Here is a 144,179-nt window from a genome sequence, read left to right as displayed (position 1 = left end):
TGACAGCAGTATATTAGGGGGGGTCAGCAGTGTATTGGGGGAGGGGGGGACGGGAAAGATCCGACTTGGGAATTTGAGATGAGGCAATGATTATTTTTTTTTACATTTATATTTGTGGCCCAATTAATATATTTTTTTATATATATATGTATATGTATGTATATATATATATATATATATATATATATATATATATGTATATATGTGTGTGTGTGTAGAAGGAAATGTAAATAGAGGGGGCTACAGGGGTGAATTATATTTGTAATATATTTATTAGGAACTGTGGAGGGAAGGGGGTTGGATGAGAGCATTAAATATTATAGCATTAAATATTATATTTATGGGGTAGGAACTGTATTATATATTTTTGGTTTAGTGCAGGGGTAGGTAACCTTCGACACTCCCTTTGTTTTTTGACTACATCTCCATTAAGGCTTGCAAAGCATCATGGGAGGTGTAGTCCACAACATCTGGAGTGGCAAAGGATGTCTACTCCTGGTTTAGAGCATAGGTGTATAACCATTCGGCTTCCCCAGGCCAAAATAACCCCTTAAACTCTTAAAGGATCACTATAGTGTCAGAAAAACAAAGCGATTTTCCTGACACTTTAGTGCCCTGAGGGTGCCCACACCCTCAGGGTCCCCCTCCCGTGGTGCTGAAGGGGTTAAAATCCCTTCAGTTACTTACCTTAATCCAGCACCAGGCTCCCTCTGCGCTGGTGACCTCTCCTCCCTGTCTGACGTCAGCTCCCCCGTCCGACGTCACTGGAGCTGAATGCGCATGGCCGCGCGCGCATTCAAAGTGTCCATAGGAAAGCATTTCTCAATGCTTTCCTATGGACACTCTGCGCGATGGAGGCGAAATGTGCCTCCAACGTCGCAGATGCGCCTCTAGTGTCTGTCCGGAAGACAGCCACTAGAGGCTGGATTAACCGCAAATGTAAACATAGCAGTTTCTCTGAAACTGCTATGTTTACATGTGAAGGGTTAAAACTGAGGGACATTGCACCCAGGCCACTTCATTGAGCTTAAGTGGTCTGGGTGACTATAGTGTCCCTTTAACGCTGTTACGGCGTTATATGCCGTCCGCATTTTAATGGGCTGTTAAGCTGAATTCTGATGACTCCGCAATGCTATGGGGCTGGTATGTAATTTTTTCCAGGGCTGGTTTTCATACCCAGTCCGGCCCTGGCCCCCCCTAAAAATGAATCCTAGAGACGCCACTGGCTAGAACATCAGTCTGCTTTTTTTTTTTTCTGTGTACTGTGTGTATGAGCATGCTGTGTGTGTGAGGGTGCTGTATGTGTACTGTATGTGTGTGGGTGCTGTTTGTGTGAGGGTGCTCTATGTGTGTGGGTGCTGTATGTGTGTGTGTGTGCTGTATGTTTGGAGTGATTGTGGAGGTTAGTACAGATTAGTAAATCTCCTCCCTCCCTTCTTACCTTATGTAGGGAGGGTGGATCCTTGCTGCCATGTGCCATCCCTGGTGGTCCAGTGTAGAGTGAACTCTAGCCTGCGGGGCTAGAGTTAACTCTCGCAAGATCTGAACGTTGCCATGGCAATGCTCAGATCTCGTGAGAGGAACCTGGCGGAGGCTTAGAGCAGAGCCGGAACTCAGATAGCGCCGACTCTGCGTGAGCCGACAGGGGAGATCTGGAGATCTCCAGAGAAGTCCTGGGGAATAAAGTGTGGGAACTCTCCCAAGATTCCCACCCCCCAAAATAAATAATATACACGTGTGTGTGTGTGTGTATATATATATCTATACGCGTGCGCACACACACTGACACACATACACAGACACACACATATATATACGCGTGCACACACATACTCAGACACACACACATACACTCAAAGACACACAAATACATTCAAAGACACACATACACTCACAGACACACACTCACAGACACACACATACACTTACAGACACACACCCATACACTCACAGACACACACACACTTACAGACACACACACACATACACTCACAGACACACACACATACACTCACAGACACACACACACACACACTCACAGACACACACCCATACACTCACAGACACACACACACTTACAGACACACACACATACACTCACAGACACACACACATACACTCACAGACACACACACATACACTCACAGACACACACATATACACTCACAGACACACAAACACACACACACACACATACACTCACAGACACACACTTACAGACACACACACATACACTCACAGACACACACATACACTCACAGACACACACACATACACTCACAGACACACACACTTACAGACACACACACATACACTCACAGACACACACATACACTTACAGACACACACACACACTCACAGACACACACACACTCAGACACACACACATACATTCACAGACACACACATATACAAATTATTATTTTTTAATTAAAAAATGTCCACCCAGCCTGGGGTCCAGTGGGTCAGGCGCCTGTCTCCATATCAGACGCGGCGAGGGAGAGGTGACCTCTCTGCTCCCTATAGCCGCACGGGCTGTCATCATATTCCGGCTCCCAGCATCAGCAAACAACGCACGGTGAGAGGCGAGGCAGAGAGGACACCGCTCCCTCGCCGCGTCTGATATGGAGACAGGCACCCGACGGGGGGGCTCCATCACCTCTTGGCCCCCCCATGACAGGGGAAACACTGGGGGAGGAAGGGGGCATTTGGGGGCACTGAGTGCCTGCAAAAAAAGTGCAGGAACTCTGTTCCTGCAGGACTCAATACATAGGCGTGCCGCAGGGATTGGGGTGTGCCCAGGCACACCCGGCACACCCCGTGCGCACGCCTGTGCATACCCACCTACGTTTTCTTGTGAAATTTGCAGTCTGAGCTGTACACAGTGGAAATGGATGCACCTAACTTGAGATTTGGATGCTTACATTTATTCAATGTTTAACTGCAAAAACGAATAACTCTGCTGAAAAGTAATATCCTGTATCCTTTCATGAACGTGTATAATGAATGAACAAATCACGCTGCAGAGTATTATTAATATGTAACACTGTATCAATATATTGATCTACTATCATGCTTTCTCTGCACTTTAAATTCAAATTCTGCAGAGAAAAAAAAAACATTTCTATTTGAATATTAATAGAGTACAAAAAAATGTAGCTGTTTCCTGCACACCCACAGGAAAAGCTTATAAATACCCAATGCGTTGTTCTGTCAGGTATAAAACGTAGGAGCCATTAGTTTGTGGGTAGAAACTGCAAACAGAATCAATCTACGTGTACCTTCCTCTTTCCAGGAATTAATAAATTTTTTCAGAAGGGAAATAAATAAATACGTTATGATCACTTTGATTTTTCATTTATTTTCAAAATGGCCATTATTGACCATGAGAAATTCATCTCCCTTAAATCTTCTTCTAGGGCGGAATACACGTTTACTAAATTTTTTTATGAAATCATACACACTCGTGACCAGCAGTACATGGAATCTGTATCAGTGTGTATGTAACAGTGTTTACACTTTATTTCAGTCTTATCTAGTTTTGAGTACCATTTAGATGGAGGTTTAACTACACTTGTATCCCGTGTGGGTCTGAATACCTCACTACAGGAAGGGAAAATTGTTTTCTTGATGTTTTGAGATCCTAACTATAACCTACCTCAATAAATGTAGGTTATTGTGGATGTAGTGTGATGCATTATAACAGTTCAGGAACTTCAAAAGAGTGAATTTATTCAACATAATTATATCTAAGGAAACAATTAAGATGGGAAGGTTAACTAGCAGCATGTAATAACATATGTGTTAGAAAAGATCTCAAATTCCTGTTAGTAAGAGCTGGTTGCCTTATGCACCTATTTAAGGTAATTTGTTTTTATGGTACGGCACTATTATAATTGTTTGTGTTCTTTTCATTTGTTCATTGAGGTTTTTTTCTCAAGTTCAAATTGTAAGACTGCCTGTCACTAAAATGCATACATAGTAATATAGGTTGGCAGTGCCAGAACTAATGTAGACGCGCTAATACTTTGGGTCCTCCTCTACCACATTGGTTGCAGAAAGGTTATGTGTGTTATAAAACTCCCACAATCCTTTGTCAGCTGGGGATTTACTATTTGCCCATGCTTGCAAGATTCTATTTGTGAGCACTGTGTATTTAAATGCAAGCATATTCTTGTAAGGAGTATGTGTGTGTGAATGTAGGTATGTACTGATGTGTAGTAAAAACCAAAGAAAAGAAAAACGTTACCTGCGCTTTCTCCTTAATCCCTATGTATATTTAGACAAATGGAGGTCATTTAGTTGCTCCAATGGCCATTGGAGGGAATGCCCGCCTGCCAACGTCATGGCAGACCCCCCTGCTTCCTTGAGCTTCTGGCAAAGATATCTCTAATGAGACAGAAAGGGGTATTTTTTATATACACCCCTATACTTATTAACCCTTAATAGGGAACACATGGGATGGGTAGCAGCATTGTAACCAGGCTGTGTGATGCAAAGTAAATACAAATACAAAAAGAGAAGTCCTGCGCTTAAGCAGCAAGGACTACAACACACATCAGCCCCAATATATAGTAAAAACCAAAGAAAAGAAAAACGTTACCTGCGCTTTCTCCTTAATGTACTGATGTGTAGTGTTGGTGTTTGAATACAGTTGTATGTTTGTATGTACTGTTGCAATTTAAATGCAGTGTTGTATTTATGTATAGTATTAGCATTTGAATGTAGGGGTGTGTGTAATGTTTGAATGCAAGGGTGTATTTGTGTATCGAATTAATGTTTTAATGTAATTGTGTGTTTGTATTTGAATGCAGGGGTATGCTAGTATGTAGTGTTGACAATTGAATGCAGAGGTATTAAGTTTGTAAAATTGGATTTTTAAAGCTGTCATGTATGCGCATATACACTTACGCACAAATACTGTACACTGAACAGCCACAACATTGAATCCACCTCAGGTATGGTCAGAAAGATTTTTTTATCTGGTTGACAGCCCATTCTTCTGCAAGGTGCCCCCTCAGAGCAGGTGCTGCGGATGAATGCCAGTTTACTAAATGGTAGAGCTATTCCTTTCAAAACAGATATTTTCTATTCTTCTGTTGCGTTCATGAAGTTCTAACCAGGTTCTGACCAGGTGTAATTGTAAAACACTCAACATTTTAAATGATGCCTCTTTTGTTTTAGGGGGGAATGGATATATCCCAACATTTCAAATAGACAAAGAGGAACACTTTAATTTTAGGATTTAAGTGGCTGTGTGACCAGGGATGGGGATGATCGTAGACATTTTAAGTGAAATAATATGTTTTGCAACTAAAATATAATTTAGAGCCAGAAGAACGTATCTTATTTACTCAGACTGATGTCTAAACACATTTGTTGTAGTTTAAAGACACATTACTGTGAGTATTATTGATGTGGAGCTCTGTTTTACACTCAGGCTCACCAACAATATAGAACTCCTAGAAAAGAGGGACATTAGGATAGAAAAGAAGGACAGAGAACATTGCAGGCAGTGTAACTGCTCTTTCTCCTTAAAGTGGTTATTGTGTTTGTAGTCCTATGATGCTAGCCTTAAATTCAGCATTAACATTTTTTTATTTTTTTAATACTAAACCACTAGCCCACTCTGTGTACTTTGGACTAGTAAGGAATAATTAGCCTGATAAGCAATGGGCAGCTGTGATTGGATGTGCGTGTTAGCTAACCACTTTCAGCCTATCACAGTGCCCAATTTTGGTATGAATTGGTATGGCTACAAGGAAGTGTGTAATCTCTCCCTTATCCATACCTTCAAGTGGGGCCCGAGCTCTTGGTGGCCAGGGATTGCCATTCACTGTTAATTTGCTTGTAAATGGTTTAACACAGAATAGACTGTGCATTGGACAATCCAGACACTATAACTAATTCAATGAGATGAGATTGTTATACTGTGTCTCTTTTAAACTAACACACTAAGGACAACAGTGAACAAAAGAGAGATTTGGATTCCAGACAGGTACGGTCTCTTTTTCGGGACTGACTCCAAAAAATAGACACCTGGAAAGTACTGTATTTCCTTATAACATGCAGTGGGGCCAACCATTGCACATCCATGAAAGTGCGGGAATCTTGGCTCATATCAGTGTTTTTTTTTTTTTTTGCTCTAGTGCTGCACCTAGATGTGTCTTCAGTTATTGGAGCATGCTCTGATATGATGTCCCATCCCTTGTTCTCCTACTGGTTCACTCTGAATGGAGCCACTGACTACTAGGAATCTCTGAAGAGATCTGTGCCATTATAAACACAAAGTCTTTCTGATTAGTTCATAATGACTGATGCTCCAATTATAGCAAACATGTATGCAACTGGGTGGCAGCCTTAATAATATATATGGGGTTTTCTCTGCAATGTTAACAAGCTGGTTCAAATCATCCACTCACTGAATTGTGATTGGCAAGTGAAAAATTCCAGCCAAATGTGTAATGTACCCTTATATAATTTTCTGTGCTATCCGAGGCAATGAATAGTATATTGTAATGGGGTGGGGGAAGCTGATATCTATGGCCAACATTAAACAATAGAGTGGGGTACCAATAGTTTAAAGCTTTGTAGAGATAGTAAAAACCTGGTCCTTAGCCATCACCCCTAACCATACTCCTGAGTGAACTTACTACAATGAGGATTGAAAATGTGTTCATTTTTTTTCCATGTCAGCTACTTCTAAATTCTTGTCCTGCTATGAAAAGTATTTGAAGCTCGGAAGGGAAGTACAATTGTTGAAATTAATTTGATCAGCCACCGTAAATAATTTGCTAAAACCTGGAAGAATGAAAATGGTAATGTGTTTGAGAGCTGCCAGCATGAAAGTGGAGCTGACGATTAGTTTTCATCTCAAGGATAATTGAGTTTTATATTACATCCTTTAACTAGAATTACTACTCCTGTCTCTTAACAGTGAACGATTTTTCGTCCGTTCACTTCTTTTACCTGTATCAGTGTTTTGTTTGATTCAGACACCCTGGAGCCATAAACATAATGCATATTGCCTCTGACGACTGTCCCCATTATGCTCAACCGGGATTTATGCTCCCAGGCATCATGGCAGTCGTATTTCAGAAACAGTTGGAGGGTCTCACACTATAATAATATATAATTATGGGCTAGACTTGTGTAATACTATGACTTGGTTGATATGATTTGATTGTATAAATGTAAAGAGGACCAGTAAAAATACTAATATAAATTTAAAAAGTCCGAATCTATATGCCAACAGGGCCATTTGGTTTTGTATTATGATGTGAAAATGGGTTGTAGCTTTGAATTTAGGACAACTGTCAGCAAGCAGTGTTTTGTCTGCATTGTGTCTATATTGTCATCTATGATGTGTCTCTAATGTATATTATTAGCCAACCTGTCACAAGTACTGGAGAGGGTTAAACAGGTTGGACAATGTCACAAAGAAGGATGCCACATACAAGTGGAGAAAGCATAGCATATCTAGGCATGCATGCTATTTACATTCTTTGCGATATTTTAACTCATTGATGAGGCAGCGCTTTAGGTAAAAATGTTGAGATCAAAAATCACAGTTTTAACTTCTAAGGACCCTGTAGACAAGGATCACATTTAGGGATCAAACAGACCTCGAGCAGCCTGGTAAATGTGGAGAAAGTTGAGAGTCTATGTATTACACACAGCATTCAATTTTCAGATAAAGCGGTCTCAGTACATTTGTATCCGATGTACCCTTATAATGACTGCCAGAGAAAGAAAATGGAAAAAAGAAGAAACTTTAAGCCTGCTTTATAATCAGTCTGTTGTAAAAAGCACAGAGTCTTCATCGCCTGTGTTTGTAAAGTGGACTTTACATGTGATTTCGTTTTTTGTAATAAAGTGCTAACGGACTTTACATGTAATTTATGGTAATTTTTTATTCTGCAGTCTGTGTCATTGCATGATAAGTGCACAGAAATTATTTTTATCTCTTTGCCGATATTACATGACTTACTTCAGATGCCATTTGTCGCAAGTGTGTGCCGCAGGTTTCACTGCTAACTCTAACTCGGGCTGTCAATTTCCATTGAGAGTAACAAATTGGACAGTTTGTGATCAGCGGAATATATTACACATATTGCAACACATGTTACGTTGTTGCTGGAAAATATTTTCTTATTTAGCACTATCACTATTTAATTTGTCTCCCATCCTGGAATTAGTATAGGACTCACCAATATTGGACTACTGTGAAGTAGTGGTGGGCTTAACACAATATGGCCATATGGTGGAACTGAATCCCCATATTTGTTAAAACTGTACTTTTATTTGTGTGCTGTTCTTATTCTGTATTAATTGGAATATATTTTCTGCCATTTTATAGTTGTTGTTACAGGTAGTTACTGTAGCTTGGTGCAATTATTTAGTACAGAAAAGGCTAGAAGCATGTCTACCAGAATTGCAGCTGATGTTGTGATCTGTCTTCCTACATCCTGTGGAGCATGACAGGCGCATGACAGGCGCATGACAGGCGCATGACAGGCGCATGACAGGCACATGGTGGCCATATGGACAGGTGGAATTCCCCCCCAAAAAAACTTACCCCCAAAATACAATGACAATAATGTATGGGTAAATATGTCCGCAGCTTTATTAATATTGATAACAATAAATTAAAGTCATTGCCCAGCCCCCATCCCACCATATAACATCATATGTCCCCAAAACAAAAGGCAATGACCCATCCTTTCCGTAAATATAAATAACATAACAACAATAACAAACATCATAAACATAATATAAGTGCCAAACCTTGTTAAATAACCCGGATGCCCCTACCACCCACCAGGTTCTGAGCCACCACCGAGCTCGAAACCTACCAAAGTTCATAACAAACCGTTTAACCAAATTCTTCACCAGCAGCCTAACTGCCCTATTTTATTTACACTACCCCAGAGCCTGTTTGTCCCCTATCTTTTCTCTCTCTAGCCCGGGCGCTGTGAACAAACGGAAGCTAACACCGCTTACCCTTAAAAATGGGAGGGTGGGAGGGACAACTTAGGCCAGATAAGCAGATTAAAACTGCCTACTTCTAAAATTGCTGCCTATTTATACTGGGCGAACCCCTAACACTCTACTCCACCCCTAAAAGGGGCCTTCCCCCTATTCCCACCTCCGAGCTCTGTCAAGCCCCTTTCCACTAAGCTGCTCTTGTTCCATAGGGTTACATTCGCAAAAGTGTATTTTTTAGGCAAGTGTGTTTTGTTTGTATTTGGAATTCTGGGTCTGGTTACAGTTTCACCTGCAATGCATCAACAGTGCCTAAAAATGTCAAGGAATAAGACCCACATTAATTTAGCTTTAGGAGTGCATAGACACAACAGTGCTGGAATACAGGATTTTATCATGTAGATTGTTTTTTCTCTTGTTCAAATTGACCCTTAATTTACTATCAATACTAAATTACGGTCCATAATGTTCCTTATGGGGCAGCAGAACCAGTAAGCTGTATCACCCAAGTACCTGCAAGGTATGCTGATCATTTTAATTGATCTCCTTTCTCAATACAGTCAATGTATGTGTCAGACACCAATATCTTCTACTTTATCTTTCTATCCTTGTATTTTAGACATTCAAACATTACTGTAGACTGTAAAATGAAGATTTATGCCCAACCCAAGTGTCTCTAGAAATACTTAAACGGTTCTTTGTTCCAGGGAGCAGCATAACAAGCTAATCATTGATTTGTAAAGAGAGATTTTGTTCAATATTGCACACATTCAACTTACTGTTTATGTGACCTGTGGCGTCCAGCTCTTAACCTCCTGCTGAGTAATAACTTAAAGTTAATTGACACTAGTTTAATACAGAAGGGTAAGCCAGAAGATAAATAAAAAATGCAGACAGGAGAACAAAAGACGATTATTTACTGGTTTGTGAATGTAAGGTACCTTGCATTTTAGGCTTCTTGGGGAATAAAACATAGGGGATCTTGTGTTCCAGTAAAAACATACTATATTTTCCAGCTTTTCTTTTTTTTTTTTTTGTCATTCCTTGCCTACAGCTGTTTTATCAAGTCAAAATATGAAATGAAAACACTACAGGCAAAGTGTGACATTAAGGCATTGTATATAATGCTAGAGAAGACAATTCATTTTTAATGGCAACTTCTTATAGTCACGATTTTTTTTGCACTTTTGCATTACCTGGATACTTGAGAAAGTGGCAACAAAAAACAATATATAATAATAATCATCCAAATAATGGGATATAAGATAAGACCAATGTGTTGGACACCACAAAGTTGTCATGTGAACTTAAAAGACTACATCACACCTATGGAGCTTTTGGCATGCTGAAGTGCTCTATGGGTGCAGAGTATCCCATTTAAATGGCACTGTATAAAAGTGCAGATTTCTAAGAACCCACCCCACATGTCTCCTTCTCAAATCAGAACGCAGTGCGGTGCATGCATACATGATCCATTGCACAAATATAGTAGGTGCATCTGCACACATGAAGTTAGAATTTCAGAGGCTTCTCAATGAGAAGCCTCTGATTGGTTATTTCAACATGAAGAAACTGTTAGTCTTTTCCGGGGGGGGGGGGGGGGGGGGGAAGCTTGCAAAGGCTGCAGTTTAACAACTGCAGCTTTATACATGTGTACTTGGAGAGGACTGCAGGTCTGCGTCCTTCCCACAGACTTTAGCCCTGGCCTGGAATGGGGTTCTGTTTTGGGGAGGCAGTTACACAAGGGTCATTCTAATTGCTTTCACCCCTAGTTTGGGTTTGCAAGGTGTAGATTATGATATCCTTACTTCCACAGATACTTTCAGGCTCTCCCTCCATTGCCCTCTGTTGGTGGAAACTGAAAAATGCATTTATTTGTATAATTACAATATGCAAATTAGGAAAGTGCAAAAAAAAACTGACCAGTCGCATCTGTACATCTGTGTATTTCTATAGTTTGGAAAGTTGTGGTTGTATTACATATTTGATGCATTATTATGATGCTTGTTTTTCAAGTTATGTATGCTTGTTGGTTTTCACCACAGGCTTAAGGACTAGTCAGCAAAGTCCCTGTTAAAAAATAAAGCTGTGTAGGTCAGTTCCTGTTGGAATGTGGATTTGTTCAGGGATCCCAGTTATATAGCCTATGGACATGTTGGCTGACTGGCCCCAACTTCAACCCTGGCCATAACCCTACCCCTTACCCCTAACCCTAACCACCACAACCACTTACATATCTAGGGTTGGGGTAAGGTTAGGGGTAATGTTGGGGTTGGGGTTAGGGTTAGGAGTAAGGTTAGGGTTAGATTCCTGTCATTATTCCCATAATTTTCCCTCCCTCTCTTGTTTTGCCACTTTTCAGAAATGCGAAGCACTTTGGCACTTCAGCAATTCGGTTCGGTTTGGCACTTCCGACATTCGGCAATTCGGACATTCGGAAGCATCCAAATGTCCAAATTGCTGAAATTCTGACGAATTTGCATTCGGAACGAAACGAATTGCACATGTCTAGTCAGCTTTGATATATTTGTTCCATTGAATTTGCAATGAGAAACCCATTATTTAATGAGGCTCAACAGAAATGAATACTACAGCTTCTTCTTCTTATTATTATTAAGATCAGGAGAGTGTCAGAACCTAATTTTCCCCCATTAAAACCCGGCCTAGCCCCTCCACCTCTTAGGATAAAACAATAATGTAATACAGAAATTGCTAGCTTTTATTTTCTATCTATCATATACAGACATTGTAAGGGTTAAATGAAACATATTAGAAACATTATTCCTTAAACCAGAATATAAAATATTAACATCGAAGCAGATGTACCATTTTTCTCACATAGCAGGTGTGACAAAAATAAATGAATAAAGTCTTGTAATACCTTGCTTATGGATATTTGGATATGGATATTTTTAAATAAGAAAAAAGTGAATTAGATTCCTTTTGGGTTAAGCACCCCACCCCACCACTATTGGTGCTCATTTCGAGGTGACTACTGCAAAGGATGAATTTGAGGAGAATCTCTAGAAGCCATTTGAACGGTAAGTGTTGCAGTTAGCATGTTCATCTCCCATGGTGAAGTTAGTGTAGGACCCATCGATATTGAGTACTGTGAAGTAGTGGTGGGCTTCAGGGCCGTCTATAATATGATTAGGACCCTGGGCAATGCATTTTCTTGGGCCCACTGGGCAATGCATTTTCTTGGGCCCCCTGGGCCCTGCCCTTCCCATCCCTCCCCCCCAATTACGCCCAATGCGCAATCACACTGACAGACATACTGGCACATACAGACACAGACAGACTTTAAAACATTCACAGATACATACTGACACACAAATATATACTGGCAGACATACTGACACACACACATACACACACAGACACATACACTGACAGATATACTGACACACACACACATACACTGACAGATATACTGACACACACAGACACATACACTGACAGACGTATTGACACACACACACACACAGGCATACTGACATACACACAGACACACTGACACACACACAGGCATACTGACATACACATAGACAGACGTACTGGCACATACACACAGACAGACATTAAAACATTCACAGATACATACTGACACACACATACACTGACACACAAATATATACTGGCAGACATACTGACACACACACAGACATACATACATACACACACAGGCACATACACTGACAGATATACTGACACACACACAAACACATACACTGACAGATATACTGACACACACAGACATACACTGACAGACGTATTGACACACACACACAGACATGCTGACACACACACAGGCATACTGACATACACATAGGCACACTGGCACACACACACAGGCATACTGACATACACATAGACAGACATACTGGCACATACAGACATTAAAACATTCACAGCCCAGGTCTGAAACACCACAACCACCTTTCAAAAAGTACGGGAGCAATTCGACATATGATGCCCACTTACCAGGAGGGACAAACACAACAAAACTGACCAGACGATTTAGCCTCCCAGGGGACGAGCAGGCGGCAGAGACCTGAAACCGGACAAGGAAACGCTAGCACACGACAACAAAGGGTAATATAAAACAGAGCTCAGCTCACACATACCAACAACCACTATGAAACAAATATCACTTGTACTTATGTTATGATGTTTTTTCCTTTCTTTCTATATATGTTATGATATACTTGTTTATAGAAACAAAAAACAGACAGTTATAACATAACCACGGGGCTTCTGCGTAAGCCAAGAAAAGAATCACTACTGCAATGTAACTGTTGACGCAAACAAAGAATTATAAAAAAAAAAAAACATTCAGAGATACATACTGACACACACATACACTGACACACAAATATATACTGGCAGACATATTGACACACACACAGACATACATACACACACAGACACATACACTGACAGATATACTGACACACACAGACACATACACTGACAGACGTATTGACACACACACACAGACATGCTGACACACACAGGCACACTGACACACACACACAGGCATACTGACATACACAGACACATACACTGAAAGACGTATTGACACACACACACATACATGCTGACACACACACACAGGCATACTGACATACATAGACAGACATACTGACACACACAGGCCTACTGACATACACAGACACATACACTGACAGACGTATTGACACACACACACACAGACATGCTGACACACACACAGGCATACTGACATACACAGACACATACACTGACAGACGTATTGACACACACACACATACATGCTGACACACACACACACACACACACACTGACATACATAGACAGACATACTGACACACACAGGCCTACTGACACACACATACTGACACACAAGCATACATTTAGCCACCCTCCAGGTTCTTACCTTTTTCTGGAGGGTGGTTTCCCTGGTCCAGTGGCAGGCTGAGGGAGATGGGAGTTCTCCTCTGGAACTCCCCTCTTCCTGCCATTTTCCTCCCGCGCGGCTGTGATCTCCGTCGGGACTTCCTCCCAGCCGGTACAGGAAGGGGCCCGGTCGCGCTGTTTAAGCGTCACAGCGCCAGACCGGGGCCCTGCTCACACATGCTCCCCGGGTGACCCTTAGTGCATGGGCCACCCGGCGGCCTCCTAAGTGTGCAGGGCCGGTGCGGCTCTGTGCAGCCACACCGCCCGGTCCATGGGGGCAGCGCAAATCGCGGGGCCCACGGGGTAGCTGCTCTGGGCGCCCCAGGAGCAACTGGGCCCGGGGCAGCTGCCCCGTTTGCCCCGTGTTAAGGACGGCCCTGGTGGGCTTAACACTATATGGGCATATGGTGTACCCGAAATCCATATTTGTTTGCTGAGATAGGTGATATTAACTAGCCATGTAAAATTGAAAACATTCTGGGTTTTTTGATGTGTGTTGTTCCTTAATCTATATATTGTATATTTTTTTTAATAAATGAAAGTAACCTCAATAGTGGCTAGCATATAAAAGTGTTGTCTGTAGGTATGCATAATGCCACTATGCATAAAGAATGACTATCCATAACTATACCAAGGATTTTCTCTGTTATTGCATGCTGAAAAGAACTACTGTAGTGTACTTAATGCTCGAAGTCCTCCCTTTCCCTCTTAAATGTATGCATTTATTTTATTTGTTTATAAAATATTTTACCAGGATAATTAGGATAGAATGATGTAATATAGTTAATAAAGGCTTCTGTACGGAGTGGGAGGAGGCAGAAGAGTGGAATGGATATTTAGAATGGAATCCTTTCAGTGAAATTCTTTTCAATGTCAAATGAAGATTAGCTGTAGCTGATGAGAAGATAAGGTGGTGGATTTTATGGACTGACTTTGTTTTAAGCAATAAATACTCAGAGTAAGCTGGGAAGAATTTAACACACTAACTGCAGGCAGTTGGTTAACCATAAGGCAGCACAGGTAACCGGTTTAAAGCGCCCCAGCATTACGGTACAAAATCAAGAATATCAAAGGGCTCGTTTTCAATCTTGTTGCTACTTTTTTTTACCAGCCAGAAGCTGCTCTTTAAACGGTGTGTCACTACTTTCAGTGAGTAACGATTGTTTACCGACTGCAAAATTTCACAAGTAGCGATGTGTAGTTCCAAATTGCTATTACTAAAACAGTTGCTAAGTAGTGGTTAATAGCTTTGCAGTTGAGTGCCTCGGCGGATAAGCGTAATTTTCTTCTAGCCAATTGACTCACTGTAAAGCTATGATTTGTCAGTCATATATGGCAAATTTCTACTTTAAAACAAAAAGGATAACAGCAGAGAAACAACAAAAATATTCATGTTCAGTGCTTAAAGGGATTCTATAGTGCCAGGAAAACAAACCCGTTTTCCTGGCACTATAGATTTCTAAGGTTCCCCCGTCTCTTGCACATCCCCTACATGTTTTACATTGCAGCACTATGAGCTAAAGGGACACAGCATCCAGACCACTTCAATGAGCTGACGTGGTCTGCGTGCCTACAGTGTCCCTTTAAGCCTGTGAACTACATAGCAAGTTTATATGCTCCCCTTTTTACAACTATATTAAACTCAGGGCATTATACCTGCCAAATGCCAGCTCTAAGGATTACAATTAAAGGGACACTATAGTGACCAAAACAACTTTATCTTCATGAAGCAGTTTTGATGTATGGATCGTGCCCGTGCTGTCTCAATTCACTCCCATTTATAAATAGAATGGTTTTATTTTTAATCAGATGTAACTTCTTTTAAAAGTTATCTCTCTCTTTGTTAATTAAACTTTAATTGCATACAGGAGATTCCTGCACTATATAGCAAGTCATTAACAGAGCAGGAGATAAAAAAAAAATCTAAATTAAACAGAATTTGCAATAAAGGAAGTGTAAACATTACATGACTCTTTACAGCAAGTTTTTAGGAAGAGGTGTAAATCACATACAGGGAGGTGTGCCTAGGGCTGTACAAACAAAGTAATTTAACTTCTAAATTGCAGAGAATTGAGCAGTGGGACTGCAGAGGCATGATCTGTACACCAAAATTGCTTCATTAAGGTAAAGTTGTTTTGGTGACTATAGTGTCCCTTTAAGGTGAGTATCATAGAAGTTGTACTCCAGAGCAGTTGGAATTGCAGGCATTTTGTATTGCTGAAAAGTATTTTTATTTTAACTTTGTGAACTGAACATGTTCCCATGTATTCATTTTAGATTAGCAAATGGTACCTAACAAAGCAATGTGTATTTATGTTGGAGTGAGATACATATGTTTAATGTTTAAACAGGGTCAGTATTAGGGAAGATGAAGCCTGGGGCATGAAACAGAAATATTACAATTCCTTAATTTCACTATAGATGCTGTTAAAAAAAAAAGAAAGAAAGAAAGAAAAGAAAATGAGAGAAGTATCTCACTTTGATATGCAGATGATTATTGCCGTGGATTACAGCCCTATGGCACTGAGTGGATCAATTAGTATTCATATCACTAGCACATAACTAAGAAAACATCAAACTTCGTAAAAACGCACACCGTTTCTAGGAACAAACATATGAAATGAGGAGGCCAAGGGCAATTGCAGTCTTTGTCTGTTCCTTTCTTTTTAAACAAGCTTTGCCTTTTAATGCTGTATTTTCTCTGCAATGTTAATATTTAATATGTAGCACGGACGTCTGATATATAGAGATGTAGAAAAACATTATTGCACCTGCTGACATGTGATATGTTTAATGTGCCGGAGGGTGCAGGTTGTGCTAAAAATGCATTAGGCTGGAGAGAAAGGGAGGTCGGTTAATGTATTACAGTATTTCTCAGAACGACATGTAGGGAAATCGGAGTAACGCAGTCTGACTACCAACGTAGCTGATTGTGTGCAGCTCCAGAAGCGAGAGAAATCTCAATAAACTATGACTCCCCAGTCCATTACTCTACACTTCCAGCTGCTTCTATGTGACTCAGGAAGTGTTCTAACAGAAATTATATTGAAAGGGACAAAGTAGGTCAATGATGGCTAACCTCTTGCTTGCTGATCCTCAAGAAAATTGTAGTTCAGGAAAAATGGAGCACCGGAGATTAAACAACAGCAGTCTACAGGCAGCATATATCTTTGTGTGTGTGTGTGAGTGTATATATACTTACATTTCAGATCTGTATATAAAATATACATATTACAAATGATGATATAGCATTCATATTAAGGCATTATTATTACATTTCACAGAGTACGTTCAATTTACAAGCACATAGTGAAAGAAATCGAGCTTATAATTTAATGGGAGCAGTGTATAACAAAAAGGATAACATGCATTTTATCGGGAAGGAGAGGAAATTTCTACATATCCGTACATTTACATAAGCTGAAAAAAGAAACGCCCATCAAGTTAAGCATTTTTCACAAGCGTTTCTGCTGTTGATCCAAAAGAAGGCAAAAAAAACCTGGTTGAAATCCTTTACGATTTTGCAATTTTTCTCGACCTCTTCAGGCAAAGAATTCCACGTTATTATTGATTTCCTTCCTTCCTTTCTTCCAGTCTAAATGTGTCTTGTGTCCTCTGTGTAGTCCTATTTAGGAACAGATTTCCAGACATTTTTTTATTGTCCCTGAATATATTTGTATAATGCTATTATGTCACCTCTGAGGTGCCGTTTTTCTAAAATAAGCAGATTTAAATTATTTAACCTTTCTAAATAACTACAATCTTCCATTCCATTTATTAATTTTGAAGTCAGCTTGTGCACTTTTTCTAGTGCCATAATATAATTCTTTAAAACAGGTGCCCAAAATTTCACAGCATATTCAAGATGTGGTCTTACCAATGATTTGTAAAGAGGCAAAATTATATCTTCATGCCAAGAAGTAATGCCTATTTTTATGCATAATACTATTTTACTGGCCTTAGTATATTGTTGCTTAGTCTGTTGTCTATAACTTTCCCACTTCCTTATCATATGTTGTTTTCTCTAACACACTACCATTTGGAGTAGTGGCTTGTTGATTTCTTACCCTGACGTGCACTAGATCATTTATCTTCTTTAAATTGTGTCCAGTCCCCAAGTAATTGTTATTATTTATTATTTTATTATTTATATAATGCCATCAGATTCTGTAGCGCTGTACAATGGGTAATCTAGTAATATTCTTCCCACATTGTATTACCTTACCTTGTTTTGTGCCATCTGTAAAGACTGAAACATGGTTTTTAATGCCTATTCCAAGATCATTTATGACAAACGTTATTAAAAAATTCCGGCTTGAAAATTTGTGACAACACTCTGTACTCTATCTTTAAGCCAATGTACAATACAAGAAAAGAATTTCAAACGCCTTGGCAAAATTCAAGTAGATCACACCCGCTGCAACATCCTGACCTATACTTCATAGAACTCTTCATAGAATGCAATTGTTGAATTGACATGAACTATGTGTCATAACAGTGGCAGAACTAATGTATAGAGGGACCTGGCACAAAAATGTGTTTGCCCCTCATCACAAAGATGGCCAAAAGGTAGATCCCCCTCTGACAATTCCCACAATGCTTGCCAGTTTGGGATTTATAATTTGCCCATGCTTGCACTGTTCTATATCTCACTGAGCAGTGTTTGTGTATTTGAATGTAAGCATGTTTTTGTATGGCGCATGTGTGAGTGAATGTATGGGTGTGTTTGTATGTAGTGTTGATGATTGAATGCTGGCATGTATTTGTATGTAGTGCTGTTTTTTGAATGCAGGGGTTTCTTTATTTTAATACAGAGGTGTGTTTGTATGCAGTGTTAATGTCTGAATGTAGAGGTGTGTTTGTATGTAGTTTGATGTTTGAATGCAGGGATGTATTTGTGTGCAGTGTTAGCGAGATGCTCAGATGTATGCTCATATACACATACACATACATATTGACACATTGACACACATACAGATACACAGACACACAGGTACACACACAGATACACATGCAGATATACAGACACACATCTACACACATTGATTAACATGGAGATACATATACACACAGATACACACACTGACACACATATTGACACAAACACTGACACAGATACACAGACAAAGAGGTATACACATACAGGTAGACAGTCGTACAGATGCACAGACACACAGATACAGTCCCTGACACACATACAAATACTCAGACATACAGATACACACACTGACATGCATACAGATACACAGACACACAGACACAAACACTGACACACATGCAGATACACAGACACACAGATACACACACTGACATGCATACAGAAACACAAATACAAATACTGACACATATAGATATATATTTTTTAAATTACATGTTTTCGTAAATCCCATGTGCATTTGCTTTTTTTTAAATCTATTTCAAAAGACATAATATTGTAACCACTATTTGCCAAGTGTTCCCTTACTGCTACTAGTCCTTCTATCCCAATTTATGTAATTAAATCTCCCATAATTAATATGTTGCCCAGATGTGCAGCTTTTTCAGTTTGCTCTAACTGCTGTTCTTTCTATGCCTTTTATGTAATAATGCTTAGTGTGTGTAATTGCCTCTAGTTCCCCTGTTTTGTTTTTTAGGCTCTATGCCAGGGATCCTCAAGCTCCGGCCCCCCAGATGTTGCTGAACTACAACTCCATGATTCTTTGAATTACATAGATAGCCAAAGAATCATGGGAGTTGTAGTTCAGCAACATCTGGGGGGGGGGGGGGGGGGCAAGCCTACATTTAATATCATCATGTGCTCTCTTCTCTCTTCTATCTTTAGTTTGTAAACTTCTGTTTCAGTCCCCCCTACCACAAGCCTAAAATCTCTTCTGACCTTTATGTCCCTCGGCTCATCAACAGAGCCAGTGCAAGTCCCCTCCCCTACCCCCTCTCCCGCTACCCCAAAAAAATGTCTTCAAAAATCTTCACCTGTGTGTTTCTTTTTTTTTTTTTATTCTTTATTTTTGTTGTGCACAAAAGTAACAAAAAGCCTTGGTGCGCCACAACAGCGACATCAAGAAAAATTGATAGACGTTTGCAGTACAAGTCGTGGCATTCGTTTGTCAAGGCACATTTTTAGATTAATGAGATCAATATTTCGACAGCTTAGGTTCTCGTTTAGTTTAAATGATTTAACAAGATTTCACAAGATGCACACGTCAGACCTGTGTGTTTCTTAACCCCCTTTTTTTCCACTTTTGTTTTTCTTACTCCCTTTGTATGTCTTACAACCCCCCTTGTGTATCTTTTACTTTCCCCCCAGCCCTTTGTGTGTCTCTTATTTCCTCCAAGCCCTTTTGTGCTTGTCTTACTTCTTGCCAGACCCTTTGTGTATCTCTTTCTCTTCAACTCCTTCATGCTCCCTTAAAGCCCCTGTGTATGTCTATTTCCCCAGCACTTTTGTGTGTGTGTGTCTCTCTCTCTCCCCTACAGAGCCTTTATATGTCTCTTCCTCCTAGTCCCCCTTTTTTAAATTATTTATTTAGAAATGAGACATGAAGGCATAAAGACATGTTACATCCCCCTAGCTCCTTTTGCATGTCCCTTCCCCCACAGCCCCTTTGTGTGTCTTTTTCTCCCCTTCCCCAGCCCCTGTGTGTGTTCCTTCCTCCAGCCCCTCTGTGTCTCTTTCTCTCACACAACCCCTTTTGTGTGTCTCTTTCTCCCCTCACATGCCCTTTTGTATATATCTTCCCCTACAGCCCCTTTTATATGTTTCTTCCTCCCGACACATTTTCGGTTTCTTTTTCTCTCCTTCTCCCCCCTGTGTGTGTCTTTCTCCCCTTCCCTAGCACAATTTGTGTGTCTACCCTTTGTGGTCTCTTCCCCCTTCCCTCCTGCATTCCTCTATTATGTAGTGTTGCCCACCGGATGGTAGTAGACGATCTTCTGTATCCTGTACACGGTCTGACAGGAGCTGTTCATTACTCCAAACGAGTTTCCTGTCAAACCAGACACAGTATACAGAAGATCCTCTACCATGGTCCACTCTGCCCCGCTACATGAAGTGACTCCGAGGAGGGGGCGGGGGGGGGGGGGGGGGGGGGCGCTGTGTGCTTCGCGCTTCCTACCTGCTGGTTACCCCAGCAGACCCTCTTCTATATAGGTGAAATCCATCACGACTATGTTTTATACTTAAGTGCAAAATGAGTCAATGCTCTAAAAAACCTCTAAAACCCTCCTCCCTGCACCATTACTTTAGCTACACATTAACTTCCTAATCTCTGTCTGCTTTTCCACTGTAGCATGTGGCACAGGTAATATCTATGAAAATACTATTTTGGGGGACCTTTTCTTTAATTTAATTCCTAATTCCCTGAACTTATTATTTAGAACCCTCCATCTTCTTCTGACTTTGCCTACATGTAAAACAACAGCTGAGTCATCTCCAGCCCCTCCTAATAATCCATGCACCTGTCAGCAATATGCCAGGCTCGAGCACCCAGGAGACATCAAGCTGTCTGGTTATACTATATAAATTATATAATACATTATATATATAGTATATATATATATATATATATATATATATATATATATATATATAATATTAAATAAATAATATACTCTATAATAATACAGTTCCCTACCACCCCAAAGTGTCAAGTCTTTCTTACATTCTTGTTACCACCCATTGTTACCCTGGCTGTTAGAAGGAACAGCTTCCCGCCGTATAGCTAATCCTTAAATGATGCTCCCAAAACCTTCAATCAAATGAACAACTCTGGTAGGCTACTCAAAATCAGGACTAACCAAACGTTTTCTCTTCCCTTCCCCCAATTTTATTACAATTCTTATATTATTATATACACTATTTATTGTATTGGGATGTATGTTACTCATAGTATGTGATTAACGCAGATGTAAGGAGGGAACGTTGTGTGGCGTGAGACACAAGTAGACAGCAGTAGGTAAAAGACTGTTAGGATTCCATAAAATTGAATAAATAGATTTTAGAGATAATAAATGGCAAAAGAAACAAGCACACCTATTGGCTGAGCTGAAGCCTTTCATATGACTTCTAGAATCCTAGAGAAGTTATACTAAGTTAGATCACAAACCGTTGACTCGGGAGACCAATGTGGGCTGTATGTGCTATTAAGAGACTGTATTTAATTTGGGGTATAGTTGTACTTTATGGGGAGAATGTGGGTTTTAAAAACAATAATTTTTCAATCATTTTTGACCATTAACCATTGATCTTAACAAGGTACAGTATCTGAGTCCATGAAAGCGAAAAACTGACTTCCCATAAGTAAATACCAAACCGGATGAAAAAATAAGTATATATTTTGTGTGAATTTAAAAATAAAGCAACGTGAAGATGTTAAAATAAAGGAGCACCAACGTACAATGTTTCATTGGTTGTGCAATGTTAATGATTCAATAAATTGGCAGGATAATGAACAGAGAAAGGGTTTTGCCCTTGTGTGATCATACTGTACTTCCCCTGTCAATCTGCCTGTAGGGAATCTGAAGGTTAGCTTTGCTTTGATTCATAAGGGATAGGACTATATGCTTTGCAGCTATGATGTTTTTAAATGTCAAACACATTTTGCTTCAAAATTCCCAGTGATACCAATTTTAGTGACCAAATTTATAAGAGAATGCACTGAGACACTGTATCAAACATGCTTTGCTATCACGGAAACAAACCATCAAAGGGTACATATAATGCAATATTGGAAAAATATCCCCATTTTTATTGTATTTGTATAAGCTTATTTTATTTCATACTTACGAGCAGTAGAATTTGCTCTTTTTGTCTTGGTCAACTTTATTTTAGTTTTATGACACTTTGTGTGAAGCTAAAACAGTGGTTCTCAATACATTAACATCTTTTTGGCAGACATTAAAGTAAATTCTGTGAATGGCATTTGTTCAGAAAATTAGTAAGAGTAATATAATTAACATTAATAAAACATATTTGACTCTTCCCAGTACCGAAGAGGTTTGCACTGCGCTAGAGTAAGCTATGCAACTACAGAAACTAGCTAATAGTGGGTACCTGATGACATTTTGTGCTTTTGTTCATGCGAATGGGGATCCACTCAAATGACACATAGACACATTTTGGGTACAAATCCAGGGATTAAGAACTACTCAGCTACTGAGTTTCATATACTGTTAGACATACCCCAACAGCCCAAAGCAGAACTCCTAAACCACTTCTATATGCATGAAGGCTAAATACTGTAAAATGTAGTGAACAAGTGTTGGTGGTATAAAGATATCACAAAAAATATATTTTTTAAATGATACGTTGTCATCCAAAACCTTTTCTTGTCTGATCGACAGAAAATAGAATAATAAAGCATGTTGGGGTTTTCAAGGGTCCCTATAAGACTAATAAGAATAATAAGGAGTATTCATTCTTTCCACACCAATTGTGAGTATGTGAAAGCTGAACAGAATGTGTCTGGATAAACATCCTTTGATAAAGTTATCCCTGAGAGGCAGCTCACCCTCTACCTACACCTTGTTTACAGAAGATGGATGTTGAAATACCTGAAAAGAGGTCCAAGTCTCCCTTTAGAACTTCATAAAAGCCTGACAAAAAGATTACCCATTTACTCCACAGATGTAGTATGGGGGCATTTAGGACCAGGAACTTTGGAGAAGTATTTTTGGCTGACTCTTAGGAAACCATTTGTCAATGTTATCTATATATGACTTTACTCACTGTAGCACAAGGGGATGAGATTGATAGATGAGGCATTGTTTTACCCCTTGGTGTATTAACTCCTTACTTGTTACATCCTATATTGCTTACTTTGGGCTTTAAGGTACCCATGTTAATTTTGTCAATTGCCACAATATCAAACATGACATTTTGGGAGAATTGTCATGGAATCATGGAATTTAACAGTTTAGACCAAACATATAAGCTTGTTTGAATAGGGACTTCTTCAATGCCTTGGTTCTACTAAAAAAAATGTAATTTTTTTTTTGTCAATTACCTGTTATTTTATTTCCCCTTTTGGAAATAGTTGGGGAAACATTGTTTGAAAGTTCTAAGAAGCATTCATTTGTTTGGGATATGTGATTATGGATTAATTGTGAATTATGAATGAATGTTCTATGGGACATTTATTTGTTTAAATGGATGTCATTTCTCAGTCAGTGCTGCGCTTTAACAGCATGACTGGGCCCCCTCTGATGATGTCAGATGCTGCCACGATGGGAGGAAGTGACTGCCCCGGTCACTCCTCTCAGCAACCACCGGGAGCCGCAAGGGAGGAAGGAGAGGAGGGAGTCAGAGTGGGAACTCTTGACTTCCATCAGCCTGAGCCACTGGACCCCAGAGAAAGTCACCCTCCTGCACCTAAAAGGTAGGAAACATGAGGGTGACTTAAACGTTTTGCATGTGTGTGTGTTAGTGTGTGTGTGTGTGTCTGTGCGTATGTGTCTCTGTTTGTGTCTGTATGTATGTATCTGTATCTGTGTGTGTGTCTGTGTGTGTGTGTGTGTGTGTGTGTCTGTATGTGTGCCTGTGTGTATGTGTCTGTGTGTGTGTCTGTATGTATGTGTATCAGTGTGTATGTATGTATGTGTGTGTTTGTATGTCTGCATGTATGTGTCTGTGTGTTTGTATGTATGTGTGTGTCTGTATGTATGTGTGTGTATCTACATGTCTGTGTGTATGTATGTGTGTCTGTATGTATGGGTCTCTGTGTGTATGTGTGTGTGTTTGTGTGTCTGTATGTATGTGCGTCTGTATGTGTGTGTATGTATGTATGTTTGTGTCTACATGTATGTGTGTCTGTATGTGTCTGTGTGTGTGTCTATGTGTGTGTCTGCATGTGTATCTGTTTGTCTGCATGTGGGGGGAGAGGCGTATTAGGTAGAAGGAGTGAGGATCTAAGTAGTAGTAAGGTGGGTGCTAATTTAGTCTAACACTCACAAACCCAGTGTGATAGTGGCAATTACAACCATTTGAATGAAACATTGAAAATCATGTATAACTCATTTAAACGGTCTTCATGTGATACTTATAGTAATGATAGACAGGGATAAACAGGGAGCTGAGATGGAGGTATCCAGTGTAAGCTATATTTCACACATATTTCAATATATTTGTTAAATGCAGGGAATAAGTAGGCATACTATTATAAATTCTGGGAAGTGACAGTTCCTCTTTAATAAACTGTGTTTCTAATAAACATGGTTTATAATTTTAAATCAGTTCCTAAAGCATTTTGCAATAAATATTTCAACAGATCATCATCCCAGTACGCACAGTATGTCAAATATTTTCGTCTTTTTAGAATAACTGGAATAAACTTTGCAGTTAGTTTACTAATACACTATCCTTTCTGTTTGTTATTTATTCAGTGACTTAGTCACCTGTTGTTAATTAATCAATTCTACACACTTAATTGGAAGAGTTTCATCTGCATTTTAGCTTCTTAATTAGAACATTATGTGCAACCAAGCAAGTTGTGTAGGCAGGCAATTCATTTTCCATTGGTTCCTTCCATCTATTCGCCTGGTGTCATCTGTGGCTTCAGTCTTGTTTTCTGTCCTATAAAATGTAATAGTAAAAAAAAAATTTAAAATGTGTCTACTAGTTTAGCTCTTGGGAAAAGATCAGATCATTGTAACTCACAGCAATTCTCTGAAAAAATTCCAGGAGCAAGTCATGTTGTCTGCACCAACTGGAGAAGCTGACTACAAACTCCCTAAGTCCCCCCAGCATTATAGAGGGCTGACTGCACAGCTGCCTATTTGGTCTGGCACTCAGATACCTTGATCTCAATTATTATTATTATTAATATTATTGTCATTTATATAGCGCCAACAGATTCCGTAGCGCTTTACAATATTATGAGAGGAGGGATGTAACTATAAATAGAACAATTACAAGAAAACTTACAGGAATGATAGGTTGAAGAGGACCCTGCTCAAACGAGCTTACAGTCTATAGGAGGTGGGGTAAAACATATTAGAACAGGAAATAGCAATCAGATAAGGTGGGAGTGAAGCAGAGCGGGAGGAAAGAATAGAGTGCTGCCCTTTAGGAGAGAGCAAGAGACAGGTAGGTGAGGTAGAGGATACTCTGGGAGGCCATAAGCTTTCCCAAAGAGATGGGTTTAAGGGAACTTCTTAAATGATTGATGTGAGGCTCAAAGGTGAGGCCAGAATCAAGTATGACACCAAGACAGTGCGCTTGCAAGGATGGACTTATTTGGGTACCACTAACTTGAAGGGAGAGCGAAAGAGGAAGATCAGTATTAGGAGGAGGAAAGACAAGGAGCTCAGTTTTAGAGAGATTTAGTTTCAGAAAGCAGGAGGACATCCAGTCAGAGATGGAAGAAAGGCAAGCAGTGACACGTTGCAGGACGGCAGAAGAGAGGTCCGGGGAGGAGAGATATATTTGGGTGTCATCAGCGTACAGGTGGTAGTGGAATCCAAAAGAGGTAATAAGTTTGCGAAGAGAGGCAGTATAAAGATAAAATAGAAGGGGACCAAGTACAGAGCCTTGGGGGACTCCAACCGAGACAGTTGAATGATCTCAATGGTTCACCTCTGTCAGGAATGGAGATACCCTAACACACAAACCTAAGGGAAATTGTAAGGGAACACGTACTGGTCCTTAGAGTGGTCAGGGTAGTGCCTGAGATAGATAAATGAAATGTCTGCAAGTAGACAGATAGTAAATGAGAGACAGGCCAAGGTCAGGATAACAGAGAATATTCAAACAAGTTGAGGAAGGAAAACAGTAAGTCCAATACACAGTATAAACACACTCTTAAGTAACATGTCAGGGCAAGGAAACAAGGACAACCAGGAAGTATACCCTATACTTGGTTGTGATTGGTTACATAGGACCATGATGTCACAAGTGTGCACACAGCATCAAAAAGCATCACAAAGGGGGCGTGGCCTAACGCTGGAGCTGAGCAGACGTATGTAGGAGCAGCTCCCTGCATAGAAACCAGAACGGGCGAAAAATAAACGGAATACCGACAGAAACAAACTAATTACCGTGAGACCGCATGCATAATGTCCCAAAGATCCAAAACCAAAACGGGGAAGTCGGAACGAGCCTCCTTCTTTGGAGCAAAACCGGCGGCCTCCAAGCAGCGTGAGGGAGCAGAGCCTTCGCAAGATGGCGGCGACCTGGGACCGCGGGAACACTCCCTCTCACCTCATATGTCTCCCACACAGAGCGCTGAGGACCAACCACCTACAATGAGAGGAATAAGAGAACTGATGGCGGAATTCTCTGATGACATTCAGAAAAACATGCAGCACCAAATACAAGCCATGAAGGCAGATATACAAAAAGATATACAAGACATTGGGAATCGAACTGCCCACATGGAGTCCAAGATGGACGAATATGCAGAGGCACATAACAGCCTGGCAGACAAAATACAGGAATTTGAAGACAGCCTGGAAGCACATAGGCTGAAACTGGCTGATATGGAGGATAGGGCGAGGAGGAATAATCTCCGGTTCAGGGGCATCCCAGAATCCATTACAAATGCCGAACTGCAGAATTATCTGGCTGATATGTTCCAGAGCCTGGTCCCGGAAATTCACCCGGATCAATTGATCGTAGACCGAGTGCACAGGTTACGCAGGCCGAAACATCTGCCACAAACGGCTGAGAGAGATGTGATTGCCAGAATCCATTTTTTCCACGCAAAAGACAAGATCATGCGGGTTAGCAGAAACCCGGGTATGCCAAAAGAGTATGACAACGTTAAGATCTTCGCGGACCTGTCGGCAGACACGCTGATGTTCAGGAAATCAATATCGCCGGTAACTTCCATCCTACGAGAGCAGAACCTGGGCTACCGATGGGGATTCCCTGCTAAGCTTTTGGTCTCCCACCAAGGAGTCATACACTCTATTACGAACCTGGGACAAGGTATACAAAAGCTGGGGGACTGGGGGCTCCCTACACCAGCTTCGGAACCAACTAAGTCATCGAAAATGCCGAGAAAATCGCCAGAGTGGACTGTCAAATGAGAGCTTGTTATCACTATGGAGTATACGTAACTATACTGCCCATTACCGCACAGTTAATTGTTTAGATTTTGATTCATGTTAGTTTATTGACGAGGCCTTAAAATGGAGGAAACTTACTAAGTGTTGATTTATGCATTAGAGTATACCTAAAGTAAGCAGCAAAAATAGCTGGTTAGATTGTGACACTGCCCATTATGCCTTGTAAAGGCCCCACGTGGGGTCATAAGCGTAAATTCCAACAAGATACAGATACAGAATAATATTGTGTAAGAGAGGCTATACTGAGTTCACTGTTAGGATAAGGTTGTGTGTTTTGTTTATCCTCATCGACTTACTAGATTGTTTATACATGTGTAACAAATGCCCTCTGGTTTCATGGTGAAAAAAAACACTATGAGTGAAAGTTTCACCACCACTACCCCCACCAGACGTACCTACCCACTGGGTCAGGTAGCGAGGCCCCAGACCTTGGAGCCGAGTTGGGTGTGTTACCCACTAGTTCTTACGACCCTTCCCTACCTAATTATCTATTCCTTCCCCTGTCCCACTCTTGCTTCCCCTTGTCACGTACTACATAAATCACTCAGGTTGCATCACAGCGGATGTACAATTTTGACGTGCACCATTACCGTTAGTACCAATGCGGAAATATTGCAAGGTTTCTGTGGGGCCTTGTGCCCACTTACACACCAATGGTTAAAATACTGACATACAATGTAAAGGGGCTGAATTCCCCTGGTAAACGCAGGCTCTTACTGCAAGACCTTAAAAAAGATGGAGTAGATATTGCGTGTGTTCAGGAAACGCACTTCGTAAAATCTCGCACCCCATCAATCTTTACCAAACTATACCCTACACAGTACCATGCCCTGTCAGACAATAAGACTAAAGGAGTTTCTATCCTCATACATAAAGACATAGCATTTCAGGAGCAAGCAATCTCTATAGATACTCAGGGAAGGTACATCGTTCTCGTGGGTCTGTTTAACAATATCCAATATACATTGACATCGGTATATTTCCCTAATACTGGAGCGGAGAGATTCCTAAGTCGCATACTAAACGAAATTGATAAATTGAGACAGGGAGGATTGGTGTTATGTGGAGACTTTAATTTTATAACGTCTCCGGACGTAGATTCAACTGCTACACCGAGCGGGGCTAGACGAGCAAGTATAGTATCCATAAGTAAGAAATTGTCCAAGATACTCTTACTACACAACTTATATGATAGCTGGCGGGTGCTCCACCCCAGAGAACGGGATTACTCCTTCCACTCTAAAGTACATAATACATATACCCGCATTGACACCTTCTATGTAGACCAATCCACGCTTGCACAAGTATCAAGGTGCGTCATGGGAGACATAACTTGGTCAGACCATAGTCCAGTGACCCTGGAACTACATGACAGATTTCAGTACAAAGGCAGAGGGAACTGGAGATTGAATGAATCCTTACTGAAGGATAACACTTTTGTAAACCAGATGACCAACGAACTCTCAAATTACTTCCAGTCTAACGAAGGAAGGGAGACCCCTGAGGCCATGGTATGGTTGGCACACAAGGCCGTGGTGCGAGGTCTGTTTATAAGACATTCCTCTTACCTTAAAAAACACAGACAACTAACTACACTGGACTGTCAAAAACAGCTGGCAATTGTCACTGCCCAAAACAAGCAGACACCCTCACCTGCCCTTGCTCTGCAAATAAAAACCCTAACGAACAAACTTACCGAAATACAAGCGGCCAAAACCTCATACTTCTTGTTTAAAATGAAAGCGAATTCTTACCACCACAGCGGGAAAGCTAATAAACAGTTAGCTAATAGGTTGAGAGCGAAACTAGTAGCAGCCAAAGTAGCCTACATACAGAGCCCAGATGGCACCAAAGTACAAAACCCGTTAGATATCACTCAGGAGTTTGCTAAATATTACTCAAAATTGTACAACCTAGGAGACGACCCCGATACGCACCCCATACGAGAGGAGAATGTCAGGGAGTTTCTGTCCCAACTCAACCTCCCAAAAATCCATCAAGCCCACTTAGACCTATTACTACGACCTATCACGCTAGGGGAAGTGCTCCATACGATAAAACACCTCCCTCCGGGAAAATCTCCGGGAGCAGACGGTCTCCCCAACCTATATTACAAGACATTCGCGGAGGTATTAGGCCCGAGACTAGTCAAAGTATTCCAGACAGCCACAGACACGGGGGAACTCCCTCCAGAAATGCTCCTAGCAACCATAGTTACGCTACCAAAACCTGGGAAGACCCCAGACCAATGTAAAAACTTCAGGCCAATATCATTATTAAACACAGATGCTAAGATATATGCAAAGATCTTGGCCTCCAGGCTGGGCAAAATATTACCCTCAGTTATTCATGACGACCAAACGGGGTTTGTGATGGGGAGACAGGGGCTCGACAATACCAGGAAACTGTCCCTGATCATGGAATCGATGCGAAGGTCTGGCCCAGGCGGTTTACTCCTCGCTTTAGATGCTGAAAAAGCGTTTGACCGCCTGAGCTGGTCCTTCCTGCGGCAGGTTTTGTCGGTGTTTGGATTCCCACAACAGTTCATCCAACAAATATTTGCCTTGTACTGTCAACCTAGGGCCCAAGTATTGCAGGCGGGGTTTAAATCGGACCCATTCAAAATTACGAATGGCACCCGACAGGGGTGTCCTTTGTCACCCTTGTTGTATGTGCTGGCCTTAGAGCCCCTACTGGTGGCCATTAGATCTCATCCTGAAATAACAGGAGTGAACTGGCATGACAGGCAGTTTAAGATTAGTGCATTTGCGGATGATATCCTGCTGTATATCAGCCAACCTGATAAATCCCTCCCCCACATCATGAAACTTATTAAAAATTATGGGGAACTCTCCTACTATTCCCTAAATACAACCAAAACACAGGCATTAGGGCTAAGACTCGATCCATTGGTTCTAACACAGCTACGAGAAGAGTACCACTTCGAGTGGAGAAAGCACGATATAAAATATCTAGGATTGACGTTCGCTAGGAAAACCTCTGATATGTTCCCCACTAATTATATCAGAGTCTGGAACGAGTGCTTGTCACTAGTACGGGGATGGAACAAGCTATTCCTTACCTGGACGGAGCGCATTGTTGCGCTTAAAATGTCTGTATTACCTAAACTACAGTATGTGTTCAGGAACCTCCCCCTGAGGGTACCACAAGCCTACTTTAAAACCATACAATCTGCGCTTGCTCAATTTATTTGGGGTACAGGACGAGCAAGAATCTCTCGTAAACTATTAACAGCCCCCGCAGGTCAGGGAGGAATGGCAGTACCGAACGTAAAATCCTACTACCAAGCTGCGGTGCTGGCGCCCCTCATGACTCATCTAGTGAAAGGCAACCGACCACAATGGGTGGCCCTAGAAAATTTAGCCATTAAACCCTTCATAGTTAACAACCTACTCTGGTTACCCAGCAAGAACAGGCCAAACATTCCATTGATACCCCCTCAACTTCAACTAGCGCTGCAGACTTGGGATCTGCACAGAACGAAATTTGAAACGGCCCACCCCCTTTCCATGGCGACTCCTATTGAAGCAATAACATACTGCATCCCAACCTTCCATGCCACCCCATGGAAAGAGAAAGGTATTTCTTACCTATTCCAGGCCTTTGACCCAGGAGGACGGATGATGAGTTTTGATCATCTAAGTAAAACCTACGATATCCCACGCACATCACACTACTCTTACATTCAACTCAAATCATTTTTACACAAACTTAACAAAAATACCAAGGTAGAAAATACACAAAAGGGAGAACTCTCAATTTGGGAACAAATAGGTACCACGGGTACACTACCTCCAACCTTTAAACCGCTGTCGGGTTGCTATAAACTTATCCTGCCATACCAGCCCCTTTCTGGCTCGACACAGGCGAGGCAATGGGAGCTGGATCTTCAAACCTCCATCACTGACAAGCAGTGGAACTATATTACATCTTCAGTTAGGAAGCTGGTTAAATCTGCGTCCCTTGTGGAGCAACATCAGAAAACAGTATATCGGTGGTACTTGGTGCCAGCACGCTTACAAAAATTGTATCCTCACACGTCTCCGACGTGCTGGAGATGCAAACGGGAAGAAGGCTCCGTCCTGCACATATGGTGGCGGTGCCCACGACTGGTCAGGTACTGGGAAGAGGTCCAAGGTCTCATTGCTGACGTCACTCATGTTAGGCTGCCCTTCGAGCCCATGACCTTTTTATTACTGGACATATCCAAAGAACTGCCCATAAAAGCGAGGAAACTAATGTACCATATTCTGTTGACAGCACAAAAATTAATAGCTAGAGCCTGGAAAACAACTGGGGTTCCTACAATTCCAACTCTTATGCAGGACATAGACAACCAAGCGATCTATGAAACCAGTTTTGCCGGGGCCCACCCGGGACCACTCCGCTCGAGCGGGGCGTGGGACCAGTGGCGCTCCTGGAGAATAGCTAACCCACAACTCCCAACTTAATACGTGGGGTATCAACCTAGATATAAGCAGTTGGCCCGAATGGGTAGGCCAGAACCGGGGTAGGCAGACGAGGTGTACCTCTGAGACGACCGACTAGTATACACAGCAACAGGGTTAACGGAGATAATGTGATAAATGTACATAATGTAATGTTTAACAAAGTAATTGTATATCCTATTGCTCGACATGTGATACATTGTATCGTGACTATACTCCCCCCCTCCCACCCCCCCTCCCCTCCCTTTTTCTTTCTGTACCCACTCCCCTCCCCCTTCCTATATATGTTTATGTTGTGAAAAAACAATAAATTACAAATTTAAAAAAAAAAGCATCACAAAGACTGACATTGGAAAAGGAGACCAGTGGAATGGTTCCATGTCATATATAATGTCATAATGAGGCACCAGGGAGCTTGGAATGATTGTGTGTTCTTCAGAACACAGAAGAGACATAATTTCAGTTATTGCACTGTGCTACAACGGACAGGTATTGTGACAGCCTCAGTCCATAGCCATGACAAGCCTCGGGCTGATAAACAGTTTTATTGTTACTCAACTTAACAGAAGACATTTCATCCATATTTATTGAGGAAGCTGAAAAGTTCCTGCTGGGAACCAACCTTTCAATTTATAATATTAAACAGGCACTGACTTGGAGAATTTAGCACCAGCCATTATATGCATGCACACACCTCTAAAACAAATGGAATATGATTATTACTGTAATATGATCTGTAATAAGGGGTAACTCATACAGAGAACCCACGGATTAGAACAGTTAGCATTATGGCAACAAATACATTGCTGTCTATTGCTGACAGTTAGAGATGTCGCGAACGGCGAACGCGAACTTCCGCAAATGTTCGCGAACCGGGCGAACCGCCATAGTCTTCAATAGGCAGGCGAATTTTAAAACCCACAGGGACTCTTTCTGGCCACAATAGTGATGGAAAAGTTGTTTCAAGGGGACTAACACCTGGACTGTGGCATGCCGGAGGGGGATCCATGGCAAAACTCCCATGGAAAATTACATAGTTGATGCAGAGTCTGGTTTTAATCCATAAAGGGTATACATCACCTAACATTCCTAAATTGTTTGGAATAACGTGCTTAAAAACATCAGGTATGATGTTGTATCGATCAGGTAGTGTAAGGGTTACGCCCGCTTCACAGTGACAGACCAAACTCCCCATTTAACGCACCGCAAACAACCGCAAACAGTCCATTTGCACAACCGCAAACTCCCCATTTGCACAAGGTTGGATACCAAGCTAGCCATGTCCCGTTCCTTGTCCTCACTGATGTCATTGAAGGTCTCTTCCTCCACCCAGCCACGTACAACACCAAGGGTCCCCGAAAGGTGACAACAAGCCCCCTGGGACGCCTGCTGTGTTTGGTCTTCCACCTCCTCAAAGCCACCTTCCTCCTCTGACTCCTCTTCTTCAGACTCCTCTCTCTGCATTACCTCCCTCTGCGTTATTATAAGGTGTGGTAAGTAGTACTATTCCTTTCAGTTTAATCCCTGTTACGTCCCCTATCAGGGGACGTGTATATGGCATCGATTTTAGGAACCGGGAGATGGAAAAAGATGCTTGGTCGGTCCTCCTACTTCAAATTTGGGGCACTGCGGGTGCAATCTAATGTGCCACCAGATAGGAGTGGCGTGTTAAGTAGTACTATTCTTATCAGTTTAATCCCTGTTACTTCCCCCTCATCAGGCCTTTTTTAGTCAAATGTATCGCCCACTGTCAGTCCCTTCGGGATCCATCCTATATTCATCTTAATAAAGGTGAGGTAATCTAGACTTTTTTGACCTAGGCAACTCAGCAAAGGAAGCAGCAGCGGGTACAACATCATCATCATCACACCGTACGTCCATGTGTGTAATGCTGCCTGACTGAGACATATCCCTGTTATCTACATCCTCTGGCAATAATGGTTGCGCATCGCTCATTTCTTTCAACTGATGTGTAAATAACTCCTCTGACAGATCAAGTGAAGCGGCTGTGGTGCTAGTACTGGTGGTGGCGGCAGGCGGGCGATTGGTAACTTGAGAGGTGCCCAAAGCTAAGCTGGAGGAGGATGGTGCGTCAAGGTTCCGAGCGGAAGCTGTAGAAGATTGGGTGTCCTGTGTTAGCCAGTCAACTATGTCCTCAGAACTTTTCGAGTTCAGGGTACGTGGCCTCTGAACACTGGGCATTCTAGGGCCAAAGGGAATCACAGCACCACGACCACGACGGCCCCTGCGGGGTGGCCTGTCTCTGCCTGTCATTTTTTTTCGATTAGTGGTACTATGCGTGCAAGCTACTGTGACAACATATATTAGTGGCACTGTGCACTGGCAGAAGTTGGCAGAGTAGACGCTGTAGGCCTGACACACATGCTTGCAGACAACTAACTGCTATTCAATCTATTACAGTCAAAATTGTATTTTTTTTTTAAATGTACACTACTGTTACACCAGATATGAGTTGCACTGGTGTGACACTGTGCCCTGGCAGGCCCTGAAACGCACACGTGTGAAGGAAACTGACTGCTATTATTTCACAGTCAAATTTCTAGTTTTTTTTTTTAATGTACACTACTGTTACACCAGATATGAGTTGCACTGGTGTGACACTGTGCCCTGGCAGGCCCTGAAACGCACACGTGTGAAGGAAACTGACTGCTATTATATTACAGTCAAAAAAGTTTTTGTTTTTTTTTAAATGCAAGCTATTGTGACACCAGATATGAGTGGTGGCACTGGGCAAGTGGGCACAGTATACGCTGTGAGCCTGACACACACGCTGTCAGACAGGCAACTGCAATTAGATAACACAGAAAAACAAAAACAAAAAAAAAAGCAGACTGATGTTCTAGCCCTAAAAAGGGCTTTTTGGGGTGCTGTCCTTACAGCAGAGATCAGATGAGTCCTTCAGGACTGTAGTGGACACTTAATACACTAGCCTAGCTATCGATTTCCCTATTAAATCAGCAGCAACTACACTGTCCCTCCTCTCACTAAGAATGCACCTTCTGGGGGGCGGGGCCTAGCTGTCATGGAGGAAAGACGCACTTCGTGTGAGCTCCCTCAATATCTCACTTTAAGCAGCTATCAACAAGCGAATTTCACCCCAGAAGGGGATGACCCAGCAATGTTGCTCTTACCTGACCGACCCAACATGCTTAGTAGCGGTCAGCAACTCGACAGAGTCTTACTTACCTCCGCATGGCAAGTGTGGCCTGGTGCTCACCGGGCTGGAGAGTCGGCCGATCTCCCGATCCTGGGATGCCCAGGAGCAGCTACTTCCCGGCAGGAGCTCCGTTACCCCCCCCTCGGACCGGTGGGGGTTATCCGGGTTCACCCCTGAGAGGCTGTCTGGAGCTAATGGATGCACAGAGCACAGCCACCCAGGCTGACATACTCATCTGCGACTCTCCCAATATGGCGGCAGCCGCGTGTCCTCCTGGTACCAGCAAAGCATGGCAGGATATTGAGTCTAAGCTTTAATCAATTTTGGAAGCAAATAACAAGCAGGAAGCCCCAACAAGCTCCACCACAGCCCCAACAAGCTCCACCACAGCTAAGCGAAGCAGTCCCCAATAAAATCCACCAACGCAAAAGGCGTCGAAGACGGGACCGGAGGCACAAACAGAAATGCAGAGCCTGCCCCACGTCAAGCACTCGCCTCCACCTTAAGCCACAGCAATCCCGAACCGGACGTGAAGCACCACCGGGACAGATCCGACCACCCGACAAAACAAGCTTCCACCACCTCAAGCCGCGAACCCGGCACTCAGCCAGAGACTTGCCTTTGTTGTTCCAGGTATCAGGGACTCCCAGGGTCTGCACCTGGCGCCCAGAAGGGATCGGATGAGCACAAGCAGTAAACAGCAGCCTGCCAAGCATGTCCCACTATAGCCGATCCTCCACACACATGAACTGCTCTCTGCACATTAACTAATCGTAAAGTAGCAAGCGTTTAAACATGTTATTATTTCACCTCCTAAAGAGTTTATTGTCGTAGTTCCTTACATGCCTTTACCTTAACCGTTCATGTATTATGTTATTCACTAGTCTCATCTCATGGGGCGACTCACACTTGATTTATAACTAGTGGTGGAGCTGCTGATATAAATACACAGTTGATAACGTGCATGCTACACCCTAAACATGACAGCCATCTTTCACAACAATGTACTGCTATATACTCATACCCTCAGTGCAACTAGCCATGGTATACGCACGTTCAGCCTAGCATGCTCAAATATAACACACTTCTGTCTAAAAAAAAAAGAAAGAAAGAATGCAGCTTCCGAATTAATCTAAAATGGATGCTGTCCAGGAGGTGGGAGGGTCTGGGAGGGAGGGTCTGCTGCTGATTGGCTGGAATGTGTCTGCTGACTGTGAGGTACAGGGTCAAAGTTTACTCAATGATGACGAATAGGGGGCGGACCAAACATCGCATATGTTTGCCATCCATGGCGAACGCGAACATGCTATGTTTGCCTGGAACTATTCGCCAGCGAACTGTTCGGAACATCTCTACTGACAGTGTATTTAAACAAATTACATTATATCAACAGCTAAAGAGACAATGATTGTGCCTGCCTTGCCTACTTTCTCCTGGCAGTCAATTCTTATTTTGTTTTTTTATTCTATTATCTTTTACATCTGCTGTTTTGTATCCTGTACATCCCTTGTTGGAAGATAGACCACAGAAAGGGGCCATGATTGGACCTAGCGTATCTCTTCTCTCACTGTCTGAAGGTATTGTACTTGGAAACCAGAATAATCTGAATGTAGCTTTCCTGGTTTAACCCCTTAAGGACGGAGGACGGTTCAGGACCGTCATCTGCATTTTTGCGTTGCCGACCGGTGACGGTCCTGAACCGTCCTAACCGTCCAATGTACTTACCCGATCGCCGTCGTTCCCCCGGCGGCGATCGGCGGTGCTCCCGGTGTGGGGAGACTGCCTGCAGCCCAGACAGTCTCCCCATGGCGGTTTATGACCCCTGTGGCAATGTGATCGCCCAACAGGGCGACCACATGGTCACAATAGGTGTCCTAGTGTCTGCCTGCAGGGGGACTGTCTGTGCTGACAGGCAGTCTCCCTGCAACTGTAAAATCAAAAAATAATTAAAGTTATAGTTAATAAAAAAATATATTATTATATATGTGTATATATATGATATATAGACATATATTATACCTATATAATATATGTCTATATATCATATATATAATGTCATGCTAAGTGTATTTTTATATTAATATGTACATATATTAATATAAAAATACACTTATAATTAATTTACACACGTATATATATAATATATATAATAACTATATATATTGTATATATATATTATTATAAAATACGAATAATAAATAATTTAAATTAAATTTAAAAAATTAAAAATAATAATAAAAATAAAAAAAATTATATATCTATACGAAATTTTATTCTAACTGTATTTTGATATTAATATATATATATTTATATCAAAATACACTTAGACTGAAATTGTATATATATCTATGTATATATAAATAAATAAAAAGAATGCAAACTATTCATATGTCCATATACAAAATTACATAAATAATTATATAAATATACACGTAGACTTCAAATATATAAATATGCATATATATTTAAATTCTACGTGCGTATTTATGTAATATTTTTACATAATTAAGTTATTTTATTGATTGCAATTTAAGGGACCTGCCTGCCAACCCAGGCCGAAAGTACAGAGAATTTAATTTGCTATCACTGTATTTTACCCTGTAACGTTCTACGACACCCTAAAACCTGTACATGGGGGTTACTGTTTTACTCGGGAGACTTCGCTGAACACAAATATTAGTGATTCAAAACAGTAAAACATATCACATCGATGATATTGTCAGTGAAAGTGACTTTTTTTGCATTTTTCACACACAAACAGCACTTTTACTGATGATATAATTGTTGTGATACATTTTCCAGTTTTGAAACACTAATATTTGTGTTTAGCAAAGTCTCCTGAGTAGAACAGGACCCCCCATGTACAGGTTTTATAGCGTTTTTGAAAGTTACAGGGTCAAATATATGGGTCAAATATTTTTACATTGAAAATGGCCAGGTTGGTTACGTTGCATTTGAGAGCGTATGGTAGCCCAGGAATGAGAATTACCCCCATGATGGCATACCATTTGCAAAAGAAGACAACCCAAGGTATTGCAAATGGGGTATGTCCAGTCTTTTTAGTAACCACTTAGTCACAAACACTGGCCAAAATTAGCGTTCAATTGAGTTTTTTACTTTTTTCACACACAAACAAATATGAACGCTAACTTTGGCCAGTGTTTGCGACTAAGTGGCTACTAAAAAAGTCTGGACATACCCCATATTGAATACCCTGGGTTGTCTACTTTTAAAAAAATATGTACATGTGGGGTGTTATTTAGCAATTTATGACAGATAATAGTGTTACAATGTCACTATTGATACATTTTAAAAATGTATGTTTTGAAACCGCAATATCCTACTTGTACTTATAGCCCTATAACATGCAAAAAAATAGCAAAAAGCATGTAAACACTGGGTATTTTTGAACTCAGGACAACATTTTGAATCTATTTAGCAGTTATTTTCATTCGCTTTTGTAGATGAGTAAAAGATTTTTCACATAAAATTCAAAAAACTTGTATTTTTTTCAATTTTTCATCATATTTTTTCATTTTTTTAAAAATTAAATTACATGAGATTATATAAATAATGGTATGTAAAGAAAGCCCCTTTTGTCCTAAAAAAACAATATATAATTTGTATGGGAATAGTAAATGAGAGAGCGGAAAATTACAGCTAAACACAAACACCACAAAAGTGTCAAAAAGATGCCTGGTCGCAAATGTGCAACATCGCAAAAAAAGTCCGGTCCTTAAGGGGTTAATACTTTGTTGTTGTTATTATTATTATTATTATTATCATTGCAGGATCTGGAGCATTATTTGTGAATATACAAACCAATACTCCACTAGAATGGGAGGATGCATTTTTTTTGTATTTTAGACAAAAAGGATTTTAGATTTAAAAAATGCATCTGGCACAGGCTCCTGTGACATTTTGGTGTTAATGGAAATTAATGTAATGATAAGCTTTTTCTTTGAATGTTTCTGTCTTTGGAAATCAGAAGTTAAACTCAATTTAGGGTGAACTGACCTCATGCGAGCACATTTTTCCAATAATATTTGTTCTCTTCAGAGGTCTTTTGAGGCTATTTCCCTTTGTCCTATAACATCATACAATGCAATGTTCTGCTTAGAAACACCAACTTAAGGCATTGTTTAATTAGATTTTGATTCTGTAAATAATGAGACCTGTCAAAAAACAGACTAACTAATCTACTTTTCCTTCCTTGTCTCTCAGTTGTGATATTCCTTATCTTCTATTTGATTAATAAGTTAGACATGATAAAAATGGATAGCTTGAGCACCTCTTAAAAAGAATATCAATGACCGGATACCAACATATGTCATTTTCTATGGGGAGTTGAGTAAATGTGATATGGTATTTGCAATCTCTTCTCATTGAACATGATAAATATGATACAGTTTGCCGTAAGCAAATAATAAAATATTCTCAAACGCTGCCTTTTGTTTAAAGATCACTTGATAGCTTTAATATTACACACTTTTATAACTGTGACGTTGCTTTTACTGTGCACATAGAAATAGCTAGTCAAGAAAAACTATTCTTTAATGTATCTGTCAATGCAGGACTTTCACTTTTGCGGTTATTCATAGAGATAAAATCTTTACGAAAGACTCATGTGTTGCATTGGATTTTCACTGACATTTGTTTTATGTTTGTTTATGGCGAAATACACAGCTTTGATGAACTTTCTCTTTTAGTGCCTTCTCATTTCCCACCAGCCATTATCCGCTAGTGCCATAACTTAATGGAAAAGTCATCTTATTGCCTGTTAGTTAAAAAAAAATTATATTGCCTCTATGCTTCAGCAAAATAGGTTTTGTCACCATTAGTGAGTTTAGAGAAAGTCTTCTTAATGTTTTGCAGTTATATGTACAGCTTTTATGGGTCTTCAATGGTATTTTTGGGGTGCTCATACCCAATGGATGTTTTTTCCCCCCCAGCACCATAGGGCAGGGGTGCTCCAAAGGTAGATCTCCAGATGTTATAGAACTACAACTCCCTTGATGCTTTGCATACCTTTAGAATGCCATTACAATGAAACATCATTATGGCAGTTATAGTTTGAAAACATCTGGGGATCTACCTTTTGGGCACCCCTTCCCTAGAGTGTATTAATAGGTGTGATAAAATCCAAACCGTGCCAGTTCTTTTGTACCATAGGATGAAGCTACAACAGGCCTCATTTTGAAATCGTTTATTCGATTTCAGGAAAGAGCTGAACAAATTGAAAAATGATCAGCACAAAGTATTTTTTTAAGGTGTTATACTTCATTGTTTTATTAATTAATTTATTTATTAAGTGTTTTACTAGGAAGAATATATACATTTTTCTTTTGTTACCAAGTGTGTCCTGAGGATATTATGCTGCTAAGAATATGTATGAAGACACAGGCACTTTGAAGAAAGACATATGACAGCTAAGGCTTCAGAATATGTTTACAGGTCTTAGATGGCAACTTGCAAAGAATATTATACTTTCATATCGTTATTCACTGAACCGTGCATTGCAGACTTTAGGAAATGTACGTTTTTTCGTTTTTTTCAGATTTGTTTCCAGCTGTGTTATTCTGGTCCTAGGCCTTAAATTCCTGGTGAATCCTGACTATTCCCAGTTTATCGAATAACCCTGAATGTCACTGAGCATGCTGCCCTCATCAGAACTTTCAATTGTATACTCACTTGCCAATTTAATAAGGTCTTAAATTCCATAATATTCGTAGAATCAATATTAAATTAATCAGATATATTTACAGATATAACCATTCAGTTAATACAATTACAATTCAGCATAATGCCCTTATAATGTTTAAATATTCAATATTATCCATTTACCCCGAGAGGTCACGAATTCTGAATATTCCCATATGAGATTTCACATTTCAATGTGTCTATTTTGGTCACATACCTGGAAGTACCTTGTAGCTAATGAGTTTCAGTCAGTCAGCATTTCTGCTTAATAAGCGTGTAATATTCCAGTATTCAGCACCCACCCGATTCTACCTATCACTCCATTTTATTCTCGAACCTGTCTAATACTGTGCTGATTCTTGTAACTTAGCTTTTTTTCACATGTATAAAACCTATTTAGACATTTTGATACAAACTATGAAGAACAGATGCAAATTGAGGCAGAGAGACTTGTATTTAGTGCTAGAAACAGGATATTTATAGATCAACTGACAAGTTCAGTTTAAAGGATTATGAGGGAAAGTATGCCAGCGGTCATTATCAAGGTCAGGAGAGTTAGGTCAGCAACTGGATGGTGAGTGCAAAATGCACAAGCTGTACGCATGCAGTCTGCAATGCTGCAGACATTTTCTCTTCTGATAGAATGTAAGACATTGCCATCATGGGTATATACTAATACTTTCATACAAGGTGATTTAATAAAGTCTGAATTTCCTGAATTTCTAAGAGAATTTCACATTTTAGGCAAAAATAAACTACCTGGGGAACTTCAGCTATACTTTCAGTTTAACTATTTTGGCCTATTTATTTTTACATTCTTTTTAAAGGAACACTATATAGTGTAAAATCTTGCCTTTATTGCAGTTTTCTGGTGTTGGCTCTGCCCCTGAACTGACATCATCATCATCAATAGGAAAACATTGGATTGGCTGAGACTGTCAAGGAGGCATAGCAAGCACAAGCCAAACACAGCCCTGGCCAATCAGCATCTCCTCATAGAAATGCACTGAATCAATGCAGCTCTATTAGGAAAGTTCAGTGTCTGCATGCAGAGGGTGGAGACACTGAATGACAGTGCTGCTCACTGTGTAGCACGGCCCCAGGAAGCTGCTCTAGCAGCCATCTGAGGAGTGGCTATTGGAGGTATCCCTAGACTGTAATGTAAACACTGCCTTTTATCTGAAAAGACTGTTTACTGCAAAAAGCCTGAAGGGACTGATTATACTCACCAGAACAAATACAATAAGGTGTAGTTGTTCTGGTGACTATATTATATTATATTAATTATTATATATTATATTATATTAATTTTAAATTCCCCACAAGTCATACTTTAGTACCTGCATGTAAAATATAATAATTAACTGTTGCATATAGAAATCAATAAATATATATTTTTGTATTCGTGTTTTTTTTTACATTGTGTGGCATGTCCGTTTAACCAGTAAATAGATCTCCGAGCAATTAGAACAATACACTGAACCTGTTATACATGGCTTATGTACAAGTCTCACATTATTTGCAAAGTATATATATTTTTTAAATAAATATTTATTATATTTCCATATAAAAAGACATAACAATCAAAAGTATCCATGTAACAGTAATGAATCATACTTTTGGTAGACATTTTCTTGGTAGGCATCACAACATGGGTATAATATACCTTACATACTATCGAGTGCGGGGGAGTGGGACCCCCGAGCACGTTGCGGGGTTGGAGAGAGTAGCATATCGTTTAGTAGTGTTAAATAATTAAGATTGATCGAAGACAAACCAGACGCGACCATAAGTTTACCTTTCGTGCCCGGTTGAACAACTCAAGTTCGATCAAACCTGTTATAATATTCAAACCATTTGGACCAAATTTTATTATATTTCGAGATATTACTGTTATTAAAAAAAAAACTATTTTTCCATAACTCCTTGGTGATTGATTTGAGCAAAAATTTCTGTTCCAGATGGAATATTTGTATTCTTCCAATATCTTGAAATCCAGATCTTTATTGCCATTAGTACGTTTATCATTAGATATTTTTTATATTTCCTTAGACCCTTAATATTTATATGAAAGAGAAACTTCTCAATGGTCAAATCTGATATCTTTAGGTCTAATTCTTTAGAAAGGTGTAATGCAAAGTCTTTTATCGAACTTAAGTTTGAGCAGTCCCACCATATATGTTTTAGAGTTCCCACTTCCCCTTTACATCTCCAGCAAAGATTTGTATATTGAGACTTAAATTTACATAGTCCGGAAGGGACTAAATACCATCTAATTAAGATTTTGTAGAAACTTTCTAAAAAATGTAAACAATGTACTGACTTTTTGAGATAGTTTATAGACTCCATCCATAAATGATAAGGGATGGTAAGATCTAGGTCTTCTTCCCACTTTGAGATAGTATTTATTTTGATTTCTGGGGTGGATTTATTAAAGGGACACTATAGTCACCTGGACAACTTCAGCTTAATGAGGTTGTTGAGGTGAGAACTATAGCTCCCTGCAGCCTTTCTCATGTAAACACTGTATTTTTTGAGAAAATACAGTGTTTACATTGAAAGCTAGGAACACCTCAAGTTGCAGTCACTCAGAGTGAACCAGAGGGACTTCTGAGTTGATGGAGGCATATCCATCCACTCAGATCTGCTGTGCACAAGCATCCTGTGATTCAGTATCTCCTCCCACTGCATGCAGACACTGAACTTTCCTCATAGAGATTCATTGATTCAATTCATCTCTTTGAGGGGATGCTGATTGGCCAGGGCTGTGTTTGAATCATGCTGGCTCTGCCCCTGATCTACCTCCTTGTCAGTCTCAGTCAATCCTATGGGGAAGCACTGTGATTGGATCAGGCTATCACATGTCAGAAAACTGCTTGTTTTTCCTGAGTCTAACAGCATGCAGATTTACAGCTTCTGGCTTGAATACAGTAAGATTTTTACTATATTTATGGAGGCATGAGGGGCCCAGGGGGGCAGATGGTCGTGCTAACCCTATAGGGTCAGGAATACATGTAGTTTCACTGGTGACTATAGTGTCCCTTTAATGATCTGTCTGATTTTGGATGATCTTAAAGGCTGCGATCCATACAAGATCGTATCCAAAGGAGACTGATCTATTATTTGGATTGTTCTAAGAAAGTTGACAATTCTTAAGTATGTAAATATTTCTTTATTGGACAAATCATATTTCTGTTGGAGTTCATAAAAGGTATTGGGAGAAATATTAGATCCTAATTGGTCATTTTTTGCAATATTTTTTCTTAACCACTCGGTTAAATCAAGGTCTCTTATAAATAGTTTAGTCATTCCTAAAGGAGCTTTAGAGAGAATTTGATTGTGAGCTGAGAATAGTTTCTTTATCGCAGCAATTGATTTAAACATTAGTAATATTATCCAATTATTGATTCTTAAATTTATAAACATTTTGCTGTCCAGCCAAAAAGAAAAAAGAAAAGGATTGATTCCTACACACTGTTCATTCTCTATCTTGTACCATGTTTTGTCTCTAGATTTTTCGTTACCCCATTCTAAGAAGGGGGAAAACATTATTAAAGGATCACTATAGTGTCAGGAAAACAAATCAGTTTTCCTGACACTATAGTACCCTAAGGGTGCCCCCACCCTCAGGGTCCCCCTCCCCTGATGCTGAAGGGGTTAAAACCCCTTCAGCTACTCACCTTGCTCCCTTACCTCTCCTTCCCCGCCGACGTCAGCTCCCCAGCCTGACGTCAGCAGAGCGGAATGCGCATGCGCATTCAAAGTGTCCATAGGAAAGCATTTTTCAATGCTTTCCTATGGACGCTCTGCGTGATGGAGGCATAATATGCCTCCAGCGTCGCAGATGCGCCTCTAGTGGCTGTCCGGAAGACAGCCACCACAGGCTGGCTTAACCCCAAATGTAAACATAGCAGTTTCTCTGAAACTGCTATGTTTACAGCAGGCAGGGTTAACCCTAGAGGGACCTGGCACCCAGACCACTTCATTGAGCTGAAGTTGTCTGGGTGACTATAGTGTCCCTTTAACTTATGAATGAACTGAAATGATAATCTTCCCTCTCTTAAATGTGTTATCATTATTTTTCTATTAATTCTTGTTTTTTTTTTTATCTGACCAGACAAAAGAATAAAATAATTTGTCAAACATTTTCAGAATGTTGTTTGATACTCTTATTGGAATTGTACGAAATAGATATTCAAGTTTCGGCATCAAATATGCCTTTATTGTGTTTAATCTACACATCCATGAAAGTATTAAGTTATCCCATTTTTTTATCTGATCTTTTAGATAGCTTCATATGGTTTAGATTTACCCAAGTTCCTATATCAAAGTATTTCTTAATGACAGTGTCTATTGCAATACTTTAAAGGGACACTATAGTCACCAAAGCATTAATTGAGCAGATTTGGTGTATAGATCATGTCCTTGTAGTCTCATTGCTCAATCCTCAGCCATTTACATTTTAAATCACTGTCTATGCAGCCCTAGCCACACCTCCCCTGGTTTTGACTGACGCAGCCTGCACAAAAAAATGGTTTCCTTTTCAATCAAATGTTAGCTTACTTTAGATGTTTATATATCCTGCTCTGTAAATCAAACGTTGATCACACACAGGAGATTCCTGCATAATTGAGCACTGAGACTGCAGGAGCCTGATGTATACATCAAATCTGCTTCACGCTCATCCAATTGTATTGGCAACAATCCAGTTCGCCATCAATGGCCAGTTTGGTCCAGGAGGGGAAAGATCTTTGACAATCTGAGAGCCCAGCTGCTATTACAGTCAGGAATAGGAAACGGAACTCACAGAACTGGCTTTATTGGCTGGGGTTCCTCTCCTCCCTAGAAGTTGCCAGATACCTCAATGAACAGTGCCATGGGCATGGTGGTTCTGGGGATCAGATATGATCTCCTCTTGGGGCCCATTTGTAATGATGGATGGGTAGGGTATTTCACCAATAGGAATACCTCTTGTCCTGTTTTCTCCATCTGATTTTCCCTTTCAAACCCCCACCCCCTCTTTTTTTCTTTTTCTTCTCCTTTCTCCTCTAGTCTATCTTCTTTTCCTCTTTCTGCTTTTGTCTTATTTCAATTTCACATTCCATCTTTTTCTAGTTTACACAATCACCTGACTTTTCAATGGGCTATTTCTTGGCTTGTGCCTGTGCTTGGTGGTTATGTGATGCTGACATTGATTATACATTCTTTCCTAAACCGTCTAGCTTAGAAGATGATACATATGAGCTTAGTATGGTTTAACAATGCATTCTTGGTAGTTGCCTAACGACTACCACTGTTTGCCACATTTATGCATGTTTATTTTTTGTAAATGTTCTTCCTTCATTTTATGTTTGAAACCTTTGCTGTGTTCAGACACGCTTTCTGTACTGTGATAAATGTACGATAAACTTGCAAGATTAAAACCTTACTTGTTTTACTTGTTATCCAGAAAACATAACCTGAATATTTTTACTGCCCACTCCAAGTTATCCACCACCACGTTTGTGATCTGATATACGAATCATCCCGCCCCAAAATAATATGTTCAGTACCATGCTGTGGTGGGCAGCATTGCAGCACAGAGGTCCAGCAATTAAAGTTAAATTAAAATATTCCTTCATCTACATGTTTGCTAGCCAGTTGGTTAGCAAATTTCAGAAATAGATTAAATGGCAGTTGCGGCAGTATCTAAAAGTTCATAAAAACAAGTGCTGCTCTCATCCAGTGGGGATACTGAATAATACATAGAAAAGAAATCAGTGTCACCCAATCTTAATAAGGGGCTTGACAAACCTCAAACTTCAGATCATGCCCTTTATCAATGCATAATATCCTAGTCAGCAAAATGTATAGGTTAAATTATTATAGCAAAAGGGGACTCTTGGCATATATTGCATTGCCTATTCAATTTAATTCCCAAATGCCAAGAAATGCGTAGGCAGCTGTGCTTCAGCTCATCAATCATAATGATGAATAATCAAGCTTAATGTAACTGAGCTGTACTCCAGAAACAAGTGTTCCTTTATACAAGCGTAGTGATTTTCAATCACTACTCCCATGCCTCTCAGTCAGCAATGGGCTGCCAGGGAAATATGTGAGTTGTAGTACAATAACAGCTGGAATACCATCATCTCCATTCCTTGATTACAGTGAGGGCAGCTATCTGCTCATCATGGATCAACAGTAATAATAAATGATAGCAAATTGTTTTATATCAACCAATGGTACTTTTTAATGCACATAACAATGCTGTGTTAGAAGAGCAATTTGTTGCTTTTGTATATGCAAAGCATGGGTTCTATTTGTGTTTGATTTACAGTCCCTTCTTCTTTCCTAGTATCCCCAGGACCTGCATTCAGACATTATTCATCATCATGTACATTGTGTTAAGGTTATTTTTAGCCCGGTGGATGATTCTGTGCTCCTTTCCCCCCTGCATCTAATTATATGGCTCCTGCTTTTATATCATGCATGATTTGCACTGCATCCATCTGCTATAGAGCTCTTGAAAATGAGATTGGCAAGGCATCATGAAGAGGACATAAATCCTAATGGACACATAAATCCAATTTAGCATTCACTATCAAATTCCCATCACTAACATTAAAAGTCTCCAAGAAACATTTGACTCATGTCAGACACAGAGCTGATTTCGGAGAGTGAACAAAACACCAGCTAATCAGTGTGTTTTATTTTAAAACTTTTTTTTTTCCTTGCTGTTTTTCAATGTCTGTTTTTCCCCCCCTCTGATGCTTTAGTGAGCTTTCAGAGTAGAAAAAGTCAATTAATAAAAGAAGACATTAAGCAATCAATTCCTATGATGTTTTCTCTGCAATGCTTGGTAGACTAACTGTAATGGTAAAATAAATGCACTGTAAATGTACTGATATATGCTAATATGCACAACATTCCCCAGCACTACCTCAATTCATCAGAGCGAGAGAGGGAGTGAGGGAGAGAGCATCAGTAGGGGGAGGCATTTGTTATTGGCTGTTTCCAGTTCTCAAGGATAACATTCCTGCTCTTTTGATTGGTCAGCTCACTGCTGCAAGATTCTAACCGTCTTATTTTGATGATAAATATGAAGCTTTGGAACGCCGTGCAGGAGTGTGGTGCTCACACACAGCTACACTCCCTCTAGGGCTCAAGGAAAGGACTGTTCAAGCTGTTACTTTTTTTCAGCAGCCCTGAAGAAGAGAGGGGTAAAACAAGAAAGTTGTGATGCTTTTCTTCACACAGTGTTTTGGGGCTGTATTAGATCTTATCCATCTCAGATTCCAGCATTATCAAGCTAAGAGGGTATTCTCAACTGCAGGACAGTTGGTCTGTGTGGTTAACCCAACTCTAAATTCAAAGGTGAGTTCAAAGATACATAGATTATTGTAATGTTTAAAATTATATTTAATATTTGTTTTATAAAAACACTGAATTTTTCATTTGATTTTTTTTCTTCATTATTGTGTTTTTTATTTATTTATTTTTTTATTTGGTGATTTGCTTATGATAATTTTTATTTTTATTATTATTGTATTTTCATCTCTTGAGCATCCCCGTTGACTAGAGTCGGTTCTTTACGATGACTGATGCTCTTATTTTATTATGTAAACGGTTTAAGGATGCAATTCTTCAAAGCAGCAGTAATCCGAATCATAATTCCATTTGCATGTTAATATAACTGCAGGGCAAATGTGTTTTAATCTGGAAAAGCAATAGCTTTAAATGTTCCTCATGCGGTAGTGAAGATTTGTTTACATGGCAGTAATATTATTGAATGTGTTCTACAATTGTTTGTTTTGATGGTCTGTCATTTCCCATTCCCTGGCTCATTGAATGGCAAGCACTGTAAGGCACACAGCACGTCTGACAATGGGCTGCTTTGGGAAATGTTAATTGAAGTCTGTTTGGGAGGAATTAAAACTTTTATGTTACTGGGGAAAAATAGTTAACACAGGCTACTTATTGGCGCAAGTGCAGTCTATCTAGAGATATTTGGAATTCAATTACCTGCTTGTTCTTCCTGTAACTTTTTTTTTTTTTTTTTAAAGATAATTGACACTGTAGCTAACCCTTGGGAGCAATGTCATGCCCTCAAGCACTGAGGGGTTAACCTGCCTTTCAGTATACAATAAATTATATTCATGAACTTAATGATGCTGCTGCATATAAAATGTATATAATTTCTTAGTTAAAAAAAAAAAAAAAAGACTTAATTTTAAATAATAATTGAGCTGTGTGGAATATATTAACCTTTGCTTTGCCGGCAAGGAGTACATGGTGAATTTGTAACCTCTGTTGGCACTTGAAGGATTTTTGACAGTGCCAGAAAATAGCTAATTGCACATTAATAAATACTTACGTTGCTTTATTTTATTTAATATATATATATATATTCCCATCTATTATACTCCTAAAGCCTATTTTGTATTATGTGGTGCTGATAGACATGGCTATTTGTTATATATTTTTTTTTGTATGTTAATCAGTGCTGTACATGGCTGTGGAGTATGTTGGCGCTTCCTATCTACAATCCTATTATTATGGACCTGGAACGTTAGTTAGCCGTTGTTTTGCCACAAGGCTATGTGTCACAATGGAGTGTGCAGAGAATTCAGAACACGTTGGTCATGTAGTGTTTTGAAGCCACCTGTCTTGTGTGGGAAGTAGCTTGGGAATCCTGTGTGTTTACACACAGCTGTGCAATGGGCAGCCTGCTAGCTACACTGAACAATAACAATGTATGGAACTCAATCTCTACATTTAGCTCCATTCCAGAGGGCTTGAAATATCCTGTCACATCTGATCTTCTTGTCCAGAAAGCTCCATTTGTCAGTGTTACATCCCCTTACAGCTAAACTGTAGTGCTCTGAATACTTATTATCATTTTATCGTTTCCTGAACATGATGATAGTCTAATGGAGTTCAGCTAGCTTGTTATATGAGGATGTTAGAGCAGACTATTACTGGATTCATAGTAAGGATGGATAGAATGTGTTGACAACTCTCACCATGCTCAGGCAGCCAGATGTTGGCTTATGGCTATGACAGTTGTAATTCACTGTGACAATGATGTGACGCCTATACACTCTTCTTAGTTCTGGTCCAAAAAAAGTACACTGACTTCAGGATTTTTAATTGGGTTTTTAAACAGATTAGGGAAATGGTGCTGTACAAATATCCTCTTTATTGCTCAAATCAAACACAGTTTGGTGTAAAACACACATAAATCTGTTTTATGGGGTTTATTTGCTAAACTCTCAATTGCTATTAATTAACACAATTTAGGCGGGAAAAAACAGCTTATCTATAAAAAATAAATAAAAAAAACAACAACAACAAAAAACAAAACAACTCCAACTCCTCTTTAGTCACAGTTTGGCCATTTTAGCCTCAGTTTAATTAGACAGAATTCATTGTAATTCCGAGTTTAGTGAATAAACCCCTGTATCTGTGCTTTATGAGTCATATACTGTGATTGCAGGGGGAATCTCAATTATATGCTATACCTGTTACATTTATATGTTATTCAATAGACAGTGAACTATCTTGACAAGACTAAAATAGTATCTAGATTGTAAAAAAAAACCTCTAACTTGACTGAATTGGAAATATTTCCCAGCCCAGGTAGTTACTTCATCAATCTGCTAGTTGGTTGTTGACTTTCCTTATCTCATCCTCTCACTATGCTGGAGGACAAGTTCTACACTAAGGAGAAAAAAATGTGCAAAATGGACAAAGCCAGCTCAAAGTGCACAGAGAGCCTGGTTCATTTAAGATGGGACTTGTTGGTTTCTACGTTAAAGTTGTGGATCCAAACAAATGTGTACTTCAATCTGAGGCTGAGACGCAGTGTGTAAATTTGTACATTGTCACACGGGATCCTGACAATGTGACAGATATCCAGTTCCCCTAATTGTGTCTTTTATTTATGTCGGTTTCAATGGAATGGGAAAAATTTACAAATCAAAGCCATCTTGAACAAACCTGAGATAATTTTACTTCATAGGGAAACCACCACTTCTGTGGATATTACACTAGTGAATAAAACATGAAAATCACCTATAATTTGTGTTGATCTTTTTCCACATGATGCTCTGTTCTCGGTTACATTTAAATGATGGATTTATCACATTACATCAAAATCCAGTTCGGACATGGCACAGCCAGGGCACATGTTGCAAATGAGAAGGATGAATCACAACATTGTTTTATTTGTCCTCTTCTCTGAATGCTTTCTCTATGATGGCTGCCAGGTGCAAAGGACAAAGCGTGTAATAGTGATTGACAGGGAGTTAAGATGGATGCACCCAGTTGCAGGATAAAACAGTGTGGATTTCTACATTTATATTTATGTTCAGCACCTCACACATAAATAAGTGCACTTTAGTGATTATGGTCTCAAGAGTGCCCTAGCAGCTTATATTGGCTTTCCTGAGCCACTCCTGTCATGCAGGGCTGCTGATTGGCTAAAAGTGTCAGCTGATCGTTCTAAGGCAATGAGGTAAGCTCTCCATTGCAGGGTTTAGCTCAGGCAGAGAGCTTCCCACTCTCTGGCTGAGGTAGTGGAGTCCAAAAGCAGCACCCAGCGGACCCCAGGTAAGAAGTGGTTATGGTGCCTAATGTGTGTTACTTTAACAGAAAAATAAAAAAAGATGGCAAAGATTCGAAATTTGTTTTTGAGGGATAGCTTCCCAGCATCCAGCCTGTAGTTATTATTATAGTGTTTTTTGTCCTTATACTGCAGCCTTCTATTAAAGAGATGGCCTCAGGTAAATGGTAAAGGGCATGATAAATCTGCACCGCATGCATGTAACTGATGCATTCTGGTGCAGACCTATACTTTCATTTACTTGCAACAATTACTCTCAAGCTGATAATGAATTGTAAAAGGTAGGAACAATTGTTTATAATAAGATTGTTCTGGCCATATATCTTATCTGAATCTAATAGAAACTCCACCGATAATAATAATTTACTTTGCATAATGGTTGTGACTGGCCATTTCCATATCATTAACTGGAATATCTGGAAGACAGAAGCTTATGATTGATCTATTTAGTGATACAAGAGAAAGTCTTAAAGGGACACTCTAGTGTTTAAGAATACAAACATATATTTCTAACATTAACTTGTTATAATAGACAGATACAGCAATTATAAAGTAAAGCTATTACTTACCTTATTTCCACGGATGCACCGATCTCACCACAGCTGCCAGTCTTGTTCTGGCTGAGGTCATCAATACTCATGATCTCAGTCAATCCAATTCTTCCCTATAGGGAAGCATTGGGGGCTATTGCGCATGCATGCCAATCGCTGCCCTGTACCAGTCAGCATCTCCTCATAGAGATACATTAACGCAGTACATCTGTATTGGGAGTGTTTACTGTCTCAATGTTACCAGGAAGCCAGAATGAGTGCACTAGAGATGGCATTAAGCAAGAATGTAAACACTGTATATTCTCAAAAAAGGCAGGGGCAGTCTGTTTGCCCCCAGTACCACTGCATTAAGCAGTATTGTTTCTGGTGTTTAGAGTGTCCTTTAAGTCATATATTGGACCTACATGTAAGGATGAGATTAACAATTATATGCAGAAGGTCAAGGCATTAGTGGAAAAATATACTAATTCTTACATTCGAAATAAAGTGTGTTCCTTTTAATAGGGTACATGGTATGATACTCGGCATCACCAAACTATTACTAATTGCTTTGCTGCTCTGTATGCCCCCTTTTTAAATTTTAGCCCTGAGTGCTACTAAAGGCATTCGTGCTGGGCAATCAAGCTATCAGTGTGTGAAGAAACATATGTTCTATGCATGACTTTTGATTTCAACTGTCCGTCTAACAGAAATAGACTATCTGAGAATGTCAGCATGTTGTGTGCATTTAATTCTCAGAACGTAGGGAGTTTATTCAGTGAACAACAAATGATGGTGAATTGTCAGCAGAACTGGCAACATTAAGTTCAAGACCACTGTGACTGACAAACAGCTGATTTAGAAAATGTGGTAATTTGTTCCAGATTGGCTATTTTGTTGATTCACTATTTTATTTGTTTATTTCTTTAAAAAAATACTTTTTTTTCAGATCTGTGAGTACACGTAATCCGACAATTTCTATTGATACACATGTCACAACAGCAGTTGGTTACAATATTTGGTATTTTGAAGGCACATTGGTCAACAAGGTTCGATACACATCTTTGCGTTAGTCTACAAAGGCACAGTGGTTCATAAAATGATATCGACAAGGCGTAAACATACATCATGTGTAAGCATTTCCCAGTCATGGCTTGTAAGGCATGAGAAAGGGCCTCTATAAGTGTGTCCAACTTGTATGTGTTCCACATACGTAAGTCCACTTCTGTCTGAGTTGGCTCCTATCATGGTTGGTGGATCATGTCCTTGCCTGTACCAGACCCTTTCTGCAATATAGTTAGCAATGACCCAACCCCCCTCTTCCCCCCCACCCCCCAAAAAAAACCAACCCAGTGTTTTTATGTCATTGGTTTTATTATCTTTGTTTTAAATAAAACTAGTTTTTTAGCTTACCTGGACTTTCCTGATTATACCGCTAAAGATTGTATCCGGAGGAGCCACACTTTTGACCTCCTTGATGGGGAGTATACCACCTACCCTACACACGATTGAGCAAAAAACTAATTTTTTTGTCTTTTCTTATGTGATTACACCTACTTTTAAATAGAATAGTTGAGTACCCCAAGAGGTATACAACTGGGTGTGTGTTGAGGGGCGACCAAGAAACAGGGGATAACCCTCACATACATGTGTTAGTAGAAAGACATACTTGAACTGGTCAAGTGAGAAAGGGCGCCCCCTAGTGCATAAATATATACATATGTAAAATGAAGTTATAAAACATAACCTTTAATATTGCTGTGATAAAAAACTCCAATAGGGAGTAAGAACAAGAAAACAAAAGTAAACTTAAAAATGGGGGGGACAAACGTCCAAATGGGGATGGATAAACTAAAGGTTACACCTAAAGGATATATAAAGCTGGATAGAGCTATAAATCCCCCCAACCAGTACAGTGCGTCTCATCTGGGCAATCCCAGCTGGAATTGCAAAAAAATAATAAATAAATGAAATTCGATATCAAATCAGAGTAGCCATTCCTGTAACCGCTCCACATAAAACCTGCTAATATAGAGAGTGCTTGCTTATGGCAAGAATAGTACACACTTGTAACAGGAGGTAACGATAGGAAGGCTTTCACAGAGCCAGCAGCTAGTATATACCCGGATACATAGTTGCAAATTGCATAGTATCCATAGTGGTGCTGTCACCAGGGCACGGACAAACAGAGTGAGGGAAAAAAAAAAAAAAGGTGAATATATAGAGGGTCTAGTTGATAGCCAAAAAGGCTGACTAGCAAAATAGATAGCACAATCTGACCAACGATAGAAACCCCCGTAGTCACCTCTGCCCCTACTAGCCCCCGATCCCCTACTACGCTGTACAGGATCCTATGATTGCTAAACTAGCTTGCTGAAGAAACGAGATTCTAAACTGGTCGGTGTCTGGACAAAACTTGTCCCCCCTTTCTGCTACCTAACACGTGTTTCGGCGCTACAAAACGCGCCTTCGTCTGAGGCTTAAAACCGCTGGTTTTAAGCCTCAGACGAAGGCGCGTTTTGTAGCGCCGAAACACGTGTTAGGTAGCAGAAAGGGGGGACAAGTTTTGTCCAGACACCGACCAGTTTAGAATCTCGTTTCTTCAGCAAGCTAGTTTAGCAATCAAAGGATCCTGTACAGCGTAGTAGGGGATCGGGGGCTAGTAGGGGCAGAGGTGACTACGGGGGTTTCTATCGTTGGTCAGATTGTGCTATCTATTTTGCTAGTCAGCCTTTTTGGCTATCAACTAGACCCTCTATATATTCACCTTTTTTTTTTTTTTCCCTCACTCTGTTTGTCCGTCCCCTGGTGACAGCACCACTATGGATACTATGCAATTTGCAACTATGTATCCGGGTATATACTAGCTGCTGGCTCTGTGAAAGCCTTCCTATCGTTACCTCCTGTTACAAGTGTGTACTATTCTTGCCATAAGCAAGCACTCTCTATATTAGCAGGTTTTATGTGGAGCGGTTACAGGAATGGCTACTCTGATTTGATATCGAATTTCATTTATTTATTATTTTTTTGCAATTCCAGCTGGGATTGCCCAGATGAGACGCACTGTACTGGTTGGGGGGATTTATAGCTCTATCCAGCTTTATATATCCTTTAGGTGTAACCTTTAGTTTATCCATCCCCATTTGGACGTTTGTCCCCCCCATTTTTAAATTTACTTTTGTTTTCTTGTTCTTACTCCCTATTGGAGTTTTTTATCACAGCAATATTAAAGGTTATGTTTTATAACTTCATTGTACATATGTATATATTTATGCACTAGGGGGCGCCCTTTCTCACTTGACCAGTTCAAGTATGTCTTTCTACACCTACTTTTATTCTCCATATCTGGGTGCAGCCATTTTGTTCTCCTCTGCACATGACATGTGGGATTTATTTTGCTGATAGATTGTGGAACCCTCATAGTGAGACACTCAGTTGCCTGTAGATGGTGCTGTCAAGTGGTCTCTCTGAACCTGCACTCTGATCACTTCTCCATATAATGGTCATGGCTGGGCTCTATCACTCTGGTATCCCTCGCTCCATGCAGGACAAGGGGCATTTTACCAAAATCTCATTTAATGCATACTATGATTTTATACTTGCTTCCCATAAGATGGCTGCTCTTTTGTAGTTCTTGTTAACACTGGAGTATGTTCCTTAATGTATTCCTGTTTATCTGGTGTTAACGCTTGACCCAATAAATATTTCTGCTGATTCCTGTGATCCTGAAGATGGCTGTTTACATTTACGCTGACCTCTCTAACTCTGTAATAAGCTTGTTAGCTGCAGACAGTCTGTATTATCACATAGTATTATGTCCTCTGTAATGGCTGCATGTGGTTTTCTACATTTCAATGTTTCTTAATAAAGATTGTTTTTAATAATTCAGGGCCAATATCGTCAGTCATTTTCACAGCTTGGAGTGAATGAGTTTGGAGTGAGCACTTACATGAACCCTTTCCTGTCATTTCATCGTTTATATTTGATATTGGCGTCTAAAGAAATGCATCTTACTTACTGTATATTTAGTACTACAAATAAACAACCTCACAAATCCTATCAAAAGCATCCTGAGCTAAAAGGTACCAAACATCTGTCCCTGGGCACCAAAGATTGCTTTCAGGGCAGATAAGACTCGTTTTCTTTAAAATGAGACAGGTTTTATCTGCCTGCATTACTGCAGCTGCAGGGAGAGAGATGTTCTGTTCTCATTCTTTATTGAATTCATATGGGAACTTAGAGCCAGGTATTAAAAGAGCAATGACTATCACCAGCTTTCTAATACTGCTGTACCAGGGGCAATGAAATGGCAGATCCTCTGCTGTTCCAGACATACAGCTGCCATGGTGTGATTTATAGATCTATAATAGTTTGGGGGTGTAGTGGACCACGGGTAACCCAACCGGTTACCTCCACTGATTCCCTTCCTTCAGTCAATCAGGAACCATTTAAAATACAAAGAGACCCATCTTCCCCCAATAACTGGATGACTCACAATCCTGGAGGTACAGCAACCACTTTATTGGCCATACACGACTTTTATACATACCCCATGCAAGGGGTGTATCATACCAACATCCAGTGTTCTCTCCCAGGATCCTCTCCCTCCCTGGGTCCCCAGTGCGGGAGAGGACTCTGTTCCTTTTGTCCCCAACTTCCAGTAAGGTATAGGGTTTCCTACACCCGTTGCCAGGGGATCTTCTTCCCAGGAGCCTCTGTGCCTGGGAGTCTAGGCACGGGAACCGTCCCTTTGTCTCCCAGGCACAGAAAGCCCGCCCGCGGGAAAAGAGCTGATTTCTTTGTCTCTGCAGGCACTGAAAAGCCTGCCTAACTCGCCAGTGCCCCAGCAGTGCCCACACAACCACAGGGACCCTCACAGTGGTACCTTCTTTGATGGTCTCCGCTCGCTAGGTCCCTGTGTGAAATCCTGCAAGGGAAGCATCTCCTTTCGGGACACTAATGCTCCCCCTAGACGGCATTCATCTATACGAATTGGCGGCCACCCAGGGGAGCATTCATTAATTACTTCCCTTGCGGTTTTACACTTAGGTTACAAGTGAGAACATTCTGATTAATTGGTGTGAACGTTCTAATGGGGTACTGGAGAGGTCCTCATTCGGGAGACGAACGTGTCGGGAAACAATCCACGAACGCTCCCCCTAGCTGCCGTTCATCTGTACGAATGGCGGCCGCCCAGGGGAGTGCTCATTAATTGTTTCCTGTGCAGTTTGCGGTTTCACACTTATGTTGCGAGGTTTGAAGGTTCTAAACTAACATTCTAAATGCGGTTTGGGGTGGTCCCCGTTCGGGAGGCGAATTAATTCCCTTCATGGAGGCACTCCCGAATGGGGAGCGGGCACAATATACAAAGAGATGGGGAAACAGACACGTAATTACAGAAAGGCAATTTACTGACAGGCAGCAGTCCTGCTACAGGGGAGAGTTAACTTTTGGTCACCCATGGTACCTGAGCAAAATATACATAGAACTAGTGTTGTATATGCCTCACTGTAATCTCCTACAAGTGTCTCCAACGGAGGTCTCAGAAAAGGAGGCTAAGCTATAGTTTGCCAGGGAACCCAGGTATTTGTCAAACTGTTCATAAATGGTTTGACTACTTACTGTGGGATGATGCCAGGGCCCAGGGGTCTACTGACACCGTTACCAATACAGAGCCCTGTGACTGCCAGTTCTCACTACAATTTCAGATACAATTTCTTTAAATTTCCAGTGAGCAACATATACATTTTATGGTGATTTGGATTGCGAGAAATAGATAGGGGCTTCTGTCTGCTTCCTAAATAATAGGCATTATGGGAATGGCTGCTTCAGTTTTTAATCTTTATCCAACTGCTGCTTATGGGTTGTGAAGGAGGAGAATGCTGAGACTGTTACACTGTATGGTTGTTTGGAATCTAGAACTCTGCAAATAGATTAACTATTTGCCTTCAGCACATGAGGTGGGAACGATAGTAAATTAGTCTTGATTACGGACTATCATGTGTGTATGGACTCCTGTCCCCCAACCCTCCTTTCTTTTTTGTTTTAAATGAAGAATGATTAGACTTCATTCCAAATCAATCGCTAAGTTAGTCATCCCAATTTCAAGGTTTATTCAGGTAATTATTCACAAATCTATGGTTGAGAGCAATATGAAGGGGTCCCTGTATGAGAAGAGTTCTGAGCTTTCCTTAAATTTAATCTAGTATATATTTGAGTATATGTTCGGTGTGAATGTTCACCAAACACATACTGTCTATTCAAATAACTATTGTGCATCAAGTAAATGTAGATTATTAACTATATATTTATTAAAAGAAGACCACTAAAGTCACCCAGATCACTTCATCTCATTGTGAGCTTGGTGTATTCACTCTGTCCTTTTAGTCCGGCAATGTAAGCCATTGCAGTTTTGTAGAAACGACAATGTTTACATTACAATGTTAAAGGACACTATAGGCACACAGACCATTTAATCTCAATGAAGTTGTCTGGGTGCCTGCAATCTAAAACAATGCTCTTAAGAAACTGCAATGTTCACATTGCAGGATTAAGAATGCCTGGCGGAGGAGGAGTGCAACCCAGTGCTGAGGGTTGTGGACAGAGGCCACTATTGTGTAAGGAATGCAGTTTTGTGTTCCAAACACTCTAGTTTTCCTTTAAATACACCTCTTTTGGCTCTCTTTATGAGACTTCAGTAAAACTTGGTTTCATGATGCAGAATCCCTCATAGGAAAGTACTTATTCAATTTTTCCTCTGGTGCAGTTTGGATGCATGGGCGGTGCTCTATGAGCATTGTTTTCCTAATGCTTAAGTGTTCCTTTAAATAAGTCCTTAATTTATTTTGGGCCCAGGATCAGTTTGACCTGCAAGCTGTGTGTCTTTCATTAAAAGTCTTTCTGTGCTCTTTGCTCTTAGCTCGCCCCCTTGTGGTTTGAAGAAAGCAATATCTATGTAAACAATGAAACTCTTTTCATTTCACTACGCACTATATATGTATCTAAATATGGTTCATTTAAATGTTCCATATTGTAACATGTTATGTAAAGCCTTTATTGTCACTATCATGTCTCTGTAAACTGTCAAGTTTATTAAATGTTAATTTTTAGGAATTCAAAATGAAATTCAAATTATAGGCCAGGCTAATAGAATTGGACATTTAGCTGAATCCAGCTAATTTTTTTTTTTTTGTCAATCTTTATTTTATTGAAGTATAGCATGTCACAGGAAAATCATATTTTTTTTTCTTTGCAAAACAAGATTAGGCCCATCAGATAGAATTGTAGTAATGATACCGGAGAAACTGACGGAAGCCAAGCACAGAGAGATGGACACAGGTTTCTTCAGGAAGGAAGAGATTCTTTATTGGATCACCGATCGGGACTCAGAGGGACTAATGTCACCAAAATACAGCAAGTTCTGAGCCCCGGACAATAGTGCAGGCTCCTTATATAGGCATATAACTCCTCCCATATTAAGCTCCACCCGCACATTCTCTTAACCAATCAACACAAATAAGAATTAACTTCCTGTTTGACCGCATGGCTTGTCCAGCACAATGGAGGAGGGGGAATACTATATCCTGTATTCTTGCACATGCTCCGTACACTACTGATCGTATCTTGCCTCGTGCAACCAACTGATCGATACGTCAGCATATGCACGTACACATGCCACGTGGTAATCTCGGCCTACTAAATTTATTTTTACCGAGATTCCACCACATTCCCCCCTTTGATGCCTCTTGATATTTTACAATTACTTGAGGCATCACATAACCTTAGTTTTGCTTACACCGCAAGTTACCTTGAACCAGACCAGACTTATCTTATGATGTGAATCTTTTAACACTCATCTTCCTGCATTGGTTCTCCTTGATCTAGAGCCTTATACTTATATATCGCCATTATCTGTGCAGCAGCCTTCCTCTCTGCTATACTTCCTATCAGGCTTTGCACAGACCTAACTACTAAGGGTATAAGACACGGTAGGAGTAGACACAACAGTAAAATCAGTAGGACTCCACCTACCACTGCCTTAAGCCCTCCAAACCACTCATACCAGCTACCAAACCAACTACTTGGATTGTACCCTTTCCATACCTGAGTAGGCACATGCGCTAGTTTAACCATATGGCTAGTAAGCTCAGCTATTGCTTGCCCTTCGTCGTCTATTTGAAGACAGCAATTGCTTAGGTTAAACTTCCCACATACACCTCCCTCTACTGCCAAAAGGTAATCCAAGGCTAATCTATTTTGGTAGACTGCTGTCCTCATCCTGGTGTTATGCTTCGCTAGAAGATTGAGCGCTTGTGATGTTTCGTTAGTGATAATCTCAACCACCGCCTGTAATCTTATAATGCGGTTGAGCATATAAATAGGGGTTCTATAACCAAAGGTACCATCCTCAGCCCACGTGGCTGGCCCATAATAATCTATGATACGCTGGGGAGGCCATTCATTATCTTCCCAGGTGCCTATCTCTATGGGTCCCCTTTTCTTCCTATGATTCACATCATACACTTTAACACCTAAAGTCTCACCTGTTTCAATCGGTAACAAGAAGAAGGATGGTTTGAGCATACCCAACACACATGCCCCTTCCCAGTCCTGTGGCAGCTCCGAATAGGCTTTCTTACCACAGATCCAGTACAAATTTGCTGGGGCTCTCCAGGTAGATGTGATGGATAGATCAAACCACACATCCTTTAAATTGGCGTATCTAGCAAACGGGTTAGATGGTTCTGAGACATTTGAAGCCGACCACCAAGTTGTATTCTTTGTATCATCATCATAAGCTTTTTGCCCTAGACAAGTTAATTCTCCTACAGAAGTATTATACATTATTCCTTTCCTTGCTATGCAAACATAACCTATGATGGAGGTCTTTAATCTCCACTCAGATTTACCTCTAACACTCAAATGATAATCGGCTTGTGTAGATATTAGTTGGTCAACTGCCTCAGAACCGGACATTACCTCCTTTGCTTCCCAAGGCCATTGGTCTCCCATGTTAGTACCTCCACACACATAGCAGTTGGTAACATTAAGACTACCGGCAATACTTTCAGCTAGGTCAATGAACAGGTTTTTAGCGTTATGGGGGATCTTATTATCTATACTCATCTCTTCATAAAAGGAATGGTATACTTGATGAGTCTGGGAGGATACCGTATCAGTCTCTATTCCTATAAACAATAATGTCCCAGGATCTAAACCCGTCCCGTATATCTGAAACCCAAATAAATTGCCATACTTATCTAGGAACTTGTCGGGGTTATTAATAAGTATATGGACTGGGTTGCATTCCATAGACTTACAATAAGGGCTAGTCGGCAACTTAGTCACTATCATGTCTTTATCTACTGTCTGTCCCCAAGTCGCCCACCCCACACAAGACCAATATGGGCAAAAGTTATAGTCTTTATTTGGGCATCTAGGACTTACATATTTATTTTTACTACTGGGACAAATATATTTATCATTAGACCCATACGTCCTCTCCCATCTAAGATCCCCACATACATTCCACGGCTTTCTACCACTCGATATCGCTTTACACGCATCAAATAGCAGAACACCCGAAGAATGTACGGATTCTAACACCGTCTTATTAATTAGGGTCCCCTGAGGATCTCCATTCCTGAGAGTCAACCAAATTGTACGAGGTTGATACTCCGGACTGAAGCACTTAGGTTCTCCTACTCCTAAATGGCACACACTATAGTCTATATTTAAGTATCTACATCTCGATACATCTCCTTTACACTCGTATTGTGAATGCCAAATTAGGGTTTGGGAAATATGGTTACCTGTTCTCGTAGTCTTAATGCATACCTCACAGCTAGGAGTGTCGGTACCTCTACCTTCCTGAATATAAAAACACATATAAATAAACACAATCAAAAGCACATCTTTCGCCGTCATCCTCAGTCTTCGTCCGTGCGATGGAACCTCAGCTTCCAGGATGTGAGGGCTGCAGGGAATGGAGTTCTGCTCGTCTTCACAGGTGTCCCTTCGAGACTTTCCTGGCTTATACACTATGTGTTGGTAAGCGGACAGGCTTTATTATGGCCTTCTCACTCACACCTGTAACAATAAAATTTGTAATCCACAATAATTCCTCGTTACTCCGACTGAGTAGTGCGTTTCAACCGGATCTTGCAGGGATTCTCTGGATCTGCTGTAACTTGCCAAGAATCGACTGCTGCTGGTTTAACCCTGGAGTGATGTATCCACGGAGTCACTTCTGCTACTTTTATCGCTGTAGGGGTAGACAAAAGAACAACATAAGGACCTCTCCACTTGGGCCCTAACGGTACATTATTCCACTCTTTAATCCACACTTGGTCTCCTGGATGATAACTATGAACAGGGGGATAAATATTCACAGGTAATCTATCTTGTACCCATTTCTGTACCTCCTCCATAGTCTTACCCAACTCTACAACCTGCTGCCGAGTAATTCCTTCTCCCAACTGACTCAAATCCCCCCTTAAGTTACCAAGTACGGGAGGTGGTCGTCCATACATAATTTCAAAAGGAGAGAGGCCCATCCTTCTGGTAGGGGTACTGCGGATTCGCAATAGAGCTATAGGTAAGAGAACGTTCCACTTAAGTTGGGTTTCCTGACACATTTTAGCCAACTGGTTCTTAATAGTTCTATTCATTCTCTCTACCTTACCAGAACTCTGGGGTCTATATGCAGTATGAAGCCTCCACTTTATACCAAGCATATGAGTCAGTTGTTGTAGGCACTGGTGAACAAAAGCTGGACCATTGTCCGATCCTATAGAACAGGGTAGTCCATATCGGGGTATTATTTCTCGTAGCAGGAATCTCACAACTTCTCCTGCTTTCTCTGTACGAGTAGGACATGCTTCTACCCAGCCTGAATAGGTGCACACAATTACCAGCAGGTAACGATGTCCACCCGATTTAGGCATCACTGTAAAGTCTATTTGTAGATCGGACATGGGGAGTCCCCCCATAAACTGGACTCCTGGTGGCTTTACTGGTCCTTGTCTTGCATTATTCTTAGCACACGTTACACATCTGCGTACAATGGCCTGAGTCAAGTTGGACAATCTTGGTATGTAGAAATGTTTCCTGAGAGATTCTTCAGTACTGTCTCTCCCAGAATGTGTCCCGTTGTGATAATTTTGGACAATTTCTACCGCTAGTGATGCTGGTATGACTATTCTTCCATCTTCTAGCTGATACCACTTGTTCTCCAAATACTTTCCCGGTTCAGTCTTTAACCACTCCTCTTCTTGAGTTGTATAAACTGGAGTCCATTGAGACAGTGGGGTTGGTATTAGAGCAGCTATATGCCCCACATACTCCTGTCTTCCTGATTCAGCAGCACGCTTAGCTGCACTATCTGCCATCCGATTTCCTTTGGTTACATCACCATCTCCTCTCAGATGCGCTCGACAATGTATGATACCGACTTCTTTCGGCTCCCACACTGCTTCCAATAGTTGTAGGATTTCAGCTGCGTACTTGATTTCTTTGCCTTCTGAATTCAGTAGTCCTCTTTCTTTATACAAAGCTCCGTGGGCATGAGTGGTTAAAAACGCATACTTAGAGTCCGTATACACTGTGTGCAGAATTATTAGGCAAATGAGTATTTTGACCACATCATCCTCTTTATGCATGTTGTCTTACTCCAAGCTGTATAGGCTCGAAAGCCTACTACCAATTAAGCATATTAGGTGATGTGCATCTCTGTAATGAGAAGGGGTGTGGTCTAATGACATCAACACCCTATATCAGGTGTGCATAATTATTAGGCAACTTCCTTTCCTTTGGCAAAATGGGTCAAAAGAAGGACTTGACAGGCTCAGAAAAGTCAAAAATAGTGAGATATCTTGCAGAGGGATGCAGCACTCTTAAAATTGCAAAGCTTCTGAAGCGTGATCATCGAACAATCAGGCATTTCATTCAAAATAGTCAACAGGGTCGCAAGAAGCGTGTGGAGAAACCAAGGCGCAAAATAACTGCCCATGAACTGAGAAAAGTCAAGCGTGCAGCTGCCAAGATGCCACTTGCCACCAGTTTGGCCATATTTCAGAGCTGCAACATCACTGGAGTGCCCGAAAGCACAAGGTGTGCAATACTCAGAGACATGGCCAAGGTAAGAAAGGCTGAAAGACGACCACCACTGAACAAGACACACAAGCTGAAACGTCAAGACTGGGCCAAGAAATATCTCAAGACTGATTTTTCTAAGGTTTTATGGACTGATGAAATGAGAGTGAGTCTTGATGGGCCAGATGGATGGATTGGTAAAGGGCAGAGAGCTCCAGTCTGACTCAGACGCCAGCAAGGTGGAGGTGGAGTACTGGTTTGGGCTGGTATCATCAAAGATGAGCTTGTGGGGCCTTTTCGGGTTGAGGATGGAGTCAAGCTCAACTCCCAGTTTCTGGAAGACACCTTCTTCAAGCAGTGGTACAGGAAGAAGTCTGCATCCTTCAAGAAAAACATGATTTTCATGCAGGACAATGCTCCATCACACGCGTCCAAGTACTCCACAGCGTGGCTGGCAAGAAAGGGTATAAAAGAAGAAAATCTAATGACATGGCCTCCTTGTTCACCTGATCTGAACCCCATTGAGAACCTGTGGTCCATCATCAAATGTGAGATTTACAAGGAGGGAAAACAGTACACCTCTCTGAACAGTGTCTGGGAGGCTGTGGTTGCTGCTGCACGCAATGTTGATGGTGAACAGATCAAAACACTGACAGAATCCATGGATGGCATGCTTTTGAGTGTCCTTGCAAAGAAAGGTGGCTATATTGGTCACTGATTTGTTTTTGTTATGTTTTTGAATGTCAGAAATGTATATTTGTGAATGTTGAGATGTTATATTGGTTTCACTGGTAAAAATAAATAATTGAAATGGGTATATATTTGTTTTTTGTTAAGTTGCCTAATAATTATGCACAGTAATAGTCACCTGCACACACAGATATCCCCCTAAAATAGCTATAACTAAAAACTACTTCCAAAAATATTCAGCTTTGATATTAATGAGTTTTTTGGGTTCATTGAGAACATGGTTGTTGTTCAATAATAAAATTAATCCTCAAAAATACAACATGCCTAATAATTCTGCACTCCCTGTAGATATTCACTCTTAAACCTTCAGCCAATTGTAACGCTCGTGTTAGTGCTATTAATTCTGCCTTTTGTGCTGATGTTCCTTTCGCCAGTGGCCGAGCTTCTATCACCTTGTCTATTGTTGTTACTGCATATCCTGCATAGCGGATCCCTTCTTTCACATAACTACTGCCGTCGGTATAATATTGAACATCGGGGTTCTGGATGGGAAAATCACGAAGATCTGGTCTACTTGAGAATACTTCATCCATTACTTCCAAACAATCATGTTGACTTTCAGTAGGTTGTGGCAAAAGGGTAGCTGGATTTAAGGTGTTTACAGTCTCTAAATGCACTCTTGGGTTTTCACACAACATTGCTTGATACTTGGTCATACGGCTGTTACTAAACCAATGATTTCCTTTGTAATCCAACAACGTCTGTACTGCATGTGGGACTCGTACATAAAGTTCTTGACCCAGAGTGAGTTTATCGGCTTCAGCTACTAGCAGGGCGGCTGCAGCTACGGCTCTTAGACAAGGTGGAAGTCCGCTGGCCACTGCATCCAGTTGCTTAGACATGTAGGCAACAGGTCTTTGCCATGATCCCAAGTACTGTGTCAATACTCCCACAGCCATTCTTCTTTGCTCGTGTACATATAAGTAGAATGGTCGTGTGTGATCAGGTAGACCTAATGCTGGGGCACTCATCAAAGCCTTCTTCACATCTTCAAATGCCGTTTGCTGTTCTTGGGTCCATAAGAAGGGGTCGTGCTCTGTACCTTTGATAGCTGCGTACAGAGGTTTTGCTAGTATCGCATAGCTGGGAATCCATATCCTACAGAAGCCTGCTGCCCCCAAGAATTCTCGCACTTGTCTTCTATTCTTGGGTATTGGTATTTGGCAGACAGCTTCTTTTCTCTCTGGCCCCATAATCCTTTGACCTTCAGAGATATGGAATCCCAGATACTTGACAGTTGGCAAACACAACTGAGCCTTCTTCCTGGACACCTTGTATCCTGCCTTCCAGAGAATGTGCAGTAGATCGTGCGTTGCTTGCTGACAGATTTCTTTTGTAACTGCTGCTATCAACAAGTCATCTACATATTGTAACAATACACATTCTCCTGGGATAGACTCGAAATCCAGTAGATCTTGACTTAGGGCTGAACCAAATAGGGTAGGTGAATTTTTAAACCCTTGGGGCAGTCTTGTCCAAGTCATTTGGCGTTTTGAGCCCGTTACAGCGTTCTCCCATTGGAAAGCGAAAATACATTGACTTTCTGCGGCAATTCGGAGGCAAAAGAAGGCATCTTTGAGATCTAAGACTGTGAAGTAAGTAGCCCCGCCCGGAATTAAAGCAAGCAGGTTATATGGATTGGGTACAACTGGATGTATACTAACAACCGCATCATTGACTGCTCTCAAGTCCTGCACAGGTCGATACTCATCTGTACCGGGCTTTTGAACAGGCAGCAATGGGGTGTTCCAGGGGGAAGTACAGAATTTTAGGATACCATACCGTATGAACTTATCCAGATAGGATTGGATGTTCTTCTTAGCCTTCTGTGGGATGTGGTATTGTCTTAGGCTCACTGGATAAACCCCAAGTTTTAGTTCAATTTTTATAGGTGGAATATTGCGGGCCAGTCCTGGTGGGTTGTTCTCTGCCCAAACTCCTGGTATGTTAAATAATGTCTCATCACTCCTAGGGTTTTGGCTAGTCAACACTGTATAAAGTCGCCACTCTTCTTCCTTTGGTACGGATAAAGTCATAATACCTGAAGGTCCATTAAACTTTAAGGATGTTGTTCCATTTGGTAGGAACGTAATCTGCGCTTGTAATTTTGATAGCATATCACGTCCCAGCAATTGGACTGGACATTCAGGCATATAAAGGAATTGGTGTTTTACTACGTGGCCTCCCAATGTACAGAGTCGACTTTTAAGAACCGGTCTTTCAGCACTTCTTCCAGTTGCTCCTATCACAGTAATAGTCCTTCCAGATGGAGGAGCAACTAGATTAGTCACCACTGAATGTTCAGCACCAGTGTCGATCATGAACGCACTCCTTTTTCCCCCTATTGATACATCGACCATAGGCTCCGCTCGACCAAGGGGGATGGAGCCCGGTCGGTATCAATAGTCCTCCATGACCGTGTCAGCCAATCCTACGAAGTCCCTACCTTCTCTATCGCGGGACCTTTGCGCTGCTGGAATATACCTGTCTTCCCTAACACTTCCTCTGTTCCCATTACTCCCTCTATAACCATTACTCCCTCCGGGGCCTCCTCTACCTCTCGCTCTGCCTCTAAAGTTTCCGTAGCCTGCCCTGGGTTGGTCTCTCTCGTACTGCTCTCTTTGCGGACATTCGTTCCTCCAATGCCCTTCTTCCCTGCAATACGCGCACTGATCCCTACTCAAAGGCTCCCTACTCCATCTATTATTGCCTCTATCTGGGCCCCGTTTATCTACGCCTGCGATCGCTACCGCTAGCATATCAGCCTTTTTACGCATCTTGCGCTCTTCCTCTTTCTTACTTTCTGTATCCCTGTTCATATAAACCTTATTAGCTACCTCCATTAGTTGGGTGATGGACATACCTGCAAACCCTTCTAACTTTTGTAGCTTGCGCTTAATATCTCCGTATGCTTGGCTGACAAAGGCGGAGTTAACCATTCGGGAATTGTCTGCGTCTTCCGGATTAAAGGGGGTATACAAGCGGTATGCCTCCAATAATCGGTCATAAAAGACACTGGGCGCTTCATCGCTTTTCTGGATCACCTCAACTGTCTTCGACATGTTAATGGCTTTCTTTCCTCCTGCTTTCATGCCAGCAATTATAGCGTCTCTATAGGCTCTGAGTTGAACCATATCAGCACCATTTACGTTCCAATCGGGATCAGTGTTGGGATAATGTGTTGCGGCCCATGCTGCTGGATTAGCTTGGTTCAAAGCACGGGCTCTATCTTCTAATGCTTTAATGGCTGCTTGATTTATTCTTGTCCTTTCCTCATTGTTAAATAAAGTCATTAATAACTGCTGGCAATCAGCCCATGTCGGATTATGCGTCTGTACTATTGAGGTGAACAGATCAGTCATGGCTTGTGGTTTCTCAGTATACGAGGAATTATGGGTCTTCCAGTTTAAAAGGTCGGTAGTGGTAAATGGGACATATACGAAGACTGGGTCAGCGTGTGCCATTTGACCTGCGGCATCGATATAAGCTGACCCGGGATTTAGGCGAAGAGGCATCTGATAGTGCTTTAATTGTTGGGCACCAGTCAACTGTCGGGTTTGGATGGGGCTACGTAGAGAGGCGTCAGTCATGGGTTCCGGTCGGGGAGAGGTAGGGTATGGGGATGTGGGAGGTTGGTTTTGGGAAAAGGTCGTAAATAAAACACTTCGAGCCGAGCTAGATGAAGCTTGACCGGAAGTCTGAAGTGGCGCCAAATCAGGATATTCGTTTTTAATGGGGGTGGGTTCTGGTTCCGGAAGGGGAGATTTAGTACGAGGGGGGGTGGATCCTGTACTGGAGGAGGAAGCGGAAGTGGATGAGGGTAATGAGGGGAGGGGTGCAGGGCTTCCTGCGTTTGCGTCACTTCTTCTTAACGGAAAGTAAGGGGGCGGCAAAGGGATCTCGGACTCAGGGGGCGTGTCCAAAATGGGCCTAACACCAGTCCTAGTGGACGAACAAGTCCTAGCTACCATGAGGCGACACTGCTCCTCGTGGCATGTCTGGAGCCATTTTGGCGAGTCATTTACGGCCTGTCTCCAACAGTCAATATAAGGAAACTGGCCGTAAAGTTCAGGCCTACCTGATACAGCCACGTGTAAGCGCTGTACCAGAGTTAGATCCAAACTGCCACGTGGCGGCCATGCCGCAACCAAAGTAGGCCACTCCCTAGTGCACAAAGTAACTAAACGTACAGGAGACATCTTAACCCCAAAATCACAAGTTTTGAATCCCTTTTTAAAATTCTTCACCATACAACCTAAGGGATCCGGAATCGTTGACTGCGACGCACCCATACTTAACAATGGAACGTCGTCGACAACGAATACTATACACGCGTACTATTCAACAGTCACACCCGTTTCCTCTGGCAACAGCACCACGTGGTACGGTTACCAAGTGAAACGTACACAATAACAATAAACACTCAGGGAATTCCCGTACACACACAGCTGTTACACCAGTCACTATATAATCAATATTATGCCCTTTGGCGTAACTATACAGTCACCCACGCTATAATTCTCTATATACGAATTACCCGTCTATAACACACCCCAGTAACATCGTCTTTTACAAATAGCGGTTACAGTACGGTTAGCATAGGTCAAAGCACAAGTTAAGGTCACAATACAATTATTAGTGGTTATGGTGTTAAACATGCAATGGACGACAATGATTAGTACTTATATACAGTGTCAGTAAATATACAGGGTTATGGTACCGTGCACTATAATACAGCAACACACTATTAACACTCTCGCTAGACGGCTGAGCTCGCGCTATCTAACAAGATACACTTTACTAAAACAATCGTTAACACATTTACAATTCCCAACTAAACTATTGGCCAGTACCTTGAATGGACTACCTAAAACTATATACACCCGTTTTGGTTAGCCACACTGCCAAATCACCACATATATAGCGAGCTAGAGAACCGAATTTACACAGGCGCCTCTTAGTCGCACTATCAAAAGTCTAGTGGGTTCCAAATTTACACGCCTTCCCACTTAGCCCAGATAGGATGAGAACTAGCGAACCGAATTTACACAGGCGCCGCTTAGTCTCCCGGTCCCTCCGACCTAGCGAACGTAATATACACCCTAGAACGCTAGTCTAGACAAGACACCGGTGTCCGGCTAGGGCTATTTACACCAGAACCCCGCCTGACTAACCAAATCAAACGGTCTGACTAAAGAGCGTTCGATCGAGCGGTGCGCCTTCGCTCCTTCCCTCCGACAGAGGGGGCAGATACACAGATTCAAAACCCCTTTGGGCCTACCGCACAATCGGTATACCCCTAGTGGGTCCTGCCGTCTAAAACAGCAGTTATCTTACCTCCTCGTTCCTGAACCTGAGTTCACACTCATCGACGGGGACACCCCAGCACTTCTCACGTAGAGGCCGATGATCTCCTGGACAACGGCCCAGTGGCGCCGAGACGAAGGGAGGTCCACGCAGAAGTTCAGGGGTGCAGCCGTAGAGAACGTGGGCAAAGATAGACCGTCTCACGCCTCTGCCTCTCAGCTACCGTTGAACGATGAGCTTCCCGGCCAATGCACCAAATGATACCGGAGAAACTGACGGAAGCCAAGCACAGAGAGATGGACACAGGTTTCTTCAGGAAGGAAGAGATTCTTTATTGGATCACCGATCGGGACTCAGAGGGACTAATGTCACCAAAATACAGCAAGTTCTGAGCCCCGGACAATAGTGCAGGCTCCTTATATAGGCATATAACTCCTCCCATATTAAGCTCCACCCGCACATTCTCTTAACCAATCAACACAAATAAGAATTAACTTCCTGTTTGACCGCATGGCTTGTCCAGCACAATGGAGGAGGGGGAATACTATATCCTGTATTCTTGCACATGCTCCGTACACTACTGATCGTATCTTGCCTCGTGCAACCAACTGATCGATACGTCAGCATATGCACGTACACATGCCACGTGGTAATCTCGGCCTACTAAATTTATTTTTACCGAGATTCCACCACAGTAAAGCTTGATTACCTCTTTCTTTAAAATAATATATTTGAGAAAACAGTGTTACTGCTGACAGCCAGGGTGGCAAGGTGGTTGACATTGCAATAATACAGGTATGAGAAACATATCAAAGCAGTGCTCTCATATTCTGTTGTCAAATGCAAACAAATAACAGCAACCAGATAGTCAAAAGTATGTGATTTAAAATAAAAATAAAATAACATGCCATGCAAGCATTGTTTTGGGTAAATAGTCAATTTGCAATGAACAGTGTGTCGAGCAATTAAAAGCCATGGGGACAAAGAGCAGCACCACAGTGCTTATGTACTAAGCGGGATTATAGCCCATGGAGGAGAATGCTGATCCAGGAATAGTGAGGCGTTTGCCCAGGATCTGCATGCATCACATCAAAAACAATATGCGACCCCTAACCTAAGTGGCCTATGAGGGGGAAGAAATATATGAGAGCTTATTGCTCTCTCACAGCATAAAAATAGACTTGCTCTAGCAAGAAAACCCACTGTAAAGTCTGTATGTACCTGACTAGGGATCAGTGTGCCAAATATAAACATGAAACCATTAAAATTAAAAAAGAGAAAGAAAACAGAAATTAGAACAATATAAAACACTAGAGCATATGAAATTCTACATTGAGTAGTTCAGTTAGCTGCTTCTGATATCTCTCCACTTCGTGGCATAATTCGGACAGTCCCTGCCGGGTCCCACACATGCAACGGGGAAGGTAATGCTGTAGCCGAAGACTGCAGGGGGAGTTCCAGTGCTGTGCGTGCAGAAACAGGTCAACCTCGGACATGGAGATGACTCTCTTGGCAGACCCCACCTCTATTCCACACCTGCAGTTCACAATTGGCTGGTCACTAAGCCGAATGTCCACCTCCATTACAGTATGTTTCTAGTCAAGTCCTGAAAGAATGTTAGTTGAGAAGACTCAAAGTCGACCACACTTTGCCCAGAACTGCAGCTAGGAATCGGTTCTTTACCGTGAGCGAGTGACATCGGATGATTACATCTTGGGGAGCTGTAGGGGATGCCTGCTTGGGCTTACTCATTCTGAAGCAGACGTTAAACGTGAGCTTTTTTGTGAGTGTGCGGTAGTATCATGGTGGTTAGGCGTCGCTGATAGTGGGGCAATTTGGTCAGACCTCTGATCTTGATATTAAAGTTATGGTTACGCCATTTACGTTTTTTTGGTAAGATCCAGCTAGATTAGTAAAATGGAGTCAGAGGACTGAAGTTGGAGTTGGTTTTCTTTCAGTACCTGTACCTCCTGCTGCAGATCCATGACATCCTCCTCGGAGGCTTGTACTTGGGAAGTCACTGCTTGTACTCGGTCCCACATCAAGTCAACATCTGCAGCGAACATCTGCTTTATTTCCAGCAAATGCTTGCGGATATCAAGTTTAGTAGCAGGGATTAACGCATTTTCATTCAGCAGCACTGCATGGGTTGCTGGAGATGGTGAGAGGTCAGTGGACCTTTTCTTCTAAAAGCAATTTCGAGCTAACTGACCTCTTAAAAAAAATGGGTAAGTTGGGGTAGCTTATGGTATCAAATAGAATAAGTTGCCTATTTGGTCCTATGAGGTCTGTGATCGTGGGGATGTTGTTTCCAGTAAGAATAGTGCTCAAAGAGTACTGAGCACCTCCCACCAGACTTGCGATAGTGGATGCCCCTGCCCATCTTGGAAATCAGGGTTGTCTGTAATTGGGAGTAGAGGAGGTATCCAAGGAGAAAAAAAGAAATCTTAAAACTAGCACAGACAGGTTGTACGAGGAAAAGCCTTTTCTCCATAATTGGAGTGTTGTAGGGAGCAAGTTTGGAAAAGCTTTGTTCAAGCACATGCCAGGATTTCTCCTGGCCTGCATTTATCTATTCTCGTAACCTTGTGAAAAGTGCATTGTACTTTTCTTTGCTTTCTAGAATGTGTCTATATTTTGCCTGGAGCATTGGTAGAAATCTCTCTTGTGTTACTACAGATATGAAAAATTGTCCTTCCTGTTTGTCATGTTTATTAGTATGTTATGAGTATGTGTGATGAATATTAATGTGTGTTATTGTATATCATGTCACCTCTAAGCCTTCCGAGTGCCAGAGAGCCACATATTGCAAGCTGGAAAGGCTTCTGTAGGTTCGCAATCAATAATGCCTTTTTTTCTGGATCTCAAGAGGTTAAAAGGCTAGTATAGCTATTCGCTCTGTAAATTCAATTTTATATCATATACACCAGCTATTGTTTGCATATTCCATTATTAAATTACACTTTGTAATGATGTTCATGGAAGATTGAAATTGAATAAATTCATTTCACATCTATTCCCTTTTAATAAAAGGTAGGTATTCTATAAATTTCTGGACACATTAAACTGTTTTATGTGCTTCAGTAGTAGAGTAGCAATTCACTGACTGATGGTGCTTTTTATATGTGTGGTATTTAGTGTATATATATATATATATATATATATATATATATATTTGTGTTAAGGGCTCATGATAGTACAGAAGATACAAACACTGATAAGTGTAGGATGGTATTAAAAGAGCAAGTCGGTTGTGGTGTGCCGGAACCGACGATGAGGTAGGCCTGTAAATAAAGAGGGCCCACCAAGAAGAAATGTAAAGAGAAAAGGAGTTAATAATGAGGAGTGGGTGGGAGGGTGATGCAGCGCTGACCTCGAACGATATGGAGCAATGGAGCCAGGTAAGGGGTGTCCCTTTAGTAGGGAAGAGGTGTGTCATTCGCCCCTCCCACAATTACAGGCCAAAAGGCCTTAATACTTGTGTTAAGGGCTCATGATAGTACAGAAGATACAAACACTGATAAGTGTAGGATGGTATTAAAAGAGCAAGTCGGTTGTGGTGTGCCGGAACCGACGATGAGGTAGGCCTGTAAATAAAGAGGGCAAAAGTAGAAAATCAAATTTATTACATACCAGCAATATACATACTTTAACCAGACATGTCTTGAAAGGCATTTCTTACTTCTTGTACCGGGTTAGGTATGTATCTAGAGTAAGCCGATGATTTCCAGCGCCCTAGTGACTTGATAACATGAACTGGAATGTTTGCACTGGATGCTGTGGAGGCCGCTCCTATGCGGAAGGAGTGGCCCGAATAGTTAGCTGATTTGAGGCCCAGCTGTGTAAGTAAAGACCTGACGTGTGTCATAAAGGTGGTGGTAGTGAGTACCGAACCTTGTAGACTGAAAGTGGTTGAGATGGTGGTTCGTTGTTATGCTGGGTATATGAGTCCAGTAGTTTGACGGGGCTCCACCTGTTGTGAGTAGGATAGTACTTAACCTCTACTGAAAGTGCATGTTGACTGGTTTTGGAGTGAGGCAGAGTCAAGATATAATAGTCCATGTGTTTTGTTAAGTGTGAATGAAGTAGGATGTGAGTGGACTGTGTTGTGCTGATGGCGGTAAATTCTCTTGGTCTCAAGAAACCATAAACAAGGCTACGTATATGGCGGTTTTAACGATGAGGTTTGTGTTGTTGGCAAAGGGTTTAAATCTAGTGAATTGTATAAGTCTTTAAAAATATGGAAATCTATGGGTAGCCTCTGGGCCGTACGTGGGGGTTCGGATCTCTGAATACCCCTAAGGATGTTCTTAATTGGTAGGAGGACACTTCATTTGTCTGGTTGTAAAGTTAGCATGTGATGTTGGATGCCTGTCAGATATGGTTTGATTGTGTTGTATGATAGTTTGAGTTTGAGGTGGCAAAAAGAAGCAAAGCCCAACCAGGATGTCACGATGAAAGGTTGTAAGATGTTGTGTTCAGAAAGGAATCTTTAAATCAAATGAAAGCTCTATCGTAAGTTTCCCGGGTATTAGTAGACAGTGCTAATTGGGACAATGTTCTGCTATGTTGCATAATAGCATCTAGTCCATTACTAGATGGTGGAATAGTGGGGTGTTCGTGGCTGTGAGTGCGGCTGACGGGAGTATTTGACGAAAAGCCTGGAAATTAAAGCGAGACAAATTGTCAGCAGCAGTGTTACATACACCTGGAACATGAATACAAAACAAGAGAAAATTATGACATGCAGCCAGCCAAGTGAGTTTCCTCAAGAATCTCATAATAGTCAGTGATTTGGATCGGCCTTGTTTATAATGTGACAAGTTACTTGGTTGTCTGAGTAGCAACGTACAGACGAGCCTGCCCATAAATGCACCCATGCCACGGCAACCGTCACGATGGGATATATCTCAAACAGAGCTGAGGTAGTGGAAAAACCCTCCAGGTCCTGAACTTCTGAAGGCCAGCTGCCCCAAAGCCATTCGTTCCTGAAAAATTGCTGCAAAACCTGTGGTAGACGCCGCGTCTGACCAAATGGTAGGTGAGGAGTCAGACAATTTTGGAAGGAACATGCTTTTACCATTCAAGGTGGTTAAAAATTCTCCACATAATTACGCCTGCCGTGGCTTGGGTATCCAGGGGTGACCTGTGTCCATCATGCCTAAAAGTGGGAAACATGTAAAGGAGTTGTGAGATGAAAGCCCGGCCTTGAGGTATGATGCGAATGGCAAAATTCAGTGACCCAAGCAGAGACTGTAATTCTTGCGGTTGCAAGTACCGAGTTGTATGTAGAGATTATGTTGATCAGAATGTTTTCTACCTTGGGCGTGGCAGGCTAGCTTGCATGGTGGCTGAGTCTAGTATGATACCCAGGAATGTGATGAAGGTATCTGGTCCTTCAGTCTTGGTGGAGGAGACTGGGACACCCACCTGTTCGAATAGACTGATGGTTTCTTTTAGGCTACTGGGAGGGGAAATATTCTCCTCGACCAGTAAGAAATCATCCAGATAATGTATAACTGTAGGGCATCTGGCTATATTTAATAAAACCAGCATAGGGTTTCGGCGAATACGTCGAAAATGGCCGGACTACTTTGGAACCTAAATGTTAAACGTGAGCAAAATAGTAGTTCCCTGCCCACTTGATACCATGCAGGTGACACAGTGTAGGGTGGATAGGCAGTAACTTGAAAGCATTGTGATATCAGTCTTACTGAGCCATGCTCCGGCCCCTGCCTGCATGATAGCCGTAATGGCATGATCTATGGTGGAATATTGCAGTGAAAATTCCTCAGAGGGTATGAGGGAGTTCAGACTAGGAGTGGCAGAGGTGTGAGGTGTTGATAGATCAATGATAAGTCTCTGTTTGTGAGAAGATTTCCCCGTGACAATACCGATGGGGTTTGTCCGCCATGTGGTGAACGGAGCGGACTGGAAGGGCCCCCATAGGAAGTCCTCTGCCACTTCCTGGCTATGAGTGTCTCCACCGCTGTAGGGTTTGTTGTGCGGATTGTAAATTAGGACATTCCAGGATTCCGGAAGGCATGTGTATGAGGCCTGTGTGAATCCTTCTGATAGACCCGAGATAATGAATTCCACCAAATGTCTAGATGGATGATGTGGCAGTAATGTCGTAAGTACAGAAATGTTTATTGATGTTAAGTATAGTTTTGGGATACATTTTATTTGGACACAGATTTAGCATGTGCCCTGAAACAGATGGCTGGAGAAAGTGATTGCAACTCAACTAGTGCTGGAGGGGTCGCAGCGGCCAACCCAGCCATGGTAAGGGGTGTAGTGACCGATTCCCCAGGGGTGATACTGGCAGGCTAACTAGGCCTGAAAGGCGAAAAATTAATCTTGTTTTGTGACAGGTGACGCCCTGCTAGTTGCCAAGTGGCTATGAGAGGCTCTGTCTATGAGTTGGCGCGAGGGGTTATTGAGGCCACCCGTCGTAGTGGCAGGAATCGTAGGCCTCTCGGTGATAGTAAAAGAAAACAGGGGGAGGGAGTGACAGGTGAGGCCCTCTCTATAATATTGCGAGGCGGCTAACTCACGTGTGGCCCGATGGCGTTTGCCTCCGAAACGTTGAGGCGGGGTGTTGGCCTCGCGGACCACTAAACGATAGGCAGAAATGCCAAGAATGGAGGTACCTATTTGGGCCTATACCCCTAACTTGCCAGTACTCTATGGCCTAGAAGAATGAAACGTATGTGAACTACAACGTGAGCAGGCTTACGTACCTGGTAGTATGTATGAAGTTTTGAGATTCTACAGGTATGAAAACCTGGATAAACCTAAAAAGGGATAGAGTGAGAATGGATCCTGTGAGACCTGTGTAATCTGTATAGGCTGTGATTAGGACTTCTAGCAGTATGTGTGGGAGGTGTAAAATCTATGAGTATGATAGTGACATGACTGCCCATGCTTGGTGACAAGCGTTACGCTGAGTCCGATACCTGGCAGCAGGGGATTGGCCGTGTAATGTGTATATATGGAAGGTGATCAGATGATATGCATGTCACTAAACTGATCTGGGAATGCAAGGGACTTTTTAATGTGAAGTGACAATATGCAGAATCATAAATGTTGCTGTAAAGTGACGTATGAATGTATGAACCAGAACGTGTGATTCAAAAACCGAAAGTCTTGTAAGACGTATATGCCGTGTTCTTGAATACTCGTGTTACGTCGTCTGAGTGTGTCAAGAACATGCCATGTGAAATTATGTGAAATGACAATCTATGCAGAAAATGTTGTAACGTGACGTATGAGTGGTTGAACCAACGCGTGTGATTCAACCCGAAACCCTCTGTGGAAGGTAGGACCGTGTTCTTATATACTCGTGGTATATCGTATGAGTATGATAAGAAATGGCCTGAATAGTTAGTGCCATGTAATTGTAATGTACATGGTTGTAATAACATCATATCTCCATTATACTCTTTGAAAATAGGACCGTGTCCTTGAACGCGTGGTATGTCGTACGAGCATGACAGAAAAAGGAGCCGTAATGTAGGCTAACCATAACAGTAATATACATGTAATATCTGCATTGTAAAATAAAATAACTATTATTATTAAAACCATATATATATAGTAAGCAAACTGAAACAAAATAGACAACCTAAGATCGTGTAAAATAAGTATTTGAAAGTTTAACCGATTACTGTGCAGGAAACGTATGATTGGTTGGATCAGTACGTGTGATTCAACCCAAGTATGCATGAAAAGGAATTAAATCTTTGTGTCATGGTTAACAACAAAGAAATGAGGCCTGTAACGTAGGCTGATTTAATTGTAATGAAATGGATAATTCTAAAAAAAACTAAAAAAAAAAAAAAAAAACTCCAGTAAGCGTGGGAGTCCAATGTCTATACAGAAATGTTAGCTGGTTTCATACCCTGATGTAATAAGTGATACCTTAAAAATAGCCTGAAAATGGTCTGTCTATTTAACCAAGCAACTTTTTAACCAAATGTAAATACATGAAATGATGAAATGTAACTCACGAAAAAGATCTATGTGAATACATAGCAGAGTAACCGAATCTTAGTATGAAGGGAAACAGAAGTTAGCATGAATAGCTTAACCGTATGCATTTTAATGCGAACAGCAATCGTGCATAGAATATACTATGAATAAGTGCCGACCAGAAAACACAAACCGAAATGACAATCGTTTAAATGAAGCAAGGTTGGTTTTTACATGAAATGCAATAATGTCTGAGAAGCCTGTAGTACACCGAATGACCGGTAGGGGTCAGTGTGTAGGCGAAAATGCAGTGGTTCGTTGGTTTGTACATGAAATGCGATAATGTCTAAGAAGCCTGTAGTACACCCAAAGACCGGTAGGGGGTTTAAACGAATGATATGCATGAACATGCAATGGTTTTTAGAACAGACTTAGACAAAATGCAGCCGTAAAGTGAGGACCTGACCCGTGCATGGTGCCGTGGGACTGATGCCTGGCATAACGGGTAGGTTGACTTACAGTTTGTGAGTCACTTGGACACCATCCACGGCGATGGATTGAAGAAAGAAGGTGATAGGCCGGAAAAGCCTGTGGCTGGATTCCTGACACAGCTCTGCTTAAAAAACCTCATGGAGTAATCAGGTAAAATGGCGTCTGGATGACCCGGAAGTGGAAATGATGCAGCGCTGACCTCGAACGATATGGAGCCAGGTAAGGGGTGTCCCTTTAGTAGGGAAGAGGTGTGTCATTCGCCCCTCCCACAATTACAGGCCAAAAGGCCTTAATACATATCAAAAACCGAAAAGGTTATGGTGGGAATATAAATGTGATTGAAAACCCCTTCCACCTCAACCACAATTTTTCCCCCACCATAACCTTTTTGGTTTTTGCTTCCCACGCACTACCATGCCTCAATAGCCAACCAGTAACCAACCTCATGCTGATCATTTGCATTAACAATGAAACAGCTGCCCTTGAATGGTTCACTGGCTTTTCATCTTTTCCTACGTTGTGTTTCAAAGCTGTTGTATATAGCAAGCACAGACTCAACGGAATCCATGTTTAAAATGGTTCCTACCGTCTAACACTGCCTCGCACCGTTGGGCTCTTTTCATACGAACGGGTCGTTAGTTGCACGACTGATGGGTAGATAGACGCAAAAGCTCTATTTTCATATAGAGTGTTTGTGCCTTTTACTTAGTATTATTGTAAGAGGTTTCGGGGGTGTTCGGTTCTTTTGATTCTCAAAATCATTGCATAGTTACACGATTCATTGCGTTCGCGCCTTTTTCGCACAAACACAGGTGTGATTACTTTCAACACGTTGCTATGGTAACGAAGCACGAATGGTTAGGCAGTTTGGCTTATGGCCCTCTAGCGGTCGACAACTGTTAAGGCATTAGGTATCTGTGTGCTTTCTATTAAAGGGGTATAGCGACACATTTAAGTAAAATAAGGCAAAGGTTATTTATAATTTGACTGTGTGGAAATATTCCTTAAGGCTGTTTTTTGTTTTTTTTCAAGTTTAAGGTTATTTACGGAATGCTGCTTTACTTTCCATCAGGGGCTGGGAATAGTTGGTTCCATAATCATATTCAGTGTTATATTTTATTATACTTTACTTGTCCTTATATATATTTTGGTTACGGTTCATAGTGCTGTTACTATAGTACTCAGGGACATTATGCCTAACCGGTTATTTTGTTGTAACCAGGTACCAAAGGATGGTATCTGCTTTGGCTCTTGCCAGTCCATGGTCTCATATCTCATGTTATGTTTTGCAAATTACAAGGTTACCTGTTAGAGACACGCTTGGCTCGTTTAAAGCCTCAACCTAATTTATAGGTGGGTAGATTATGGTATTATACGTCATATCTGCTTGCTCATTCAGTATGACGATTCTTCAAACATACTCTTTACCACCAGGTACAAGACTCCATTAGCCTTTTTCTTAACGATTAGGAAACTGGCTGATAAGGACCTAGGTGGCCATTTAGGTAATTCAATTCGGGCACACTTTGCCTTAGGCGCAGTGGTCCCGCGAGGAAGATAATATGATATATAGCAGGTAATACGCCTCATGGGCCAAATCATAGCTAGTCGCCTCGCTCGTTGCATAGTTAGGGCCTCACTTGAAATGCCCTGTCTATCTTCTGTTTATCAGTCACCGAGAGGCCAACACCCCGCCACAACGTTCGGTGGACACGACACCCCTTGCGCCAACACTTAGGTAGAGCCTCTCAAGCCGCTTGGCAACTAGGTAGGTCTCACCTGTCACTTGCGTAGTGAATCGTTTCGCCCCTTGGCACTAGCTAGCCAGCCAGTATACATCCCAGGTTCTAAGCACATTATAAGTATATTTCAATATGTCTCAGATTCTCGATGACTGTGAGGATGTATCAGTCCCCAGCACTCCAGCCAGGTCCGCTACTCCCACACACAAGGGTGGTAACCCTACATCCATCGGGTCATGGACAATCCACCACATCACAGACGAGCTACATAAACATGGTATCCCTTTCCCAACAACAGCCAGGAAAGCGGAACTATTCCGGCTCATGCGCACCTGCACAGACAATACAGACGCAGGGGAGGGCTCGAGTTGCTCAAACGACGCCAACCTCCATACAATGATTGGTTCCCAATAAATGTGTTTAAGCAAGAAATGTGTTCTTTTTTGACCACTTTATTTACTGGCCTACAGCATACGTCGGTTTCGGCACACCTTAACTTTTTCATATTAAAGGGACACTATAGGCACCCAGACCACTTCAGCTCAATGAAGTGGTCTGGGTGCCTGGTCCCTCAGGTTTTAACCCTTCAGATGCAAACATAGCAGTTTCAGAGAAACTGCTATGTTTACATTTGGGGTTAAGCCAGCCATAACACTGGTGCCTACGAAGAAAAATGGACACTAACTACTATTGACCTGAGAGAGCCTCTAAATGATGAAAGCAAAATTCCCACCCCTGTGTTGAACAGACCCATAGGAGATATGTCTGCCATCACAAATCATGACCACACTATATGACCACAAACGGAGTAGAGACTGGTTAAGGTTGACTGGTTAAGGTTGACTGGTTGAGGTTAGTGAAGGGAGGCCTGGAGATTTTACATACCTGCTGCTTCAGCAACTCAGCAGGAAAGGAGGAGGGGGCAGGAAGTGATTTAAGGTCCCTTCCCCTGGGCCCCACCTCCTCCCCTCACACTGGAGCTCTCCACAGGAAAAGGGTGGAGGAGGCCTGGTACACAGCAAGATTGCTTCCAGGTCTCACTCAGAAGGTGAGGGGGACACTTCAGGGGCTTGATGTGCAAATTTGCCTCCCTGGCGCTAAGAGCTCTTGACAAAGGCGCAATGTTAGCGCCGAAACGCGCGTTGAGCCATTACCGGGACCACTTGGTCCGAGATTAGACTAGGGATCTCTCTGCAATATTAGTACTAGGAAAGTCTTTTCCTCTATATAATAGAACTTTGAGTTCAGCCAGTATCTGACTAACCTCGCTAACCTAGCACCCAGACTGCCTATCAGAGTTTAGATCTACATGAGCAGCATTTTTTCCTGTAGAACTGTCACCGGGACCTATTTGGTTCGAGAATAGATTAAGTAATTTGTTGGCAGTTATCTATCTCGCTGTGTCAGCTATTAAGACTCCATATCAGGACTTAGGTCAATATTTGTATATGAGCAGCATATCCTGAGTGACGAAAAATTAGGAGCCAACGATTTTTCAGGCTCTCGTCACTCTAGTCCCGTTACATGGGATGTGGAGCTCTGATCTCCATTTACAGCCAGTGGGCTATTGATATTAGGGGTCTACTGTATGTGATTTACAAAGGGGGAGTTTATGCTACATCAGCCTTACGATCTGGGGCTAGTCTGAGTGTGCCGTTATTTTTCAACATATACTCCATCGCTTTAGCATACCTTGTGAGTGGGGGTTCTCTCCCTCCCCTCCCTAGCAACTCTGCTATTTAGCAATTCAATTAGGGGGACACTACTGTTTCTCTCAAGATACACATCAATAGCTATTTTTAGCGTTTGAAACATTGTTGCAACTATTTTGACAACAAGGTGTGCTGTGAGGCCAGTATTTGACATAGGATTCCTATTCTTTCACACTTTTTCACTGTATATACACTTTTATTTTTAAATTTTGTCGTTCTTTTTCTTCCCTAGAAGGGACTAATAAAAATTTATTATTTTACATTTATTTCATGCATGTTCTATACTGGCAATTTTTAGCCATGATTATGAACAACTCTATTCTGGGGTATTGAGACTGATAATTGGGAGGACCCTTCTGTTATCCCTTTCTTTCAGTCTTTTTCTTTTCTATATTACACTCCTTGGGTTATGCCCTTATACCCTGCAACCTTACCAACTCTAGTGTAGGATTTTATTTATTTATTTATTTATTTTCCTCCACTGGATGTTGTGTCTTCTCTCTACCATGGAAATAAGCTAATCATGCTATGCTTACAACAGCATACCTCCTAACTTCAGCAGTCCATGAATCAGGGTGCCGGTGTGAGTAGGGTAAAGGGTGTGGGTCAGTGATGTAATTGTACCCATGGCTCCACTTAAAAGGGGGCATGTCTGCCTGGAAAGTGTGCGGATACGCCCACATTACTAGCAGTATGAATACACCCAGGGCTGCAATCAGACATTTTGGGGCCCCTGACAAAGCTTAAGGTCTGGGCCCCCGGGGCCCGCCCCTAAGTCCGCCCACAAGAATGCAGTACTGAATGTGGTGTGTGTGTATAGTGGATGTAGAATTAGAATGTGTGTAATGGACGCAGAGTCCGTGTGTAAAGTGGATGCAGTGTGTATGTGTTTGATGCAATGTCCATGTATAGTGAATGCAGAGTGTGTGTTTGTGTAGCGGATGGTGTGTGTGTGTGTGTTTGATGCAATGTCTCTGTATAGTGAATGCAGAGTGTGTGTCAGTGTAGTGCATGCAGAGTGTGTGTGTGTGTGTGTGTGTATGTGTAGTGTATGTATTGTATAGTGAATGCAGAGTGTGTGTGTGTGTAGTGGGTGTTGTGTGTGTGTGTATAGTGAATGCAGAGTGTGTGCTAGTATGGTGAATGCAGAGTGTGTGTTAGTGCAGTTGAATGCAGAGTGTGTGGTAAAGGATGCAGAACGTGTGTTAGTGTAGTGCAAGAACAGTATGTGTTAGTGTAATGAAAGCAGAGTGTGTGACATTGGTGTAGTAGATGCAGAGTGTGTGTTAGTGTAATGAAAGCAGTGTGTTAGTGTAATGAAAGCAGTGTGTGTAAGTGTAGTGAATGCAGAGTGTGTGTCAGTGTAGTGAATGCAGAGTGCGTGTCGGTGTAATGAAAGCAGAGTGTGTGTTAGTGTAGTGAGAGTAGAGTGTGTGCCAGTGTAGTGAAAGTAGAGTGTATGTAAGTGTAGTGAATGCAGAGTGTGTGATAGTGTAATTAAAGCAGAGTGTGTGATAGTGTAATGAAAGCAGAGTGTGTTTTAGTGTAGTGAATGCAGGATGTGTGTTAGTGTAGTGAATGCTGGGTGTGTTAGTGTAATGAATGCAGAGTGTGTGTTAGTGTAGTGAATGCAGAGTGTGTGTTAGTGTAATGAATGCAGAGTGTGTTAGTGTAGTGAATGCAGAGTGTGTTAGTGTAGTGAATGCAGAGTGTGTTAGTGTAATGAATGCAGAGTGTGTGTTAGTGTATGCCGAGTGTGTGTTAGTGTAATGAAAGCAGTGTGTGTGTTAGTGTAGTGAAAGCAGAGTGTTTGTCAGTGTAGTGAAAGAAGAGTGTGTGTTAGTGTAGTGAATGCAGAGTGGGTGTTAGCGTAGTGAAAGTAGTGTGTGCCAATGTAGTTACAGTAGAGTGTGTGTGTTAGTTTATAGAATGCAGAGTGTGTGTTAGTGTAGTGCATGCAGTGTGTGTGTGTTAGTGTAATGAAAGCAGTGTGTGTTAGTGCAGTGAATGCAGGATGTGTGTTAGTGCAGTGAATGCAGAGTGTGTGTTAGCATTGTGAATGCAGAATGTGTGTTAGCGTAGTGAATGCAGAGTGTGTGTCAGTGTATTGAATGCAGAGTGTGTGTCAGTGTAGTGAATGCAGAGTGTGTGTCAGTATAGTGAATGCAGAGTGTGTGTTAGTGTACTGAAAGCAGAGTGTGTGCTAGTGTAATGAAAGCAGAGTGTGTGCTAGTGTAATGAAAGCAGAGTGTGTGCTAGTGTAATGAAAGCAGAGTGTGGGTTAGTTTAATGAAAGCAGAGTGTGTGTTAGTGTATAGAATGCAGAGTGTGTGTCAGTGTAGTGAATGCAGAGTGTGTGTCAGTGTAGTGAATGCAGAGTGTGTGTTAGTGTAATGAAAGCAGAGTGTGTGCTAGTGTAATGAAAGCAGAGTGTGTGTTAGTGTAATGAAAGCAGTGTGTGTTAGTGCAGTGAATGCAGGATGTGTGTTAGTGTAGTGAATGCAGAGTGTGTGTTAGCGTAGTGAATGCAGAGTGTGTGTCAGTGTATTGAATGCAGAGTGTGTGTCAGTGTAGTGAATGCAGAGTGTGTGTCAGTGTAGTGAATGCAGAGTGTGTGTTAGTGTAATGAAAGCAGAGTGTGTGCTAGTGTAATGAAAGCAGAGTGTGTGCTAGTGTAATGAAAGCAGAATGTGTGTTAGTGTAATGAAAGCAGAGTGTGTGTTAGTGTATAGAATGCAGAGTGTGTGTTAGTGTAGTGAATGCAGTGTATGTGTTAGTGTAACGAAAGCAGAGTGTGTGTTATGTAGTGAATGAAGAGTGTGTGTTATGTAGTGAATGAAGAGTGTGTTAGTATAATGAAAGCAGAGTGTGTGTTAGTGTAATGAAAGCAGAACGTATGTTAATTTTAATACATTGTATTTCCCCCTCCTTGCTTCTTACCTGGTCCAGGGAGGGGGGAGGTTCCATTCCCTAGTGGCACGGTGGCTTGGTGAGGCCCCTGGCTACCTGTTACCTCAGAGGGGGCCCAGCAGACTCTGTCCTTAATTTACAGTTCCTCTTTCTAACTCTCGTGAGGATGTCTTGCGTGCCGCTCGGAGCGTTGCTATGATAACCCGTGTGTGCATGTGTATTTTATCTTTATCTATGTTAACTTTCTTAGCAGAAGTGCACAAGGAAATCAATACCTCTTTTCTGTATCATGAATCACAGTTAAATCTCTGCAATATGCTATCATTAATTAATTCCAAGTTTTAAGAGCTCTGCTCAGAGTACTTACGAGATTTCCCAGCTCTACAAATGTATTCGGCCAGCAATCAATAATGAACAATTTGTGGCTTATTTACCATAATGCTTTTAGATTTTACACTATTAAGTAATGCAATGCTATGGAGGCAGTATACGGAGTGACTAAGTCATCATTTATTAGCCATTATGGTTGGACAACTGTCATCATATTTTCTTTTTTCATTTAAATTATTGGTTTTTTTTTTAAAGTTAAATGCATTTAATGAAATTGATATTTTTTAAATGATGCAATGACTCAATGACCCAACCTAAATTATCTGCTGCTGCAGTTTCACTAAAAGGAACAATCCACTACCCAAATACAAAATAAAATCACTATTTAGTAGATATACCCCAAATGAATTTAATAATGCATTTTTTTGCATTGGAGTTATAGCTAAAAACAACTTGCAAAACATGCAGTTCTCTTGTCTGCAGTCTTAGCAAACCCTCCCTTTCTAACCCAGTCCAGACTTTCTGTGGCTGTCCAATCACAGACTTCCCAATGAAGCACAATGAGAAGTCTTTGCAAGGCAGGTGCTCTGTGTAATTACCTCCCCTTTGAGTTTAAACCCACTGAGCTAACCAAACCAGGAAGTAACAGGACCAGTTGTCTGCTTAAAAGCCAGGTGGGTGTAACTAGGTTACCATGTTTTCCAGCCACGCTCATTTTAATGTTAAGGGCTAGCTTGTGTACACTACTTCACAGCTGGACAACTGTAGCTAATATGTGAACAATATGTTTTTTAAATTACTCCTTTTTTATTTTCATGTATTGCTTACTTCTATTTTATTAGTCAATGTATTAAATTATGTTCTTAATGCTTTAAAAATAAAAACAATGTCAGCCTTGAGTATTCCTTTTACCCTGGATGTGAAGAAATAAAGATAGCAACGCCTTTTATTAAGGTTGGCAAGATTAAGGGCTTACACTGTTGGCACCTTAACCACTTCAACTCATTTAACGCACTGTATCGCTTGTAGAAATAGAGAGTAGTGATTGCTGTAGAGCAGGGGTCCTCAAACTACGGCCCGCTGGCCGGCTCCAGCCCACCAGGGTCCTGAACCCAGCCCAAGCATTTAGGGCCACCTGATTGCCCCTTTATCTTCAGGGGCCGGGTCAGTGCTGCATCCGTGCAATAGCACGACCGGGCCCTTTAAAAAATTGCAGCCGCAAAGTAGTGCTAGGAGGAAGTGATGGCCAGTCCCTTTCTCCCAGGTCCCTCCGCGCAGGAGGGAAGAGAGACACAACCAGGCTGCGAGGTCGGGAGAGCCATGCCAACTCCCATCAGCCCCAGGCACCCTCCTGCAAAAAAAGGGGGAAAAAATTAGCTAAGTGTGTCTGTATGCATGTATGTTAGCATGTGTATGTATGTCTGTCTGTGTGTGTATGTATTTCTGTATGTATGTATGTATGTATTTGTATGTCTGTCTGTGTGTATGCATGTGTCTATCTGTATGTATGTCTGTATGTCAGTATGTGTATGTATTTTAGTATGTGTGTATATATGTCTGTCTGTGTGTATGTATGTCTGTATGTATGTCTGTGTGTATGTATGTATGTGTCTGTGTGTCTGTCTGTATGCATGTATGTATGTATGTGTATGTATTTCAGTATGTGTGTGTGTGTGTATGTGTATGTATGTCAGTATGTGTTTGTATGTATGTCTGTGTGTATGTATTTCAGTATGTATTTATGTTTGTGTGTATGTATGTATCTGTGTGTATGTATGTGTTTGTATGTATATCAGTATGTGTATGTCTGTATGTATTTCAGTATGTATGTATGTATGCACATCAGTATGTATGTCATGTGTATGTATGTCAGTATGTATGTCTGTCTATGTATGTCAGTATGTATGTATGTCTGTCAGTATGTATGTATGTATGTATGTGTGTATGTATTTCCTTATGCATGTTTGTGTCTGCATGTATGTTAGTATGTGTCTGTGTGTCTGTATATGTCTGTGTCTGTTTCAGTATGTATAGGAATTTGTTCAAATTTTTTTCAAACTATAGTCCGGGCCCCAACAGTGTCTGAGGGACAGTGAACTGGCCCCCTGTTTAAAAAATTTGAGGACCCCTGCTGTAGAGCATCAGCAGACTTTCTCAGCCTATCACTGCCTGGTATGGCTTGGTATGTCATAAGGCGCAGCTACTCTCTGTCTTTGCCATATGGCCTTTAAGGACACGGCTTTAAGCCCCCAGCATTCCTGTAAAATGGTGAGGTAAAAGTTTGACATGAATGTGTGAGATGGATAAAAGCAGTAAGCTACAGAAATATTTATCTGAGGTAGAGTTCTTTGTATACTTGAAAACAAGAGAAATCTCAATGTATCCTTCCTGGTAAAATATTTTATAAATAAATAAATAAAATAATTCTTCATTCTTGGCTCTACCGTTGTCTTGTGTTTTATTCCTGGGTGAACAAACAAATTGTACTTAAATTCACTTGCTGTACCTTGTATCAAGGATTTGTTTATTTGATGTGATCTGCTTTATGTAACCATATTTCAATTGACAAAGCAGTCCAAATGTATAATGCTACCTACAAAAGATTTTGTCTTGTTGATGTTGGGAAATATAAATCTTTAAAAGGATGACCTTGTGTTTCTAAAATATATATTCACAAAAAAAACTGTTGTGTTGAGCTGACAATAGACTTCCAAAGTTTGGCCCAAAGCAGATAAGTTGGATGCAGAATACAGATGAGTTTGAGGGGTTTTTTTGAGGGAGGGGGGGGGTGGGATTGGCTATTATGTCATAAACTTTACAAGCGTTTTGTGTGTGTGTGTGTGTGTGTGTGTGTGTGTATAAACACAATTGAGTTGGAGGATTTTTTTTTCCCCTAAAGTTTGGCTATCATGTCATACATTTTCCAAGCAGATATTTTTTGTGAAGAAATCTCCTCAAGTTTGCGCTTTGTTTTGTTGTATGAAGTTGTTTCTGCTAAAATTGCATCTGTGTGTATAAAATAAAGGGACAGTCATTTGGCATTGTTCTCTAAGTTGAACCTGTCTTGTATAGAAGTAACTAAAAAAAATACAACCAATGACAAGTTTTTATCATAAGTTTTATTTCAGATGTTCTAATTGTTAAGAATTACCCATTGTACCTCACTGCAGAATTTATTGGTGCTTTATAAATACTAATACTACTACTAATAATAATAATAATAATTAAAGCTATAATTGTTTTTGCAAAGTTTCATGGGGATAGTGCTGCTTTAATTTTTACATAAACCTTAAAATTCCGAAAATTATACAATTATTCAGAAAATAGTACATTGACTTAACAGCTTGTACCAACAAAGGACTAAATCTGTTTTCTTATTAAAGTTAAAAATAAGAACATCCTTTCCCAAAAATTATTTTAACAGCAAAGTAAACAGACACTTCAAGTTGTTACATTACCTGCAAGGTGAAGAAATACTTCAAGTTAACCATATCCCTGGAATAATGACTTATGGGTGATAAAAGCATCATAAAACAGTTTTGCAATGAATATATTTTTAAAAATATATAATTTATAGTAATTTAGTTTGTTGAAAGACTTACGCTCCTTAGACTCAGCCTTTCATATATCTCCCTGTTGCTTCACTGTGTTTTTTTGTTGTACCTTTTTTATATCAACCACAATTATTTCTATTTTCGTAAAAAAAAGGGAAAAAAGGACTTCGTTTTCATTTTACTAATCGGATTTCAAACTGTGAGAACACAATATTATTTATAATATTTAATTTCAATTTGAAAACCCTGTATATTAATTAGCTCAGTAATCCTTTTTTGTAAAGTTAATTAACAAATTTATTAAAAAAGGAACATTAAAAAAATATATATAAAAAAACATGACAATATGTTTCATAATAATAAGGCATGACTAAAGAAAAGGGTAAAAACTGTTGAATAGAGCTATACAGGTGTCAAAGTCTCAGTAGTATAGTTTCTACCACATAAGGTAGGAAAATAATAAACATGGAAAAGGAGGTAGAGAGCAAGAAAAAAGGAAAAACAAATAGATTGTAACAATTTGGAATCATATTGTCTATACATCACCTCCAAGAATGCCATCATCTAGGGCACTCCAGATGTTGTGGACTGCATCTCCCATAATACTCTCACAGACATAGTACTGGCAAGGCATCAGAGGAGATATAGTCCACAACATCTGGAGTTCCAAAGGCTGGCTATCCCTGATCTAAGGATACATTTTCAAGATATATATTGTTATTTCATGCACGACAGTTGATAATGTTTCCACTGTCACCTGAGGGTAAATATTATAAGTAATTTTTGAGCTTCTGTGGGAGGTAGACTACCAAGAATTTTACATTTATCAATGTATTCTCTGTGCCTTTAAATTAGCTTGGGAAATGCTTCATGACAGTTTCATGTCTTAATTATTGCTAAAATCCATAGATCTGAGATAAGTTTATCTGGAGGCACCTACAAAGCTTTCTAGATAAATAATACTACCGGGATCTGATTTCTATTGGGATCTGCTAATTACTTAAATTGTAGTGCTGTAGCCTTTTCATTACATGTGCACTTTTTTACCAGACTAATAACTATGGGTTTAATGTGACATTGCTACTATTTAAAGGGAAAGTTTGCTGCAAGTTGTCCTACTTTTTCCAGGGAAACTGTTAACTTTTAATAAGGGCACTACTTGAGATACATTGTTTCTAAAGCCGGATGACAAAGGACTCATATGTAGATAAGTTGGTGTAAAATGTCAGGAGGGTTGGAGACGGCTGCTCTAGATGCTGCATACTATGGAAAAGAACACACAGCTATAAAAGGCAAACTGAGGGTATAAAAAAAAAATAAAAATAAAGGGTGTACTAGCGCTTGCTCTATAACTCTCAGTGAACACACAGGTAAATAAATGTAAACTATTAAATAAGCATGCAACACTTTAAATGTAAGTGTCCTCTTAACACGAAATTAAAATAGACAACAAATAAACATAAAGTGTACAAAACGGTGATTAAAAATACCTCTTTTAATTCCTTACATATTATATCAGGGATTTATCAGAGGACATCTTAATTCATCTTAAAACAAAACAATACATATTAGCAAAACCAATTATAAGAGGTAAAACTCATAAACCAAATAAATAAACCGCTCACGTGGTACAGATCTGTGTCCAGACTCTGTATAAATCGCCCAATGGTGCCTGTTTCACAGGCTTTGGATAAAAGTGCTTCTCAATTAGTGCAAAACAGCATGAGCCACTGGAGTTAATGGTAGAAAATATGTATTTGACATGTCTAAAAACAATTACTGGACTATAAAAAGCCAGAATTTGTGTGAGTATCTAAAAAGATACTTCTGTTAGAATTAATTGAGGATGCAGTTTGTTCCGAGGTGAACTATCAAGGCAGTAAGGTTCATATATGGGTAGGCTTAGCAAGGGGTCAAAGTCTAGATTAGCAATAGATCCAGAGCATATAACACAGGATGAAACAAACTCAGTGAGAGGGCAAATCCAGGAGTGATAGCTGTAATTTCAGTACAGCAATACACTTAGGTAGGACATTTTCAAGAGCACAAAACAACGGAGCAGCTTGCTTAGGCTGTTCTGTGTTTTTGCTAAGGATGCCCATTTAGGCCACACCACCCACCTAAATCTCTGCATTGACCCCAACTTTCAGAGTAAGCTGGGATTGACGCTTTGCCAAGGATAGTTGCCAATCCATGTGCAGGATCTGACCTGGATCCTGTCAGATGCCTTGCCACTCCATAGAAGCACTCTGCCCAGGAAGGAGAGAGGGATCACTGTAATGAGGAACTGGGCACCCGGAGAGTCGTCTGTTACTGAGTGCCTTGAATGGAGTTGTGGCCTTGCAGGCGTCCTACCTCCTGTGTCAGCAGAAAGAGAGAAAAGCAGGAAAGGGAAAGTTCTGGTGTGACATAAATCAAGGTATGGATGTGGTCAGGAAGGTAAGAGAACAGAGTGTCATACACAAATAGATTCAGTTATTATTTCTCTAACCTTATCCTAGCCACCTTGATACCTCCATGGGTATATGTCATCTCCTCCTCAGTGATGCTCAGCAAAATTAACCAACTTTGTAAGTGTTGGTAGACCACATTGTGAGAGGAAACTAAGGTGGAGGGGTGACTACATAAAAATAAAACAACAATATTTTTTTTAGGTTGTGGGTGAGCTTGCTTGGGGACCTCGGTGAATATAAAATAATTTTTAAAGACGTCTATTTAATACAATGACAGAGACTTGTTTTGTTCTTTATTGTTTTTGCTGTAAAGAAACTTCTCTGCTTCTGTGGTGAAATAGTGCTTCATCAATTCTCAGTGGGTGACCGTTAATCTTTAATCTGTTAATCGTTAATCTGTGTAGTCCTTCAAATGTACAGTTCACCAAGGAGCAGTTTGCATTTATGTATATTTTAATATTTAATATCAATTATTTTTTTTTGCTCGAGTATTCAAATGCACCTTAACTAGCCTTTCATTATTAGAAGATCCTTCATTCCAGGTGGAGCCTTACTAGTGATTTATAAATAATTACTTACATAATGATATCAGAGTTTAAGTTATAACATTTGTCCACAATTATTCTCATCTGACCAAATTCTTATATGTCCAAAATCCAGATCAGAAAAGTAGCATCTACTCCATCAGTACTCTATCTAATTTTGACCTTAATTTAATCCTATCAGCAGAAAACAGTTGACCGATATTTTTTATAAAATTTTGACTGGATTTATTGCTGGTTGAAATCTTAGCAGCTAAACCCAATAAACAGGTCGGCAGCTTGAGAAAAATCCTCTAAAAAATGTGCCTAGTAAGCACATTTATTGACATTTTGTAATGACTAACCCAGAAAGAAAGAAAGAAGGAAAGAAAGAAAGCAGATGGGGGTCAATATGACCCTGACATTTGTACCAAAGAGATAGGAAGAGGTGGCTCACAGTAATAAAAAACTAGCAGCTGGGCAGCTATTGCTACCCAGTCACCTACAAGGGGGTCAGGCACAGGTGATACCAGTGTTTCTACCCATGATGATCGGGTAGAGGGCTTGAAATTTAAGATCGGGTGTGGACAGATCAATGTCGAAACCCCCACTCCAAGTTCAAGCTAGTGATGCCCAGCATCAAAAAGTAAGAAAATAAATTAAAAAAGGTATCTACAGCTTTAAGCAGATAACATTTTCAGAACCATACTATGAGAATAATGTACCTGATAAATAGAACAGAATTACTTAATGTGATATTATATGTGTTAAACATAGTTATCAGGTTCAATATTAGTCGATCGTCACCGTTAAAATGGCTTATCAAAAGAAAATCATTTGCCGATAAAATGTATTGGCTATAATTAAATTGAGGACTTCGTGTTTTAAAGGACGGATTCAAATATATACTGAATAAAAGTACCTTTAAGATCTCTCTCACAACTACAAAGATCTTTTCATATCCTGTGTCTATGACAGATTGGTTTTCATCTTTTAGAGTGGTTTTATGCTACAGTGGCATTGCTATTTTGAAATATATGACCCATCTAAGCAATAAGAGCTGACACCACATGAGGTACATTGATTCTGGCTGGTGAGTTTGAGTGGTTTTGTCAAATCATAATATATTTATGATGACAATAGTTTTGCTTTTGTGGACCCATAAATTATATAGTTTTTACTAATATTGATTTGTAGTAATGAATAATTACTGTGATTTCCTTGAAAACTTACATACTTGAACTGAGATTCATTTAGCAAACAACACACATAATAAAAGAAGCAAAAACATTTGTCAAATCAAACCAAATAGAGAAAGCATTTACTGCATTTACTGAGTTGTAGACTGGAGAAATATTAAAGCGACATATACTAGTATTAAGATACAGATGTCCACAGGATATCCTCCACAGGATTTATTTGTTATGAAAACTTTCTAAGCAAAGTCTCTCTCTCTCTGTATGATCAGATGGATATGAGGGTCTCAGAAACAACCTTTTTAATGCATTCCTAACTTGCATGAATGCTTAGACTTATCTCTTCTTGCAGTACTTGACAGATGAGGTCAGGCATGAGACAAGACCTCGACGACTGTCATACTTTCTTGATCAAGGCAATACTTTTGCCATTTGCACTGTGAGAGTCTTCAGTAAAATATCAAACAACACAAAAGCCTGCCGTGCTTAGCTTGGTAGATCTGTTACTAAAAAAACAAACCCACCCCCAAAAAAACTTTTTCTATTCAAATAACTGAAATAAAAAGTAACAGGTGGCTAAAAAATAAATCCTCGAGATATGTTATGTATATAGCACATTGTACACAATGTATTAAATAAAACAATAAAACAATAAAAATTAAATCGTGGCCATCTAAAATAACTCAAATTGTAATACAGCAAGCGAATATCTGTAATGATACCAAATACATTGTAAGAAATAACATAGAGACAATGTATCATATCTCAGTAGAACAGATTCCAGTATCTAACTTAAGTAAAGAGGGACACCATTCAATTAGACACTAAAGGGAAAGATACTTAGCTGTGGTAAGCCAAAAAATGTCCCCACTTGTAAACCCACAGAACTAATATTTTATTTATTTATTTATTTATAAAATATTTTACCAGGATGGATACATTGAGATTTCTCTCATTTTCAATTATGTCCTGGATAATGAGAGATCAAGATATAAAGTAGATCTCCAACTCTACAGCCAAAAAATTTAAACATGTACAAGAGATCCATGTGAGATTGGTTGTATTGCAAATATGTGATGGACTATCACTTATATTGAAGACAATCACCACTAGGCGTTTACTTCCTATGGGTCCAGTAGGTTGTGTGGTAATGAGCTGTGGATATCTACAAGGAGATAGATGGATAACACCGATACCATGTGGATGTTTTGTACACGTTTTCATTTTTTGGCTGTAGAGTTCTGGATTTACTTTATATCTGGACCTCATTATTTTTTCAGTGGATATACACGTGGGGACATTTATTGGCTTACCACAGCTAAATATCTTTCCCTTGAGTGTCTAATCGAATAGTGTCACTCTTTACTGAAGCTAGGTATGGTTACATTGAGATGTTTTACATTGTCTCCATTTGCTTTTATTTGGTATGATTACAGAAATTTTGCTTGCTATGTTACGATTTGCGGTATTTTAGGTGGCCACCAGTTAGCTTTTTATTGTTTTATTATTTTATTTAATTAAGACGTTATTTATTATTCTTTAGCCACCTGTTACTTTAAATTTCATACATTTGAGTATAAAAAGTCTTCAGTTAAATAACATGTGACTAATTCCGCTGCATGATCCCAATGTTAATATGCTGATCATGACCAAGATCTAAATGGTATCATTAACGACTCTTGTAGTGTCAGTCTCTTGGACGTGAATAAAAGAATCCCTTTAATTGATTAAACATTAGCACCAATGCCATCATTCTAAAAGTGGCCTAACTTATGTAAATAGAATATAGTTTCTTCATTAGATAGGATTTCAAGCAAATAGTCAGAAAAACGCAGTCCACAAAAAAAAAACATAGAATAGCATCCAAAATAAACATTGTAACAGAAGCAGAGAAATGTGTGTCATGGCTACTATAGTGAACCTCAACACATATTACAAAGCATTGTATCTTATTTGATGCACTGATTTGAATATCCAAACAGATGGGTATATCAATGTAAAAATGTGTAGCGTCAGCTGCACTCGATACAATAAAACACATGCTGTTTTTTTCAGCACCATGGATAGGGCTTTGTATGTAAACACTCCCACAATACAAGCTGCTCAGTCCCCAAATTCCACACTTGCAGATAAACACTCTACTCATTACACTGGCATAGCTGTTCATTATACTGCTGTGCTGATAGTCCAACTTTACACTTCCATATTCTATTGCTATAGCAGCACATTACTCTTGATTTTGCTAGCAGTTTAACAAGAACAATGTGCAGATAAAAGTATATTTCCCGTAAACGACTTCTTAGTAATTTGTGCACAAATGCTGTCCTTAATGTGTTAGATATTCTTTCTTATAAAGCACCATGAATGTATAAATAATTGAAAGCTTGGGCTCCTCATCTAGCATTTGTACATGCCATTTGTTACCATTAAGCTGCAATATGGGTAAAGAATGAGAAGAGTTATGTGGCAGAAGAGCAGAGGAAATTAAAAGGAGGGGGTGAAAAATGTAGAAAGAGGTAAAAAGTCCATGAAATAACAGAAAACAACATAAACACAGGTAAAGGATAAAAAGGTGTAGCAATGGTGAAAGGAGGCAAAAAGTATAGGGAAGGGCTTGACAGATTTGCTTTGATTCTAGGAGCCAGCTTAAAAAGTTTGGAGCCAGATTGTTTTGTTTTAAACTTACATAGGTTTATATTCAATGACAAAAATACAATTCTTAAAGGTACACGATAGTCACCAGAAGCACTAAAGCTTAAAATAGTGGTTCTGGTGTCTATAGCAGGCTTTTCAATGTAAACACTGACTTTTCAGAGAGAAGGCAGTGTTTACATTCATTCCTAGTGACACCTCTAGTGACCGTCACTCAGATGGTCAGTAGAGGTGTTTCCTGTGACAGTTTTGAAGAGTGTGCAGCACCTACATTCAGCGTCTCCATGCTCTGCATAGAGGCGCTGAATGTTCCCCATAGAGAGGCATTGATTCAATGCATCTCTATGAGGATAGGCTGATTGGTGCAGCGTTTTGCAGCCAATTCTATGGGAAAACATTGGATTGACTGAGATCTCAGCCATGTATGCACACACCTATATGCACACCTATATGCACACACCTATATGCCATGACAGACACACATCCGTATACCATGACAGACACACATCCATATACCATGAAAGACAGACAAACGCTATGAGAGACAGACCCATACACTCATACACACCATGACAGACACACAGACATATTATGACACATACATACCAAGACAGACACACACACACATACCATGACAGACAGACAGATAGACTCACATACCCAACTCCACGAGCACCCAATTGGCGCCCGCCTGCACGAGCATCCAATTGCCGTCCGCCTGCATGAGCACCCAATTGCCGCTTGCCTCCACGAGCACCCAACTTGCCGACCAGCTCCATAATTCCCCAACCGGCCTCCTGCCACTGGGCTCACATATCCCTGGGATTTGTCGAGCCCTGGTATAGGGGGCTATAGGATGATTTTTTTTTAAAAAAAAACCTGAAGGACTGGCTAAAAGGGAGGGATATGGGTCTGTAAAGGACAGAGATGAAAGGGACAAATTGAAATTGCATAAATGGCAATAAGAAAGAATTGAATCTGAAAATGGCAGGGAGAATTGAATTGGAAAAGGTAGGATCTTAAAGGGATACTATAGTGCTAGAAATACAAAGTTGTATTCCTTGCACTATAGCTCCCTCGCAGCCCCTCTTCATCCCCCTGGCAGTGTAAGGGTTTATAAACTCGTACTGTACTTACCCGACTCTGGGTTAGCGCTCCCCTCCCTCCAATGTCACCCTAGGGGGAGAGGTGAACACTGCAAGTGCATTAGACCCTCCTCATAGGAAAGCATTGCTGCAATGCTTTTCTATGGGGAATTGACTGATGCTGTATGTCCTCATGCAGAGCGTGGCACCAGGAAGTGTCTCTAGTGGTTGTCTGATTGACAGCCACTAGAAGCAATCTTAACCCTGCAAGGTAATTATTGCAGTTTCTCAGAAACTGCAATAATTCTCAGAAACTGCAATAATTACCATTGCAGGCTTAAGGAGACAAGGTCACTGCACCTAGACCACTTGAATTAGCTGATGTGGTCTGGGTCCCTATAGCTTCCCTTTAAAGACAAAGGAGAAAAAATGTGTATTGTGTAAGGAGAGATCAATTACATAGAAGAGTTTAAGTCATCACCATCGCCATCATCAATTATAGTCATCACCTATTAGCAATTATGAACGTTTCATGCACCCGCCGTCACACTAATAGCACACAACCTGGTAACAACTGGATACCTGACAGACAAAGGACCCCTGGGCCCTGACATTCGTACAGGGTCACAATATTTGTAAAAGCATCCGTGTACTAATAGCTTTTTAGAATGTACTATTCACAGTGTTTAAAACAAAAAGGCACATTGGAAGATTTTATTTATTGTTATATATATTTTGCAAAATCCTTCAGGACTAATTTTTGGGGAGGGGGGGAGCATTAACCCCTTCATAAATCCTACCATTGAAGATAAATTAAAAAAAATCAGATGCTGATTGTAGCGAAGATACATTTACTTCCACTGTTTGCATTTTTAAAATACATCCCACATGTATTGTTTATGAATCACTTTCACTTCTAAAGCACTGGCAGAAGCAGAAAGAAGCGGTGACAGGGTTTTGTATTAAGTGAATCATCCATCTGATAGATGGCCTATCTGAATGCTCAACGTGTATAATTTATACATGCTTTTATTCTGAGCAGAGTAAACACAAGCTTGAGTGATTAATGCACAATGCCAATATGAAAAGAAATTGTCATACAGTGATTTTCATCACAGCAGCTACAGGTCTAAATCAACTGAAACACATCGATATCACAAATGCACGTCCTATTGCAAATGTGAGCTCATTGTGTAAAAAATAGGTTTGCTGCATGCTGTAGATTCTGAAAATTAACTGTATTTGTCTTACCTGTTCTTGTAGCAGAATAAATCCCATACGTGGTTTTTGGGATAAGGGTCAATGTGAGATTTCTAAAGCCAAGGTTAAGGTAGGCTTTTCAGAGATTGAAGCAGGATGGCTAATTGTGTAACTGGATATTTGATGGATCACAAGGGAAAACGTGATTCAGATAGAGGGGCAGAAGGTTGCCAGTATTCAATAGACATATAATAAGCAGTCCTTCTCTGGGGTGTTGGTCTCTGCGGCCATACAGTTCCACTCGATCATCATAAGGAAAGGGTTCTCGACATTAATTACCAGTTAAACAGCTAGCCATTGGAAACGGTTTTGATCTAAATGAAAAAATGTAATAACAATAAAGATAGGTACTTTAATATTTCCCTTCAACGTCATGAAATCGAAGATGTAATACATGAAATCGTATATTTACAGTGCACAATATTTACTTTATAGGGAGCAAGGTATATGCGCAAAAATATGTTAATTACTGCCGTGACATTTTTTTTTTGCATTTTTTTTATGAAACTAAAATAGAAGAATTAATTTTATATCACCTTCTTTCTCTTCTGTTTTGGGAGCAAAGGCAGGTGCAATCTCACAGGTTTTTTAGAAATACTTCACACAATGTGACCATATTGTGACATTTACCCTTTATTATTTGATAGAAACTGGAATTGGTGTGTTGATCTTTTTTGAGGTCATGTGACGTGAGTGTTAGGGACACAACAGGTCAGCTAACATTCAGTGACCTGATGTCATTGTCAGAATGCTTACCTCAATTAAAAAAACCTATAGTGTTCTGCTCACTGGAGGAATTTTCTTTACAGGCTGCATGAGGACAGCACGTGCAAAATAGAAATATAGAAACATGTTGCTCTACCACTAATAAAAATATTAAAGAGAATGGGTCCAAGTACAGATCCCTGAGGTACCCCACTGGTGACAAGCCCAAGCTTCGAATATACTCCATTGACTACAACCCTCTGTTGCCTGTCACTCAGCCACTGCCTTACCCATTCGACAATATTGGAATCCAAACTTAAAGGGACACTTATAGTCACCTGAACAACTTTAGCTTAATGAAGCAGTTTTGGTGTATAGAACATGTCCCTGCAGCCTCACTGCTCAATCATCTGCCATTTAGGAGTTAAATCCCTTTGTTTATGAACCCTAGTCACACCTCCCTGCATGTGACTTGCACAGCCTTCCATAAACACTTCCTGTAAAGAGAGTCCTATTTAGGCTTTCTTTATTTCAAGTTCTGTTTAATTAAGATTTTCTTATCCCCTGCTATGTTACTAGCTTGCTAGACCCTGCAAGAGCCTCCTGTGTGTTATTAAAGTTCAATTTAGAGATTGAGATACAATTATTTAAGGTAAATTACATCTGTTTGAAAGTGAAACCAGTTTTTTTTTTCATGCAGGCTCTGTCAATCATAGCCAGGGGAGGTGTGGCTAGGGCTGCATAAACAGAAACAAAGCGATTTAACTCCTAAATGACAGTGAATTGAGCAGTGAAATTGCAGGGGAATGATCTATACACTAAAACTGCTTTATTTAGCTAAAATAATTTAGGTGACTATAGTGTTCCTTTAAAGATTGCAGTTTATTGATAAGCCTTCTATGTGCAACAGTGTCAAAAGCTTTACTGAAATCTAGGTAAGCAATGTCTACTGCACCACCCTGATCTATTAATTTAGTTACCCAATCAAAACAATCAATAAGATTAGTTTGGCATGATCTCCCTGAAGTAAACCCATGTTGTCTCTGATCTTGAAATCCATGTGATTTTAGATGTTAAATACCATTTGACTAGCACCAAAATCATCTATGTGCATATATTCTGGCTACTTGCTTAACACCTGTATGTATTGGGAATGTTGTGGCATACTAGGAAAAAGCAGTTTGAAAAGTGAAGTGCATTTTTATATCCCCCTTTAAAAGCCTTTAAAACAACTACACAGAGAAAATGTCACTAACCTTTTGCTAACATTGTTGAATGTTTATGGAAACTTGTAATCAATAAAAAAAAAAAAAAAAACATATGTACGAGTGAGCATATGATATAATCCAGAATCATAATCGATCTTTAAAGTGTTTGCTTTGAATAGGTTTATTGATTTGGTATCCATAAAAGCAAATGTTTATTTTTTGATCCATATATGTTTACTGTTTCCACTTTAACCCCTTAAGGACGCGGGACGGTTCAGGACCGTCATCGGCATTTTTGCGTTGCCGACCGACGACGGTCCTGAACCGTCCTAAATTTAAGAGGTACTTACCCGATCGCCGTCGTTCCCCCGGCGGCGATCGGCGTTGCTCCCGTTGTGGGGAGACTGCCTGCAGCCCAGACAGTCTCCCCATGGCGGATTAGGACCCCTGTGGCCATGTGATCGCCCAACAGGGCGACCACATGGTCACAATAGGTGTCCTAGACTCTGCCTGCAGGGGGACTGTCTGTGCTGACAGGCAGTCTCCCTGCCAGTGTAAAATCCAAAAAAAATTAAAGTTATAGTGAATAAAAAAAAAATATTATTATATATGTGTATATATATGATATATAGACATATATTATACCTATATAATATATGTCTATATATCATATATATAATGTCATGCTAAGTGTATTTTTATATTAATATGTACATATATTAATATAAAAATACACTTATAATTAATTTACACACGTATATATATAATATATATAATAACTATATATATATTGTATATATATATTATTATAAAATACGAATAATAAATAATTTAAATTAAATTTAAAAAATTAAAAATAATAATAAAAATTAAAAAAAAATATATATCTATACGAAATGTTATTCTAACTGTATTTTGATATTAATATATATATATTTATATCAAAATACACTTAGAATGAAATTGTATATATATCTATGTATATATAAATAAATAAAAAGAATACAAACTATTCATATGTCCATATACAAAATGACATAAATAATTATATAAATATACACGTAGACTTCAAATATATAAATATGCATATATATTTAAATTCTACGTGCATATTTATGTAATATTTTTACATAATTAAGTTATTTTATTGATTGCAATTTAAGGGACCTGCCTGCCAACCCAGGCCAAAAGTCTAGAGAATTTAATTTGCTAGCACTGTATTTTACCCTGTAACGTTCTACGACACCCTAAAACCTGTACATGGGGGGTACTGTTTTACTCGGGAGACTTTGCTGAACACAAATATTAGTGATTCAAAACAGTAAAACGTATCACAGCGATGATATTGTCAGTGAAAGTGACTTTTTTTGCATTTTTCACACATAAACAGCACGTTTACTGATGATATAATTGTTGTGATACATTTTCCAGTTTTGAAACACTAATATTTGTGTTCAGCAAAGTCTCCTGAGTATAACAGTACCCCCCATGTACAGGTTTTATAGCGTTTTTGAAAGTTACAGGGTCAAATATATGGGTCAAATATTTTTACATTGAAAATGACCAGGTTGGTTACGTTGCCTTTGAGAGCGTATGGTAGCCCAGGAATGAGAATTACCCCCATGATGGCATACCATTTGCGAAAGAAGACAACCCAAGGTATTGCAAATGGGGTATGACCAGTCTTTTTTAGTAACCACTTGGTCACAAACACTGGCCAAAATTAGCGTTCAATTTAGTTTTTTACTTTTTTCACACACAAACAAATATGAACGCTAACTTTGGCCAGTGTTTGCGACTAAGTGGCTACTAAAAAAGTCTGGACATACCCCATATTGAATACCCTGGGTTGTCTACTTTAAAAAAAATATGTACATGTGGGGTGTTATTCAGCGATTTATGACAGATAATAGTGTTACAATGTCACTATTGATAAATTTTAAAAATATATGTTTTGAAACCGCAATATCCTACTTGTACTTATAGCCCTATAACATGCAAAAAAATAGCAAAAAGCATGTAAACACTGGGTATTTTTAAACTCAGGACAAAATTTTGAATCTATTTAGCAGTTTTTTTCACTCGCTTTTGTAGATGAATAAAAGATTTTTCACATAAAAGTCAAAAAACATGTATTTTTTTTCAATTTTTCATCATATTTTTTCATTTTTTAAAAATTAAATTACATGAGATTATATAAATAATGGTATGTAAAGAAAGCCCCTTTTGTCCTGAAAAAAACAATATATAATTTGTATATGAACAGTAAATGAGAGAGCGGAAAATTACAGCTAAACACAAACACCACAAAAGTGTAAAAAGATGCCTGGTCGCAAATGTACAACATCGCAAAAAAAGTCCAGTCCTTAAGGGGTTAAACAACAAACATGAAAGTTGCTATAACTATGCTACTGCTCCCAGCCCCTTCAAGGAACAGTTTAGGCACCATAACAACTTAATCTAAATGAAGTTGTTATGCTGCTAGGAGGCCCCGGGTGAAATCTTACTTCAAAGGGTTAAACTGTTCTGGAATGGTTTGGGCTTGCTAATTAAATTCTCTTGACTCTCTGCCTGAGTTGTCAGGCAGGTCGCTCAATATATAATTAATAAAATCACTTAAATATATTAAAATAATAAATAAATATACACATAGAATGAAATTATACACACATATTAAAATATGAAAAAAAATAAAAAAAATATATAAATATATATTTCATTTCTAAGTTAATATTTATATGTTATTTTTCCACAAATTTGTGTCTTGTATTAATTCTATGTTGGGGGATCTGCCATGCAGGCCATGGCTATGACGTAGCCTAGCAGAACTGAGTCATGTGATTGCGGCGTAAAATCAAAATTAAAATCACATAAAGGATGAATAAAAATGTTTGTGTGAAGTTAGTAACAGGAAGACCCTTACTACATAAACATGTTCATAAGAATGGGATGCTATATAAAGTTAAACCTATGCAATATAAAAATAAAATTAAAATTAGTCTCATGAAGGACATTGGAAGTAAAAGTGTCCACTCACCTCTATGCTATTGCTTGCTGTTCCATTCTATACCAGCTATTCTCTCCTACATGCCGTGTAGATGTGAATACTCTTGTCAATGTTACAGGTAGACCTATATACTACCACTATTTCATCTCAGTAGTAAACATTCCAGATATCCCTTTAGAGAAGGACTGAAGTGTAACTAATAATATTAGCCCATTCCCGTCAATAAAAGTGGATTTCACAAGTGAGTCCTCTGTTTTGATATTTTTTCTTTAACATACATAATCTCACTGGACAGTAAATGTGCTCTGTTTACCATGGGCTCTAACTTTACACCTCTGTTCTTTAACCATTAGTTTGAGGTGAGTCGGTTGGTTTAAGGAATTCTTTATTTATCAGGTGACTAGGAAATAAACTCACAATACTGGACACCATAATTTGTTATTCTATCCCAATGTTGACTCATCATGATCTACCCCTGAACATTTTCATTTTATGCAGATTAGACAATTTTGTATTAGAATTTCGATTAAATCACAACCACTGGCATCATACATCAAATTTAAGAAACTATATATGCATATACAAGCCATATTTTCAGTCTTATATCTGTTATATACTGCTTTCTTGAAGTCCTACTCTTAAGCAATCTCTGTTCCATCACAGAGCAACAATATCTTCCCCTTCTTCATTTGGATGGGATGCCGTTCTGGAAAATACTCAACACTTTTGATTGAATTAAGGAATATGGATATGCACCACTATTGAGAAGACACATGGCCCCAATGGGATATATTTACTCCTCAATGCCTGGTTTATGTCATATAAGTGTTGCCAGCTGGGATACTTTTATCATGATTGGTTTCAGTGAAGGGCTCAAAATTTCTAGCTGTATTCTACTAAATAGACACGAATATTTGTCACCACTGCAAGCCTGGATGGTTAATTGAACAATTACCAGAGCTGAATTTATATTTGCCAGAGCTAAATTTTCACTCTGGCAATGGCTAGTGGATGATTGGAAATTTGAACCATGTTCATTATTATTAAAGTTGTATTTGATAAATATCTTGAATCTTAATCTGCTTATTGGTGTCACAGATTGACTTAGTCTACCAAAAGCTTTATTAAAATTGACCAACAGAGATTGCATAGTGGCCATTCTGTGCCTAGCTAGAAACTGGAAGACCATGGCTTTTCCCATGAAGCAGGCACATAATAAAATATTAGCAGTTGGCTGGTAGTTGCACTTCAAATGGGTAGATATGGAAAACAAAAGCAGAGAAAGTCCAATAGTGGAGTATATCTAAATATACCTAATGTAACAATGCAATGATTTGTGGACCCAGGACATACTTAAAAACGAGAGAAATCTCAATGTATCTTTCCTGGTAAAATATTTTATAAATAAATAAATAAAATAATAATATGGGCAGGAATGGATATGGAGAACCACTTAAATTATGTAGAGCTTCAAACCAGCTCTAGTTTATTGGACATGTGCGGAACAATTCTCACCTAAGGATATGTGGATGTGTTCTTATAACCAGCATTGATCATCAACAGAACATGTAATATAGAGCAGAACATAGTAACAGTATATAGTGTAGTATGTAATGCAACCTTGCATAGATTTTATACAATCAAAGATAACATTTCAGAAACTCACACCATATACAAACCTTTCAACACCACTTGCACCTTTCAACACCACTTGCCAAGAAACCAGTTTGAAACAAGAAATTGATTTTACGCAGAAACTCCCTAACGGCATCCCTCAAATAAACAACTAATCTCAAAATAAAAACTAAATTCTACTCCTCCAACTATAAATCCATATTTTTGGAAACTTTTGAAAAATCAGTCATAAGCTATTTAGAAAAAGATTTAAAAAAAATAATGAATATGATATACAAAATCTAACTTTAAAAAAAGAAAGACACTTAGTGAACTCTACGATGATGACGGCATTGTCATCAAACCAACAGATGGGGTATAGTCGTTATGTCAAATGATAAATATAATACAGAAGCATAAAGACAATTAAATGATTAGCTACTATTAGCTTAAATGATTAGCTACTAACCCATTGATTCTATTAAAACCATACAAACTGTATTTTTAGAAAATGGCTTAAACACAGCCTTCTTAACACTTAACAAGAATTCCCATACATAAACATTACCAATCCGATAATTCCTGTAATATACTTTCTACCAAAAATTCACGAAAATAAAAACAGAATCACCAGGACACCCAATAGCATCAGGTATAAACTCTATACTATTCAATTTATCACAGTGCTTAGATTCAATACCGCAACCCATAGTACAAAAAAAAACAACAAATACTATCTTAAGGATACAATAAGTCTACCTCAAATTTTGAATAATACAATCTGGAAACCAGACTATATACTAGTAACAAGCGATGTACAATCTTTGTATACAATTATTCCCCATGACATAGGATGCAGTGTAGTTAAGAATATGTTAAAACATCAAGTCTCAATGTCATTCACCCAGATACATATTTATTTTAGAAGGTATATATATTGTTTTCAAGAATAACTCTTTATGTTTTTATGACTCTTTATTTCCAACTAAAGGGTACAGCTATGGGCACCAGGTGTGCACCAAACTATGCTAATAATCTCTTTATGGCCAATTGGGACAATTCCACCATTTGGGATGGCAATCCCTGGGGTGAAAACCTGGTATCATATAAACCATACATAGATGACTTTTTTTGTATGGAATGGTCCAGAGACAGATTTTTTAAGTCCTATATGATAACAAAAGAGGATTCATGTTAACTGCAGAATATACACATTTTAAAAAGTTCACACCAGTATTTTTATTGACCTCACCTATTGCCATTATGCTCCCTGGCTAGACAGTGTCCACACATGTCTAATGATCAGATTCAAAAGAGATTGTACAGAAACTCCATTAAAAAAAAACCAAAAAAAAAACAAGTACAACTTCTAGAAAGCAGATTAACATAAAAAAACATATAATTAAGTAAAGATAAAAAAAGATAAAAAGTTCTAACCATGATGCTTAAAAGATGCTTAAATTTCCCCCTTCCAAAAAAATATATATTTTGATCTACCAATAAAAAAAGCATATAACAACAAAAACAAACAAATTAAGAAAATTCGTCACTGGGAAATTCTAAAGAAAGATACGATTTTGAAAAAAATATTCCAGATAAGCCCAAATTTGTTTTTAGGAATGCCGCAAATATTTTTTTTTTTTATTTTTTCTTAAAAAAAAACTTATACTAAGAAACAAATTGCAACACAAGAATGAATTTTATGAATCAAGAAGTCTTTGTCAAATGTAAAATCTACGATGCATGCAAATCCACCTGGAAGTGCCAGAAAAAAACAAAAACATTTTATATCTCATGTCACAAACAAAACGTGTAATATACATACTCCCAATTCCGAAAATAAGATCTATCTGCTTGAATGCCCCTGTGAATTGTAATGTACGGGAATGACAATTAGATGTCTAAAATGAAGAATTATGGTACATTGTAGAAACATAACAAAGGGCTTTCTAAATCATAGTGTATCCAACTACATCCTAACACATGTAAAAAAAATCCTAAATTGCGAAAAATTTTGCGCCATTATAAAAATACACACTCCATGGCAAGGTGGTGACATAATAAAACTATTAGGGAGAAAAAAGATCCAACTTCATGACAACCTGGAACATTTCTTCAAGCTGTAGGATCCTTGGCTGCACATATATCCATTGGTCTCTAACCTCCTTTACAGTCCTAGTTTTCTTATTTATTTTTTGTTTCTTTGTGCTTATTCACTGAAAATACATTTAATAACAGATATGACACTGTGTCTCTATTCAAGCTGCGTAAACTGGATGAATTTTGTTTTTTGTTCACACATGGCTGCATTAGCTTACTAATTCATAGTAAGCGATTTTGTGATCTAAGGATTGCTATTCCCGAAAGAAACTAATGGCACTTAATTACAAAACTGCTGCACACGCAGATAAGGCAAAACCACAAATGAGACCTGCTCTATTGGTCAATAAATCCTCCTGTATTTATATATATATATATGCAAAACAAAAACTTCTATGGATTCCCAAGCAACTTATGTAAAATTTGGGTTATAAAGTACACCGTGGAGTGTCTCATTAAGTATATGTGTATAGTTTTATGAATTATATGTATTCATACATATATTGGTATAAGCAGGCCGTGTGGACAACTATCTGTGTATAAGGGGAGCTCAAAAGGTACTGGTACATTTTTGTGTCTGTGTTTTAGACTAAGAGCATCTGTGTAAAACCAGTAGATACATATAAAATATAATCAGTCTCATAAATGTATAGCTACCGAGAAATTATATTGCCATTACACCATAATATTATGCATGTACTATGTATATATTTATAATACGAATATATAATAATGTGTATTTATTAGTTGCTACCAGTAATGGCTAATATTTATTCTAGAAAGCAATAAAGATTCTACCGAAACTTTGTATTTGCTGAACCCTCTGCTTATTTGTCAGTTCAGCATGGGTCATGGCGGTCAGTTTATTATATTCTGCATTCATTGTACTCTCACCCTGAATTGTGTGCACACTTACATTTTTTTCTTTTATAGTTATAATAAGATCATAGCACATGGACCTTTTTTTTAAAAAAATATCCCCATGCTGTTATGTGCCATAATAGACTCTTAGTTAACGACCTTAGGAATTATGATCGAATTTGCTTAAAAGCATAGTTGTTTGCAAATGTCACTTTAATATTATTTGGAAAATAAATGATTCTTTTAAAGTGACATTAATTTTAGTTTGTGGAATTGTTACAGAATATCACAACAGAATATAAGGCACTTCAGTTAACCTAATAAAACCTTTTAGGGCTTTCAGCTACTGAGTCATATATCTGCTGAGAGCAGAGTTAGACTGCTGTTTAAGACAATCCTATTTTGTTATAATGTATTTTGAAGCTAGGCTTAAAGGGACATGCATCACCTGACAGTTTTTTTTAAACCAGCAAACAAACAACTCTACAAACCAAAATAAGGCAATAATTTTTTTTTTAATAGTATGTAATAAATTATTATAAACTTACCGGGGTACAAGACCCTCAAAGGGATATCTAGCAGCCACGATCAGGCTAATTAGGGCATCAACAGGTGGAAAACCGCCCAGGTAAGCTGCAGGAGGGGCAGAACACAAACAGCTACCGGCAACCAAAGGAACGTAAAGTCCTACAATGGGCCTAGAGGCTACAAACCACGGTGGGAACACCGGATTGAGAGAACAAGCATGACATACTACTGAATACTAATGTATGATTAATGTATTGACATGTGTACTGTACCACATTGGCGCCTGCAACCAGCTGAATATGTTAAGTCCAACCACACTTGATACACTTTACCCATGTCAAATGTGAATGTGTTGTAGATATATATCTGTACTGTATTGTGACATGATTACTGAAAATTCCAATAAAAATGTATTCAAGAAAACAATTATTATAAACGTACTATAAACTTGTTAAAATTGCATTTTTGGGTACACCATTCAGTTGGTGAATTTCTTCGGCATCCTCCTCCTATCCACTTACCCATCTTAGTCTCAGACCAGTCGGCTAATGACAAAAAACAGGGTACCATTGTGCCACATCAGACAAGATAGATATCCTCTACCTCTCAAATGTCCCTACCTAGAATGATTCATAGCAGTTTGCCCCTTAAGGGGTACAACAAGAGATTGGCAAATAAAATTTTAGGTGTGCATAAAGGTTAAAGTTGATAAGCTGGTATCCTGCCACCAATCATCTAAATGTCAATCAATGTATACAGGTGTCTTATGTACTTTGTCATATGTTGAACTATCCATAGAATTAATAAATACCTTCCAACACTGGAAAATAAACCCCAAAACATTTATTAATGTGTAAGCTACTAGAAGTAAAGGGGCTAGGGGTTGTATAATAACTAAATTTACTTTGACAAAAATCAATCTAATACAGTAGATTTGTAAAGTCCTGTGTACAAGCTTACAAAATAGAAGAGACAGGTAAGAAATTAGGTGTGTGTGTGTGTGTGTGTATAGGGATTTCTGGGGCTTGCTAGAGAATGACAGCATAGAACCAACAGTTAACTGGTGGAACACAGCTGGCACTGGAGGGCTTGATGATCGTTTTCTGACTGTTAACAAAAACACAATTTATTGGTGTCTGTGATAATTCTTATATCAGTGGCATCTGCCATAACCCGCTGTCAGTAGTGTCTACCTCATTCCTATAAGAGGAGAACCTAGAACTCTTCAGAATGAGACCTTAGCTGCATTGGTGGTGCATCAATAGAGGTTCAGTTAGTGTAGTCTTGCTATCACCATGCAGCAAATCCACATTCCATGGTTGGCCAGTGTTATGATGTAGAATTATAACACAGGTAGGAAGGAATAGCGGCTTATTGATAACTAGCTTTGTCAACTTATTCCTTACTTGTTAAGTCCTCCTACTTCCTTACTGCAAAATCACTGTCTCCTACCCCTCGCCTACAATAGTCACCCTGCCTTTATAATTTGGTTACTGAGTACAGAAGAAAATTATTGTGTAAGAAAGCAGACAAACTATTAATGCATCTACTATTACAGTCCATTTTGTTTTTAAAGAATATCACTTTACATCATTGTCATTACCATCCCTGAAGGAACAAGGTTACAAAACCTTTATCCAATTTTTACATTCAGTTTCTGACTTCTGACATGTAAAAAAGTGTCAAACACCAAAAGAGACAAAACCATCAGGGCTATTTACTAGAGCGAAAGTTTATAGTGGATTTCAAATTTATGGTCAAAATAGATAACCTGGAAAAATTCTCTAAGTCAGCTATGCGTTCAGTACAGATACTCTGGCCTTAAATTGATTCTATAGTCAACAATACAACTTTAGCATATGAAGCAGTTTTTGTGTATTCATCGTGTCACTGCGCATTTCACTGCCATTTAGAAGTTAAGTCACTTTGTTTATACCGTCACAGGTCACACCTCCCCTGGCTGTGACTCTCAAAGCCTGCATTAAATAATGAAAATGGTTTCATTTTCAATCAGATGTTAACTTGTTTTAGAAGTTTATTTCTTCTGCTCTGTAAATTGATCTTTAATCATTTACAGGAGTCTCCTGCAAGTTCTAGCAAGTTATTAACACATCAGGCATTATACATTAAACATTATACATTAAACATCATTTGCAATAAAGGAAGTGTAGGCATTACGTGACTCTTTACAGGAAGTGTTTAGGAAGACTGTGTAAGTCACATGCAGGGAGGTGTGACTAGGACTTTCTAAACAAATGGATTTAACTCCTAAATAGCAGAGTATTAAGCAGTGAGACTGCAGGGGCATGCTATATACACTAAAATAGCTTCATTAAGCTAAAGTTATATTGGTGACTATAGTGTCCCTTTAAATTTGAAATCAAATTCACTTTGAATTCTCACTTTAATGAATAAGCATGCTTGTGTATTTACAGTTAGGTCTCTGTAAATTAAACAGATTATTCTTCTTAATCCAAATCACTATTCATTTTTACCGTCAAATATAGTTTCTGCTCTATTGGTAGATATTCTAAAAGCAGAACAGAATCTATAGTGCAGGCAATACAGCTTAACCCAATATGCTGCAGACATATACAGTATTGCCCATGGTGGTTGAGTTAGCCATGGACTTGATAAACATGCCCAACTCTGTCCCTGGCAATCAACTCCAGACCATGGTACTGTTCAGCAAGAGTACTTCATTTATCTTGTCCTGTATTGTTTTATGGCTTTGATAAAACCTAAGAACAGGTAAAGCGCATATACTAAACTGTTGAATTAATCACTTGAATTAGATTTGTGAGGTCAACTGACAGCAGATAAAGGTTAGGATTCCTGCATTTTAAGTGATCACATAAAGTACTCGTCCCTTAACGTATCGTTAAGAATTATATTACTTGGTTCCAATCTCAAGTAAATGCAATTTATGATGACACTGGTAATAAAGGAATCATTATTTTTAGAAATACTCGTATAGTGTATTGCCACGGATTGTTCTAGTGCAAATAATGAGAATCCCAACGCATATAAATAGTAAGATCTCGTATTTTCAATATTTATATTAACATGCAATGGAAATCACCAGTATAAATGTGTGATATAAATAAACTTAAACATCCTGTGCAGTGCAAATTTTCAGGTTCACACAGTCTGTAGCCGTGAGAGTGCCCTCTCATTCATATTACTACCAGTGTCTTTTACACCAGTTAAAACGGCTAACACCTAACAATTCTACTCCAACTCAAAACTGTAAATAATCCCACAGTCTCAAGGATCACCATCCACATTGTATCTTAAGCAGGGGAAGACAAGGGACAACAGGAACCCAATGGCATAATAAAAATAAACTATATTCTTCTTATCAATTTAAAATCAGCTTACTCAAAATAATGGTGTGTCCTCCCAGGGCCGGTGCTTGGATTTTTAGGTACATAGGCGAAGATGCATTTTTCCGCCCCCCCCCCACCCCCCCAAAAAAAACATCTTCACCTATGTGCCTCTTAACCAGCCCCTCTCCCCTCCCTGACCATTAATGGTCCCTTTCTCTGTCCCTTAGTGTTCTTCTCCCCTACTCCCTCTTTTCCCTGTCTCTTGGTGTTTCTCTCCCATTCCCTCCCTGTCCCTTGGTGCACCCCACACCCCTTTAGTGGTCACACTCCCCTTCCTGGTGTGTCAGTGTGTACAGAGTGTAGCGGAGCGCGGTACAGGAGCTTCAGTTTTCTGTACCCGGCCGAACTGACAGGGAGTGCTCTCTCTGTGAGCACTACCTGTCAGTCTGGCCAGGTACAGGAAACAGAAGCTCCTGTACCGCGCTCCGCTACACTCTGTACACACTGACAGTCACACACTCAATGACAAACACACAGACGTCACTGACAGACACAGACTCATTGATCTGACACACACTCATTCATTGACACTGACAGACCCACACTGATTGACACTCATTGACAGACACACTGATTCAATGACAAACATACTCTCACTGATTTGACAGACACACACTCATACACTGACAAACACACTCATCATACACTGACAGACACACTCATACACTCACATGCACACACACAGACGCACTCACACACACACGCTGTCACTCACAGACGCACACACTCTGTCACTCACAGACACATACTGTCACTCACAGACACACACTCTGTCACTCACAGACGCACACACTGTCACTCACAGATGCACACACTCTGTCACTCACAGACGCACACACTCTGTCACTCACAGACGCACACACTGTCACTCACAGACGCACACGCTGTCACTCACAGACGCACACGCTGTCACTCACAGAAGCACACACTCTGTCACTCACAGACGCACACTGTCACTCACAGACACACACTCTGTCACTCACAGACACACACTGTCACTCACAGACACACACTGTCACTCAGACACACACTGTCACTCACAGACACATACTGTCACTCACAGACACACACTCTGTCACTCACAGACGCACACACTGTCACTCACAGATGCACACACTCTGTCACTCACAGACGCACACACTCTGTCACTCACAGACGCACACACTGTCACTCACAGACGCACACGCTGTCACTCACAGACGCACACGCTGTCACTCACAGAAGCACACACTCTGTCACTCACAGACGCACACTGTCACTCACAGACACACACTCTGTCACTCACAGACACACACTGTCACTCACAGACACACACTGTCACTCAGACACACACTGTCACTCACAGACACACACTGTCACTCACAGACACACACTCTGTCACTCACAGACACATACACTCACTATTTATTTTATAAATAAATATTTTCCACCCAGCCTCCCTACCTGGAGAGCTGGGGTGGATGATGAATCCTTCCCTGGGGTCCAGTGGGGCTGCTGGGTGGTGTGCGGCTGTGCTGAGATCAGACGCGGCGAGGGAGCTCTAACCTCTCTGCTCTGCTCCCTCGCGTGCCTGTCTGCTGATACCGTGGGAGCCGGAATATGACGTCATATTCCGGCTCCCGCGGTATCAGCAGACAGGCAGCGTGCGAGGGAGCAGAGCAGAGAGGTTAGAGCTCCCTCGCCGCGTCTGATTACAGCACAGCCGCACGCAGCACCGGGGGCCGAGATGGTGGCCCGGCAGGAGGGAGAGCTTCCCTCCTGCCGGTCACTGAAATCTTGCGCCCCCAGAGCCCGTGCGACCTAAGGCGGCCGCCTGTGCCGCCTTATGGACGCGCCGGCCCTGTGTCCTCCCAATTGGGCACCCACAACCTCGCATAACAGAGCGCCTGGAAGAGGAAGATAGCTTTCCTTTCCCACACTTTAAAAAAAACAACAAAAAAACTCTCTCCCTCCTCTTCCCTCCTGTAGCCAGACCAGAGTGTGTACATGTTCCTGAGTACAGGTTATCCCCTTCTTACTATCATGTGTTGCTGCACATACACACAAGCCAATAGACACCCATTCTCATTGGGTCCTGGTTCCTACACACGCGTGGAAGAGGCATTGCAGCCAGAAGCAACCAACAGCAGTCTCTAAAAGCTGCATGTCGCAAGGATTATAAGTAACCAAAGCAGGCATCTGGCACACTACAAATGTATCATATTTTCCAAATGCACCAGAGTGCCTCATAGAGCGAAGAATTGCTTCGCTGTAAATTTACTACCATTATTTCTACTTCTCCAACCCATGTTTTACTTTTATAAGTTAAACCTTAAAAAGAATCTCTCTCAAGGCAATAAGAATATGGAATTGTGTAAATATTAATCTAATTGAAGAAGATGCATGTAGCTAGATGGTTTGTACTACTCATGGCTCGATAAATGAATATTGCTGCTATTCATACTATCTGTCTCATGACACCCTTAGTGGGGCCTGACTGCATGGGGTTTAATTGTTTATATTAGACAAACAAGGGCTATCATTTTCATTGCTATTTGCAAATACCTGGATGGCAGCTGAAAACAAATTACTTGGCCTATTATTTGGTAATTCTGTCATTCTACTTGTAATTATGTTCATATAGAGAGTATTAGTCATCCCCTTCTTCTGGTTAAAGAAACACTACAGTGTTAGGAACGCAAAATGCATTCCTGACCCCATAGTGTTAACTCACTATTTGGCCCTCATTACCCCTCCTTGCTTCCCTAAATATAGTAAAACCTTACCTTATTTCCAGAGCTGCATAGCTCCTTCAGAGCAAAGTGATTATCTCAGCCAATCATAATGCTTTCCTGTTGGAAAGCATTGGATTGGCTATAATCGACAATTCTGATTATTTCAGCCAGGGAGGTGGGCTGGGTGGCAGAGTCAAACATTGCCATGGCCAATCAGAATCTTCTCATAGAGATGCATTGAATCAATGCATCTCTATGTCGAAAGTTCAGCGTCTCCATGCAGAGTGGAAAAGGTAGTGTTTACATAAAAAAGCCTGCAGGGACATGGTATAGACACCAGAACAACTACAATATTTGGACAGTTAAGGTTAGTTAGGTGATAGCAGGACAGTTAAGGTTAGTTAGGTGATATTACCATATTTTGTTCTCTATTTGACTCTTACTTCATTCCACTTTAGCAGAGTATGTGGGTGCAATCTCCACTTCCCAACTTTCTTGAAAACACATTTAATTGAATCACCTATATGTTGGCCTGACTGGTTCTGATTGCAAAACACAACCAATGAAAAGGTTTAAAACACTGTGGACAATGGGTGACGTTATTCCTTTGCACATTGCAGTTTGTATAAATACATTTTAGCCCTTGCCCTATGCTGAACATGTCTTTGAGAGAATGTGAGTTTGGACATAATGATAAATAAAAGCTACAGTTTGGGCTGTACTTAAAAATATGAAAGCCTCTAATATTCTAAAACCTGAGCAGCGCCTCACAGAGATAATGGCGGTTGAGTTCTAGAACCGAATGAACTGAATTATGCAAATTAGTATAGTAAAAGTTAGACTTACTCGAGTATATTAATCATCCAAATGATATTATCTTCCATAAAATATAATTTCATGCTGTGTTAATATGTGGCGCTGAATCACCGAACCTTAAATTAGTTGATACATTTTCCAACCAACCTTTTATAATAAGAAAACAAGAAATTGTACAAGCACATGCGAGATTATATTATGAATCTAGCCAGTCCCCATAATATTTTATTTCCTTTAAGATGCATGTGTTTTGTCACTAACGCATAGTAGGTTTTTATCTTTCGTCTTCGGTTATTCTGAATAAAGACGCCAGGCAAGGAACATAAACATCATTATTCATAAAATCCTAGGATAAGGAGACATAAAACTCCTGCCACCTGCTACATTATTTTTCCGAGCCACCAATTTTATTACATACCTTCCTTTATCATTAGAATACATGCAAATGTTGATACAAGCTAATAAAGTTCAACATGATAATTTTGTATCTGGTTACAAGCTGAGATTAACAATTAGACTTTACGATCATCGCCACTGGTTGTAAAAGAAACGAAAACTAATAAATCTCTTCTACTTTTTCCATTACTATCACTCAGAAAATACTTCAGTGCTCTAATTAAGCTGCGCAAGTCGTCGGCATAATTAAATGGACTCAACTGATCCTGACGTTAGAAAATCTCTCACACAGAGGCTTAGTTTTGATAACATAATTTGAGACGTGGAGGCAACGGCTGTGTCAAAAATATTTTATTTTTTTTTGGTCATCCGAGAGATTTTACAAAATGCCATTAGCATATGCAGAAAAAATACCAAATAAGACATAAACGTGAGATTAAAAGGATTTTAGTTTTTGTTTTGGCTGGAGACGGAGACTGGAGATTTATCATTAAAATCTGACAAATTGTTTTTAGAAACAGTACAGACACTGGTAAGAGAGCTGTAGGCTGTAGGGACCTTATGCAAATGAAGAAGAAATGATACAATTCACAGCTTGATAATAGCGTAACCTAACACATTTCAGAGCGTGACACAGATGAATGAATTTCTTTCCTTACAGTAAAATGTAATTTACTATGTGAAATTCTCTTAGGCGGTAAGTGTTTTATTTTGCAGCTAAAACATTGAAATGACATTTCAGAAAGCAAGTGACACTTCATAGTTTTCTTATAAAGACAAGGCAGACATGATATCTCTTGGATTGCTTCCTTATTTGACTTCTACTATCTATAGTACTGGATCTTGTAATCACAGGAGCTGATACAATGATAACTAGGGCATTTAAGAAAAAAGGTATCTGATCAGTAGATAACTCCTCCTGCATTTCGGTCCAGATGTGGTTACTTGTTACCACTATCACCGGTTACCAAGTGTGCACCATAACCCCTAGTCACATTCTGCTTTTTTGGTTTAGGTACCTCTGTTTTATAGGTTATACTCAGAGCAGCTATGGATCCAGACCATCTTACTATCTTACTATCTTACTAGTCAAAACCCACAAGATTGTATTTGATGTCATTTGTTATTTGGGACATATGAAAGAATATTTTTGGAATTTCTTCCAAATGGATAATTTACTTTTACCTTTCACCTTTAATGAGGTAATTGTCCAACTTCTGATCCAAAACAAAACCTAGAGTTTATACTATGTGTTTGTTCCACTGTGATTCAATTGTTTCTCTTCAAGTGCCCCAATACATATTATATATTGATTTTTAGAGCACAGAACATGCTTTTTTTTAATACTCTATATAAATACTTAACACAACATTAGGTAAAATGTTATAAAAATGGGGTAAAAATACTCTTTTTTACAGTTTCACTTATAACAGTTTTTACACATCAAGTGCAACTGAAGAAAAAAAAAAGTTGACATATCAGGATCTAATTTAAAATTAAATAAAAATGTGTTAGTAAATGCTAAACTTTAACAAGCTGCTCCTGACCCAATGCTTAAAGTAACTCTGATCGTACAACTACCCTAACCTTACCCCTAGCCCTAAGCCATCACTAAACCTATGCTAACACTAACCCTAATGATTAACTCTAATAACCCTAATGTTTTGCATTGTTACTGGGACACTTTTTTTCCGGACCAGGTTGGCATGAAAGTTTTAATGAATCAGGGGTATTTTCTTATTTTTATTTGCCACTTGGGAAATGATTAAGAAAATGCTTGTGTCTATGTGTGAATAACTGTATATATTAATCTTAGTCACACTCATAAATGGGAGTTATTGTGTTACGAAAGAAGGCCTATCAAAACACTAATGTGGGAGGAGTGGTTATACTTGTGTTAATGGGTTACTTTCACCCAAGAGGAATAGAAACTTGTTCCATCAAAACCCAACTTCAAGTGGGGGGGGGGGGATGCAGAGGAGGGGGCTGTCGTGTTACCCCCAGATGGAACAGAATTTGGTCATCAAGAAGATCAGAGTCCAAAGAGCGGTGTTGCTGGTTATGAAGTGGGTCGGGAGCTGGAGGAATATAGTATCTGGGAAAATCCTACGATCCCCCATGGGCACTTTCCTGCAAATTTTTCCTGCAAAGTCTTTGCCACTGATGGGAGTGGGCTGACTCGCCTGCCTTATACATTCACTTGCTGAGGGAGGGCGCCATCTTGGCATGTTAACTATAGTTTGTAGGCAACTTTAGGATTTAGGATTTATATCTTAAGGTGTGCCAGCTTCGTGTTGGGCTTTATTCCAGTGGTTTGCATATGAGCATAGTTATCTTGCATGCCATACAGTTATCGTTTTAGTCTCATATTTACTTATGACCAGCGTATGTCACGCTCTCTGTTTACTACAGATCTCACATTACATTTTTCACACATGTCTATTAGCCCATGTTCACTTCTTCACTCTTTGATGTGGCAATCCTGGACATGTAAGCTCAGCCTGTTTATACCTTAGCAAAATAATGTGCAGTTTCTCTGAACATGTGCATTTTTTTTTTATTTTTTACTTATTCGCTGTTGTGGCGACAAATGCTATGCTGTACTCTCTTGCACAACAAAAAAATTAAATAATAAAACATCTTCTGGAAGCTTGAATTTGAAATTAATATTTTTAAATCCAGTGAAGTAAAGTACCTAACTTGTGCTTATATATGTTTATTTTTTTTTTACTCATTTGTATCAATTCATGCCAAAGTCACAACTACCTTCTGACAAGGTACAGCCATCTCATTTAACACAACTGCCTTTATATGTCCTACAATTTCCATGTAATATTGGTCTAGCTGTGTGAACACATTCCTGAAGAGTCTCTATTGTCTTCTGTTCAACTACCTTGTTCTGGGATAATTATCTGGTTGCTATGGATGTGGACACATAGTTTTTAGATGCAGAATATCACTTTTTTGGGCAAATTTTTATAATAAAAGACAAGCACATTTCAGGTACATGAATGTCAGTTTCCCAATAAATCTCAATGGGGGAACTGTTATTCAATACCCATACCTTTGCTTGTTGGAAATGCCCTTTAACTTGTAAAAGAATAACTATCACCCATAGGATTTTGCTCACCCATAGGATTTTGTTCACCGGAATCCCTGCAAAATGCACAAATTGTGAATATTCCAAAGTTTTTTTTTGTTAGAATATAGCAAATTCTTTTGTTTAATGATTTATTTTACTGTAAAATTAACCATTTAATGAAAAGAAAGGAAAACAAATTTATGAGTTAGCGAGAAGATAGCATTTGTTGGATGAGTTTTTCTTTAGAACCATTACATGTTTTGATGATATGAAATCTATAGGTTATAGTATCAACTGTAATCTGAATTATTGGAATAAATCTCCACTAATAAACAGTGGGCAGATTGTATTTGTTTTTGAGAATAACATGTGCAGATAGTGGAGATATTTTTCAGATTGTACGTTGTGCCAAGCCATGATAATTGAAGAGTTTCATTCTGGAGGCTACGCACAGCAAAAACAAAATGTTTCAATGAACTATTTGAGAACCAATCCATCAATCCATTAAAGTGACTTTGTGAACTTCAGGGCTCTCTTTATTTTTAGCAGAGGTCCATGGGTGCAGCTGAAAGGTGTTATACTTACATAAAGCCATGTCACTTCTGTACTCTCACATGCATGAGTCCGACACTGAGTTTTATAGAGGATATTGTGAGACCGCAAGATCCTGTATGGACCAACTCTTGTGATATGCAAGAAGAAGCTTTTTTCCACAACCTTCGCTAGCATCAGTTGAGTGGATTGACAAAAGCTGATGTGGACGCTCTTTCGTTGACTTTTAATCTCATTTCAATGCAGTCAACATGAGCATTTCATAAAGAATTTACCTCTATGAAATATTCAAACAGTGACATGAAGTAACAGAATCTCTTTAAATAATCAATTTGTTGCCTAAATGAAATTTTTGCAGCAAAATCTGAAAAACTATTTTACCTATATTTTCTCAAAATACAGTAGCAACATGGCCTGTTCCACCAAATGCATCTGAAATCTTCTTCAACTTCACTTTCTGTAAAGAAGTAGTTTTTACCCTAGTTAAAAAGATACTTGATCTACATTTATCAGTATCACTTCTAGGTAGCATTCTCTACTCCAGGACACGTGATGGTCTTTAAACTTTTTCCTTCCACTTTAATGTATGGCTAGAGTAGGTTTTGTTCCAGGTTGATTTGCACTGAATAGTTTATGGAATATGTGCAGGTTGAAATAGTATGCAATGCCCTGCGAGGCCTGGTTTTACCCATGCATCTGTTTTACTGAATATGAGAATTATGATCATCTACGACCATAATTTCTATCATGTTTGGAATCTGCATTCCCCAAAATGCCAGCAGATCCCTCACAGATACCTGTAAGTAGAGTGTTTAAAAGCGTGTATATACATTTGAACTTTAGTCATAATAAATACTCTGCAATGTATTTTTGCATTCTAATTAATCTGGCCGTACTGAATGGATTGTCAGATGATAAAAGATAATAAACAAACAAAGACAGTTGATAAAGAGGGACAATTAAAAAGTAAAGATAAAATAGTGCCTTTGATAGTTGGCCTTTTCTTTAAAAAAAAACCTTGAGGTCAGCATTTTTATAGGATCCACACTTTAATCGTGGATGTTCTTATATTTTACGTGTAAAAGAACTCATATCCTGTGACCTTGTTGGGTTATTACAATGTAAAAAATAAGTGAATATTGGCAGTTTTATACACCTAATCAAATATGAGCTACACTTTGAAAGTTATTTGTGTAAACAATGAAGAATGAACTGTTTATTGATGGCTTGAAATTAAAATCATGCCTTGCAACCACTTCATAAATATGCACAGTCTATTAAATGTAGAAACAGATCACAAACCATTAGAATTAATTAGGATAGAAGAGTCAACTAGACTGGAAAGCCTGATGCTGAGACTCTACTTTATCTAAGCATCATCCTGGCTCGTACACTCTCTGCTGGATTCCACCAAAACAGCTTGCTAGTACTATTAGATCTTTTGAAGAACAAGTGCCTTTTTATATATCTAAAATACCTGTTTCAGATGAAAAGATGAAAGAACGTCACACCAAGAAAAATCAAATACCAACCTTGACCTATTAACATTATTAATTGCCTAGACAATTGATACGTATGCATAATTGTATTCAGTGCTTTAACCTAGAATGTTATTCATATGCTTGCGATGGTAATTTAAATTATGGTAATTATTTAATGGAAAGATACCCTGCACCAAAATCCTCCATAGGGAAATGATCGAACAAATAAACCAAAGGCACATGAAGGACAGAAGGTTTAAAAGGACACTTCGCTGGTCTGTTTAAGTTGAATTGAATACATGAGCAGACTGGTAAATAAATAATAAAAAAACTAAACATCATAAACATCATAATCAACACATTCAGGTAGTCAGAGATACAAAAATGTAGACTGTGTAACATAGGACTTTTATATCCCTTAAACCATCGCTATAAGAAATTGTGTATACAAAATAGGTGAATATCTTATAAGAAATAAGTGTGATTGGCTGGGCTGGACCAATTAATCAAATCACTCAGTTAATTTTCTTTCACTGTCGAAGACACATTGGCTTTATTTAAATAAAATGGATATTGGAAAGTTGGAATTTGTTTTGTAGAGATTGATTAGTGAAGACACACTCCTCCCCGATTCTACACATGTTCATGAGATTGAAAGCATTGTCATTTATTTGACTGAGTTGATACTAGTTTTATTTAGGGATTACCTACTTGCACTATGTTTGCGTTGGTTTAGGCATGCTGGTACATACTACAGATTCTAAATATCTCTTGGCACAAAAAGGGGGTGGATCAGCACAGCAGAAGTAAGCAAGTTCTGAATTCAAGAAATTGTACAGTTTTAGGAAGTCAGGTCATTTTGAAAAACTAACAAACATTTTTTTTAACTACATTGTCTGGATGCAATACAATTCTGCATTTTGTAACCTAGACATTCCCTTTAGCAATGTCTTATTCACAGGGCCTAGACTGCCCTCTGTCAACCTTACTAATTACATCTCTGAGATGCCAAACTGAGTTTCTGGGTTTGCTGTAAATGTTATGTTGATGACTGTCCTGTGGGTGTCATGACACAAGTGAATAGTGACTTCTTTATGGTCTCCTGAGTTGGTAATCTTAAAAGCTTTTGGCAGGTCTGTATGAGTTTCTTACACTTTGGTTTTGCTTTATATTTCTCGTAAATATTAATATGTTTTAATTGTTTTATGGAAACTTTACAGTATCCTGAGTTTTAACCTGTGAAGTCATTTTTATTGCAGTTAAAAGAATAGATTTATGACAAGGGCTCGCCAAATACTCAAATTTCATCCTTATCGGAATATTTCTATCTTGGGAAAATCTATGGGAAATAATGCCATGGAGTCTGGAGTCATTGTCATTGTCTCTAAAACACACATGCTGTTTTTGTCAACTCCCCTCCAGCCATATCATCAAAACCCGAATTGAAATAAGAGCATATCAAAAATTTTTTTAAAAAATATATATAAAAAAGTACAAGTAGAACTCACCAATACCAGGTGCTCGATCCTCCGATCGGATAGAGGAAGTGCAGTAATCCTGCAAATGTGGATAAATATTGTGTTGCTGGGGTGACAGCAGGACTGTTACTGGTTTTGCACATTGTTGCCTTGAGTGCCAGATTTCTGGTTATTTATTTATGTATAATGGTGATGTTTTCCATGTGTTCCCTGTAATTATGAAATACTTTAATGAATGAGGAATAATGCACAGATCACCTTCATGCAATCTGGGGCTCATAATCTCACCTAGGTTTTGAAATGTCTCCAAGACCCTGACATGGCAGTATTTAACCCTAATACACACGCAGTATCTTTTATAATAAATTACATTTTATATATAGGTTATATATAAGTTAGTGCAATGCAGGAATGAAAGTTTAGTGATGATTTTATTGTAATGTAGAAATTAATGTTCAGTGTTTGTGTTAGTGTAATGTAGGAATGCATGTTTAGTGATAGTGCTGGTGTAAATTCGGAATTAATGTTTAGTGATGGTTTTAGTGTTAAGTAGGAAATAGTGTTTAGTGATAGTGCTAGAGTAAAGTAGGAATTAAGGTTTAGTGTTAGTGTAATGTAGGAATTAATGTCCAGTGATAGTTTTAGTGTAATGTAGCAATTAATGTTTAGCGATAGTGTTAGTGTAAAGTAGGAATTCACATTTAATGTTAGTGTAATGTAGAAATTAATGTTTAGTGATAGTGCTAGTGTAATGTAGGAATTGATGTTTTGTGATCGTTTTAGTGTAATGTAGGAATTAATATTTAGTGATAGTGTTAGCGTAATGTAGGGGTTAATGTTTTGTGATAGTGTTAGTGTAATGTAGGAATTGATGTTTTGTGATTATTTTAGTGTAATGTAGGAATAAATGTTGTGTGATACTTTATTTGATAACATTTAAACTCGGAAAAGGATATTTAAAGGTGGCTGGTTTTATGTTGAAAACTATTGTGAAGAAAAAAAAAGCTAATAATAATAATAATAATAAATAGTTACCCCTTCACTCTGGGGGCCCAATGTTCACATTGCAGGAATAAATTGCCCTAAAAGCAATACAATTGCCTAGTAATTGCCTAGTAATTGGCATCTACCTGTAGGACATTGAAGTAAAAATCATATTCCTCTGGATTAAAGTCATTTTTTGGATCAATGGTCAGGCTGCATATCTGAAGCAAAGCTTTGACAATAAAGAAAAAATAGTTTTCTAAGGCTGTATTGAGTACTCAAACCACATAAGTTACAAAAAATCTACAAAGTGATATCCACACACTAACTGAAGTATGAGCACATTTACGGAATTTCAAATATGACAGTTGATGTTCTGGTTCCTAAAAACACAGCTTTTATTGCAGAAAATGAAGGTATATGTTCCCTCTCATATTGTATAGCAATACGGAGTCTTTTGGCGCTATATAAATGGCAAAAATAATAATAATAATGGTCTGGGCAGTGAGCATAACAAAAAAAAAAGGATGGCCAACAAGGGAGCTCAGTGTTCCTACTCCTCACTGCTCCCTCTCACGTGCCATCTGTAGGGAAGCCGGGTGCCGGAATATGACGTCATATTCCAGCATCACTAAACGGTGCGTGAGGGAGCAGTGAGGAGTAGATAGAAGATCCCCACTGGACCAGACATAAGTAATTAACCAGACATTTAAAGTGAGATTAAGTGAAACAAGACAAACATAACAGTGTGAGTATCTGCCTAATGTTTATGTGTATGTAGAAGTAGAGCAGTATTGTCTAGCGGTGCTAATGGTATGCCAAGTAGGTACATGACGGTTGGTGTGTTAGCTGAAAGGCAAACTAGTGAGTCAGAGGGTTGTTGCAAATTACGTGTGCAATGCTTAATGGTTAAAAAAAAATATGATGGAGCTTGTGCTCAGCTAGTGTTAGGGACCCTAATTTAGGGACCCTAATTACAGTTTCCCATTGGGAAGATGAGTGTGGAGGGCAGCAGTTAGATTTAACTGTAGTGTGAGCATGACCCTCCTGCCTTGATGCCACAGGTTATTATCACCCTATACCAGGGGTGGGGAACCTTTGGCTCTCCAGATGTTTTGGACTACACCTCCCGTGATGCTTTGCCAGCATTATGTGTGTAAGAGCATTATGGGGGATGTAGTCCACAACATCTGGAGAGCCGAAGGTTGCCTATCCCTGCGCCTATACCCATGCTGACCAGACTAGTGTCAGATGTAGACTGTGTCCCAGTAGTCCAATTTTGGCCACTCCACTGACCCCAGGCCTTCTCACGAGCCCATGTGCAGGTCCCACCGCTCCGGGCGCTCTCAGCTCCGTCAGCGAGATCTCGGGAGGCTGTAAGGTGGTGTTGTACCTTCCAAGTATGTGGGGTAGGCAACAGGGTATTCCCCTTTCGGGCCAGGAAGGCAGTGGCGGGTGTTGGACTTACCTGGACGTGGTTTCCCCCTCACTGTCTTCTCATACTCATGCGCTGACAGCGGACTCCATCTCTTGCTAGTCGCATAGTGCAGACTATCGGGAGGTAAGCCTTTCCGCTCAGCTTTTCTCCGCAGGTACTTCGGGGATATCAGATGGCCCTCTATCGACAGGCGTTGGGTAGTTATTGGATGCTGGCCCCTCCAGGCTCTTTTTGAGGGTTTGTACCTCGTGGGGGGGCGGTCAAGTGCTAAGGTGCGGTTTCCCCACCCGAGGGCTGCATGTAGTCGGGGTCCCCATGTTTGTTTGCAGGGCTTGCTCCGACATTCCCCAAAGCTTGGTGAGCCATCGGCTTCCACCTTCCCATGGACCCCTCCACTTGAGGTGTGTTGGACCCCCGGCATCGAGAGCACAGCAGCGAGGTGGGATGCATCTGCTCGTATAACTTGGTCAAAATGCCTCAAATATTTGGTCTAAGCTGGTCAGGTTGCTTATAACCAGCATGTGGGAGTTCGAGGGTTCTGCATGTGATTGCGGGGCATCCGCCATTTTGTGTGGCTGTCAGCTCTACCAGGCGTGCTGCAGGTCACTGTGCCAAGATGTGCACACACTGCTAGTGCCGGGATATCCCTCACCGACAGGGAGGGTGGGTACAGAGTGGTCTGTGATTAATGCAGGCTCTGGTTTGGGGGAACAAAGGACAGGGAGATCGGCCGCCTCTCACACACCACCACTGAGGCAGCAGGTCGGTCCAGCCACCACAGCTGTACCAGAAGTGTGTCTGGTTCCTTGCTGGTGCTCGGGAGCGCTGAGGCATGTAGTATGCAATTAGCCCGGGCTGCCCGGTGAAATTACAGGATAAAGGGCTTAAAGTCAAAGTTTGATCGGGAGCTCCGGGTTGACGCGACTGCTCAGCATGTCAGTCAGACTCCGCCGCCCCCCCCCCCCCCCACGAATTAACAATTTGAGTCAACAAAGTCTACCGTTTGTCACTGCCCTTCTCTGAAAGCCATCTTATGCAGTGTATTCTCAGTTATTTGACCTGTTGCAGACGTTGCAACTATCCACTGCTTTTAAGAGTCACCTGCCAGAAAATGCTCCCCCTGCAGTGTGTCTGCGCACATAGGCTCCTTAGCCTGGGACTGGCAGCCGTTCCCTCTCTCTACTTCACCCCTCTGATTCGTCTTCTTTTGACCTTCAATTTAAAATTCACTTTGAATCTACAAGATTTTGACTTGTGACTAGTAAAATATATATATACATTTACAGTCTTTTATAGTATGTGCATTTACTTTTCTTGCTTCATTTATTATTATGCATGAGCTTTTTGGGTAGAACAGCAGGAAGGAAATATATCAGACGAAGATAATATTACATCTAGCTATGTTGTAAATGCCTATTATACGTCAATCCATTTTCAATGCTATTGGCCACTGATAAAACAAGATGCTCTTAAGAGACAATCAAATGCTTCTCTCACCAGAAATATTTTTTCAATGCCTATAAATGACACATCCCATTTGCCAGCGAAGGAATAATGGAATGTACTGCAAGGGAATGAAATCCATTTAAAAGACTTCTATAAGATTCATAGAATAGCAAAACCGACACATTCATATCAAACAGATAAAGTAAAGCCCTCTGTAAGTAATGTAGACATTGGCCTTTATTCGCTATACAGTGAGTCAACAAACTCACGATTTCCATCAAGCTTAAATGAACTAAACATCATTTTGTGGACGTTAATTTGTGCTCTTTTATTGTATTATTATGACATATTATGAATATATTGTTTCTCACAGTTAATTGCAGTAGACATGATATAAAATTCACACGGACCGAAATTTCCAAACAATGCTGAACAGGTAAGAACTAAGCAGATATTAAATGTTTAATACAAGTTGAATCCATGGGATTATTTCATGAAGTGCTAGGAGCATTCTTCAGCGGAGGTACCCAAGTCGGGGTGCCCGTCGATCCGTTACACTTTTTTTCACCAAGAAAATTTCCTGTTAGAAGTAATCTGTTTATGTACTGATCTCAGCTAATGAAATATCAGCGTACACTGAGGTACTGACATGACTTCACCCAACGCCACCATCACTATCCTCATATTATCTATCCCTTCTTATCCAAACACATTTATGGATTACTGTAAGAAGAGAACATTGGGTCAAGTCAGCAGCTCTGCTCACACTGTTCTCTTATTGGCTGAGCTACACTGCGTGCCTTCCAGTCAGGAAGACATTTTGTGAAAAGTCGAGGCGTGGTTAAGGGAGTTATGAAAAGTCGAGGCGTGGTTAAGGGGGTTATTTTGCAGAAAGTAGCAGATTTATTTATTAGGCAAAATTTTTACAAAATTGAACAGGGCGAAAAAGACAGCATAATTACGAGAGCAATGTCGTCAATTGCCCTTAGACTTGTGTTGACTCTCAGTGTCTCCTTTTAGAGAGCAGAAAGCTATTCAACTTAGGGATCCTTAACGTTTGACAGGAACCCAAATTATATACATTAGCTTGGAGGCTCCATCTTTAACTGTGATATAAAATATGCTAAAATACATTCTGCAAGCTACCTTCATTATACTCTTGCCTGTGTCAGCAACGTCTGCCATTGCACTTTGTGCCGTTGCCTGAAGCTTGGTGAACTTGATGTGCCTGCTCCGATTAATAGAGATTCACTGAAAATGCATGGGAACAAAATGTAGGGTCCCGGTCAGGGGTTTAAAAAACATTTATTTAATCTGAATATAGTAAATGTGCTGTATATTTTGAAGAGGATTATGCAAATCCATTTGTTATATCTAAGGTTAAGGCATTTTTTAGCTGAAGCAACTTTGAAGACTTTTTTTTCTTTTCCTCATATTTTATAGAAACTGGGATGTTTTTGACAAATTTTATAACATGACAGGAGGCTTCGTATTTGCTTAAGTCTCTCTTTACTAGAACTCCACAGCAGCACAGAAAACAACCAATCAGAAAAAAGTCAGGTACTATAAAACTCCCCTCCCCATGCATCATTTCCTCTTTCTTTGCTGCTCCGCACCAGTACAGGTCAGAGTACCTCTGCCTCCTGCTTATAGTGGGTGGCTTTGGGTTTTGCTCTTATTTTCAGTATTTTATTTTCTATATTTTAGATTGCCCTTGTGGGATTTAATCTATGTCCAGTTGTTTGTTTTGCCCTGGTTAGATGTATTCTTTTCTATTCTGTTATATATCCTTGTGGGATTTTATTCATATATACTGGTATATATCTTTGTGGGTTTTTTATCCCAATATGCTGTTATGTATCTGTGTGGGTTTTTATCCCAATATACTGTTATATATATCTGTGTGGATTTTTACTCCTATATACTGTTATATATCTGTGTGGGTTTTTACTCCTATATACTGTTATATATCTGTGTGGGCTTTTACTCCAATGTACTGTTATATATCTTTGGGGGGTTTTCTTAATGCCTGCTCTTCAGGCTTTCACTGTATTTTCCCTTATTTGTGTATGTTTTGTGGGGGCTTTGGGGTCCTTGCTGTCTTTTCCTTAGACTTGTGCCCCCCCCCCCTGTCCGTTTCACATTTCTTTGTATGCCTGCCTTGCCTGGCGCTGTGCGTGCCGCTCGGGGGCTTCAGGAGGCTGACTACTCCTGCCTCCTTCGACCCCGAGCTCCGGGACCGCGGAGTTTCATCTCCAGCGGTCCCATGTGGTTTCCCGTCGCGGGGGCACTCGCGTACGCAACACGAGTACCCAGCGGCCGGATCTTCTTCCCCACGTGGCCGCGGCCGCCTCCGCCCGCGGACCGCGTGTGTCCGACCGGGTGGGGGAGAGCCCGACCGGGAGGGAGTGCGCCCGCTGCGGTCCCTCCCCCCGTCGGTGCATTACTTGTGGGAGGTCTGCCTCCACCAGCTCAGCGTCTTCCACTGCACGTCAGTTTTTGCTTTGGGGGACCTAATGCAGCTTTGAGCTGACACCTTCTACATGGGACACTATTTGACTTTTCCAATGAGTTCTTCTATATCCAGGTGTATGTATGTGTGGGTGTATGTATTTGTATATATATGTAGATATGTGTGTGTGTATGGATGTTGAGATATGTGTATATATGATATCCTTTTCTGGATTGTAGTACAGCCTATAGACAGTATCCATTTAATGCTCTGTCTGTGACACAGACCTTATTTTACCACTGGCTCCTTACTTCTTACTCTTACTTCCAGTGGGAACCTGTGCCCTGCATACACCATATCTACTGTATCAGGGGCCTACGTCTGACCCCCTTTTTCGCATGGTACACCAGACCCTATTATGGCAAACAGATTGCTGCGCGTTTTGCTGCCAGTGTACATCACGGATTGTTGGGTGTTTTACTGACAGTTATATCACAGATTACTGTGTGTTTTCATGACTGTATATATCACAGTTTGCTGTGTGTTTGCTGAGGTATATCGCAGTTTCCTGGGAGTTTTACTGACAGTGTAGATCACGGATTGCTGTGAATTGCAGACGGATACTATACAATATTTTCAGATATGATGATGGTATCTATATTGATGATGGAAACATCAAACAGATCTGTGTGTGCAGATGCATTCCAATTCACAGTTTAAGGAGAGTATCGCTCATGTAGCTTACTTTCGTGGACGGGGTAATCACTGAAACTACTTCCGCTTATAACAATACAGCTGGGATACCGCTATTTGCCTGCTGGGCATTCAGGGACCGCCAGTCCCGGTTCGAGTTTATTCTCACGGCATTACGCTGTCTAAAAGGCTTGACGTCTGTGGGCCCTATGTCAAGGTGCTCTGAGGATCTACAAAATTTTGGGGGAACTCTACCCTAGCTCAGAGGTCCCCATTACTCTTCCAAGACCCATGGTAAAGCGCTGTGGATTTGGGTAGCGCTATATAAATAACAGATACTCATAGGATATAATATTCAACCCAGGATTGGCCTGCTATGTCTGTGCCCCATTGCTTGGCCTGCTTGGTCTGTGCCCATATGAACGGCCTGCTATGTCTGTGCCTATAAGAATGGCCTGCTATGTCTGTGCCCATAAGAACGGCCTGCTATGTCTGTGCCCATAAGAACGGCCTGCTATGTCTGTGCCCATAAGAACGGCCTGCTATGTCTGTGCCCTTAAGAACGGCCTGCTATGTCTGTGCCCATAAGAATGGCCTGCTATGTCTGTGCCCATAAGAATGGCCTGCTATTGTCTGTGCCCATAAGAACGGCCTGCTATTGTCTGTGCCCATAAGAACGGCCTGCTATTGTCTGTGCCCATAAGAACGGCCTGCTATGGTCTGTGCCCATAAGAACGGCCTGCTATTGTCTGTGCCCATAAGAACGGCCTGCTATTGTCTGTGCCCATAAGAACGGCCTGCATTGTCTGTGCCTATAAGAACGGCCTGCTATGTCTGTGCCCATAAGAATGGCCTGCTGTGTCTGTGCCCATAAGAACGGCCTGCTGTGTCTGTGCCCATAAGAACGGCCTGCTATGTCTGTGCCCATAAGAACGGCCTCGGTGCCCATAAGCATGGCCTGCTATGTCGGTGCCCCATTTATTGGCCTCCTATGTCGGTGGCTATTTGTATGGCCTACTATGTCGGTGCCTATTTGCTTGGCCAACTATTCTGTGTCCATTAGTTTGGCCTGTTGGGCCTGCTCTATCCCCTTTTGGCCGCAGGCCTGGGGGAATATCACTGAGGAGAAGCCAGTGCCCACCAGTGACATGGAAATAGGCGGGTGTCCGGCCAAGCACCTTTGCCATACTATCCAAGAGGACACCAATATACGGCCATCTGAATATGGTAGGTAGGGTGAAGGCCCTAAACCTCAGACCTGAAGGGCAAGTTTTCTTATGAAGACCCCGGACACACATCCGCGGTTTGCGCCAGTCCGGCGACGGCACATCTCCAAGGAGAACTTTGCACGGGCAAGGACCGGTACTCAGACACCTACAGGAGAACGCGGTGTTTTCCTTGTCTTTATCAACTAACTCCGTATCTGTCTCCCGGTATCCATATAGCTATCGGCAGTTATTCCTGCGTAAGGTTAGCTCCTGGCCCTGTTCAGTGGGGCTTACTTGTCTTGCCTTCCGGCCTGCCTTTTGCCTTCTAGCTGAGATAGAATTTGCGTTTTTACTCGTATCTACGTTATTGTTGTCTTTGTCGTTTTCGTGACTTCCTTTTCCTTTCGCTCGGGTCGTCGAGAGGCCTGACTTGACCTCCTCCGACCTCCCGGGTGCTCGTGGATTGCGGAGAACGTCTCCAGCTTTCCTCAGACTACCAACAGTCCGCCTGGACCCCGCGCGCGCGGAAGGGATCCGGACGGTCAGTTGATAGTTTTTCCATCGTTTTTCCGTAGATTGCCCTCAGCCTTCTGCTGATACTCGTATTTGGTGTACCCTTTAGTTGGTCACCCTGAGTCTCTAGGGACCCTAGCTTGGATCGCAGGAGGGTGCGGCCCTCCATCTCTTCAATCCGAGAATATTTTATCTGCTGGAGCAGAGAGCGAACCCCTCTCAGATACGGAACCGGACACTGATTTGTTATTAGAGGGCGCAGCCCTCCCTCAACCTCAGCCAGAGACTGAGCTGGATACAGGGGTCATGTTTGGAGGAAACATTCTCATAGAGAGGAACGGTCACGGATGCAGACTCTACTGTTTGGTTATTTACGGGTGCGGCCCGCTCAGGCTTTCAGCCGGACGTTAGCACGTTATTTGATCACATTAGTAGAGAGCGCGGCTCTCTCATACACTCGACGCTCTACGGTGCCATCCATTTGTCCAGCACTCAGACTTGTAAGCAAGTCATCGCTGACTACATGGAGGGGTGTCCCTCCTGCATTCATGTAGATCTGACGTCTGTGCTACTGATTTCGATATAGAGGACTGCCTGGTCATGCAAGATATCCATATTTAGACTGGATCCCTCTAGTCTATCTCCTGTCATGGAGGGATATTCTCACAGAGGTATATGGAGGGGTGACCCCCACTTATTTTATACAAATTCCTGGACATGGTTCGACTATCGGATGGAACTCAGGTATTATGTGAGTGCAGGTTTGGGTATATTCTGCACCATAAAAACAGAGGATTGCTTCCTGTTTTTGGATATCCAGACCGTTGTGTTCAACTGCTCAGACAGTTTCTCCCGTATTTAGGTGGCAGGAGATACGGGGACCTTCATGGAGCAAACGGGCTCTGCCTTGCTCGGGTAACAGGTTTAAGGAGGGCCTATTACCCGCCCTGAAGGTAAAAACCGTACCTATGGTTCACATGGTAAGACCGGAACACCCGGTTTGTCTTGACCTCCCCGGTCATCAGATCTTGGGATGAGATGGCAGGACTGCCCCGTCTCCTCGAAACGCATACCTGGTGATCAGGGTTCGGAGATGGGGGACCCTCCGTCTATACTCTAGTTATTCCTCACGGGAGCCGTTTTTGTTGGATTCGCGCTGCCCTACTTTTCACCTATCGTCGAGGAGACCTACGAGACCTTATGGTGGTACCTGGTATACCCCGTCTCCTACACAGACAGCTTTCACTCTTGGACGGGGGCATTTTTGGATGGGAATCTGCGTTCCTGTTTGCACTTCCCATTCCTTTGAAGATTTCTGGGATTCCCTATTCCCAGAATACTCGACCACCGTTCCTCCACTCAAGTTCAGTTCGGAACCCTGAATGGACGTTCTTTGGAGCTTTTTCTCTACGACGTCCGAAGTTTACACAGTCCGTTTGGAATGTTGGAATCACTTAGTATACGGCTGGTTTGGCCACACTCTCGCCTGCATTATGAATTTATGCTCGGATGAGTCACCCCACCGGTTAGGACAGGAAGGTACGAAAGATCCTCCTCGGTTGCTATTGCGATTTTGGTGGTGGTCTTCGGTGCATTCCTTGGGATTGGAGATCTCCCTGCAAGGCCGCATCGCCGAATGGCCCTGGCACGATCGGAGGAGCCGCCTTACGGGTCATGAGTTGAGACTTGGTGTCAGTTTTCTTCTCGCGACCCTAGGTCCTAGATCGGATTTCGAAGTTATACAACTACAGGAATGTGGCTAATAGGTCAGCTTACCAGCTCATGGACCGACTTCTAGGAAACAGGTTGCTACACCACGTACAATGGGTTTACCGACGGAAGGTGCTTTTTTCCGTATTTGAGATACTTCGTTGGGTGGCATCTTCTTTGACCCGTCGGCTGTCATTTATCGTATTGGAATGTCCAATTAGGATTACTCTGATATTTCCTGGAATAATTACCAGCGACACAAACAGCGTTGGATTGGTGAACTGAGCGTTGAAACAGCAAATACGAAGCCTCCTGTCATGTTATACAATTGTAGATTATGCTAGCTTTAGTGTACCTATAATCTTAATTTTATTAATGACAGGAGGCGAGTATTTCCCACCCATTCTTGTCCCCCCCTTGTTTAATGTTATAGTTTAGATTATCAGGTAAGTATGCAACCCTGTTTGTTGTCTCTGCTACCTGTCGCTTGTTCCTTATGTCTGTTTTTTTCCATAAGTAGGGTTGGGATATTTACATATTAGGTTAATTTGGTTGCTACATCGGGTACCTACATTTTTAATCAGAGTACATTTCATTGGATAATCAACCTGTTCGATTCTGTTTTTTCTCTCGTTTCAGTTTACAGTCCATCTACACTATCTAGTTTGACGGTTACACTTGGATGGTGGACATCGTTATATTCATCGTATCTAGGACTTCGTTTCTTCCCCATGATGTTCTCTGCCTTTTTATTCTGTTTTGTCGCAGCTTGAAAGAGGAAATGATGCATGGGGAGGGGAGTTTTATAGTACCTGACTTTTTTCTGATTGGTTGTTTTCTGTGCTGCTGTGGAGTTCTAGTAAAGAGAGACTTAAGCAAATACTCGCCTCCTGTCATTAATAAAATTAAGATTATAGGTACACTAAAGCTAGCATAATCTACAATTTTAAGTTTAGATAATAGTGGAAATTAAGAGGGAGTTTAAATCAGTCTGGAAAAGTTATGTAACATACTTTTTTTTTTTCTTTTTTTTTTTGAAATGCAGAATATGACCATCATACTCTAACATTTACATAAATATTTAAACATATCTCAGAATTGTATTTGAAAAAAGAACCTACACTTCAAAGCACAAATGATTGTAATCCTCTGTTCCTAATTCATCTAAGAATTTAAATGATACAGAAATTAGCTTGACACAACCAACCAACAGTGGACTAAAAAGAAGTAGACTAGCCAGAGAATTTCAGGTACCTGTACATTTCCTACCAAGGACATGTCGACAATTTCAACACAATATTTAATGACTGGAATTATGCATGATGACGCAAATCCGCATCCCCACATGTGCATTGCATCATAAAATGGAGCAAAGCCTAAGCATCTGTGCCAATATCGTTGGAAAAATGAGACATTGTGAGTATTCCTATGACCAATGTGGTTGCCTAGATCAGTGTTTCCCAACCCAGTCCTCAAGGCACACCTACCAGTCCAGGATTTAGGGTTGTGTCTAAGGTGTTTTTTCTTTTTTTTTTTTTTCTAAAAACACCTTAGCCATTGCTATGTAATCCCTAAATCCTGGACTGGTAGGTGTGCCTTGGGACTGGGTTGGGAAACACTGGCCTAGATGACACAAGATGTATGGTGACACCAGTAGTAGTAATACAGGCTAGAAAGTAATACTATTTAACAATCTTTAAGTACATTGATAAGGACATATTGAAGACCAAATGAGCAAACTCATTCAATAAGTTCATAATAGGCAGGTTACATGGACAAGTAATTTCATCCATGCCTTTAAGAACTATATTTCTATGTAAAATCAACAATTATAAATAACATTTTGTGAGGGGGGAAAAAGCTTTATGATTACCTGCTATTAGCTCCTCTGTTAAAGGTTAATGAATTATTCTGAAGTCATTATCGGATTTAATGGTTCGCTAAATGTGAATGTTGAATGCTCTCCATTTTTAATTTCTGTTTTTTAGAAGACTAATGTATTGAACACTTTGAATTCTAATTTCCAGCATCATTTTAAAGGGTATTTGAAAACACGAAGCCTAATAGAAACATTTATAGTTGCATGGCGCTTAAGTACCTTGACTTGTACTAAGAGGTTTAGCTGAATGCGAGAAAAAGTTCATTATTTTTAATTAGTGTAATTGCTAATGTTGCATTAAGAGTGGGTTAGTGTAAGTAATTACACAAAGTGTATTAGATTGGAGAATTGGCATTCATCTTGCGACTTTATTAAAATTACAGAATTGGAAATATCCCTTGTGGGTTCCTGTCAGTGCATTGTTTACCTAAGGATGTTAAATTAATCATATCTTCAATGCCCAGCGAGAGGGAAAGAATGATTAGATTTTACCAAGAATTCTCTATCGAGGGAATGCCATAGATGATGATTTTCTGCTTTGCCATGCTGTGGGTATTTATTTTTTCCGATTTATATTTTTTCAATATTTTTTCCTATTAGTGTACTATGCAGTGGTAATGAGACACTGCAATGGGGCAAAATATAGGCAGTATGCTATGACATGCAAATTAATTGTTTAGTTATTTATAATCGCATTTAAACTTTTTTCCAGTAACTTTTTTACATTTGAATTCCTAACACTAAGTGTTCCTTTAACACATCTTTACTTTCTGTTGACTCAAAAAAAACTTTTATGTCCTCGAATATTCAGTTCAGAAAACATCCAAAATGTTCAAAATCTGACTAAACTACCTCAGTTGAGTGATAATCAGATGTTGCGGTCACCGGCCCGCCGAGCCTCACGGCCGTGCCCGACCGGCACGACCGCACCGACTACACGAGCTTACCTGCTCGTCGGCGAGCCGGGAACCGTGCACGTAGTTCTTCCGGGCATCACGCCCGAATCCAATATGGCGCTGACCACGTGGTCACGTCTATGGATAGCCCCGCCCCCGAGAATTATACTAACGTATGCGTGACGTCACGACGTCAACGCACACGCACGTTCTGGGGTCAGAGGTCGCCCTCTGACCAATCATAGCTTAGAGAGGGGTATTTAAACCCCTAATTCACCCCAGTACTTTGCCATGTCGTGGTTTCAGTTTCCTGGTTCCCTGAAAGTGCTATTCTCGTGTTTCTGATTTCCTGGTATCCTGATCCTTGGCGTTTCCCTGGTTATTCTGATCTCTGGTTTCCCTGACTTGGCTTGTCTTATCGGTATTGAGTATTTTCTGGCTTCCTTGACCTCGGCTTTCCCTTTGACCATTCTCTGTCTCTAGCGTATTAGTCCGGCCATTCTAAGGTCCGGTTTACGCTCTATCCTGTTATTTTCCTTTTCTTACTTATGTATATGTTTACATAGTTTCTGCGTGCTGGACCACATTACTAGTCGTGACATCAGATTATTGAATTAATATTCTGAATAGGCAAAATTTAGGAATCTTAAATACGCCATGAGCCAAATTGTCAAATATATGAGCAAAGTCCAACTTTTGCTCATATCTTTTACTGGGGCAAAATGCAACTTCTTGTGAGATATCCAATTAGTTCTGATGGGTTGATGGCTATTGATCCAGAACTTCTTCTATTTGTTCGATATATATGTGAACTATGTTTTTAGTATGATACATATATGGTTTTGTTAGATTTAAATTTAAAAATGATAACAAATGCATCATATTGAGTTCTGGGAATATCGAGTGAGGGATATTAAAACAGATGTTCATTGGATACCTTTGAAGATACCTTCAAGGCGTTCATATAATGTGTTAGTCTTTTAATAAAACATTTGCAATATTCCATTTGATATCACAAGACTTTTGGTTCTCTTTTAAGTGGATATTGTATCTTAATGTTTTCTTATTTTAACAATTTTGATTGCCTATTATAATTTATTTTTTATTGTTTTTATATATTTGTAAGGACTTATAATTGTAATATTTATGTATTCTATAGTTTATTAATTTATTTCATTAAGTAATATCCTTATTTTTCATTTATTTTTCAGCATGGTTCAAGCAGATGTGCACCCTCAAGGGATTCAACTCCACCAGCTACACAGCACCATTGCCAAGAAGTGTTCTTTGATGCAAAGTTGACTTCCTGTTCGTGTCCCTTGTATTCCTGCAAATGGGAAGGTCACTTAGAGGTCGTTATTTCTCATTTGACACAAACCCACACAATTAACATACTACAAGGAGCAGAGATTGTGTTTCTCGCAACTGACATGAACCTTCCAGCCCCAGTGGATTGGATAATTGCACACTCCTGTCTTGGCCACCACTTTTTGCTCGTGCTAAGAAAGCAAGAAAAATATCAAGGCAGCCCTCAATTTTTTGCTACAATGATGCTGATTGGCACACCAGCACAGGCAGATAATTTTAACTACAAACTTGAACTTAACAGGAACCGACGGAGACTGACTTGGGAATCCACCCCACGTTCTGTTTTGGACTGTGTTGACTCCGGCATTACGGATGGAGATTGCCTTGTGCTCAATGCCTCAGTTGCACAGCTCTTTTCAGATAATGGAAACCTGGCTATTGGAATTGCAATAACTACCAACACACTTTGTTCTCTTGAAACTAAAATGTAATATTTTTAACTAGTAAGAAATGAGAATCCAGCTGGAAAGGCTTTTACTGTGTTTTTTTCTGAAGTTACCATGGCTTTTTATTGCTTGTATATAATGTTGTGATGGGAATAGGGATGAGGGTATCTTGTAAGAAACAAGTCACTGGCACCTCTTGAAATGTTTTTAGGTTTAGTTGCTATGACAACCTTTTTTAATGAATTGATTTAAACGAACTAATGAAAATAAATACAAGTTTCTGTTAATGGTAATCAACAGGTGTTATACTGTGTGAAATAATTTTTAAATGGATTTCTAACATTCAAACAAAAGTGTGAATTATTAAGTAAATGAAATAATGTAATTTAATCAAAGCATTGATTAATTTATTCTGCATTCTTGATAAATAAATGACATTACATTTAAATCATATCTAAAATATTTTTTTTCTTGAGAATAAATATTTTTTATTATTCAGTATATTTTTTAATCACCTTATATAAAGTAGTGTGATAGAAATTACCGTTTTTCAATCTGCAAGGTCCATTTTGCATTAATGTAACATACTAAGCAAAAGTTGCTACAATCTGGAGTCCAACCATTAAAAGCAAAAATAAATTGGCTAAGGCTGGGAGTTCTAATTCAACACAAGTTACAATACGAGGGAATATCATACGTTGTACATACTGTGTCCAACTTAAAAGGGCACTCAAGTGTGTACCAATATCACTTAAAGGGACACTATAGTCACCTGAACAACTTCAGCTTAATGAAGCAGTTTTGGTGTATAGAACATGCCCCTGCAGCCTCACTGCTCAATCCTCTGCCATTTAGGAGTTAAATCCCTTTGTTTATGAACCCTAGTCACACCTCCCTGCATGTGACTTGCACAGCCTTCCATAAACACTTCCTGTAAAGTGTGTCCTATTTAGGTTCTGTTTAATTAAGATTTTCTTATCCCCTGCTATGTTAATAGCTTGCTAGACCCTGCAAGAGCCTCCTGTATGTGATTAAGGTTCAATTTAGAGATTGAGATACAATTATTTAAGGTAAATTACATCTGTTTGAAAGTGAAACCAGTTTTTTTTTTTATGCAGGCTCTGTCAATCATAGCCAGGGGAGGTGTGGCTAGGGCTGCATAAACAGAAACAAAGTGATTTAACTCCTAAATGACAGTGAATTGAGCAGTGAAATTGCAGGGGAATGATCTATACACTAAAACTGCTTTATTTAGCTAAAGTAATTTAGGTGACTATAGTGTTCCTTTAAAGGAATTTTATAGGTGTAGGCTTTATTTTCATGCTGTGTTTTACTTCACATACAAAATTCTAATTTTGTGAAAAAAAGAGTCAGCTTGCTTTCTGCAGTGTAAATATGCCCCTTAGCTATATCACATTGCATCTTCCTTAATGCAAATACACAACAGAAGTCCTGTGCTCAGATTCCCACTAGTACTGGGCGTCAGCAATAACCATGGTACACATCAGCCCCAATACATACAATAAAAACAAAAGAAAATATCTATTTGCGCACTATCCCAAATCCCTATGCATATTTAAATAAATGGAGTTTAGGCAATTCGCCTTCCTTCCTTTAGCTTCAGGTAAAAAAATGCTCTGTTGAGACAGAGAGTGGCATTTTTCTAAACCCCTACATACTTACTAACCCTTAGTAGGGAATACATGGGGTCGGTGGCAGCATTGTAACATGGCTGTGTGATACAAAAACAAATAAAAAAATAAGTCCTGCGCTCAGACACCCACTACTCCTGGGTGCAGGTCCGCCATCAGAAATTTTGGGGCCCCTAACACAGCTCAAGGCCTGGGCCCCCGGTTGCCCGCCTCCAAGGCCCGCCTACAAATCACGCCCACAGGAATACACACACAGACACAAACACAGACACACAATGAAAGATACACACATACTAACAAACAGACACAAATACTGAAACAGACATACTCACATACAGAAGTGAAGCAAAGTACAAAACTCTTTCACTATATGGTTCAGTGATAATACAATTTCACCAGTGTGACATAACACCAAGTGTTATAAATAAATGAAAAGACTTTCCTCTAAATTGTGGATTTTAACCCGAAGATCTCCTCAAATCTTCCATATAAACATGAAACCAAAATATGGGTCAATCCAACTATAGGGAAATAAAAAGTAACATAGTGCAACTCTGTTTTGAAATATATGGTAGTGTTACGTGCCAAATGGATCACTCACACTTTTACTGTAAATACAGGGCGTATCAAGATTCCTTGTGGCTCTCTGGTATTTCTCTGGTTCCCAAATTATTCAATCTCATTTGTGTGGAGAGAATAAAAAATCAAAATGAAAGATAGCAAGGCTTGTGCAAAGTACAAAAAGCATTTATTACTTACACATAGGTAAGGATCAATCAGCATAAAATCAAGCTTAAAACTGCCCCCAATGCGTCCAACGCGTTTCTTCCCACTTCAGGGACTTCCTCAGGGACCTTGCAGCAGTGTGGCAGATAAATCATAAATAAAACATTCCCTCTCCCTCCCTCTTAAATACACCCCACAATTAGTCAAATAACATTCATTCATGAGTTCCACCGGTGAAGTTCAGCTGTCCGCGATCAAGAAGCGATCACCTGGTTTCGGGTGGATGATGTCATCACGTTCCGTTGCGGACGTCCGCCGTGCGTTCCACTTGCGTTTCATTCGCGTTCCACTCGTTTTTTTCTCTCTCAATAGATCTGTTCTTTTCTTTTATAATTCACAAACGGTCCATCAAAGTAGGACCATTCAAGAATCGTTGTGTGGTGCATAGTGAGAGCATGTAGAGGGGAAAAAATACATTAAAATAAACTGTGTAAATTTGCACATTCTCCTCTCTATCAATTGTATAACGCTGTATATTCATATAATTCAGTACATACAAAATTATATCATGTAGAGTTCCCATGAGCAACCATATGTAGAACTGTACAATACAGTGATTCTATTATTTCATATATCCATTATAATGTACATAGATATTTTTATAGATGTTATTATTTATATAAAGAATAAGCTTATTCTATCTATAACCATAATTATAAATTGGTAAGTTGTTTCTTTCTTTATTTTTTTATTTTTTTAATTATTATTTGTTATTGTTATTTGTTAAATTCTTTATATTCTCTTTTCAATATACATACACATGTCTATTATACCTGCAGAGTTAAATTTTGTTAAGAGAATACCTTAAATGGCTATCTACTCTTCTATATATATATAATAACATCTATAAAAATATCTATGTACATTATAATGGATATATGAAATAATAGAATCACTGTATTGTACAGTTCTATCCATCCATCCATGAATGAATAAGTAATAAATGCTTTTTGTACTTTGCACAAGCCTTTCTATCTTTCATTTTGATTTTTTATTCTCTCCACACAAATGAGATTGAATAATTTGGGAACCAGAGAAATACCAGAGAGCCACAAGGAATCTTGATACGCCCTGTTTTTACAGTAAAAGTTTGAGTGATCCATTTGGCACGTAACACTACCATATATTTCAAAACAGAGTTGCACTATGTTACTTTTTATTTCCCTATAGTTGGATTGACCCATATTTTGGTTTCATACTCACATACAGGCATACTGACACACACATAGTGAAACAGACACACACATATACAGACACATACTAATATACATACAGACACACACATGCATAAGGAGATACAGATACACACACACACACATACATACTGACAAACAGACAAATACATACACATAAATACATACTGACATGCATACATACATACTGATTTACATACATAATGACATACATACAGACACACACACACATACTGATATATACATACATACACATACATACATTACATACATACAGGGCCGCCATCAGGGGGTGACAACCATGACTGTTGTCATGGGCCCGGCGGTCCTGGGGGGCCCAGGCACCCAGGCCCCCCATTCCCAATGTGCATACATATATATAGCAGTTATCGCTATATACATGTGTTTTGGCAGTGGCAGAACTACTGAGGGGGCCCATCAGGTGGCCCATGCACTTAGGGCCACCCGATAGGCATATCTCTGAAGGGGCCCGATCAGTGCCGTAGATTTTTAAGAGCTAGTCCGGGCCCCTTTAAGGATCCTGGCACTAGCAGTGCTGGGAGGAAGTGAGCTCACTTCCTCCCAGCTAACACCCACGCGGGAGGAAGCACCGGAGAGTGTGAAGAGGAGAGGAGGACAGTCAGACCCACACCCACATCAGCCCCAGGCCCCCAGCCAGCAGAGTCCACCCTCCTGCAGCCTAAAGGTAAGAAACAGGAGGGTGGGAGGAAGCATTGGGGAGTGTGAAGAGGAGGACAGTCAGACCCACACTCACATCAGCCCCAGCCAGCAGAGTCCACCCTCCTGCAGCCTAAAGGTAAAAACATGAGGGCGGGAGGAGAGGAGGACAGAGTCAGACCCACACTCACATCAGCCCCAGCCAGCAGAGTCCACCCTCCTGCAGCCTAAAGGTAAGAAACAGGAGGGTGGTTAAAAAAAAGTGTCAGTGTGTCTGTATCTATGTGTACCTGAGTGTTTGTGTGTCTGTCTGTATCTATGTGTACCTGAGTGTTTGTGTGTCTGTCTGTATCTATGTGTACCTGAGTGTTTGTGTGTCTGTCTGTATCTATGTGTACCTGAGTGTTTGTGTGTCTGTCTGTATCTATGTGTACCTGAGTGTTTGTGTGTCTGTCTGTATCTATGTGTACCTGAGAGTGTGGGTGTCTGTCTGTATCTATGTGTACCTGAGAGTGTGGGTGTCTGTTTGTATCTATGTATCTATCAGTGTGTGTATCCATGTGTTTGTTTGTATCTGGTTGGTAGTGTGCACCTGAGTGTATGTTTTTGTTATTGTTTTATTCTTTGATTTTTTTTTTGATAGCAGTGCTGCAGCTTTTATGTTCATGGTTTTCTAGTGTCTGTGCTTTTGATTTTTACGTACACTTTTTGTCCACAATCATTTTCACTACTTAGTTGATATTCCCCATTTATTTTAGTTTTAGTTGTGGCTCTATTTAAATGTTTAAACAGATTGTTAGTTCGTTTTGGTAACTTTGTTGTAATGCATATCTTTTCTATTTGGTGCTGCCTGTCCATGTTGTGTACTTTTTATCTTGCATAGCCTGTCTTATATTTTATTATGTGCATGGCCCATTTTCGGTCGTTTTATTTTTTAAAGTGTGTTAATTAGTGCAATACATAATTTATATATATATATATATAATATTTTGCTGGAGCGCTCACGCTTTCTTTGTTTTCTGAGATTCTCAACTAAAGCTGTGTTTATTTGGTGTTATTCTGCCCATAGAATTGATTACTTTATTGTTGTTTTTCTACATTTTTACACAAATATTTTATTTATATTTAGTTTTGTACGTGTATCTGTTTATGTGTGTCTGTATGTATCTGTGTCAATGTGCACCTGAGTGTGTGTGTGTGTGTGTGTGTGTGTGTGTGTGTATCTTTCAGTGTGTCTGTATATTTACATGTATGTCAGTGTGTGTGTGTGTGTGTATGTATCAGAGTGTTAGTGTGTGCATGTGTGTATCTGTGTATATATGGGTGCCAGATTGCACCTGAGTGTGTATCTCTGTGTGCGTGTATCTGTGTGTCTGTATCTGGGTGTCAGTGTGCACGTGAATGTATGTGTGTGTGTGTGTGTAACCGTGTCTATATATTTCCATGTATGTCAATGCATGTGCCTGTATCTCGTATGTATATCAGTGTGTGTATGTGTCTGTGTGTCAGTTTGCACCTGAATGTGTCGACGTATATGTTTGTATGTCTATGTATCTATGTCAGTGTGAACCTGAGTATATATGTGTGTGTAACTATGTGCCAATATGTGTAACTGTGTGCCTGTGTATTTGCATGTATGTCAGGGTGTGTATCTATCTGTGTGTGTGTGTGTATACACTACAGACAAATGCACGCTTGCATTCAAACACCAACATTCAAATACACACATGCTCCATTCAATACCATGTTTATATTCAAACACACATACACTGCTGAGTGCTAAATACAGCCCTGCAAATTGTAGATCCCCAGCTAGCAAAGCATTCTGGGACTTACAACAGATTCAGAACTACATTTGGCCACTTTACACACACTGCATCCACTAAACACACACTGTGCATTGACTACACACACACACACACAGACTCTGCATTCACTCTACACACATACAGCATCCTTGTGGGCAGATTCAAGGACGGCCCTGTGGGCAGACTCGTGAGTGGGCTCTAGGGGCCCAGACCTTGAACTTTGTCAGGGGCCCCAAAATTTCTGATGGCAGCACTGCATACATACACATACATTACATACATACTGATTTACATACATAATTACATACATACAGACACACACACACATACTGATATATACATACATACATACTGGCATACATACATACACACAGTGACATACATTACATACATACTGACACATACATATATACATACACACACACCTCATTTTTCAGCCACCCTCCTTTTACTTACCTTTGCATTGCAGGAGGGTGGCTGGGGGTGATGTGCTTCAGATGCCTCTCCTCTCCTCCTTCAGGCCATCTCTCCCCCAGCACGGAGTTTGCTGGGAGAAAGTAATCGGCCGTCACTTCCTCCCAGCAGAACTTGCAATGCAGCTGCAATTTTTTTTAAAGGGGCCCAGTCACGCTATTACAGCTCTGACTGGGCCCCTGAAGA

General features: G+C 40.1%; 1 protein-coding gene across 1 annotated transcript; it reads left to right on the top strand.

Annotated features, from left to right (window-relative positions):
• The first annotated feature begins 48,362 nt into the window (after positions 1–48,362).
• SIAH3 (siah E3 ubiquitin protein ligase family member 3) lies at positions 48,363–137,750 on the top strand. The gene is made up of 2 exons (XM_063444715.1): positions 48,363–48,687; positions 136,860–137,750. Exons 1-2 carry the CDS (start codon positions 48,553–48,555, stop codon positions 137,445–137,447), a joined length of 723 nt encoding a protein of 240 aa, XP_063300785.1. The 5' UTR covers positions 48,363–48,552; the 3' UTR covers positions 137,448–137,750.
• Positions 137,751–144,179: the final 6,429 nt, after the last annotated feature.

The sequence above is a fragment of the Pelobates fuscus genome, chromosome 1 (assembly GCF_036172605.1).
Source record: "Pelobates fuscus isolate aPelFus1 chromosome 1, aPelFus1.pri, whole genome shotgun sequence".
NCBI classification, from domain to species: Eukaryota; Metazoa; Chordata; class Amphibia; order Anura; family Pelobatidae; genus Pelobates; species Pelobates fuscus.
This window is presented reverse-complemented; position numbering and strand designations above follow the sequence as displayed.

What these genes read in the sequence shown, in the direction of transcription:
- SIAH3 (XM_063444715.1), top strand. Translation starts at nt 48,553, where the DNA reads ATGCTTTTCTTCACACAGTGTTTTGGGGCTGTATTAGATCTTATCCAT. An exon ending in ACCCAACTCTAAATTCAAAG is followed by an intron (nt 48,688 to 136,859) that starts GTGAGTTCAAAG and finishes TTTATTTTTCAG; the next exon opens with CATGGTTCAAGCAGATGTGC.